Source organism: Euleptes europaea, chromosome 10 (genome assembly GCF_029931775.1).
Source record: "Euleptes europaea isolate rEulEur1 chromosome 10, rEulEur1.hap1, whole genome shotgun sequence".
NCBI lineage: Eukaryota > Metazoa > Chordata > Lepidosauria > Squamata > Sphaerodactylidae > Euleptes > Euleptes europaea.
In genome coordinates this window covers 16,094,904-16,223,136 of record NC_079321.1, presented here as the reverse complement: position 1 = coordinate 16,223,136, position 128,233 = coordinate 16,094,904, and the positions used below count along the sequence as shown (strand labels likewise).

Sequence of the window (128,233 nt, the reverse complement as noted above, 5' to 3'; positions counted from 1 at the left end):
AGTGGTCCATACTGTCTCACGTAATGGCCATCAGATTACTATCAGATTACACATAGGGCATAGAGGCCAAGGGCTTCCCCTGATATGGCCTCCTGGCACTGATATCCAAAGGTTTTACTGCCTCTGGATGTGAAGGCTTCCTTCAGCCACCAGGGCATGTAGTCACTGATAGACCTTACCTCCATGAATCTGTATAACATCCTTGTGCCATCACTGCATCGTCTGGCAGCGAATTCCACATTTTAATAACTGGCTGGGTAGGCAGGTGTTTTCTCTTGTTCATCCTGAATCTGCTGCCCATCAACTTCCTTGGATGCCCCAAAGTTCTAGTATTTTGGGAGAGGGTAGAAAAAGTTCCCTGTCCACTCTTTCTATCCCCTGCATAGTTTTATAAACCTCTGTCATAATCCTCCTTAGTCATCTGTTTTCTAAACTGAAAAGTATCAGACTCTTCAGCTGTTCCTCATAGGCAAGGTGATCCAGTGCCTTCATCATTTTGATTGCCCTCTTCTGTACTTTTTCCAGCTCTGTACTGCCCTTGTTGAGATGCGTGATCAGAACTGCACCCAGTTTTCCACACCATAGAGCTATGCAGGGGCTCTACCCTATTGATCATTTTATTTTCTGTTTCATAATAATCCCCAGTGTAGAATTTGCCTTTTTCATTGGTGTGGGATACCAGGTTGACACTTTCATTGAGCTGTACATTGTCTCCCCAAGGTCTCAGCAACTTCGATTCGCATTATCATATACTTGAAGTTGGGAATATAAGTGAAAGGAAAACCTGTCACGGCAGCAGGCCACAGCAGAGACCTAGTTTGGGAATATTTTAATGAAATGCAACCAAGAAATGCATGGCCTGGCTGCCCCAATGGAAACCTATTTTCAGCTGTTCTTATTCTTTTAAAACGCTGTATATATCTAGACATTCAGCTTGTCTCCCCAATGTAGACCCAAAGTTTATTGTAATGTCATTTTGGATTTTTTCAAGTCCCCCCCCCCCCAGTTGCAAAGGCACACTTTTTCTCCTCTGACTGGTTTGGAAGGTAGTTCATCTTGTCCCTTGCCTTTTATATTCACATTTCCAATTCATCTGGGCTTTGAGTTTTTCAGAAGCTATGACCAGATTAAGATAGGGCTGCATGAAGTCACTCTCCTGTGTAGGTGTTCTATGCCGCACCTGTTCATGCTACCTGAAGACTAAAACATACGGGAGCATGGATTTACAAAGACCAAAAATAATTTCAGAAGGGGAGTACTGGATTGTTGAATGCCTGCTAGAATTACAAGAGAACACAATTTATGGAACCTTTAAATCCCAGTCCTTCTGGTCTTCACTCACCAGGACTATGAGCATGGAACCAGTTGCCATCTTCATAGTGCCAGAGTGGCCACACAGACCATGGTTCCTTGCCCTGGTGAAAATGTCCACACAAGCCTCATGGCATCTTCCAACATGCCAGGATACTACAACAGGGCCCTGTATGGCACCTGGACCCAATTTGGTTGCATCTGACCACGTGGCAATTAAAAGGTGGAGGTTCCTACAACTAGGTATTCACCAGAAGTGACAGAGAAGATAATGGCATCCAGAAAGAGATCTATTAGGTGGATATACAATTCTTCCTGGAAAGCGTTCAAGAGATGGTGCCAAAGAAAACACATGGACCCACTAAATCTGGGACTGGGGCAACTTTTGTCTTTTCTACGAGGTGGGGTCGACCAAAAGCTGAAAGCAACTACCTTACATCGACAGGTAGCCGCCATAGCAACTGTAGTTCCTTGAGTGGCAGGAGTCCCTCTGACAAGGCATTCCCACATTATTCAGTTCCTAAAGGGAGTGACGCAGAACAATCCACCTGTAGTTCACCGCTTTCCCTCCTGGAGGTCTCATGTGGTTCTATCAGCTGTTATCAAGACACCTTTTGAGCCCTTAAGAGAAGTGCTATTGAAATGAGTGTGCATGAAAACCTTATTTTAACCGCAGTGACCTTGCCTAGACGGGTCTCCAAATTAGGAGCCTTATCATCAAGGAAAGGACTATGTCTTTCACAAGATCAAGGAGGTGCTCTGTCCAGACCCCACATTCATTCCTAAGGTCAACTTGTTATTTCACAGATGTCAAGAGATTAAATTACCATCCTTCTGTCCACAGCCATGATATAATAAAGAGAAGGCCTGGCACACGTTAGACCTGTGAGGGGCCCTTAGGATCTACATCAGGCACACAGAAAACATCAGGAAGATGGATTTTCTATTCGTTTTCCTAATGGCTCCAAATAAAGTACTAAGGATGTTCAGATCTACTATTGGTTGCAACACCAGACGGATCATTTGTGAGGCATACAAGGCCAGCAACATTCTGATTCCTCAAGGTATCACAGCACACTGTTAGAAGTGCAGCGACATATGTGGCCTTTGATCACCAAGCCTTGGTGGAAGGAATATGTAAGGCAGCCCCATGGATTTCCATATGAACATTTGTCAAGCAGGCTCAGGGTGCGCCAACATGTGGTGGATGAAGAATGATGCCCATCAAAAATAGGGACTCTGCTATTGGATGTTCCAAGCTTCAAGATGCCCCCCCTCCTCAGAGGGAGAACAGAACCTTGGTTACTCACCATGAGGGTACCTTCTGCTCTGAGATAAGGAGGGCACACAGCATGCTTCCAAAGTGCATCTGTCAGTCTCAGTTCTTACTTGAAAAAATATTGTATGCTGCAAGCCCTGTCAGTGGTGTCCGTTATGCTCACCCAAGGCTCTTTTACCTACTTTAGACCGCAGCTGGCTTAATGTGACACCTTTGGATATTGAGCTGCAGTGTCTGCTAGCTGAGGATTTCTTCAAGCAGGTCATGGCTATCATGCATACATCATGGTCTCCATTTTTTTAAAAGGTTAAACAATATAGTTATAACTTGGTGAACAACCAAAATAAATTCATTGCTCCAAGATCCTTCAGGAAAAAGCTTTGCCCAATTATACTAAATATGCTTGAGCAAGCTCAAAACATTGTTAGTCTATTGTAGAGAGCTATTGAGTTGCATGTGTTAGGTCTGTAGTCAAGTATTGGCTGTAGTTTTATGAGATCTACAGCACTTGAAACCACTCACAAAGGCTATACACTTAACAAAATGCAAGCTATATAAAATATGTTGAAAGTGGGGTTGTCATGGTATTTACTGGAGTTATTTTGAGAGTGTGAAAACGAAAAGTAACTAGAGTACAAAGATGAAAGCTCACTGTTTTCAGTGGGAGCGAGGTGAGCACATACAGCTCCTAGTGAAATCAGTGGTACTTGAACATTCCTAAATTTGGCTGGATTTTTCCATGGCTTTTTGACACTGGAAAAATGAAGTCCTAGTTTAAAGGAGTGGTCAGCTACTAGCTTGTTGGTTACTTTTGCTCCATTTTGGCTTTGTGTGGCTATAAGGCATTTACATCTGCAGGTAAAATAATTTATTGAATGAAAGGCTGCTTCATATTACATACTATTTTAAGTTTAGAGTTCAAATTGTGATTATCTATGGAAAATATTTCTAAGACGTTCTGCCTTGCTGAACTGATGTTGGGCAAAAATTAAAGTTCCACAATTGAAAGGCAGGAAATAAAAATTTAGAGCTTTCTCCTGATAATTCCGTCAATAGTTCCAAAATAGCCAACCTTTTCTACCTCAAGACAGAGGAGCTAGGGACTGAAGCTGTGTTTGAAGCTGTTTCTGCATCACTCTTTGAAATTATTCTTTTTCTTAAGGACATTATCAAAGTTATTGATGCATTAGAACAGCCAAAGGCAAATGTTTAGAATCAGATTTCTCTCAATAAATAACCAAGCACATTGACTTCTTGTCTTTAAATGTTTTGCATTGTGCTGGGCACATGCAAATTGTTTCAGTTTATATTTTACTGAAAAATTCTGATAGACTAAAAACACTGCCAAGTCTCGGCATTTACAATTTAAAATGCTCTTGATCACTTAATGTAAGATTAACAAGTATATTTTAAAATATATAAGGAAAGCATAGCACAAGAGGGAAGGGGAGCACTTTCCCATGGTTCTGTCTCTGCCACTGAAGAGAGCGCTGTCTCTTGGGGAGCTCTGTACTTAACTGAACCTCTGGGTTTTATTTCTTCCATTCTTCTCCTATTCTCCCTCTCTCTTTTTAAAAATATAATCCATGAGAACGGTATCTTACTGTGCTTCATGTATTCACAAAAGTTCTTCTGTAGAGTCTATATTTTCAAAGATACATACCTGAAAAATGAGCCAATGAAGGTTAACATGGCACAAAAGCATTAAGAAATGTGCTGGCTGCTGAGCCAATGTCCCTCAATTGAATGTACAGTCCCTATGCTTACTGTGTTGGAATGAAATGCCCTGCTTGCTGGCAGTTTACTCCTAAAGCATGCCATGATAGAGCGTCAAAGTTAAAGGCCACTCTCTTGGGGATGGGGGAATACATTCATATTCCTATTTCCTTTTTTAAGAAGTGTATTCAGGAAAGATGTAAGACTTGCTTATTGGTTACAGTGGCTCAAAGTAGGGGCTCAGAATACCGTGCCAGTCTGTTTCTCTCTGGATTGTTACTTATTGTGTTCACCTATGAGTTGTCCTAGGTTTCTCATCTGCTACAGGTCCATGCACATTTCACAAGGGCTCAGCTCAAGACTGTTCAGCAGTGTACCAAGCTGATAGATGTTGTCTGCAAAGTGGCCACTGTCTTCCTTGTCCACCTTTGCCTGTCATTAAGCCATGGATGTTGATGCAGCAAAAGATTCAGAAGTGGGAAATGCAGTGTTACAAACATTGTTTTGTTGAGATCATCACACCCACCACCCTGGGAGTTAGTTTGTTACTGACTGCACAGAGACCATAATATGCTTAGCAGATTCCCAGATTGTATTCCTGGACCAAATTCTTTAAAATGTTGTATATTTTGCAACAGTGGAGAGGATTTTTCCCACATCAGGTCTTAAGAATGTTGCTTGTTTGCTAACCCAGTCAAATGCAGCAGCATTGCTATCACCACTGACATAGATAGATTCTAGGACCTAGATCCTAACCATAGCTAAGACATTTTCAGCAGCATTAAGGGCTTTTTTGAAGCTTTTCATCCTCTTGATCTGTAACTTGAGATATGCTTGGATATCCTTAGATTGTCACACAGTTGATTTTATGTGGGCAATAAAATGAAGAATGTCTGACAACACTTCCCTGGCTGATCCAAGTATAGTGATTACTGAAGAAACTGACTGTGGGACCTTTAAAAAATAAACTTCTGGGTTCAGCTGCCCAACTGTCCTTTTTGAGAAAAATATTCTGTACATTTCTGACTGTTTTAAGGTACTCAATTATAACTGTTTCTTGAAGAGCTGCTTTGTTAGTAACTTTCAGATGAGATTGCCACACCATTTCCCATCTATGATGGAGTCCATATAGCTAGCCCTCTCCTACAGTGATATTGCCAGTGCCTAGGGCATAGGGTCGCCATGAGTCGGAAGCGACTTGACGGCACTTAACACACACACACACACACACACAGGGCATTCTGGGTTGTCAGGTTGTGTATCTTGTATAGCAGATACAAAGTGTCTGGCTAAACTTCCTGTGGTGTGTCCATACTGATTTGTTCTTGTATATATGTGGGTAACTATAATGTTTAGCTGTTTTCTGATATTCCTTTGGGGGGGGCGGTCTAAGGATATTAACGTAGTTTGTTTCACTGTTTATTGTATGTATCACCTCCTTTTTTTTTTTTACTGCAATGTCCTCTACCTTTCTGCTTTAGACTTGTTTCCAGTTCTGACATGCTAGTTCTACTGCATTGTATATTGGAGGTCTGAATAAAATAGATCATACTTCCATGTAGACATGCTTAGGACTACTCCCTGTCTTTTAAAAACAAATTAATAGCAATGGATGCTATTACCCTCAAGGTGTCTGGAAAAGAGGTGATGTAGAAGAAAAGGCAGTTCACTAAACTGAATAGAAACAGATGATAACAGGATTATTTTCAGAAATTGAAGCCCCTTGTATACACGATACCCAAGTTACTGACAATAAAAGTTCCATTATCTATTTACATCATTTATACCCCTTTCTGTACAATGGGGACCCAAAGCAGCTTACATAATTCTGTTCCATTTTATCTTCATAATACTGTGAGATAGGTTAGGATGAATGTGTATGTGACTAGCCGAATACCCAGCAGGCTCCCATGGCAAATCTATCCTAGTTCAGCACTCTAACCACCACACCACAGGAGAGGGGATCATTGACCTAAACATTTTAACAGTACAGGTATGTTTATAGCTTGATTCTGATGATGTCACTCAGAAGTACATTATACTGAGTTTGATAGTCATGCATAGGATCAAAGCCTTAAGGTATACCCTTCAAACTCCTGCAAAAAGTATGCAGCTCAGTCCCATTCACTATTTAGTTAGTTCATACTGCATTCAGTGAAACTTGCTTTCTAATAGAGATGAGAGGAAGGGGGATGTGATCCGGCCAACTGTTATGGGAATATGTACTTACCAGTCTTACCACGTCTGGCACAGTCAATGCTGATTGCAGTCATGCACTTTCCTAGGCAGAGGAAGATGCTGTGAGGTATTAAGCTTCAGAGATCAAAGAAAGTGGAGGTGCACAGCATGATGCCATCTGCTATATGGCTGCTTAGTGGCTCCTGCTGGAAAGCAAACCAGCCAACCCGCCCACACACCTTCCTGGGGAATTATGGTAGGAATAAATGCAAAGGGAATACCTTAGGGGTCAGAACAAGATATCTGACAGGCAGGCAGAGGACGCTGCAACGCTTCACTGATTTACCTACAGTGACTGCTGAAGAAACGGACTGCAAGATCTTCAAAGAATTTCTGGGTTCCGCTGCAGAATTATTTTTCTCAAGAACAGTGTTCTGTATGGTTCTGACTAACTTGAGACCTTCAATTATAATAGTTCCTTGAATAGCTGCTTTGTTTTTAGCGACCTTTCAAATGAGATAGCCACCCCACTCCATCTAAGATGGTATCCGAATGGCCAGACAGACACATACACATAAAGTGATACTACTGAGGCAGTGGGATGCCCTGGTTGCCAGGTTTGTGTATCTTGGAGTAACGCTAGGTGAAAGCATATTAAAATAGGGGTAGTAACCATTAAAAAGAGCATGACTTCTAGCGACACACATTGTAAATATTGGAAGTATATTTGATTTTTTGCATTGAACGGTCCAGATGGCTGCTGAAGATTAAAAAGGAATGAAACTAAGAGCATATAATTGCAAAGTACTTATTTATTTAGGATATTTCTATGCTGTCTCTTGAGTCCTGCTCAAGGCAGCTTACAAGTAAAAAAAAAAAAAAGACATTTCACACAAGCAGCATAAAAATAGTCCATAAAATGAACAGAGACCATTTACAAAAGTGGGAACATAAAAGCCTTAATTAAAAGCCTAAGGAAAAAGTTGTGTTCTGGCTTACCCCTAAAAGTAAAGTAGGAGGGGAGGGGCATTCCACAGATGCCATCACAAAACATGCTCTGAAGTGGGGTGGTGGTGGTTAGGGGGTGTCCGGGGGAAGTGCAGCCATGCTGCCTCCTGAGCAGCTTGCTGCCGAATGTAGCAAGTTGAAAAGGCTATTTTGTAGAAAACCCCATGAAACCGCTCCATGGAGTTTCATGAGGCTGCGCCAGCAATTTTGCAGGCGTTCCCAGGGCGAAAGGGCTTTATAGGTCAAAATCAACCCCTTGTATTGGGATCGGGAGCAGATCAGTAGCCAGTGTAATTGCTATAGTATCGAGGACTCATGTTCCCGATCACTGGCCCCAACCAGCAGTCTAGCTACAGGGTTCTGCACTAGCTGTAATCTCTGAACATTTTTCAGAGGAGCCCCCAAGTAAATAAATATCCAGTGTTTCAACCAGAGTTTTAAGTTAGATTTCTCATCCAGAACTGCCTCCACACCTGCTTATACTTGCACACCCAAGTCTGCTTTAACTTGCCACCTTGCTCCTCTCTTGCTTCCATGTCTCATCTCTTTCCTCCCAGCTGCTCGTCACAACCTTGGAATCTGTCAGTGGAATGCCCCTCCACTGCTCCTGTGCACCCTTCAACCTTATTGCTGCCCTGATCTCAGCCCACAACCCATGTCTCCAGTGTTCCCTGTTCTCTAGTTAGTGTGTGCCACTTTCTGTTATACCTTCTCAGGTCACAGCCTTGCAGCCTTTCACTTCCCCGCTCTGGCAAACTGTGTTGGCTAAGGACTCTTTCTCTCTTCTTCCTCCCCCAGCAATCCCACTTCCTGTCTCCTTTGGAGGCAGATGAATCTACCTCCCTTCCCTGGGTGGGTTCCCCTTGAATCAGCTGTGGGTGAGACACATCTGGATGCCATAGGAATTAAATGGTACCCAGATGGGTCTTGCCCACAGTTATTTAAATTTCCCACAATGTTTTTAGTGTTGCCAATGAAATTGTTTTCCTTCTTGCTTTTTCTCTATCCACTTGGTAGTCAGAGTCAACATCGTTGAGTATAAGTTACTCAGTTCTTTTCCAACTCATATCTTTGTATACATAGGCTTGAGTACCCCAAATCCTGGTTTGTCTCTTGCACACAGGACACTTGCATGTGTAACCATGGGTCTATAACAATCCTGAAACCACCTTATGAAATATCCATCTAACTTCATCCAGCTTTGATATAAACAAAGGAAATATGTTTTATATTATTTATATTGCTTAAGTACATTCCATCCTAAACAATTCCTGCTTAATGTTGTTTACAAATTATCCTCTCTCAGATGAATTAATGTGTCAATGATTTAGAATTTACCTCTGCTTTCTAGAGACATGGTCTGTTTGGTAACATTTTCATGCCATTATGGTGACCTCGAATCATGTAGGAAACAATGCATGTAGTTTGCCTTGACTGTCTGAAATAAGAACTAGAACCTTTATTAAGGTGTAGGCAGTGCATAAGGTCATTTGGTGAGTTTTTGTGTATATGACCCATAAAGTATAAAGAAAACCAGCCTTACCAAAGAATGCAGCCACGAGAGGTCCCCAGAATGAGCTTCCCATTCCCTCAGTGCCCTAAGCATAATCAGCTGGGTTCAGTATGCACCGAATCTGCCATATGCAGGGAGAGGAAGCCACCAGAAAGCAGGGCAAAATAAGGGAGGAATATGAGTAATTGGGAATTGCTGCTATGTCATATAATTCAAAATTGTAAACTAAAATATGTGTCAAAACTTCTGCTTTATGAACTCGGTTTCTTACGGTTTTCCCACCAATCCTTCTACAGATCTACACTTGGGAAACAACATGAAGATTGTCTACTATCCCACTGGATGACATTGTTTTACAGCAGAGGATGTCTTTCTGACTGGCAGGTTATGAATGTGTTCCCTGGATATGCTTCCTGTTATCAACCAGAGCACTGAATCTCTTCAGAAACCAGCCCCTCTTTAATACTTGCGTAAAGAGTTGAGGTTCTTCTAGCAATGAGTTCTCAAAGCCATTCAGGTAAGAACAAAATCATTTATTTTTAGAACTAGATGGGCTTGTGAATGAAACCGTGAACCTTGTCTGATGTGGTTAAAAGCAATGTGTGCAAATCAGGGAAGCTTAATTGACCTAACTTAAGCTTCCCCTACTGCCCACTAAGTTCATCAAATGCCCCCCCCAACCAAGTCACAGATGCTCTAGGCTGATCCTGCATTAAGCAGGGGGTTGGACTAGATGGCCTGTATGGCCCTTTCCAACTCTATGATTCTATGAAATAAAAAATCACGACTTCACTCCAGACAACTTTATTTATATAGCTGGGTTTATGATACATGCATGTGCTACACTGATCCTGGCATATAGTCAATGAAACCCTTGTGCCAGACATCCATCCATCAGTTCCTTAATTAAGTTTTATTACTATTTGCTGTGTGCCACTTTTTAAAAGATCAAAAATGGCTACAGCTTTGGGGATCCAGGAATCTCAGCAACTTCCCCAGCAATCCAACCCAGTATTTGGGTCCATTGAAACTGTGTCTCATGTTCCAGTTGCCTTTTGCAAGTCTTGCTTCAGCTCACTGAAGAATTCTTGGTTAAGCCTGTGTTCACTGCGCCAACCTTGAGACGCACTGAAACTTTGTACTGGATTCAACCAGAGGACTGTGGGTTCCCCCCCCCATATCCTCCCCCAAATTCTGCAGTAGTGGACACGCCCAAAGGCCAAGGAAAGGCAATGATTTATTCTGCTCCAGTGTGCAAGGTGGGTAGAAAATTAGATGTGCTTGGTTGAAAGGTCTGTACCACCGAGGCTACATCTTCTAAAATGTCCAATTTCTTGGTCTGCATGGGACATTGTCAGGTTTTCTTGTGGGAAAAGATCCCTCTTGCCCTAGATCCTTTAACAGATGATGGGTCTATGGCATCTACTTTTACAGACAACAGAATTTGATATCCAAGCATGTTCTGGGAGTGTGGCGTTAAATGTCAGCCTCAGTGGCTTTCCATAGACATGCTTGATTGTCTGTGTTATGTGCCAGTTAAGTTGTTTCTGACTTACGGCGACCGTATGAATTATTGACCTTCAATATGTCCTATAATTAAAAGTCTTTCAAACTGAAAGCTGTGGCTTCCTTTGTTGAGTCAGTCCATTTCATGTTGGATCTTCCTCTTTTCCTACTGCCTTCAACTTTTGCTAGCGTTATTGTTCTTTTGAGAAGGGTCTTGTCTTCTCATGATGTGACCAAAGGTCAATAGCCTTGGTTCAGCCATTTAACGTCTAGGGAGAATTCAGGCTTGATTTGATTTAGAACCCACTTATTTGTCTTTTTGGTGGTCCATGTATCTGTAAAACTCATCTCCAAACTGATTTGACACAAAAGTGCATATTGCTTTTTGAGGGCAAAGGTCTATTAAGCAACGTGACAGACCACAAGCTCAAGCATCAGCAAAAAATGTGTTATACACTGAAGTCAATGGACATTACTCCATCCTTCAAGCCTTACAAGCAGCATCAGTGACAGTCATTATGTAGATCATTAAAACAATATTGTTTTTGTCTGATTTCTCATACTTTGAGAGACGTTTCTCCTCCTCTTTATGCAAGTCCTCGTAACTCTGCTTCAAAATCTCAGCCTTTGTCTTGGTACAAGTTTTCATCTGGTGTTAAATGGCAGTTTTGAAGCTGTCTGCAGTTTCTGTTTTAGTTCCTGTATCTCATCTTTCCCAGTACCCCCCAGCCTGGGAATCAATAACAATTGACAGCTGCGTATTATCCATTGTCAGGTTGGTGTATTCAATTGAAATCATTTCTCTTCCACTATCCTTCCCCCATCCATCTCCAACAGATGGGCTCCCTCCTACAGAAAAAGGTCATAGAAACAGTGTGTTTCTCCCAGAAGGACCTAGGGTTTTACTCCAGGAATGTTACCATCCCTACAAAAACAAACAGGTCCTTTGCTCTGTCCACAATCTTAGGGGCATCAGTGAATTTATTAAGACCACAACATTGCTGGTTTCTAAGGTGTGCTGTTGGAGGCTTCCTGTCCAAGGTGTTGATCAACTCTTATTCACTAAGTACTTTGCAGTGTTTGCAGAATGTTGAGGTGTCATTGACTTTTCTGCATAAATTACTGGCTCCTCACCACTCATCCTTATTTTCCTTCATGGTCACTTAAGAATTGCATTATGTATCCCAGCCTCACTGGGACTTTGTCAGTGGAAAGTCACACCCCAAATCTTGGAAGATCCTTTAGTTAATTGTTGGGATTCTAGGCTCAGTTACTGGCCAGGGCTACCTACCTGTAGACCACATGATTACACTCATGGGCATGACACTTTTTTCTAAGCATCAACCACATCAATCAGATACATTAAATGTGTTTCTGGGCTTATGGCCTGATGCCATTCAGCAAACATGCAGATAATTTTGTATCCGTGTCTGTTTCATTGATAGATAGGGATCAGTTCCTTTCCTTGGTTGTTACTGAACTTCAGCAGCCCACTTGGATGTTTTGGTGAAAAATGGTAGTTATCATGAATGGCCAGTACCAAGTGAATGTGTTCAGTGGGACAAAATCTCAGCAGTGCCTGGCCACATCGGAGGCTTTGAACTAGGAACTTTGGGTATGCTGTGTTTTGCCTTCTGTGGTAAAACAGGCCTTATCCCAATGCTGTGGCAAAATGGATGAGCAGAACCTCGCTATGCAACTTTCTTTTCTTTTTGCTTAAGTAATGGATCCATGTGCCCTGACTTGGATTGGCCAGGCTAGTCAGATCTCATTAGATTTCAGAAACTAAGCAGGATTGGCCCTGGTTAGTATTTGGATGGTAGACCACCAAGGAAGTCCAGGATTGCTATGCAAATGCAGGCAGTGGCAAACTACCTTTGAATGTCTCTTGGCCTGAACACCCTACGGAGTCACCATAAGTTGGCTGCAACTTGATGGCAAAAAAAAAAAGATCCAAGTAGAGCGCTTCGCTAACTGCTTACCCTACTTTTGCTTCTTTACCACCACTCAGAGCTTTTCTTTAAACGGCAGCTCTGAATAAAGTGTGCTTTACTTAAGATTATTGTGACATCTCAGTTTCAGAAAAGTTGCTTCCCAACTTAGCCCTGGTATGTGGGAGGTTAACAAGATGGTTTTTGCCAGCTTTTAAAAAAAAGAAACAACTTATTATAAAGAAGTGCTTATAAAATATTGCAACCTATTGCAACAAACTATGCTCCGTGATTTGACTAAGGAAGAGGGGGGCTGCTTGGAGGATGGGATGCTAAGGTAAGAGGTAGGCGGAGTGACCATGTTTCTTTTTCTGTGTGAGTGCCTGGTAAAAGGAACATGGTTGCAGAAGGGGACTAGAATCTGCATCTCCAGAATTGTCTGGGGCGTGCTTGCTCCAGAGCTCCTCCCAGTCAAACCACAGTCATCCTCACAGTGATGGGTGCTGTATTCCCATTGTCCCCTTCCTTGTTGAATTTTTAATGTGGGTTATGGCCAGAGGCATTGTCAACACACTGCCCATGATTGGTGGTTTGTGGTGGGGTTGCTATGGACTCTAGTGTGGGTGCTATGCATCTTGGAGTGGAGCTTTTTCTGTATTTGTCCTTTTTGCTGAGCGAGTGAAGGATACTGACTAGTAGGTTGGACCAGCACTATTCTGGTGTTAGGATGGGGCTGTCCATTGTATAGGCCTTAGATTATTGTTGAGGAATTTCAGTCATGTCTAAGTGGAAAGAATTCGTTATAACCAAAACTAAAGCAGGAGTAAAAAGTTTGCAAAAACAGGAAAATACATTTAACTTGGAGGGAAGGTGGTATGGTATAGCCTGATCTCATCAGATCTTGGAAGCTAAGCAGAGGCAATGCTTGAATGGGAGCCTGCCAAGGAAGGCTATGCAGAGGAAGGCAATGGCAAACCTCCTCTGCTTCTCATTTGCTTTGAAAGCCCCTTGCTGGGGTCGCCATAAGTTGTTTGTGACTTGATGACACATAACACACATACTTTTAACATCCTAACTAGAGAAGCAGTGTCCAGCTTTAAATATTTTGGGACCCCATTTAATTAATATCTGTCTTGCTATTGATGTATATGTGCCCTATGCGTTTGTGGAATGTAATCATTTTAATGCCTTTTAGAATCATAGAATCATAGAGTTGGAAGGGACCACCAGGGTCATCTAGTCCAACCCCATGCACAATGCAGAAATTAACAACTACCTCCACCCCACTTCCCCAGTGACCCCAACCCTCCCCCTGCCACAATCCCACAATTAAAACACTCTTGATTATAAAAAAGCAGGGTGGCACTGGATGCCCACATTAAATCTGCAGCTAACATTGAAAGTAGAAGACAGATTATACCAGGATTTTACACAATGCCCTGAAGCATCTTCCTTTTCCTATCATTATTATATTTTTACGTCCTATTCCAGACAGTCTTCAAGGGCAGTCCCATGCAGAGCACATTACAGTACGTAATCTAATCTAGGTGTTACCAGGACATGCACCACAGTAGCAAGATCTTTTCTGTCCAGGAAGGGCTGCAGCTAGCTCACCAGCCAAAACTGCAGAAAGACACCCGGACCACCTCTGCCACCTGTTTATCCAACAGGAGGCCTGGGTCCAGGAGCACCCTAAAGCTGTGAACCTGCTCCTTTTTGGGGGGAATGCATCGCTATCCAGAAGGGGATAACAGTGGGTCATACCCTTCTCCCACCAGTAGCACCTCCATTTTGTCAGGATTAAGTTTCAGCTTGTTAGCCCTTATTCATGCCGAAACACCTGTTCACAGTTTCCACAGCCTCCCTGGGATCTGTTGGTAGCACAAGATATAGCTGAGTGTCATGTACGTATTGGTGGCAACTCAGCCCAAATCTCTGGGTGACCTCTCCCAGTGGCTTTACATAGATGTTGAAAAACATGGGGAACAAGATGGAACCTCGGGAGATGCCAGAGGCCAAGGAGCAGAGCAGCAGTCTCCCAGCATTACACTTTGAAACCTACCCTCTAGGTAGGACTGAAACCACCACATTCTTTTTAACCTTGTGAAACAGAAAAAATACTTTTTGACAGTATTTACATCTCAGTTTTATTGAAAGGCTGTGGAAGGCATTAGCTATTCCAGTTTTGTACGACATTCCATGTCAGGCCCCCAGGTTGGCACTGCCCATTTGCAGCTGTTTACACAGCAGCTGATAGTTGCAATGGAGTTCTTGCATGGAGGTAGTTGGGGGACAGCACACAGCAGCTGTTACCCCACTGAGTAGGGTTAGACTGACTTTGCTGAAATGAAAGAGGTATAAGCAGTTGTGCGAAGCAAGGATGCATTTGCTTTGTTGGATTTAGATTTACATTTTAGTTCTATATCCAAGGACGTCTTAAAGAATTACAGATGGGTGCCGAATAGTTACAGATGGGTGCCGAATAGTATGACTTTTGCCTTGGAAGCAATATCCACTACCTCCTGCCCAAGTATTCATTCAGTAATAATTTCATACCCAGATTACTGTGTTAGGGTCAATTCACCAACTGTTTGGAGGATTGGAAATGAGTCATGGGCTCTCATTCACATCCTCTTGGATGTGGCTTCCCTTTCAGTGTCTTTTTAGCACGAACCTCAGGTTGCTATAACTCCAAATGTGCAAACTATGGTTGGTGTTTTCTCTCCAAACTTGAATCAGAAACCCACATCAAACCACAGGTTCTGATTCTGGTTTGGAGGGAAAGAGCTAACCGTAGCTTGCTGATTTCATACTGAAAGGAAATTAAAAGGGAAGTGAATGTGCTAACCAAATTGAGTTGTAGTAATGAAGGTAACAAGCATGTCTGGTTCCCAGTTATGGAGTAGTTCTGTAATTATGGTGGATTCTACTTATATTAGTTAGTTAAACTGGAGTTTACTGTGCACTTCATTTGTTTTGTTTTCATGTACTTTGTTACTTAGAAAAAAATTCAACAGAAGTTATTTGACAACATGAATTCCTGTTTATACTATATAACTCAATAAATACCTGTGACTTCCTTGAAATCTCAGATGTATTAAGCCTTGATTTTTGCAGTTTTATTTTGGCTTATCCAACTTATTTTTCTGGAGTTGTATTTTCATCTCTGTGTGTAAAGTGCCGTCAAGTTGCAGCCGACTTAAGGCGACCCCTTTTGGGGTTTTCATGGCAAGACACTAACAGAGAGGTGGTTTGCCAGTGCCTTCCTCTGCACAGCAACCCTGATATTCCTTAGTGGTCTCCCATCCAAATACTAACCAGGGCTGACCCTGCTTAGCTTCTGAGATCTGACGAGATCAGGCTAGCCTGGGCCATCCAGGTCAGGGCGTATTTTCATCTACTCATTAACTATTTTGACAGTATATAGAAAGTGAAACGTAATTCTGATATTTCTATTAATTTGATAAAATTCACCTTTTGACAGTATAATTGATTGACAATGCCAAAAGCAAAACCCTGTTTTCTTGAGTGCTCTCTAAGAAATCTTTAACTCATGTTCTTGTATGTGTATTTTCTTACAGTGCTGACAGATGGAGATTTGTTACATATAAATGGAGAACTAAAATAGAATAGAAATACAACAAATTATACCTGAAAATTACGCATTTTGTTAAGCCTTTGGTCAGTCAGGTGTTCACACCTTCTAATCCCCCCCCCCAGTGAATTCTGCGTTAGAATCTAATGACACCAGGTGGGTTTTCTTTTTTCTTTTCAGATGGACTTTCTGGCAGGGACCAGCCAGTAGAGTTACTAAAGCCAACCAGAGTAAACCACATGCCAAGTTCTGGTAAGAGGCAAATGCTATGCCATGGGTGAGATATGCTGTTCTGTAGTGATAAATCTATAAAATATTAAAATTAATAAGACTCAAAAAATAAGAAGTTGCCCACAAATAGTGCAGTGTTTATGTGTGCTTGCATGTACACACCCATACACAAATGTGATAAAAGTGGTCAAAAAGAAAAGGTTGATACATTATCATAGAATCATAGAGTTGGAAGGGACCACCAGGGTCATCTAGTCCAACCCCCTGCACAATGCAGGAATTTAACAGCTACCTCCACCCCACTTCCCCAGTGACCCCCAACCCTTCCCCCGCCATGCAGGATTCCACAATCAAAGCACTCCTGACAGATGGCCATCTAGCTTCTGCTTAAAGACCTCCAAAGACAGGGACTCCACCACCCTCTGAGGCAGCACATTCCACCGTTGAACAGCCCTCACCGTTAGGAAGTTCTTCCTAATGTTTAGGTGGAATCGCTTTTCTATTAGTTTAAACCCATTACTCCATGTCCTAGTCTCTGGAGCAACAGCGAACAAGCTAGTTCATTTTCAGTCTTCGGTGCAGCCCCACGTTTGGGACTGCGCCTGCGTGCAGGCCTGCCACCAGAAACTTTTACTAGCCTCAGGCCTATGACAGGGATGTCCCTCCCACTGAGTCAGCGGGCCCGGCTTCCTGCCAAAACCACCGCGTACTCCTGGGCGGGGCATCCCCTCCCTCCTCAGTTCCTTCTTTGCTGCCGCCGAGAACGGAGCTTCTTTGCCTCAGTGCGACTTCTTCTACTTTCGCTTTCGTGAGTTTTCATTGTCCGGCTGCCGCTCGGCTTCCTGACCAGCCCCTTCCCCCCCTTCTATCCGTGCTGAGGGCCGTTATGGCCCTTAAATCGCCCTTCAAGCGCTGCCCCAAGTGTTCTATTAAGATCCCACACACAGACGAGCATGAGTTGTGCCTCATCTGCTTGAGCGAGGGACATAACGTATCGGCATGCAAAATCTGCCAAAAGTTTTCCACCCGAGTGCGAAATGCTTGCGCCAACCGTTTAAATGCAGAATTGTGGAAGAAGGCTTTACTGGCCCCATCTCCCTCTGCTGGTTCCGGGACGCCTCAACGTGCTCCATCGGTTCACTGGGTGCCGTCCACTCCGGCCCCTGTATCCGGCTCGGATCCGACGCAAAAGAAATCGAACCCGGAGCATTCTAAGAAACACAAGAGCAAGTCCAAACACAGAGACAAGTCGAGCTACTCGATCCGGTCCAGGTCCACCCCAACCACGCCAGTTCCATCTGCATCGGATCCAAAGCTTCCGGAGCAGGATCCAGTCGTGGTTCCACCGAGGACCCCATCTTTCCATTCAGGATCTCCCCTTCACTCGTTCTCTGATGTGGAGCTGGAACTACCGGTAGAGACCCAGCAACCTTCGGATCCGATCACTTTGGATCCAAGACCCTGTTTACAGCCGAGTTTGTCTTCAATGTCTCAACCCAGCTTTTCTCCTGCCCTCTTACAGGATTGGATTGAGTTCTGCCGGTTTAAGCAACTCAACCTGCAGGGGAGACCGATACCACAGGGCACTACGCAGCAAGGTCCTTTTCCATCTACTTCCTATACCCAACCAACCATTCACCGGACTCGGATCCAGGGGATTTCGAAGCCCTGGCATCTGTAGACAGCTCAGAGGGCGTGTCTGAACCCTCTCCTGAAGAGCAAGTGGGGGATACTGAAGCGGTCTCCCCTTCAGAGGATCTCCGCCTGAGAACCAAACAGATGATCCGGATGGCTGAGGCACTGGAAATTAATGTTGCCACCTCAGACAACAGACCTAAGGATAGGATCCTTAGCCGACTGTACCCGACTGTATTCTCCGGGTATCGCATCCCCCGGGAATACTAGAGGGTTTATCCGATATTACCAAGACAGTATGGAAGAAGCTGGCCTCCACTCCAGCTTCCACCAAGAAAATTGAAAACCTTTATAGGGTAAAACCAGACACTGCGGAGTTCTTGACCATCCACCCTCCCCCGTCCTCTATCGTTACAGGAGAAATGCAAACGAGACAGATGCAGGGCCAACATTCCACCCCTGCCGAGAAGGAGAGTAGTAGGATGGACTACTTGGGCAGGAAAGCGTATACTTCCTCAGCTCTTAGCTTCAGGATTGCTAACTACCAGACAATAATGGGGGGCTACCAGCTTTTTCTCTGGGAGAAGGCCACCCCCCATCTGGAACTGCTACCAGCGGAATCCAAGGCCGCACTTGGACTTATTCAAACTCAAGCAATTCGCCTCTCCAAGCAGGAGATGTGCAGGCAAGCATGCTGCGGAGATTGCAGCTCGGTCTATGGCTACTGCAGTCACCCTAAGACGTCACTCTTGGTTGCATAATACTGCATTACCGCTGGACACTAGATCTCAAATTGAGGACCTGTCATTTGAGGGAGACACGCTCTTCGCCTCAAATACTATAGAATTCCTGACCAACATCAAGAGGGATCACCAGACGGCTAGATCCCTTGGCATCACACCTGCCTCTAATCCTCAGAAGGAGAGACTCCAACCCTGCCAGCAGGGTTTTGCCACGCCTTTCTACAGAGGACAAAGGCACCAGAGATACCAACCGTATCCTCAGCAGAGGCATTTTCAACACCAACAACACCAACAAGGTCAATCAGGAAAGCGTAGACCATTCAACAGGCAGAGGCCTCCCAGTGGTCCGCAGTCCAAGGACCATCAACAACAACCTTCCTAAAGATTCTGGCTACTATTGCAAGCCGTCCCAGAGGAGTTTCTCTCCCTCAAAAGACTGGCTAAATATTCTACTACATGGCTCTCCATTTTCAATGATTCCTGGGTTTACAGAATCATTTCCGAGGGCTATCGCCTGGAGTTTAAAGTTATTCCCTCTTGTGTCCAATCCAAGGGACAACCCTTTCCCAGAGTTTGCCCCACAGTTGCAAGAATTATTGCAGAAGGGCGCAGTTCAACGTGTTCACCCTGAATGTTTTGGGTTCTTTTCTAGGATCTTTATGGTGGAGAAGAAAGACGGAGGTTCTAGACCTATTCTAGACCTCAGAGAACTTAATAAATGTTTGAGAGTATCAAAATTCCGTATGGTTTCATTACCATCTGTTATGGAACTGCTTACCCCCAATTTCTGGTTCACCGTCCTAGACTTAAAGGACGCGTACTTCCATGTGTCTATCCACCCCTCACATAGGAAGTATCTTATGTTCCGCTACGGTAGGGAGGTGTTCTGTTACACCGTGCTTCCCTTTGGTTTGGCTACTGCCCCACGGGTGCTTACGGGTCACTCACGGGTCACTCACAGTGGCACAGACTTTCCATCCCCAGTGCAGTCTTGAGATCTCTGGGCTGGTGGTTATCAGACACGAACTTACTCGCCGGTATGCCCTTTGGCCACTGGAACCCAGACTGTACGCTGACAACTGATGCATCCCTTGAGGGTTGGGGAGGCCACTGCCAATCCTCCATTCAGGGCAAGTGGGACAGAACTGAGTTACCACTCCAGATCAACATTTTGGAGCTATGGGCTGTCCGTTATTCCCTTACCTCTTTTGCAGATATCCTTTGTGGATCCAGGACACTGCTGCAGTCCGACAACACTTCAGCAGTGTACTATATCAACAAACGGGGGCACGGGCTCACTCCCGTTATGCAGGGAGGCTCAGAAGGTTTGGCAGGTAGCTCTAGAGAACAACATTGTCCTAAGGGCCATTCATATAGCCGGCATGTCCAACACATGGGCAAATACACTCAGCAGAAAATTCCACACGAACCACGAGTGGGAACTTCAAGATACCTTCCTGTACCCAATTTCCCAATTGTGGGGCTTTCTCCAGATCAACCTGTTCGCATCCAGAGAGAACAGGAAGGCACTAGCGTTCTACTCGATAGCAGGCCACGACCCGGAATCACTGGGGGATGCATTTCAGATAAGATGGTCGGGGCCCTCTTTTATGCTTTCCCCCCATTTCCCCTTCTAACCAGGGTTTTAGGGAAGATCAGAGCAGACTGTACCTCCTGTATCCTGGTTGCCCCACATTGGCCCCGCCAGATCTGGTATGCGGCGCTGTTACTACTGGCAGAGGGAAACTACAGGATGTTCCCCAACTCCCCAGAATTGCTAAAGTGGGGCACACTCCTACACCACGATGTAGACAGACTACACCTGGCAGCTTGGAGGATAGTGCCCAAAGAGTAGGGCTTTCCACCCTGGTCAAGGGCATTATTCTAGAAGCCAGAAAGCCTTCCACACACTATTCTTATGGGTTAAAGTAGGATAGGTTTCACCAATGGGTTGAGTCTAAGGGTCTGTCGTCCTACAACTGCCCCTGCCTCGTGTCTTAGACTACCTCCTGGAACTAGCTTGAGGGGTCTTTCAGTGGCTTCGGTCAAGGTACACCTAGCAGCCATCGCAACAGTCCATGACGAGGTGGAGGGCTACACTGTGTTCTCTCACCCTTTAGCTGAACGCTTTATGAAGGGACTTAACAACTTGTTTCCCCCGATGCCCAGGATCACACCTCAATGGTCCTTATCTTTAGTATTAGCAAAGCTTATGCAACCTCCCATCGAGCCTATGGGCTCCACCCAGCTAGCCCTTCTCACAGCCAAGGTAGCCTTCCTAGTAGCTGTCACCTCTACCAGGAGAGTAGGTGAGTTAGCAGCTCTTAGGCTAGACAACCCCTTTTTAAAGGTGTTCAACGAGAAGGTGGTCTTGCATCCTAGTTTGCAATTTAAACCCAATATCCGCTTTTCACATGGCCCAAGACCTGGTACTCCCAGTCTTCTACCCAAACCTGTCTTCGTCAGCCGAAAAGTCCCTCCACACTATGGATGTTAGGAGGGCTATCCTCTACTACAAAGATAGGACAAAGCCATTCAGGAGGTCTAAGAGTCTCTTTATTTGCTATCAGGGCCCCAACAAAGGGAAACCCGCCTCCGCATAGTCCATCGCTAGATGGGTGGTGTTGGCAGTCAGATCTGCATACAGAGAGGCAGGCAGGACATGCCCCCTAGAAGTCAGGGCTCATTCAACTAGGGCCCAAGGGTCTTCAGCCGCTCTTGACACGAAGGTACCACTCCTAGATATCGGTAAGGCAGCTGCGTGGTCAAGTGAGGACATGTTCATCAGACACTACGCTTTAGACCTGCAAACAAGAAAAGATGCAGAAGTGGGAAAGGCGGTCCTCCAGGCAACACCCACCTCCAAGATGTGAGTAGCTTGCTAAAATCCCAAATGTGGGGCTGCACCGAAGACTGAAAATGAAAACAGAGTTGCACTTACCTGTAACTGCTGTTCATTGAAGTCTTCTGTGCAGACACACATTCCCTCCCGCCAATCCTGCTGTCGACCAAAAAAAAAAAAGAGATTGATTGTCAGATTGATCAGGTGTATTAAGTAAAGGGGTTAAAAAACCCTCTGTTTGGATGCTAAATCGGTCAGGGGCGGGCAAGGAACTGAGGAGGTAGGGGATGCCCCGCCTAGGAGTACGCAGTGGTTTCGGCGGGAAGCCAGGCCTGCTGACTCAGTGGGAGGGGCATCCCCGTCATAGGCCTGAGGCTAGTAAAAGTTTCCGGTGGCAGGCCTGCGCTCAGGCGCAGTCCCAAATGTGTGTCTGCATAGATGACTTCAATGAACAGCTGTTACAGGTAAGTGAAACTCTGTTTCCCTCATCAACATGACATCCCTTCAAATATTTAAACATGGCTATCATGTCTCCCCTCAACCTTCTCTTCTCCAAACTAAACAAACCCAACTCCCTAAGTCTCTCATCATAGGGCATGGATTCCAGACCTTTGACCATTCTGGTCGCCCTCCTCTGGACACACTCCAGCTTGTCAACATCCTTCTTAAATTGTGGAGCCCAAAACTGGACACAGTATTCAAGTGAGGTCTGACCAATGCAGAATACAGTGGTAGTATTACTTCCCTTGATCTAGACACAATACTCCTATTGATGCAGCCCAGAATTGCATTGGCCTTCTTAGCCGCCATATCACACTGTTGACTCATGTTCAGTTTGTGGTCCACTAAGACTCCCAGATCTCTTTCACATGTCAAGCCAACTATCTTCCATCCTGTACCTTTTGTTGTTTCTGCCTAGGTGAAGTACTTTACACTTCTCCCTATTGAAATCCATTTTATTGCTTATGGCCCAGCTCTCCAGTCTATCGAGGTCATTCTGAACTCTGACCCTACCCTCTGGGATATTAACTACCCCTCCTAACTTGGTGTCATCTGCAAATTTGATTAGCATGCTCTCTATTCCATCATCCAAGTCATTTATAAAAATATTAAGTAGTACTGGTCTCAGGACAGACCCCTGTGGTACGCCACTGGTCACTCCTCTCCAGGATGAAGTTGTGCCATTAGTGAGCACCCTTTGGGTTCGGTTGGTCAACCAATTACCAATCCACCTAACAGTAGCAGTGTCCAGCCCACATTTTACTATTATCTATGCATTCCTAAGTAGAGTTGCATGCTTTTAGGTCTATTGAAGTCAGTGGGCTTAGAAAGGTATAACTATGCTTAGGATTGCAATCTAAACGCAATCCTAAATGTATGTTGACTATTCTCCATTTTGAAAGTTATTCCGAAACATTTCATGGTAGAACTTTATGATACTTTAATATTTCCTATAATAAAAATAAAATTAACAGTTGAATAGGAAAGGCACTGAAAGAAAGCAAGGTTAAAAAGCAATGCTGGACAATTAAAAATTCCAGTTTTAAAATGCAAAGTCTATTTTCATGACATAATGTAAGAATGGAAAATTCACAATATGCAAGAAATTCTAGCCTTTCAAGTCATCGTCAGGAGAAGAATTACCAGCATGTTGTGAAGTATGACAAAAGTTCTGTTTTATGTATTTTATTTACATTTTAGCCCACTTTTCTTCTGAAAAATAGGACCCAAAAGCAGGGTACAACAATAGCAAAGATCTAGTAAATTCTGAAGAATATAATTATAATATAAAAAGCATACGACCACACACAAGAGGTTCACTTCTAAACGTCATCTTACTATAATTATTTATTTATATTCTTCCTTTCTCGCTGAGACTCAAGGCAGATTACACAGTGTAAATCAGTGCACTCAAGAGGATGTTACATCTAATAAGCAGTGCAGTTTGAGTAGGATTACAGAAATTTGAAACAAAGCAAAAAATATAAGCCATGATATGTAGTGCCCTGTTCTGCAGTGTTTTCTGCATAATTAGAAGACAATCCAGGGGAGCAGGATAATACACACAGCAAGTAGATTATACATACTATAGGCAGGAGAATAGTCCACAGTCCTGTTCTCTTTATTAAAGCAGCCCCCTGAACCATTCCATTTATAAAAATGCCCTCCTGAACAGTTATATTTTACACAGTTTGTGGAATGACAGAAGTGTGGGAGCCTTCCTGGTGTCCTCAAGCAAGCTGTTCCACAAGGTAGGGGCTGCCATAGAGGATGCAAGGACAGTTGTTGAACTTGCCCCTTTGCAGAGTGGTGCTTGTAGAAAACCCTGCTCAGATAAGTGAAGCTATTGTGGCAAAGCATCGGCAGAGAGGTGGTCTTGCAGATAATGAGGATCCAAGGCCATGAAGGGCTTTGTATGTGATAGCCAGTGCCTTGGTGGCACCTGCTGCCAGCGTAGCTTGTTTAACAACTAGCACAGCCAGTCAGATTTCCAGTGGCCAACCAAATGCCTGGGTGAGCAAAAACCCCATCTGGCTGTGCTCACTTTCTAAAAACCATTGACGGGCACCAAGCAAGGTTTCAGTGAGTGGGGACCCTGCCCAAGTGCTATGATTTGGGAGTGAAAATCTTCACGCCTCACAGATGGAGCTTCAGACTACACATACTCAAAGGGGAAGGGCTTTATCTTCCCACTTTTTGTCCTCTGCAGCAGCATTTAGAGAACTTTACTTTTTTCTTCAAGGAACTATTTTTCTCCTCTAGCATATGTAAGTAATGTTCAGTGTACATAGTTAGTTGTTAGCAGATGTAAATTTATTTTAGTATCAACACTTTAAAACACAAAAATAAATCAGTTACAACTGTAGAAATTACAGAATATAAAAAAGTAAAAAAACAAATTCATACTGTCAAATAACAAATTAAGATGTTTCTATTTTAAGTATTCCAATTGACAGCCATTTCTTTAATATCCCAGGCTTTCTGCAAAGCTTCTAACTTATATAACACAAACTTCCTTAAATTTATTTATCCAATCCTCTTTTTTAGGAGACAGCTTAGATTTTCAACATTTAGCAAAAGTTAATCTTGCTGTGGTGATTAAGTACAGGGTAATTTGTCGAAACCTTTTTGGAATTATTACAGCATATCTCAATAGATACTGCTCCATGGAAGATTGCAAATTAATATCAAAAGGTAATGACAACGAACTTGTTACCATAACCCAAAAGTTATTAGCCCTCACATAATTCTACCACATGTGCAAGAAACCCACTTTATCTTCCCCATGGAACCACCAACAGGTAGTTATTTTTTCGCGCTAATCTCAAAGGATTTCAATGCCACGGGTACAACATTTTGCATATGTGTTCTCTAAATAGTAATGTAACTCAAAAGGTTGAACTGTGAGTTAATAGAACCTGGTCATTGACCCTTTTGGTACCAGAGGACATGTCCCATGCGGAGCCAGAATTTTTCCTTCTGAAACCTAACAAAGGAAGGCAAAATATCCAACCACCTGATAAACAAAGAAAGGCCAGCTGGAAAGCTCATACATTGTTTCAGAAGCATCTGTTCCACATCTTACTGTTGAATCGCCTTTTAGAACCAGAACCAATTCTACAAAATTTTGCCCTCGAGGTACTGAGGTCCCTTTCCCCTTCTTACCCCTCTGTCAGATGGTAAATTGAAAGTCTCACCTAAGTCCAGCCATCTTATCCCTCAGCTGCTATACTGCCATCTCCCACAGTAAACCATAGACAATGTTGACAGCAGATGGTGATTAGGTGAAAGCCATCCTTAAGGTAGAGAGAGGTGACCCAGGCTTCTGTTTCAGGAATAGATGGTGATTAGGTGAAAGCCATCCTTAAGGTAGAGAGAGGTGACCCAGGCTTCTGTTTCAGGAATAGCAGGTTGGATGTTATGGTCACCATCTGGAACTTCACTGTCTTAATTCATTGATGCCCCTGAGAACAAAGATTTTAACATCCGCTTCAGGTGACATTCAGCAATGGGTTTACATGTTTTAATTTGGTGTTTCATTACTGGAAGCAGTTTATCATGGAATGTTACAGCCATAGATGGGTTACATGGTAATTGACCGGTCAGTGTTTTAGTGCTGTGGGGATCTTTTCCCAGATGAAGAGCAGCAACTAGGGTACAGCTACTATTCAGTCATGACACACTTCACTCACCCATCCAGCTCCCCTTCTTCTTACTCTCCAGGCCAACATTGTAGATCACAGCAACATACATTTAAAACACATTAAAACATGTAAATACTGTGTGTGTTTTATTTCTATGGCAAAACACCACACAAGCTATTAAAACAAGTGTTGGGACTTAAAAACCGCATAACACTATCCATAAAGCAGACCTCAGAATAATTTAACAATGAGGGTGGTCTGTGTGAAGAAATATTTTATGCTTCTTTTCCAGGTTTCAATATTCATGTTATATATGCATCTGCTCATGTATCTGTTAATGCTTCTTTCTGGAAAATTTTTGCAAATAATTTTGTCAGGTATGGTGTTCTTCCACTGGTGGTGGTGGAAAATGCTGTCAAGGCGCAGCCGACTTATGGTGATCGCAAAGGTTTGCAAAGCAAGAGATGTTCAGAGGTGGTTTGCTGTTGCCTGCCTCTGCATAGCCACCCTGGACTTGCTTGGTGGTCTCCCATCCAAATACTAACCAGGACCAACCTTGCTTAGCTTCCGAGGTCTTATGAGATCAGGCTAGCTTGGGCCATCCATGAGAGCTACATAGAATTCATTCCCCAGCCTACCCAGCCCTGGCACTTTCCCTGTTCTTTAGTCTTTAATAGCTGTTTTTATCTCCTCACTAGTTATTAAATCGTTCAAAAGTAAATGATGAGGTATCTTCCACCTGATGCTTCTGTCTAGATATTCTCTATCATTTGATTGTGCTGTGTTTTTTTAAAAAAGGTCTTAAATTCTTCAGCAATTTTTCCTTCCAACTCTTTCTGATATACTTTCACCTTCAGTTTGTTCTCGTGGCACCTGTGCAGTCCCACATGCATTCTATGCTTGCGCAGGTGAACTACAGACAGGTTTCTAGAAGCTCCAAGAAGCTTCTTTCATTGAAGCTCCTTTTCTGAGGAAAAGTTCGGATTTGATTTTTCTCCTCTGTCTGGCTACACATTTTGCCTTCTTTGCTTTGGTGAGGATCATGGTGAACCCAGATGCTTCATCTGTAAACTGTTCATACTGAAGGCTAGAAATGACCAGGCCTTCTGGCTAAAGGCAGCACTGCGGACGAAAGCTCTCTCTGGCTCTGTTTCTGATAACTCTGAGTCCAGGACCTTTCCAGACTCCAGAAAGATGGGTGTGCTTCAGTTCTGATCATTCCGAGACCGGTTCTGATGTCTTCGGGCCCATCCTCAAATCCACTGAAGACCTCAGTTTAAGTTCATTCTGCTCCAAGTCATAGTGCTTGTGAGCTGTCTACAAAAAAACATGTCACAAACATAGGCACCATAAGACAGGACTTCTAGTTTAAGCAAACTGTCTTCAGTTCCAGAGGAACCTTGGCCCTGAGACATGGCTCTGGAATGTGTCCAGTTTGATACCGTAAAAGAAGAAGTGCTGATCCTGTGGACTCTTTCACCATTGGGACACTCCTCCGGGTCTGTGCATTCCATATTGGAGGGTGAACTTGTACCAACAATGTAAGTTCTGGCTTCATCTGCTATGTATCCCTTGCATCCATCAATTCCTCAGCATTCATATCTGTCAGAATAAGGGCACAAGTCTCCATATCAGGATCCGTACCAATATTATGATTGATGCTACCAAGTACTTACAAAGAGGACCATTATGGATGTTATCAAGCCAGAGACCCATATGTTGTTCATCATTCAGATCCATCTGATCCTGCACAATGTTCCTCTGCCAAGCACCCTCCATCTGCTTCCTTTGGTGAGACCCTGACCTGCTGCAGGATCCAGAACCAAACCCTCAGCTGTACCCTGATCCTTGAGAGGATTATGAACAGCCCTGGTATACTGAACCAGACTTCGACTGTTCCTCAGAACCAACTCTGGAGGACACTAGCAGAATCTACCACCTACTCTCCAAATGAGGACTTCTGCCTTTAAGGGGAACAGCTCATGTGCATGACTAGGTCCTCAGGGGTAAACATTTCTTGTCTCCCCCATGGACCACTGACGATCTCTTTAAAGAAATTCTCCCTGGCTGTGCTGGGCCTTTTGCTTTTTCTATAATGGATGACTTGTTAAAGGTGACAGCTGGGCCTTGGCTTAGATCTGCTTCTGTCCCACTTCAGGCTGGCTCTGCAATCCCCATGCAGCTACCCCATTGACCAACAGCACATCAGTCTTGTCTGGATTGAGCTTCAGTTTGTTGGCCTTCATCCATCCCTTTGCCTTCTTCTGGCACCTATTCAGGACTTTCAAAGACCCACCTGGCTTAGCCGTGAATGAGAAGTAAAGCTGAGTGCCATCCTCATATTGTGTGTGTATGTTAAGTGCCATCAAGTCACCTCTGACTCATGGCGACCCTATGTATCAATGTCCTGCAAAATGTCCTATCCTTAACAGCTTTGCTCAGATCTTGCAAATTGAGGACCGTGGCTTCCTTTATAGCAGGGGTGGGGAACCTCCGGCCCCCAGGGCCAGATCTGGCCCGCGAGATCATTTTATCCGGCCCCAGGGCTGATTCCAGGAGCTCCAGGGCCTAGGCTCTCTCCTCGGCAGTTCGGGCTTTGCCAATTGAGTGACTGTGGTGCCCTTTCTCCCATCTATCCTCTCTTCCTGGAGAGACTCACAACTTCTGCCCAAAAAGTGCGCTTGGCCGGAAGCCCCCCTCCCCTTTGTCTCACCGGCTGTTTCTAGGTGAGTGGGTGGCGTGCCCTGCTCCTCCAGCTCAGTGGGCCCCTACGCGGCCCTCCCTTCGCTCTCCGACTTAAAGCTGCTTGGGCTCCCGGAGCTTATGCCACCATCTCCCCCCTCGCCTGCCTGCACTGGCCGCTCCCTCTGCCGGCTCGGTGGGCCCCTACACGGCCCTCCCCTCACTCTCCCCCGGGCCGAGGACAAAAGGTAAAGCTGGCTTTCCAGCCATGCATGCCTCAAACTTTCCTCCCCACCCCCCTAGCTTGCCTCTGACCCGTGCAGCGGGGCGATCTGGTGAGTGCGTGTGTGCGTGCACAAGAGAGATCCCCGGGCTGTTGTGCAGCCAGGTGAGTGTGTGTGTGTGCAGGAGAGATCCCTGGGCCGCTGTGCAGCTGGGTGACTGCGTGTGTGTGTGTTTGCGCGAGACAGAGATCCCCGGGCCGTTGTGCAGCCCAGTGAGTGTGTGCTTGTGTGTGTGCGAGAGACAGAGATCCCGGGCCATTGTGCAGCCCAGCGAGTGCATGTGTGTTTGCGCGAGAGATCCCCGTGTGTGTGTGTGTGTGTGTGTGCGAGAGAGAGATCGAGATCCCCGGGCCGCTGTGCAGCCTGGTGAGTGTGTGCGTGTGTGTGCGAGAGAGAGAGAGAGAGATCCCCAGGCCATTGTGCAGCCCGGTGAGTGCGTGCGTGTGTGTGTGAGAGAGAGAGATCCCAGTGCGGGGGTGTGTGTGGGAAGCCTGCCTGCCTGCCTCCCTCCCTCTCTCTCTCTCTTTCCTTCCTTCCTTTCCTTCCTTCACTATCCTACTGAATTGCAAGTTATCTCGGGATAAGCAGGTTTTTTTCCCTGCCTGTGAAGCCACATAAGCAGTTTGGCTTGGTCCACGTACTGCCGGTCCAGCAGGCTTACTTCGCCCAAAACCGTCAGGTTTTCTAGGCTCCACTCGCCTGCAATTCTCCCTACTGCACTTCAGGCTCTGGAACCCTTTTTCCGGGTCTTTTGTATACCCGCTTCGTCAGTGTTGGGAGTGTGTGTTCTTCGACTGCTCACCGGGATGATTCTTTTCCCGGCTTGGATTTCACTCACTGAAGCAAGTTCACCCAGAGTTTATTTTGTTCAATTGAGACTTTTTATTTAGCTTAAGCATATTGTGTATATATTGTGTAACATTTGGCTTAGACCTATGGTGATTTGTTTCAATATGATCAGATTGTGTGTCACCAGTGCTTTGTTGCTTAATTCCAATTATTTAAGCACGAGGTTTTCTTTTGAATACTAAACCTCCCGGTGGTGGCTGGAGACCTGGCAACCCTAGCCTCCCCCCCCCACGCGCTCCACGAGATCTACACCTGATATGGCCCTTGAACGAAGTTATAAGTGTGCAAATGGCCCTTGGCAGGAAAAAGGTTCCCCACCCCTGCTTTATAGAGTCAATCCATCTCTTGTTGGGTCTTCCTCTTTTCCTGCTGCCTTCAACTTTTCCTAGCATGATTGTCTTTTCCAGTGACTCTTGTACTTTAGTCACATTGTGAGAAGACGACAGCCTCAGTTTAGTCATTTTAACCTCCAGGGTCGGTTCAGGGTTGATTTGATCTATAATCCTCTGATTTGTTTTTTTGGCAGTCCACAATATCCGTAACACTCTCCTCCAACATCACATTTCAAAGGAATTTACTTTCTTCCTATGATCACCTTCCTTCATTGTCCATCCCCATATTGATGGCTTCTTATTCTAAATCTCTGGATGACCTCTCCCAGTGGTTTCATGTAGATGTCAAATAACCTGGGGGATAAGATGGAAGCATGTGGGGCCTCAGAGTATAAATGCCACGAGCTGAGAAGCAGTTCTCCAACACCACTGTCTAGAATTAGATGACCAAGTAGGAGCGGAACCACCAAAGCACAGTGTCCCCTACTTCTAACCCAGCCAGCCACTCCAGAAGGATACAACAGTTGATGGTGTTGAAACCTGGTGAGAGGTCGAGGAGCATCAATGTGGATGCACTCCCCTGTCACTCTCCCAGTGAAGGTCATCAGGCAGGGTGACCAAGGCTGTTTCCATCCCAAAGCCTGGCCTGAATCCAGACTGAAATGGGTCTAGAGATAATCCACCTTCTCCAAGACTTGCTGAAGCTAAGTAGCCACAACCCACAACAGCAACCTGCCCACAAATGGAATATTAGCCACTGGGTGATAGTCATTAGGGATAAGGTTAAAAAAAATGGGAGTGGTGGGCTATATGCTTCAAAGCACCTTGTCTACTTCCATCAGGCCTAACTGACTGAAAGTCTTCCATAGAACTAAAACAAGATTATGCTCCAGTAACACCCTGAGCTTGAGCGAGTCCAACTGTAGTTTCTAAGTCATGGCGGGTATGAGCAGTTATATCTGCAAAGTGCATTGCAAAGGAATCACAATGGCCTTGTAAGTTTTCCAGGCTAACATCCTCTAGGGCTTGAAATAAAAAAGCCCCTTCACAACCCAGAAAAGCTCTGCTGGATGACACTGTGCGGAAGCAATGGTGGCGGAAAAGTGAGCCCGCGCTGCTGCCATCACTGTCACGTGCTCTCACCTGTGTTTGGTTGCATTCGCCAAATTTTTCTCTTTGTGCTGTTGTATTCTTTTATATTGACACTGCAGTCAGATACTGCAGAAGCTTGTTTCTATAAATAGCGATGATCTCACTGTCTTTTAGTGCTTCAGTGTGTTTTGACATTTACAGAGGTGTAGACAGTAGAAATAGTTCTTTGCATATTCAGTGCGTTCTTCTAAACAATATCATTATAAAAGTAAGTTTTTTTTAATGTTGGTGTGTATCAAGTGGTATAAAAGAAACATCTTATGGAGATGAAGTGAGATTTGATAACTCACATCTTCAGCAGCAGACAGGTTTGAGAGGGTTTGTACTAACTTAATGGGTTCTTTTATAAATTGATTCCTTTAAATATTATGTACTGGCTCTGCCTTATACAATATTTTCCTGACAGCCATCAGCCTTATCCACAGTTCCACAGGTCCCATCATAGTAGATGTGGAGTTTTGTGGGAGCAAGAGCTCCTCATTCATTGCAGTGTATGAAATAGCTCCATGGATACACAGAAATTCTCTTGCTCATACTCAAGCCTGTCCTGTGTTTTCATGTGCACAGGTTGCTGGATCAGGGATATCTTATTGCACTTCTTATACTGTGGATGATTTGAATCTGAAAAGGCAAGAACAACTTTTCATAAGAGAACACATCGTATGATTTGGGCACATGAGGGATGATGTGTAGTGTCCTTGCTTTGCTGTCACGCATATTGTTCTGTCAGGAGATGATTTCTATCTGATAGTAAGATTTTATTACACGGTTTTGGTTGCCAAGCAGCATTATGGGGCATAATTGCCGATTTCAGTGCTCTGCCAATGTGAATGGCTGCATGCATTTGCAGCTATCCATACCTACAGAACAGTTGTCTGAAATGTGAAAGAAATAGTAAGCAGCAACGTGGCCCCTGTCTTGTAGCTGCAACAGATGACCATGGCTACCCCTTTCGAATTATTACCATGGTAATAACAGCAACCTTTTATATTATAATTTCACTGCTAGTGTCGCAGAGGCAAGGAAATGGAAGTCTCCCCATATCTAAGGAACAACTGGTTTTAGGAAGCAGATGGCTTTGGCTGATTTTGACTTTGTTTTGCTCTTGCTTCATCCTGCATGGTAGAGGGCATCAGAGATGTTGGACCAGCAGCAACCCAGATAGGAGTGACATGGCTGCCAGCCACTCCAGTCAGTATTTGTGCTCCGTGTGACTCCACGTGTGGAACTGGGTGATGGTGGATTACACCAGCATGCTATCATTCTGACAGGTCGAGGCAGGGTGCCCTTGCATTTTGGGGGGCAGTAGAGTTTCCCTTTTGGTGTCCGTGACCTTTGATGGAGTACCTGTGAAGGTTCTGAGCAGAGCAGCGTCAGACAAATGCTATGACAATGATGGTTCTTTCTTGACTGTTTGTGCTCAGTGCTCCCTTATGCACAGTGCCCTTTCTGTGATGTTCCCACAACCAAATTGTCCATCTCTGTGTTCTAACTGTGTGATGTATGGGCAGAGAGGTTGCACGCACCCCATGGCGCACACACTATGGGTGTTGATGTTGGGATTTATATAGTTCTTGGGAAGGCAGTTATTTGCTCCTCTGAGGAACTGTAGGGGTTATTCAGTATCCTAAACTGCACCAAGGCTTAGGGTTGGATTGGGAGGCAAGAGGGAACTTTATTTCCCCCACTGAATTGTCCTCAATTAGATGTTTTTCAGCTATGTAGGATTTTCAGTGGCATAGCATTGCAGAAGTGTCAAGGATGTGCCTGGGCCTGGGGGAGCTTAGGAAAGCCACTGAAAGTCCTGGTCTGTCCACAAGATACCACGGATGTTGGCCAGTTCTTATGCTGTACAGTTCCATGCTGGAGTAGGGGATTGTGCTAGCACAGTGTGGATGGAGCTTGCTGCAGGTACAGTGGCTTATTTTTGCAATATTCTGGTATAAGGTTCAGTTGCTAATGTAAATCCTTATCAGCTGGGGATTACAATTATGTTAGTAGTTCCTAAAGATGATTAGGAACTGCTCTCAAGCTGAGTCTTAGCGAGAAAGTTCGGCTATAAATAAAATAAATATTAGAAACAAGAAACAAAACAGCCAGTAAATGGAAAAAATAATGGGGGGTTGGTTTGAGAGGATAAGGCATAGTCTTTGTATTGGGCTACAGTTGCTTCCAGTACCCAGTTAAGCCTCCCAACCATTGAGGGCAAGGGAAAGGGGGACCCGGCCATTCTCCACGGCGGGGGGGGGGGGAGAGACAGCGCGCCCGCTCGCCTGCTCTCTCGCGCTCGCTCTCTCTCTCTCAGGTGCGCCTGCTCCGCAGCCCGGCTGCCTGTGCGAGCGGGTGCGAGAGCAGGGGCTCCAAACCAAGTTCAGAGAGCCGCACTCAACGGGCCAAAGAGCCACATGCGGCTCGGGAGCCGCAGTTTGCAGACCCCTGCCGTAGGGTTTTCAAGGCAAGAGTCGTTCTGAGGTGGTTTGCCTGCCTCCGCATCACGGCTCTGGTGTTTCTTGGAGGTTGCTTATCCAAATACTAACCAGGGCTGACCCTGTGTAGCTTCTGGGGTATTTTTCAGAGTGGATTTTGCTTCGGTTTTGAATCGGAGCAAACAATAAACCGATTTAAATAGCTTTTTCATGGCAGCGCAGCTTCCCCCCCCCCCATCCCGAGGCATTTTCGATTTTTCACAGGAGAAACAGTGCACTGCTTACGTCTGCTCCCGCTCATGACTCACCGCTCCAAATCCGCCAAATCCCACCCACTCTTCCCATGATCCTGCCTCGCTCCATTTGCCCCCCCCCCCAGTTTTTCGCACACGCCTACAGCTTGGCCGGGCCGCCCGGCTCCAAGAAGCCGTTATGGCTCTCTTGGAGCTTTTCCATGCCGCCGGCTGGGAAGGAAGTAGGGAAGAGGGCAGGGAGGAAAGAGAATGGCAGCAGCGGCTCCTCTTCCCTCAAGCCAGAATAAGACCCGGGGAGGGAGCCGCGCGCCGAACGGGCCAGCCAAGTTGCCGGCTGTTTATGCCTGGGAGGTCTCGCCTTGGATTTGCCGCTCTCTAGATGCACATTTCCCCCATCCGAATTCTCAAAACCCTGCATGGGGCGCAACACCATGGACGCCAGTTGATTTTTGGCTTCCAGCCATCGGAAAAAAATGCAGTTTCTTCAGGTGAGTTAGGATGAGTGTGCTGCCCCAAGAGGGAATACAAGAAATGGGTCAGCCTCTACCAACACAAAGCACATTCACGGCGGCGAGCAAGGCGCAAACCCTGTTCGCCATTGGGCAAGGGGGGGCAAGTGACCTGGACGCGTGATGCGATTGGCTCGAGCACCACAGCAATACAGTGGGACTTTTGAAACAAAGGAAATAACTTGAAATAGGCACACAACGCTGACCACTCCCGTAGCAAGCAACACCTGCTGGCCGCCGCACAAACTGAAACAAAAGGGGCGGTGTCTTCAACCAAGCACGAAACTCCCCCAGCCAATCGCCGTTCTTGGGGGAGGGGTCATGGGCAGTGGCAAATGAACCGAAGCAAAACTTCTTCATGGAATTCTGAGCCAAAAAATGGGCTGTAACAAAAAAGTACGGCACAAAAGAGGTTTCAGTTGATGCAGGCATAATGCGGGTTTTGTTGCTCAATTCAGGAAAACTCGGAGCTGCAATGAATAATCAAAAATTTAAAGCTTCTCAAATCAGATTTTAAACCGCAGCAAAGCTCTGTGAAAAATTCCCCTCTGAGACCTGCCAAGATCAGGTTAGCCTGGGGTTATCCAGGTGAGGGCTCAGTGTGAATATCCCTGTGTGTGTGTGTACCCGTGCATGTGTATAAGTATAACCCTTGATAACTTTATCATTGTTGAAATGATTGGACTTCAGGAATAAAATCTTTTCATAATTTTCATCTAATTTGTATTACTCATTACAACTCTGAATATGGTCTTTGTCCTTTCTCTAGACGTCACGAATCTGATCATACGGATATGTTGTGAGACTTATCCGCTGAAAGCAGTTTTTGCGGCTCTCCGTTAAATATTCATGACAATGTATGCCTTTTCTGTTTCGCTGACATGTTCATTAAGTAAAGAAGATTTTATTGTTTCCCAGCGAATGGTGAGGGTCGGAAGCTCTCATCATTTCTGTTCAGCACTTGAGGCACGTCTGAGGTTTTTTGGTTACTGAAATAGTATGAGTCATGTTTGACACACCATGCTCTGAAAACAATGAATGGGAATGATGTTGATGATTTCTGCAGCTGGCATACTTTCCTACAACTGAAAGCGAATGAGGTAGACTTGTTTGTAACAAATAGTGAAAATATGAATGCTTTCATCAGAAAGTCTTTCATTTGTACTGTGTAACAAAAACTGGTTTGCAGGCAAAATCAGTCATGTGCTAGCAAAGAAAGTCTCTGCATTGGTTGGTGGCATTTTATGCTATAATATTTTAAACCTGTTAGCCAGTGGGGGCCTTTTTTGGGGGGGGGGTAACATACACAGAAATGTTCATGGCTCTTGTTGGCCCCAATCCAGAGAATACTCTTGCTTAATTTTCATTAAAATCAACCATTAAGTTCAATATGAAGTAGGCACGACTTAGAATTTTTGTATGAACTGCTGTCAGTAGTCATACTTTATGTGATAGAACAGTTTTTTACATGTGAGATAAGTTGTTGACTGGTTTCTTTTGATGATTTTGCTTGAAGCTGATCATCGTCATAGAGGGTAAGAGTCATATTATTGCCCAGGAAATGATAGGTCTCTCCCCCTGCAAATAATTACAACTCATATGAAACAGTGCAGGAATCCACATGCATGATTTATTTCTGTTTCAGGCTATTGACCTGCTTTTGCTATTAATAAACATAGGGTCATACAGGAATGAGGTATGCAAGAACACAGTGAAAAAATGAGCCACTCAGCCCCAAGACACCTCTCATGTGGCAAACAGCAGTGGCGGTCGTGCCTTCAAATAAAAATACTCCGGGTGTCATCCGAGATAGAGATTAAAGCTTCAAAACCATCAACAGTAGAATTGCTATTAATTTGCTGTTCCCCCCTTATGCAAGTTGCATAGCATATCAGACACCAAGAATGATTGGTGGGGGAGTGTGCAACCTTCTTTCCCCCTTGCAAGACCATAACTGTGCCCCTCTCAGTGTGCCTCCAAGCCCCCTCCTGGCATTAATAATAAATTCAGCGGCCATTTAAAAAAACTCTGTCCTTAGGATTCCACTTGTAACTTAAAACTTACTGTTAAGATAGCAACAAGAATTTCTTGTGACATTTAAGAAACCCATCAGTACTAAAAAGCAAAGCTGATAAGAAAAATAAAAGTCTCACATGCAAAAATTTACTTGTGGGAAGAGGGGAAGGGGCTGAAGCCTTCAGGAATGAATACTTTTAATAGACATCTGGAAGGCTGATTCTGATGGAGACAGGTGGATCTTGGGAAGGGGGAGTTCGATTAATGGGGGCCATGACAACGAAGACTCTCTTTTACATACCCACCAGCCTTACCTTGTGTGAGGTCAGCACATGGAGAAGGCCAAGCCTGGAAGATGCCAAGTTCATATTGGCTCAGTTGGGCTCTTCTGTATCCTGGTCCAAACCCATTTAGGGCTTTAAAGTTCAAGACCAGCAGTTTGAATTGGAATCAGCTGTAGTGGTATAGAGCAGAGGAGCTGGCACCTCCATTCATCTGTCTCAGTTCCAGTTTTATCCTGATGCTGTTCAGAAAATGTGTAGATTTCTCTACAGATGCATTTCTGTTTGATTGGGGTTTGACATATTAGGTTTCTGCCATTGCAAATTCCTAACCTCAGCTCCCTTCAGCACACAGCTCATGCCAGAAGGGGGTTTGGGGGGGCAGTCTGAGAAGGGCGCAGGTATGGTCTTACAAGAGGAAAAGAAGGTTGCACACTCACCCCACACCATTCCTGTTATTCCTGTTGTCTAATATGCTCTGCAGCTTACATAAGGGGGGAGGCAGCAATGGGAGTTGAGCACAAAGATCACTGGGGCAAATGGGGGTGCACAGTGGTAATGAATAAGAACATAAGCACATAAGAAAGACCATGCTGGATCAGACCAGCAGTCTGTTCACACAGGTGCCAACCAGGTGCTCCTAGGAAGCCCACAAACAAGACAACTGCAGCAGCATTATCCTGCCTGTGTTCCAAAGCTCCTAATATAATAGACATACTCCTCTGATCCTGGAGAGAATAGGTATTCATCATGACTAGTATCCATTTTTACTAATAGCCATGAATAGCCCTATCCTCCATGAACAATCCCAAAGAGGGGAGCCCCAAAATGAAATGGTTCAGGAGCCTTTTGGCCTGGGAACTCTTTAGCCAGAGTGAACTTGTGCTAGCAAAAAGGCAGGTGTAGTCCCGTGAAACTCTATGGAGGAGTTTCACAGGGTTTTTTAAAAATAATATTTTTAACTTGTATTTTCGAGCCAGCAAACTGCCCGACCCAATTACCACCTCCCCCCTCAGGATTACACTGAAATAGACCTTTAGATTGTGGTCTGGAAAGATATTTCACCTTCCACCTTGACGAAGAGTTCTGGAGGTCTAAAACCTTGCACGTTGTGTTGTGCTGTTTACTGATTACCGTATATACCCGTGTATAAGCCGACCTGCATATAAGCCGAGGTGCCTAATTTCTCCCCAAAAATGGGGAAAAATTAGGCACCCGCGTATAAGCCAAGGGTCGGCTTATAACGCCTCCCCCCCCCCCCCCCGCAGGCTTACCTGACTGGGCTCCTGGCGGCGGGAAGTGGTGTGGGCCCGGCGGGGGCGGCCTTCCTGCAGCCGCAGCAGGCCCCCCAGGCCACTCCTGGCAGCGGGAAGCGGCGCGGGGGCTGCGGTGCGGCCTCCCTGCGGCCGCAGGAGGCTTCTGGAGGTCGCTCCCGGCTGGGGAAAGGTGGCGGCGGTAAGTTCCCCCCTCCCTCCTCCCACCTCCCTCCTCCCTCTACCGCAGTGGTTCCCAACCTTTTTTTGACCACTAGGACTTTTTTGTTCGGTGCAGGGACCCCAAGGATCAAAATAAAAATTCAGAGAATTTGAAAATAAACTTTAATCATAACTGTTAGTTAAACATTAAATTTAGAATAATATTTGAATATATATTTTTATAATAGAGAACTTTTAATTGAAAATATTTATTATGGGTTTATAATTTTGTTTCGTGGACCTTAATTTAGTTCTCGCGGACCCCTGGGGGTCCACGGACCCCCGGTTGGGAACCAGTGCTCTACCGTATTGACCCGCGTATAAGCCGAGTTCAGCTTTTTCAGCCCTTTTTTTGGGCTGAAAAACTCAGCTTATACGCGAGTATATACGGTAATATTGCTTGACTAGAATTTTAGTTAGTTAACCTACCAATTGAAAGTAGCAACCTTAATTTTTATTCAAAGTATTAAAAAACCCCAATATGCCTAAGAAAGTACTGATATTTTCAGCATAATGTCTAATCCCTTTCTGTTCGTACAGAGATGATCTATCCTGACATGAGGAACAGGAAGATGTATCATGTTTAATCCTTGTTTATCTGTGAGCATGTATGCAGTATTATCAAAATAAACAGTGCTTCTTGCCTTGTGGTTTTTTTGAGGAAACATACTCGATTCTGGAGAGTTTCACGTGGCGTGCGGTGTCATCTGCATTCCAGAATACCTTTTAAAACAGAATTATGGTACGGTATTCTTGTTTCAACCAACTCACTAGTGGATTGGAGATGGATTGGCCTTTTTGTTTCCATTTAATAGTTGATGTGACCACAGCACTACCTTTGCAAGTTGCACCATCCGTTGTCCCCATGGATCTCCACTTGGACCATCAGTTTTCCATGCCCGTGACAGAGCCTACGTTACGAGAACAGCAGCTCCAACAGGAACTTCTGGCCCTCAAACAAAAGCAGCAGATCCAGAGACAGATCCTCATAGCAGAATTCCAGCGACAGCATGATCAGCTGTCTCGTCAGCATGAAGCTCAGCTGCATGAACATGTAAAGGTGAGCGATGTACCTTAAAACCTGAGTAGCAAAAGTAGGGCCTGTTAACTTAGGAACAGAATTTTTAAGCAGTGATTGACTCATGTTTGGCTTTTTTTGGTGTGTGTGTATTTATTTATGTAACCATTTATATACTGCTTTTCTCCAAAAATGTCCCAATTGCTTACAACAAGAAACAATTATAAATAAACCACTGCATAGCAAATAATTAAAAAAAAGCTAAACAAGTGCATCTTGGGCTCTGCTGGTTGGCTTGATTGACAACAGGCTGTGAACCACAGGCTAAAAGCCATAAGAGCAAGGGCCCTTTGGCTCATGCCCAAGAGCTTGCACCTCTGGCCTCACCCGAGTTTGATAAAATATGTGAGACAGGAAGGGGGAAAGCGATCCTCAGCATAGATGTTATACAGCTGGCAGAGTTCTTCCTTCTGTTGCTCCTTCCCTCTCTTCCTCTAATAGCCTTGTATCTGTAAAAAGTAAATTAAAAATTACTCATTTTCTTTACCTCGCTGGTTGAAATACCTGTCCGTGGTTCAGAAATTGTTTATGGCACTAATTGGTGGTTGGTTCTGATGTGCGCGCCAATGGTGGTATTTTTCAGAAATTGAGAATAGTGTTGTGTGTAGTGATTAAGAGTGCTTGGATCTGGGAGATCTGGTTTTTAATCTCATGGCACCATGAAACCTGCATGGAGACCTTGGGTCAGTCACTCTTTAGCCATCCTAACCTACTTCACAAGATTATTGTGCGGATATAAAGGAGAGAGGAGAGGTGTTCTCTAAATTATTTGGGCAGAATTATAATGTGACTGATACATACATACTTAGACATTGAAAGTCATGGCTGATTGAGTAAGCTTTCCCAAATTTTATAGCCCCACTGTTTTTATTCTCAGAGAGTGTGCTAGTTTCAATTTCTTTCTCCTTTGAGTGTATTTTTGTACCATTTCCTGTTCCTTTATGCCAGTTTTTTTCTTTTTATGCCTTAATGTTATTTTTGCATGTAAGTAGTATAAAATGTCATAGCAAATCATCTAAAAGAAACAAACCTACTAGGGAAGTGGGCCAAATGAAAAGGTTCACAACTGCATCATAAGAAACAAAAAGATAATTCTACCTTTCAGAAGCCCACTAAAGCAGTCGGGAAAACCTCTTATGCACACAATAGTCTTTCCCCAGGAAATATAACTCCTTCTTCTCTAGCAGATAATGAAAAGGAGGAAGGAGAATTTTTTTCCGAAGAAGAACCCGTAGCAGAAGAACAACCAACACGCCTGTTTAATAGGGAGGACTTTCAGTACTTGTTGGCAAAAGCAGTCATGGCTTTAGATCTCTGAGGGATCAAAAGGGGGGAAAGCAAGACCTAAGGGAATCAAAGAAATTCTTCCCAAGGTTACCATACTGAGATAGATCGGTCCCCCTCCCAGAGTACTTTGAAAAACAGGCAAGGGGAGAATGGGCTAAACCCTTGTCCAGCAGGCAGTTCCCTAACGCCACTAAGAGACTTTACTCATTAGCCTCTCACTCTATGGATATGCTGTAAGTCCCACTAGTGGATGCTCCCATTGCGCCACTGCAATCCACAGACTTATTATCGGAGGATGGGATGGAATCCATAAAGGACTCACTAGACAGGAAAGCTGACTGTGCCTCTCGCAAGTCCCACGAGGCCTCGGCGCTAGCAATAACAGCAGCGGCTTTGACAGCTCTCATCTCTAGAGCCTCAATAGTTTGGGTTAGGAACCGAAGCCAGTTAATCCCCAGTGACAACAGATGGGCAACTGAGGGTGTGAGCCGCTTACTCAAGGTGGTCGCTTTCTTAGCAGACGTCTCACTGGATACCATGACTTTTGCAGCCCATTCAATGATGGTGGCAGCCACCACAAGACATGCCTTATGGCTTGAGAGCATGGCAGGCAGACCTTCACTCCCAAGTCTGTAGTGATAGCTTATCCCTTCCAAGGTGGCATACTGTTTGGAGACAGATTGGATAAGATCCTGGTCGAGACAAGAAGGCCATACCTAGACATCTTTGGAAGGATAACAGGAGAACCTTCTCAATGCACTCCTTTTGTTGCCTCCCTGAGCAGCCGGTGGGAATCACCCATAATTCAAGATGCCCTCTGTACCTCAGAGCAGAAGGAATCCTCACGGTAAGTATCCAAGCAGCCATTCCACAGGCTGCTGTGACTGCATATTTGTCAGTCACAAAACTGCCCTGGGATGACTTTTAATGCACAAGAGAAAGAATAGACCAGTCACTTTAAGCACCTCCCTCAGGGAGGCATTGTTAAAATGGTATCTTCAAAGGCAGACAGTCTCTTGCCATTAGATTTGTGTTGTCTCATGTCAGTTATGAAAATGCTGTAATATAGTTCATTCTAAAACCATTTTATTTTCGTCCTTAAATGCATCTGCTGAAAGTTAAAAGTTAAAAGAGAAAGTGCCAAAGCAGGACTACAGCTGAACATCAAGAAAACAAAAGTAATGACTACAGGAGAATTACACAACTTTAAGGTTGACAATGAGGAAATTGAAATTGTTCAAGTCTTTCTATTCCTTGGCTCAACCATCAACCAAAAGGGAGAGTGCAGCCAAGAAATCAGAAGGAGATTGAGACTGGGAAGGGCAGCCATGAAGGAGCTAGAAAAGATTTTGAAGTGTAAGGATGTGTCACTGGCCACTAAGACTAGATTAATTCATGCCATCGTATTCCCTATTACTATGTATGGGTGTGAAAGCTGGACAGTGAAGAAAGCTGATAGGAAGAAAATAGATTCCTTTGAAATGTGGTGTTGTGTTACGGATTCCGTGGACTGCCAAAAAAACAAAACAGTGGGTTATAGATCAAATCAAGCCTGAACTGACCCTAGAAGCTAAAAGGAATAAACTGAGGCTATCGTATTTTGGTCACGTCATGAGACGACAAGAGTCACCGGAAAAGACAGTCATGCTAGGAAAAGTTGAAGGCAGCAGGAAAAGAGGAAGACCCAACAGGAGATGGATTGACTCTATAAAGGAAGCCACAGCCTTCAATTTGCAAGATCTGAGCAAGGCTGTCAAAGATAGGACATTTTGGAGGACTTTCATTCATAGGGTCGCCATGAGTCGGAGGCGACTTGACAGCACTTAACACACAAACAAATGCATCTAACTGAAGTGTGTCTATGAATACGTATCTTCTTGTTTAAGATAACAGAACTGGGTTGTGAAAATATTGTTTCATGTAATTTCAGAAGCATTTAGGTCACAGTGACGAGCCTTCAGTTCCCTGTCCTTTTCTACTAGTTTTGTTGTGACTTTTAAAAAGTTTCTACATCAGTTTATTCACTCCACCCACTATATCCATTTGCTTAGGAGATGGCTACTGGAGTACTGAAAAGATAAATAATTATCTTTATTTATAATTTATTCCCCGCCCCCTTAATCCTGGCCCAACAGCAGCAACAGGAGATTCTGGCAATGAAACATCAGCAGGAGCTCTTGGAACACCAGAGAAAGTTAGAACAGCATCGGCAGGAGCAAGAGTTGGAGAAGCAGCACAGAGAACAGAAACTACAGCAGCTTAAAAACAAAGAGAAAGGAAAAGAAAGTAAGTAGCACAGTAGGCCTGTGTAGTGGTGTGATTTGAATACATTATAATTGTATTGCAGTAGTTTATAATAACAGGCTTGAATTGTCCTGCAAAAGTAAGAAAAGGAAGTACCTTGAGAAGTTTTCTTTGGCTGTAGGATCCAGCCCCAAAATTAGGGAGCCAGGATCGTTTTTCATCACTCAGAGTTTTATATTTTAATGACCATATTTTCTAATTATTCCTACCACACCACCTAATTCTAACCTCTTTACAGGTTCTTCTGATGTTATTAAAGCTACGTAAAAGTATTGTAGTATTTCTCAACCACATACTTCAGCTTCCCTATCTTGACAGAAGCCTCCAAGCCAAGCACGTAAAAAAGTCTGTTCTTAAATGCCTTTGATTAAGAGAGGCTAGAATAGCTTACATAAGTGTTTTCGTCCAAACATAATTGTGCATAAAATCATGTTCATCCTCTCCACCCTTTATAGGAAAAAGATATCTCTGATTAAATTTCCATTTCTAAGCCTCCATGTAACTGTGTGTCTGTTCTCTTAAAAAAACAACCCAGTTTTTTTATTTATAGCCTTTATATTGAAAAGATTTAATTGAAAGCTTTAATTTTGAAGTAAATGTCAAATTAATGCATTGGGTGCTGGTTTATTTTTATTTGGTTTGGTATTTCAGGTGCGGTGGCAAGCACAGAGGTAAAAATGAAGTTACAAGAGTTTGTTTTGAATAAAAAAAAAGCTTTAGCCCAGCGGAATCTCAACCATTGCATTTCCAATGATCCTCGTTTCTGGTATGGGTAAGCAGTCCTTGTTCAGTCTTGGGTTTTGCACAATTCTTGCTAAGGTATTAGTATTAGGGGGTTATATTTAATGTTGTAATTTGCCTTGAGAATGGGATATAAATGTTTCAACCTGCCTTGTTAGGATAACAGGTAATGGATGACAAAATAGTTGCAAGAGAATTACTGGCTATGCATAAGTTCTAAGGGACATTTCATATGCTATACTTTTCCTACATCGCCACCTTAAAAAAGTATGAAATCTGTATGTAATTTATCCTGTGGGAAGATATATATTTTAATTCCACTGTGTATATGCCACAGAATAAACATGGGTGTAGTTATCACTGGGGACCATTTACACAAGTGCTTCCTGCTTTTCTTTAACTGGAATGGCTTTAGGTGCAAGGTTTTCTGTGCCTTATCAAAGTCAGCACCCTCAAAAGCTATAGGGGGAGACATATGAAAAACTGAAGCTCTGCTGTAACAGGGGCAGGACAATGGAAATAGCTGGCAAGTGTGTGTGTGTGTGTGTGTGTGTGTGTGTGTGTGTGTGTGTGTGTGTCTGATGGTAATAGTTGTTTGAGTTGCTGTTTCTTGTCAGGCCATTACAGAAGATTAGAGAGATCTTACCTGTTTTCTAAAGGCAACAGGATAAACTAGGATAGACTTAAGTGTACCCACGGCAGTATATTTAAGCATGATCTTGACCTCAGTAATATCCATTTTCCTTAGGAAAACACAGCACAGTTCTCTTGACCAGAGCTCACCCCCACAAAGTGGAGTATCGGGTACCTATAATCACCCTGTGCTAGGGATGTATGATTCCAAAGATGACTTTCCACTCAGAAAAACAGGTAAATCGTACTTTTTGGTGTTCATGTAAAATACCAAGTATTTTCTTTAAGTTGTATTAGATAAGGCATTGTCTCTGTTCTCTTTTCTGTGTAAGTCTGTTCAGTTATAATAATGGTGAGTTTTTATTAAACAATTAACTTCATTTATACCCTGCTTTTCTTTCCAGTGAGTACCTAAAGCTACTTGTATCATTCTCCTGTCCTCCATTCTATCCTCACAACAACCTGTGATGTAGGTTAGGTTGAGAATCAGTGACTGGCCCAAGACCACCCAACAAACTTCCATCGTAGGGATTCAGGCCTGAGTTTCCCAGATTCCAGTCCAAAACTCTAACCACTACAGAACACTGGCTCACATTCCACTTTTCCAGTGATTAGAGTGGAAGAAAAATATCTAATCCCTGAAAAAACAAACAATAAAGTACACACAAGTTCAGAAACACAAAAAATGTATATTAATGCAAACTTGCCTCTTTGAATACTTTTAATAATGTGATAACAGAATTAAGAAATGCTGCATACCATATAGCCTACATGAAAGGGCAGCAGATTGATATGACACATAAGGTTCTAACGTGGTTTGCTCTTTCCTTAGAAAGAGGAAGACTGATTAGTCAAAATGTTAGAGTAGTATTAGATCTTTTAGAACTTGCGGAATTTAGTACTACACCCTTTGCAATGATATTTTTGGATGCAGAAAAAGCGTTTGATAATGTGAATTGGAAATTTATGAGAAAAGTGTTGGAATATATGGATTTTGGGGGGAAATTTCAATTAGCTATTGGAAAAATTTACACTTATCAAACTGCTAGATTGTTGATTAACGGAAATTTAACATCACAATTTGAAATCCAAAAGGGTACTAGGCAAGGATGTCCTCTGTCACCTTTATTGTTTATTATAACGTTAGAAGTTTTATTGAGAAAGATAAGAAATAATGTAGATATTATAGGTTATAAAATTGGGAGAAATCATTTTAAGGTTAAAGCATATGCAGATGACTTATTTTTTTTTTATAACTAACCCTATTAGTCAGATTGCTGAATGGAATAAAACGGTTGAGGTTTATAGAAAACATGCGGATATTAAAATAAAAATAAAATGAAAATAATGGTTAAGAACATGACATTTTTGCAGCAGCAAGAATTATCAAAAAGTACTGGTTTTACTATTGAACACAAAAGTATTTGGGCATTTGGTTAACTTCAAATAATTTTAATTTATTTAAAAATAATTATGTAAAAATCTGGCAACAAATTAATATAGATTTGAAAAATTGGGAAAAACTACCTTTATCATTATGGGGTAGAATTTCAGTAATTAAAATGGTTGTTTTACCTAAGATGCTTTTTTTATTCCAAAATTTACCAACTATTAGGGGAACTAAAATATTTAAAATTTGGAAAAAAGATACTTTAAACTTCTTGTGGAATAGAGGAAAACATAGGATAGCATATAATAATTTGATTCAACTAAGAGAAACAGGAGGTTTAGGGTTACCAGATCTAAAAATGTATTATGAAGCATCATGTTTCACATGGCTGAAGTCTTGGATTATGTTAGAAAATATTAAAATATTAGAACTAGAAGGTTATAATTTACGTTTTGGATGGCATGCTTATGTATGGTATGAGAAAGAAAAGGTTAATAGAGAATTTAACATTCATATTATTAGAGCCGGACTGTTTCAAATTTGGAAAAAGTATAGAAGGATTTTAGAAAGTAAAACTCCGGGATGGATTAATCCCGTAGAAGCTTACATGAAAAGAGGAACTCATTTGAATTTAGAATTGGATATATATAGAAATATGATTGAATGGAAAGAAGGGAAATGGGTTTTAAAAAGCAGGGAAGAACTTGCTATAAAAGAATGGTTTTTATATTATAGGTTAAGTGATATATTTAATAAAGATAATCAGCTTGGATTTAATAAAAATAAATCTGATTTAGAGAAAATATTAGTAAAAGGAAATAAAGGACTGATTGGTAGAATGTATAAACTATTAATGGTAACTAATTTAGAACAAGAAAGAATTAAACCAGTTATGATTAAATGGATGAAGGAGTTAGGATTTAATATTGACTTGGAAATATGGGAAAATTTATGGAAAAGAGAATTTAAATTTACAATAACCAATGAGATTGTAGAAAATTTATATAAAATGTTTTATAGATGGCATATAACACCAGTGATGATATCTAAAATGAATAGTGGAGATACAGGATTATGTTGGAAATGTGGAAAGGAAAGAGGCACATATATGCATGTATGGTGGTTTTGTAAAAAGATTAAAAAATTTTGGATAAAAGTACTGAGGTAAACGAACAATTTGATCACGGGTAGAGTAAAAAGAAAACCAGTATTCTGTTTATTGGGAATACCACCAAAAAATTTGAGTGATAATGATAGGGTTATTTGCCAGTATAGTTTTGCTGCTGCAAGAATTGTGATAGCCAAAGTCTGGAAGCAAGTGAATAAACCTTCAATTAATATCTGGAGATAGAAATTATGGATGTATATGAGGATGGCCAAATTAACGGAATCCCTATGTGGAAAAGATATGGAAAAGTTCAAACAAACATGGTTTAAGGCCGCCACATATTGGGATAAAATGGCAAAAATGGATTTTATAGCTTTAATTAACGAGTTATAGAAATTATAGTAATTTTATATCTTTGTGTTATTAAAATAATAAAACTGTTAAGACACTTCGGAAGTCGGGTGAAAGGTCACTTTTCTGGTGGGTGGAGGGAGAAGGGGTATCTTTTTGAACTTTGGAATTTAGTAATCAAGATTGTATTAGCTAAGGTATATAGATACCCCTCTGTATTTTGTATTTTATTTTATTTTTTGTTTGTATTTTCTATTTTGTTATGCTTGTAATTTTTTTCTTTTTATGTTAATTTCATTGTATCTATTTTTGTTTATTTTCTGATTTAAAAAAAGCAATTTTTTTTTTTAAGAGCACATAAAGTGTTAGACTTCAGAGGTACGTTGGAAATCATGTAGTCCCAACCCCCTATTGGTTGCAGGAATATGTAAGGACACCATCCTTGGGAGGGAGGTACCTTGTAGCTGCCAGAGCACTTCAGCCAAAATCAGCTTTTTCCTTTGGGGAAACTATTTGGGTTCACTTTCTAAAGATCGGGGAGTGTTTGCTCCATGCATGGCCACAGGAGGTGGTGGTTTTTCTGCCCAAACATAGAAGAAAGTCCATGTCTGGTCCATCACGCCCGCTTGACATGAATCTTCCTGCTTTTTTTTTTTAGTTCCATTCATGACCATTTGGATCTTATCCTTAAGACCATAGGAAAAAGCAGGTGCTAAGAAAAACACTTGCGAACACCATGGAACCCATGAACACTATCTGAGGATCACTGCTTGAGATATTTAACATTGCAGAAGTGATACTGAACCAATATCTGACTGCCGTAGTTAAATGGCGAAGAGTAAACAAGCTGGAACTGAATCCAGTCCAGACATACATGACGTTAGTTGGGAAGGCCGAGGTCCTGAAGGACACGGTGCTCCCCACTTTTGATGGGATGCAGCTGATTCTTGCTGACTTGGTTAAGAGCCTAGGGGTGATACTTTATCCAGCTTTATAGCTGGAAAAGCAAGCCGATGCAACTGCAAAAAAAGGCCTTATATCAACTCCACTTAGCTCAGAAAATGGCCCCGATCTTGACTGCTGATCCAGCTATGTGGATCCATGCTATGGTTACCTTGAGACCAGGCTATTGTAATGCGCACTCCATGGGTCTGCCCTTAAAGACAGCTTAGAAGCTCCAGTTGGTACAGAATGCCACACCATGGCTATTATCAGGTGCTAATCAGAATCAGCGTATTATTCCCTTTGTGTAGACACTCCACTGGTTACTGGGTTCGGTCCAAGGTTGTAGTTATCACCTACAAAGCCCTTAAGAACATAAGAAAGGCCCTGCTGGATCAGACCAAGGCCCATCAAGTCCAGAAGTCTGTTCACACCAACCAGGTGCCTCTAGGAAGTCACAAACAAGACGAGTGCAGCAGCACCATCCTGCCTGTGTTCCACCACACCCAAAATAATAGGCATGCTCTTCAGATACTAGAGAGAATAGGTATGCAGCATGACTAGCATCCATTCTAACTAATAGCCATGAATACCCCTCTCCTCCATGAATATGTCCACTCCCCTCTTAAAGCCCTCCAAGCTGGCAGCCATCACCACATCCTGGGGCAAGGAGTTCCACAATTTAACTGCGCATTGTGTGAAAAAATACTTCCTTTTATCTGTTTTGAATCTCTCACCCTCCAGCTTTAGCAGATGACCCCGTGTTCTAGTATTATGGGAGAGGGAGAAAAACCTCTCCCTGTCCACTCTCTCCAAACCATGCATAATTTTATAGACCTCTATCATGTCTCCCCTCAGCCGCCTTCTTTCCAAGCTAAACAGCCCTAAGCGTCTTAACCGTTCCCCATAGGACAGTTGCTCTAGTCCCCTAATCATTTTGGTTGCTCTTTTCTGCACCTTCTCAAGCTCTGTAATATCCTTTTTTAGGTGTGGTGACCAGAACTGTACACAGTATTCCAAGTGTGGTCTCACCATAGATTTGTACAAGGGCAGTATGATATCAGCAGTTTTATTCCCTATTCCTCGTCTAATTATGGCCAGCATGGAATTTGCCTTTTTTACAGCAGCCGCACACTGGGTTGACATCTTCATTGAGCTGTCCACTACCACTCCAAGATCCCTTTCTTGGTCTGTCGCTGCCAGCACAGATCCCATCAGTGTATATGTGAAGTTGGGATTTTTTGCCCCAATATGCATCACTTTACACTTACTCACATTGAATCTCATTTGCCATTTTAATGCCCATTCTTCCAGTATGCAGAGATCCTTCTGGAGCTGTTCACAGTCCGATTTTGTTTTAACCACCCTAAATAATTTGGTGTCATCTGCAAACTTGGCTACTTCACTGTTTAACCCCAACTCCAGGTCATTGATGAACAGGTTGAAAAGCACCGGTCCCAACACAGATCCCTGAGGCACCCCACTGCTCACATCCCGCCATTGTGAGAACTGACCATTGATTCCTACTCTCCGCTTCCTATTTTTCAGCCAGCTCTCAATCCATAAGAGGATTTGTCCTCTTATCCCATGACTATGAAGTTTGCTTAGCAGTCTTTGGTGGGGGACTTTGTCAAAAGCTTTTTGGAAATCCAAATACACAATATCCACAGGCTCATTCCTGTCCACATGCTTATTGATGCTTTCAAAAAACTCTAGTAGGTTAGTGAGACAGGACCTACCCTTACAGAAGCCATGTTGGGTTTTACCCAGCAGACCTTGCCCTTCGATATGCTTGACAATTCTATCTTTAATAATGCTTTCCACTAATTTACCCAGAACAGACGTTAAGCCAACTGGCCTGTAATTTCCTGGGTCCCCCCTGGAACCTTTTTTATAAATGGGTGTTACATTGGCCATTCTCCAGTCCTCTGGTACAGAGGCTGATCGAAGGGACATAATACATATCTTTGTTAGAAGTTCAGCAATTTCCCATTTGAGTTCTTGAAGAACTCCAGGATGAATACTGTCTGGTCCCTGTGACTTGTTATTTTTTCAGTTTGTCTAGACGTTCTAGGACTTCCTGCCTTGTTACCACTATTTGCCTCTGTTTCTCATTTTCCCCTCTCCAAAATCTCTGTTCAGGAGAAAGAATCTGCCCTGTATCTTCAACAGTGAAGACAGATGAGAAGAATTCATTTTTCAGCAATCGCTTTATCCTCCCTTAGAGTTCCTTTACTCCCATTGTCATCCAATGGCCCAACTGCTTTCCTAGCTGGTTTCCTACTCCTGATATACTTAAAGAATTTCTTATTGTTTATTTTGATGTGTTTAGCAATATGCCCCTCAAAATCTTTTTTTGCATCTCTAATTATCTGCTTGCATTTCCTTTGTGCAAGTTTGTGTTTGCTTCTGTTCGCCTCATTTGGGCAAACCTTCCAGTCTCTGAAGGAAGACTTTTTTTCTCTAATCGCTTCCTTTACCTTACCCGTTAGCCATGGTGGTGACCTCTTGGACTTATTACTACCTTTCCTGACCTGCAGTATACAAGCTAGCTGAGCCTCTAGTAATGTGGACTTGAGTAACCCCCAAGCCTTTTCAAAAGATTTAATCCTCCTAACTGTTCCTTTCAACTTCCTCTTTACCAGTTTTCTCATTTTAGATAAGTTCCCTTAAAGGCATTCGATCCACTTACCTGCAGGAAAGCCTCTCCTGATATGTTCCGCTGCCACAGCCCTGCTCATCTGAGCAAAGCCTTTTGAAGGTACCACCCTGCAAACGGGGGAAATTGGCAACAGCCTGTGCACGCACATTCTCTGTGGTGGCTCCTGCGTTGTGGAACGGTCTTAAGTGAGGCAGTTAGGAAGGCACCCGCACTTCGATCATTTCACAAAACGTACAAAACAGAATTATTCAGGAGGGCATTCTTGTAGAGGGAGCAAAGCTGCAGTGTAATGGATCTGCTCAGAAGGTGATTTTTTACTAGGGATAAAGTCTCTTCTGCTCTGATGGTCTTGTTGCCTTAACAGATATGTTCTCCTGCATAGTTCTCCCCCACCCCCACCCCCGTTCTACAATCCCAACCCAACTGCATTATTTTATTTTACTTGGAATCTTTGCTGTTAGATTCAAATGTATCCTGTAATCTGTTTACTGATTTATTAAAATGTCTCAGTGAGAAAGGTAGAGTTTAAATGGGGAAAAAATAATAGAAGATCAGGACAATGTCACTGCTGTGTTTGTATGAGACAATCACCTTTCTTTTCTCCCACACACCTTTGTTTTCCTTACAGCATCAGAACCCAATCTCAAATTGCGATCCAGATTAAAGCAGAAGGTGGCTGAAAGACGCAGTAGCCCCTTGTTACGAAGAAAAGATGGTCCTGTAGTTACAGCTCATAAGAAGCGGCCCTTAGACGTTACAGGTAGGTTGTAGAGGCAACATTCAATTTAATATTTAAAAATTACAAAGCGAGTGTGTATAGCGTGTAACCTTAACATCAAAATGACTGTTGCCTAATTCTGAGGTGCCAATCATGTTTAGCAGCTTCCAATAAGCTACATTGCTTTTTGGAAGCAGTTAATAATCACAAGATTGTTTCTAAACAGCCCAACAGAACCACCATTGGATAATATTGTATAAAATACTAAATTCTTTCTTTACTTTTGTTAAGCTCCCTCCTATTTTAGACAAAATAGGGCATTTCCAGCAGATGGCATAAAACCTAATAGCACTTTTGCTTGCATTTCTGGTACTTATAATACAAGCCATATTATTTTCTTGTTTTATAATGGGTTAAGTTCGCTTGGTACTAAATTTTAGAGACACTTCCCTTCAAATTTGTACCAATAGGAGCTGTGTTCCAGAATTGTGACTATATCAGTAGAAAATCTCCCTATGTAGATCTCTGTACCAGTTATCCTGTCTGTAGAAGGAAATTTTGCCCCTTTCTATATGTGTGAGCAGGTTTTCATTCATTTTCTTAGTTACATGTTGACATGGAATCATTGATTCTGTTCCGCTTGATGGGCAAAGGTAGCAGTATTATATAATAAAAAATATATTATTTAGTGATATTTATTATCACTAAATATATTTTTCTTCAGTTATCTCTGAAATGCTGCATCTCACAAGATAAACTGTTTAGGAGTATTTGGGTATATATGGATTCATTCTCAATATAAGAGCCGTCAGTGACTGTTAATGACTATCTTGCCACACTTAATTTGCTTTTGGAATACTAACAGAAAATTAAAGGATGGGTTGTTGTTTTTAGCCATAGGAGAATAGTCTTAACGTTGTTGCAAGACAGTTTCTTTAATAAATGCTTCTGAATTTGTTTCAGACTCTGTGTGCAACAGTGCTCCTGGGTCTGGCCCCAGTTCTCCAAACAATAGCTCCAGTAATATAAGTGCTGAGAATGGAATTGCTGGATCAATGGCAAATATTCAAGCAGAGGTATAATCGGTTTCTTTGCTTAATAGTAATATATATGTTTCCACAGTATCACAGCCTTTAATATATGTGCTTCCACAGTATGCCTACCTTACATTATGGAAAGGGAAGTAATTGACTTCAAGATATAAGTTATTTTAAAAAATAGGAATGAAAAAGTGGCATGAAACCTGGTGTTATGTGGAGTTCTAAATAGGAGTGAAATTGAGATTTGCCAACTTCTCGGTTCAGTTTGAGTGTTCATGTTTTGGTTTTACAACCCAGTGAATCTTTGTTTTGACCATTTTCTGCTTTCTTATGTTTAATCCTTTCTGTTAAAATATATGCTTAATCAGGGTTCTGTGCACAAACTGCAGGCAAGGGTGAAATCTTAGCCATAAAAATAGGGCAGAATGATCTTATTTATGAAATTCAGTTTCAAGACAGCACCACAAAACTGATGCTCAACCTGGCAACCCTTCATCACATACTAGAACAAAATTCAACCAGTGAAGGATGTCAAATAGGAAATGTTGCAGTTATATATGAAGAGCTTGATGGGGCTTGGAATGTATTGGAATGTATTGTGTAAATATGTAACATATTTTGTTACCACAATATTATATTGTCGGTTGCTCTTGGGTATGTCGTAATAATGAAATAAAAAGATTAGTAAGTATAAATGGTATAAAAAGAATCAACAACTATGAAAAAGGCTGAGACCACGGCAGTAACTTATCCCTTAATTCTGCTCAGCCAGGTCTGAAGCCTTCTTCCATCCCAAGGGACTTTCTGCCAATGAAAGAGACTCTTCCTTAGGCAGAAGAGTTTTTCCCATCAGAGCAAGGCTGTATGGGCTGTAGGAAGATTTCAAACCTGGCTAAACAAAGTGGTAGGATGCAGGACAGGTACAATATATGGGATACAAAATAAAAGAATGGCAGTATCTTCTCATCCCTAATTTTAAGCAGTGACAGGGTCAATATGATGATATGTTTTTAAAATTTTGTACATAAAGCTTCTATTTTATGGTGGTTCAGTGTGCGGTTTTCTTGTTTTTGTTCAATCTCACATGGGAACTGCATGTGCAGGATTACTGTGGAAAACGCCAGAGCTGATCAGAGCACAAGGCATTCCCACACCATGGTTTGTCCCACCCTTCTGGTCATGTGAGAAGAGGGGGCATCCCTCATTCCTAAGTTCACTACTGCAGAAAGAAGATGCCGTGTAGAACTCTCATCACACAAACTGTGTGTGAGTTCTGAAGAGATTTTTGAAAATACTTCTCCAAGAAAGGATGTGAAGTGTCATGCCTTTCTTTTTGACTCATAGTTGAAAAAGACCTATCCAAAAAAGTTCCCATTGTAAATTTAAAATGGCACAATCTGACAACCTCACTGTGCCCCTATTTTGTCTGCGTGAAGAATATGATGTGACATAACTGTAAACACTTCACACTGAAAGTGAGGAATGAAAGGTCACCCCTGCTTAAGTCAATCCTTTGTCAAAAAGATTTGGTGGGTACAGGTACTACCAATTCCCACACTGGCAATCCTGGTCAACTTTGTTTCCATCAACTTTGAGATCAGAAACAGTACATGTTGCTTTGGATCCAACAGAGGTGAACCAGTCCATTATTTCTACCTCAGGAGGTACTCCCCCAAGTAAAGAAAGGAAATGTTAAGTGCAGACATAGAGACCTATGCAGAACTGATTCAAGACAAAGGAAGACTCCAATACTTCATACTTCCTTAGAAAGTGTGAGTCCCCTAATCAACCCATTTTGGAAAAGGTTTGGGACTTTTTACCAGTTCCAGGGATCTATCACCTCATATCCACAGAAATGAGGATAAAGCAACCATCTTTTTGGTTTCAGAAGAAGAGATTCATGATGATGATATCTTTGCTTGCAAGTCTGAAAATTTCATTCCCCCTTGAATGGAAGAGGACTGCAGCAGACCAACACAGTCATGAGAAGTATGCAACGGAGAAGGGAGCTTTGACTGTCAAAAGCTCATACCCCCAAAATCTCATTGGCCTCTAAAGTGCCACTAGACTCAAATTTAGCTGTTTTACTGCAGATTCTACCTTCCAATTCTCTCTCTTCAGATGTGACAGAATCCCCCATCAGTGGAGCCAGTTCTGTTGGCTGGTAGGATACATAAGGTGTTGTGTCATCTTCAGAATCAGTTTCTTTTGCAAGGCCTGCTCTTGGATTTTAGTATGTAGGAACTGAACTGCTCCATTCTGGAGCTTGTAAAAAAACTTTGAGGGAGTGGGGGCAAACTGATCTATCTAATTATAGACCAAGCTTATAAGTATACATCCGGCTTGCTTAATGTTATGGGAAAGCTTTATGCCAGACATTTCCTTATGAAGCTAGAGGCTTGGGTGGATGGAAATTATTTCTTAGCTTCAGAACAGACTGGTTGAATTTCTGTCAGGGTCTCAGTTTTTTTCCAATAAAAGAGGGGAAAGCTCATTACAATGTTAATATCCTATACGCAATTTCACCTTAGAAGACTACTGAAATTGTTTTTGTTTTTACTGTGAAAATAACCTACTTATGATAAAACTAAGATTGTGATGTTTAGTAGAAGGGCCCGCTTTCATAAATGGACAATGGATGGGAAGCCTTTAGAGCTTTTGGGGATTGTTTTCCATCAGTCAGGCTCCAGGGCAGCCCACATAGATTATGCCAAACAGAATGTGGAAATTCTTAGGTTGTATACCAAAAAAACCACATTCTGGCCCATACTTTGTTTCTGTCTCATAGTGTTTTCTGTGGCTATTTGGTTATCTGCTGTTCAGTTGAATCTGGGCCCAGGTATGGTTTGAGCTCATTGTAATGCAAGACAAATGTGTTCCCACCTAGGAGAGATGAAAGTTTGTATAGTGCCTCTGATAACTTTGCTAATTACAGACCTTTGAGCTTATGCTGCAATTTAGTATTCAAGCCTTTCCTTTTCAGACCAACTCTCTCTCTCTTGATATGTCTGAGCGGTCACACACACGGCATACTGCTCTTTTTGCCTCTGAGTAGCTTTGCTCTGGGGGAGGTTCAATGTTTGCCCTACAGTGCTAAGAATATCAGCCACGGCTGTTAGATATGCTGTAGGGTTGGTATACTTTTTCTGATACCTCTGTTCTGTTGAGCAGTCTGATAGAGAGAGTGATCTCATGCCTAAACATTACCATGACTGCTTCCACACTAGGGAGGTTAACCATGGTGATCAAGTTGCTGGTGCAGTAGTTCTTCAATTCACACTTGAACTAGAGATTCCGCACTGCACAGGGTCAATCCAGTTTTCACTATTATAAGCTGTGTTTTCCCTCTCACAGAAATGTTCAGGGCGCTGCTAGCATATGCAACCACTGTCTCCTTAATACCGCTATCAATGCCATTAGTATCTTGGATGTCAGTTTAGAGTCTGGGCAGGCCAGTATAGGTGAAGTTATTAGTCTTCTCTTTAGCTCCAGGAATGCTTCTTGGCAGGTTGTGGTCCACTGAAGCTGTTATCCATTTTCAGTTAATTTGTGAAATGGTTGGGCAATTACAGCAAAATTATTAGTAAATTTCCTATAATATGAAGCTAGACCCTCAAAGCTTTTCAACAAGCCTCAAGTGATATGCATGATTGATCTGATTTCCATACTGATTGCATCCATGTACCCTTATAGCATTAACATTGTGAAAGAATCAGCCAGGAAAACCATTAGTTGTATTTCCTGGAGACTTCCAAAGATTTCCTAATAACAAAGGAAAACATCGAGTTCACTGTTCCTGTAGTCCAGTGATGGTGAACCTTTTAGAGACTGAGTGTCCAAACTGCAACCCAAAACCCACTTATTTATCGCCAAGTGCCAATACGGCAATTTAACCTGAATACTGAGGTTGTAGTTTAGAAAAAACAACTCATACATTCACATATTTTGCGTTAAAAGAAAAACACAATAACAGAGCTTTCAATGATACAAACAACTTTTTATTGAAAGGTAAAAGTTTGCATTTGGCATGCATCTCTCCAGGACTCGTCCTCTGCTCAGCCACCGGACATTATTGTACATAAGTAAACAATTATACTGTGTCTGAACCTCCTCAAGAAGTGCTTGAAACTGTCGACAATTCAGAGCACGAGCCATGATATAATTCACCATTTTTGTGACATCTTTGAGGACATCGTCAATTTTTTTGAACAATTAATGTGATTTTTGCTGTTGTGTGCATGCTGATAATTTGTCTACCCGTGGCTCATACTTTGTAAGTTTGAGAGCAACACATGCAGCACTCAGGTCATCTGTTAGCCTGTTTCTGGTGTCAGATTTGATATAATTCAAAGCTGAAAACAGCTGCTCACAAGCATAAGATGATCCAAACAAAGTAAGGAAAGCAATCCCAAGTGCTTTCATTGACTTAAAATTATTTGGCAGAGAATTCCACACTTTAAGGATTTCATTTTCAGAACTAACAGTGCTGTCCTTTGGCATCCCTTCTACCTTCTCAAGTCATAGAATTTATTTTTCCAGATAGAGCTTTCTTGAAATTCTATTAGCTCCATTTCCAGATTTTCTAAATCTAACCAGTGTAGGCAGGAAATATCAAGTTCTTCAAATTTGGCTTTATCTAGAGAAGTAAGAAAACACAGGATTTTCTCCATCTTATGGATCTGTAAAAATCTGTTACTAAAATTCACCTTTGCAGCTGCTACAATGCTAGAAAATTCCTTGTAGATTTCCTGATGGCTTGTAGGATTGTCTGCAAATGTTGTAGAATTTTCTAAATGCTTTTTTAGATGGGCGGGGCCCCAAATTGAAGACGGGTGGGGCCCCCGACAAACAGCTGAGCTGCGGCTGAGAGAGAGGGAGGGGCTTGCCCCGGGTGCAAGGAGAAGGAGGGTGCCAGCGCAGGCTTGGGGAGCATGGGCTTGGGGAGAAGGAGCACCGCCCTCAGCGCCCTCACCACGGCAACACAGCACAGCCCTAGGCAGACGCGAAGGGTCCGCACGTGCCCACAGAAAGGGCTCGGCGTGCCGGCTGTGGCACACGTGCCATAGGTTCGCCAACACAGCTGTAGTCCCTTATCCCTGGAAAGCTCATTCCTAGGGCAACAGGGCTTACATGGAGGGGGCTGGAGTGAAATTGCTCCCTCTGATTTATGTGATGTGTTATATTTCACAAAGATATACAGAGTGAAAGAGTAGATACTGTTTTTGTCATTCAACTGGAAATTTCAGTCAAATATGCTGAAAGAGCGGCGCAAATATTAGCCTGCTGGACAAAACAGCTCACAAAATCCACCAGTACACATGCAGCTCGTTGAACAATGCTCAGCTCTTCAGTGTAACAATGGAGGATGTGCAAGCATTTGAAGAGATTGCATAAAGTGCTTAACCTTGCTACAGGTGAGGATGTCTGTTTCAGAATTAAGGGAAGCATATGCAAGATGATGTCTACACAAGAAGCTGACACACTCCGTGCATCCATTGGGGCCCATCTTGTCCTCATCCTGTTGAATATTTATAAGAAACCAGTGGGCAAGATTATCCAGGGGTAAGATGCCACCCATAGGTTAGATGACACCCAGCTCCATTTCTCTCGTAACAGCTGAATTGTGAATGTCCTGATCAGATACCTGGAGAAGGTAATGGAATATTCAAAGATGTTCAGTCCAGACATAATGTTCAGTCCATACATCACTTTGATGCAGACGGTTGCTTGAGGGTTGAGTTGCTCAAAGATTGAGAAGTCAGCCTGTCCAGGAGGAGGTTGCACTTCCTTGAAGAAGTAAGTTATTTGCTTGGTGAAGCTGCTGGATCCTGGTCAAACACATTGTAGCATATTAATTGTTGCTAAAATTATTATGCTCTGGGGTATTTTGAGAATTTGGGTGATGACTCGGTTGAGAACCTTGCAGGAGCCTAGAATGACAGGCCCGCAGGGGCAAATGAAAGGATTACTCCTTGGTTTTGTCTTCCCCTTCCATCAGGATTCTGAGCTGGGTAATTTGAAAAGGATGGGGAGATTACTTGGGTGATGTTGGCAGGAAACTTGTGCTGAATCTGACATAGTATGCTATAAAGCCCTTTGGAAGGCTGGGAGAAAAAAAGGTACCCTTTGGTGATTATTATTGATCATTATTAGTCTTCTTTTGAGAAAAACTTGTACTGGACAAGGGGCTAGTGAGCAGTTAAAGATCAGTGTCCAGTTTGCTGTTTCCATGAAAAGTGGTTGAGCAATTGGTGGCAGAGCAGCTTCGGTGGTCCTGGATGGCACCTCAGCCCTTGATACTTTTCCATCTGTCTTTAGGCCTGATTATGGCACGCAGATACTTTAGCAGTTATGGTGGATGCTCTCTGTCTAGAAGTTGATAAAGGGAATATCTCCCTTCTTGTTCTTTTGGATCTGTCAGCAGCGCTTTACACAATTAACCATACAATTTTATTGAGATCCCTGGAGTGTGTTGTGGGAGTCGGGAGGTCAGCATTCACATGGTATAAGTCCTTCTCTCATGCTGGCAGAGGAAGGTTGCTGTGGAACAGGCTGAACTTGCTTGGTGGAAGGTCTCTTGTGGAGTTCCACAGGGCTCGGTAATATCATTCATGCTGCTCAGCATTCATGTGTGATCATTAATCGAGATCATCTGTAGCTTTGAAGATGGATGTCATTAGTACAAAGATGATGTCCAGCTCTGTATTTCATTCAGTAAGTCTCCCAGAGCTGCCATCTCTTTGCTGGGCCAGTGTTTGGATGCCATGGTCAAGTGGGTGAGAGAGAGCATGCTGAAGCTTAATCCAGACAAGAAGGTTTTAGCAAGGCTGAAGTCTTTGAAGGAATTGTCTTGCCTGTTTTCTATGAGGTTAGTCTTTCCTTGACTGATTCAGTGAGTTGCTTGGTGGTCTTTTGGACAGGTTATCGCAACAGCAAAAACACTTTTTCCAGCTGCATGTTGTGAGGAAGCTGTCTTCATTCTTAGACTTGGCCAGCCATGCCGTGCCGATCCATGCTATGGTATCCTCATGACTGTTAATGCGCTCTATGCCTTTGAATACCACTTGGAAAGCTGCAAACGGTAAAAATGCAGCTTCCCATCTTCTGACTGGGGTAAATCGCTGTGCGCGTATAACACATGTGCTTCATGTCTGTGCATTGATGAATTGTTTGCTTCCAGGTTCAGTTTAAGGTGCTGGTTTTTAATCTTTAAAGCCTTTCCTATCCAGTACCCACATACGTGAAGGGCAGGCTCTCAAAATATGAACGAGTGTGCCCCCTAAGTTCCTCTCAGCAGGGTGTTCAGGTCATTCTTGCCTGTGGGATGGTACAGAATGCCACTGCCTGGTGTTGAGTGTTTTCCATGGCAACTCCAGTACTGAAGTCTGCTCAAAACTATTATCTTTTTCCCAACCCCTTGGCACTCTGAAGGAATTGAAGATGTATTTATTTATTTAGAATATTTATGTGCCACTTTCTCCTGGAACACAGGACTCAAGGTGGCTTACAAGCTTTAAGGTAATAGACAATCTAAGATAAGAGTTTTGGAATACAAGAGATGTCTTCCACCAAGCCTTTCAAAATGAAATCTGAGTTGTTTGCTGGCCTGATGGGATACAAATGTCTTTTCACTAGTTATTGATGTATTTCTCTTTTGTGATACTTTAATTTGTCTTGCTCGATGGATTCTTTCTTGTTGGGTTCAGAAGTCTTAGGTCCTTCTCGGGGGGGAAGAGAGGATACAGACTTTCCCCCCTAATAAATAAAATAAGCACTTCTCTTCTTTAATGCGTAGTTTGAAAGAAACTGAACCAGAGAAGACAGTATCACTGTCAGCATGACAAACAATCAAGCATCCATCTTGTACATGCTGAGAATAATATACATAGATAAAACAGATATGTATGAAGGTATCCTGTCCTCTGAGGCAACACTTCTGATTTTTTCCCCCAGACCAACCTGGCCCACAGACTAGTGAACCGTGAAAGCTCCATATCACAGCTTCCTCTGTACACCTCTCCCTCCTTGCCCAATATAACATTAGGACTACCGGCAACCGCCCCTTCCAGTGTAAGTGATGTTTCGTGTAACATTTGGCTTTCGTTGTGGTTACACTAACCCCATTCATAAGCTCAATGTATTACCAGTTATATGTTTGCAGGGGGGATCAGGACAGCAGGATGCTGAAAGACTTGTTATTCCATCCTTGCAACAACGAATCTCCTTGTTTCCTGGAACCCATCTAACCCCTTATTTGAGTGGTTCGGCTGTGGAAAGAGATGGGGGAACTACACATAACCCTCTTCTTCAACACATGGTCTTACTGGAACAGCCAACGGCACAAAATCCCTTAGTCCAAGGTGAGCAAAACCAAAGTTGTATTTAAAAAAGCACACGTGTGTTCCTTGGTTTTTCTTAAAAGCCATTGTGATATATTAACAGAATGCAGATGATAGAATACCTGAAAGGAGGTTATTTGTGACCATAGTGGAATAGTGGAGGAGAGAATAATATTGATGCTTTGATCTGGTTGGAACATGAGGCTCCATCAAACTTGGCAGATAGATAGCAATCAGCCCAAATTGGTAGTGCGCAGTCTAGCTGTGGGACAAGAAAATGGTGTGAGGCAAAGACCAATGCAAGTGTTTGCCTGCTACCATTAACCAAATCTGATATGTATGCTTTTAACACTTACCATCCACCTAGTTCTAGGCACTAATGTTTACATCAGTGTTTTTGGGTTCTCATCTTAATTACCCCAAATAAGTCCTTTGCCGATTGTAAAAGCATAAATTATGAAAGTAAGGAAGATAAGGTGAATCGTATGAATTAAGCCAGATTGCTCTGAGGAATATAAATCAAATATCCCTAAAGGCAGTAACTTCTGGGGGGAGCATCTTTTTTCTCCCCATGAACCTACTCCTAGTCAGATCCACCAGGCCAGAATCCTGACCATCTGTGAGAATGATACAGTAGCACAAACACTCACATATGGGAATGGCTGAGAACATGCTGTTTGCAAACCTATGTGGCAACAGTGATAGTGTTGAAAGAGGCATCTTCTGTGTCACCATCGCATTGATAGAATCATATCCAGTGTAGTTCTTTGAGATTGTCTGAAGCCTATTAACACCTACGTGATGATTCAGTTTAGCCATGTGATTTTTTTTTAAGATTCTTTGATAAAGTATCTCAGATCTGGGCCAATTTGGAGTCTAGTTTTGATGCAGACCAGATGTCAGAGACATTGGAAGCATTTACTTGTAATAACCATATGGATAGTTTTTGATTGCTCTCCTTGAATGATGTTTACAGAATTCTGGAACTATAAAAAGTGACATACACACCCCTTCCAGAAGTTATGTGATACAGAGGTAGGAACAGAATAAATTTGAATTTCCTGTCACATGGTGATTCTAACACATATGAAATCCTCTAATACGGAATAAGATGTAACTGATACATTTCTCAACCCAAAGAAGCAGCAAATCCATGTACCTTTCCTTGAGTGAATCCTGAAACGTTAGTAAGACCAAGCTGTTAGAAGCACTTAGAAACTGAGCTTTGGGGTCCTGAGTATGTCATATTTAGTCATATTACAAGCTCCTGGGGATGACAATTTGGACATCCCACTCCACGCCACAAAATCTCCTTCAGGGTTCAGTAAGCAGTGAGGGGCTTGAGCTGGTTGGTTTCTCCTCACCCTTTTCCTTTACTGACACTTAGTTGCTTCCTTCTGTTTACTACTAGTCAAGCCATTTTAGGGTTCCCCCCCCTTTGGTTAATTTATAAAGTCATGTTTTTTGTGTACCTAGTATGTAGCTATCAGTGATGGCGAACCTTTTAGAGACCGAGTGCCCAAACGGCAACCCAAAACCCACTTATTTATCGCAAAGTGCCAACACGGCAATTTAACCTGAATACTGAGGTTTCCTCCCAGCTCAGCAAGGGGGGGGCACCAGCTGGGCGGCGGGGAGTCCAGGGAAGGGGGGGGCCGCCAGCTGGGCGGCGGGGAGTCCAGGGAAGGGGGGGCTGCCAGCTGGGCGGTGGGGAGTCTAGGGAAGGGGGGGGCTTTGAAGGCAGCGCGGAGCCCTTCAAAGCCCCCGCGCGTGCCCACAGAGAGGGCTCGGCGTGCCGGACTTGGCACGCGTGCCATAGGTTTCCCAACATGGAGCTAGGTATTCCACGATCAATACCTTTTCACTCTTGAGCTGCAGTCCTGTTTCACTCACCATTCGTTGCCTCCAGTTCTCTTTTGCGTTAAGACTGAAGTGAAGTAGGAGTTGAACAGTTCTCCCTTGCCTTTGTCACCTATTCACTTTTCAGCATCTTCATTGAGCTGCAAGCCTGTTCTTCCCTTCAAACATACTTGGAAAAGCCCTTTTTGTTGTTCTTAGCCTTCTTTTCTGGCTTTGGCTTGTTTTATTTATCTATGTATTTGGACAATGTTTATGCTACCTCCCAGGAGGCCTGTCTGAGATGGATTTTGACCTCTAGCTTTCCTGACACTGTTAGTCTGAACTACTTGTCTGGAGATGTCCCTAGTGACCTGTCCAGCCTTCCATTTCCTACACATGCTCTTGATTTTCAGCTCATTTACATAGGTCTTTATGCAGCCATCTTTACTTCTTTTTAGATGGCTTTCATTTTTCTTTGTCCATGTTATTGCTTGCCAATTTGCCGTTAACAACTTCTTTCTTATCTAAGCTCCTTTCTCTGACATCATCTAGCCATGGAATCCTACCACGGATTCCTAGCATATCACTGAATTTATTAAAATCTGCTTTCCTGGAGCTCAAGGAACTCATTTGAGTTCTGTCACCTTTATCTCTTTGTAAGATTGGTTGGGGAGATGGCTAGAGCACAGTGGGCAGAAAAGTTATGCCAAATCAGGTAGAGCACACTGCAGGGCCCTTTTAAAAGCCTGTTAGTGATAGTGGCACAGATGGCTTTGCATTGGCAGAATCACATCCAGCAAAATTGTGTAGGGTGGTTTGGGGCCTAATGTCATTGGCCCGCTATTGTGGATTCCAATTTGGATATTAGCTGTTACAGTTTAGCTCAATTCTTTGCTGATAACATCTTATCTGGTCCAACTTAAATGCCAGTTTGAGGGTAGATCCTGGGGTGAGCGTATCAGTTTTGTCCTCTTGTTTGTGTTCCTTGGATAGTTTCAGACTAGTGTCCCTGATCGATGGTGGGGTTTTAAAGGCCACTTCCTTCAAATTTGATCCTTTCCTGTCCTGGGTATTAAAAGTATGCTGGGAGAAAGTAATACCTTTGTTGGGGAAAATTATTAATATGTCAGTCTTATGAGGGGTATTTCCATCACAGCTGAAAGAAGCTGTGAGTAGGCCTTTTTTTAAGAAGCCATCTTTCAATTATTTGTATATTTACTTATTGTATTTATAGTCTGCCTTTCTCACTGGAAGTTAAGGTGGATTACACAGTATAAGTCAATGTGATCAATAGGATGAGAGTTCTGAAATCAGTGTAATAGGACTAGGTTTACAGAAATCTGAAACAAAGCATACAGTATTAGAAAGGAGATTATGTATGAATTAATGAATGATATTTCTATGCTGTCTCTTCAGAGTCCTGCTCAGGGCAGCTTACTGTTGAAAACAATGATATGTTAAGCAGTGTAGAAAACGGTATTACATAAATAGAAAACAGTCCAGTGAGAGCAAGATAATACATATAGCAAACTGTATTATTAAAGCACCTCAGTAGAAGGGTTCCAGTTTCCTCACACGTGATAACATCAACATCATAAAACAATTACAAATAATATATCAGTATCTCATTTTCTAATACCTTCACTTTAAATTTAAACTCCTCCCAAAGTCTGCTGAAACAAAATTACTTTTGCCCTTTTTCTAAAAAAAAACCCAAACAAACCCTACCAACAACAACGAGATCTAGCAGGCTTTGCTGAGACTGGTGAGGCATTTTTCCAGGTCTGGGCCACAGCAGCAAAAGGACCTGCATCTAGAATTGTGGGAGAGTTGTTTCCTTATTGAAATTTTTATTTTTGCACATGGTGCATATACTAACTTGAAAAGTTCCTTCACTAGGCTTTTAATCATGGATATCACATTGTATCTTCAGTTGAACAGCATGTTCTTTTGAATCCACTATGCACTTTTTTTTCCGGTTTGTAGAATGCTACTTCTGATTGCTATGAGGATTGTTCTGCCATAATGACCATGTAACCGACATGTCTCCTGCCATTTTAGAGGATGGGAACGATATCACATAATTATTACACCCATCCTTCATAGTTTTCTATCTACTTTAGAATCTGCATCTGTTATTTATCTGAAGAAGCTAGGGACCGTAATTGAACAAGCTGTTTCTTAGCAATCTTAAGTGTGTTTTCCCCCCGACATAGAATAATTTTTTGGAGTATCCTCCCTCTTTAATTCAGATTCTGAACACAGCTTTTTTCTGTATTTGTAATGAAGGCCATGATGCCTGTTGTGTCAGACTAACAGTGAAATAAAATATGTTTGTGCTACCAAGATAATATGAGCATATGAAGAACCCTTTTGGATCAGACCTGTGGTTAGAAGTATCTCCTTTTGTCCATCCTGAATCTACTGCCCATTGATTTCATTGGAAGCTCCAAAGTTCTAGTATTATGGGAGAGGGAGAAAAAGTTATCTCTGTCCACTCTTTCTACTCTGTGCATAATTTTATAAACCTCTATCATGTCCTTCCTTCGTCAGTGGAACAGGCTTCCTCGGGAGGTGGTAAGCTCTCCTTCCGTGGAAGTTTTTAAGAAGAGGCTAGATGGCCATCTGTCAGCAGTGCTGATTCTTTGACTGCAGGCAGATCATGAGAGGGAGGGCATCTTGGCCATCTTCTGGGCATGGAGTAGGGGGTCACTGGGGGTGTGGGGGGTAGTTTGGAATTTCCTGCATTGTGCAGGGGGTTGGATTGGATGACCCTGGTGGTCCTTTCCAACTCTGATTCTATCTCTTTTTTTAAACTGAAAAGTCCCAGATTCTTCAGCCTTTCCTCATAGGAAAGGTGCTCTAATCCTTAATCATCTTGGTTGCCCTCATCTGTACTTTTTTTGAGATATGGTGACCAAATTCCAAACGAGGCTGCATCATAGATCTATACAGAAGCATTGTGGTATTGTGTGTTTTATTTCCAATCCTTTCCTAATTATCCCCAGCATAGAGTTTGCCTTTTTTTACCACTGCAAAACACTGACATTTTCATTGAGCTATCTGTCATGACCCCAAAGTGTCTTTCCTTCTCAGTCTCAGGAACTTCAGTCCATTTTTGTTCCAGTGTGCTTCGCCTTACACTTAACCGACATTGAACTTCATTTGCCACATTGTCACCCACTCTCCCAGTTTGGGGAGATCCTCCTGGAACTCTTCACAGTTAGCTTTGGTTTTCACCATCCTGAATATTTTTGTGTCATCTGCAAACTTGATACCTGCAAACTGCTCAATCCCAGTCCCAGATCATTTATGAACAAATTAAGTAGCATCCGCCCCAGTACCAACCCTTGTAGGACCTCTCTGCTTACTTCCCTTCATTGAGCAAACTGTACATTTATTTGTAATCTTTGCTTTCTTTTGTTTAGCCAATTTTTAATCCATAAAAGAACCTATCCCCATATTCCATGACTGCTAAAGTTACTCGAGTATTTAGTGATGTACCTCATCAGAAGCCTTTTGAAAGTCCAAATACATAGTATCTGCTGGGTCACTGTTATCTACATGCTTGTTCACTTTCTCCGAGAATCTCAAAAGGCTGATTAGGCAGGACTTCCCTTTGTAGAAACCATGCTGATTTTCCCTCAGCAGAGTTTGTTCTTCTATGTGCAAAATTCTGTCTTTGATTACAGTTTCTACTAATTTTACAGGGACAGACAGGTTAACTGACCTGTAATCAGGACCTGGTTTTTAATTTCCCCAATAGGTCTAGAACTTTATCTCTTGTCGCCTCAGTTTGGCTTCGTTCTTCAGAATCTCTTCCTGAAAAAGGGCTGTGGCATGGGTACATGCCCCACACTTTCCACAGTGAATACAAATGCAAACAATTCATTGAACTTCCCTGCCATCTCCCCATCTTCCTTTAGCAATCCTTGTATTCCTTGGTCATCCAAAGGTCCAACTGCCTTTCTAGCTGATTTCCTGCTCAGAATATATTTAAAGAAATGCTTGTTTTTCTTAATTCTCTTAGTAATCGGCTTCTTGAGTTCTCTTTTTGCTTACCTAATTGTTAACTTACATTTCTTTGGCCAGATGCTGTACTCCCTTCAATTCACTATGTTGGGGTGGACCTTCCACCTTTTTTGCCTTTTATGGCTTGCTTGACTTGTCTAATTAAAAATGCAGGTATTCTTTTAAACTTGGCAGTACCTTTCCTTGGGGGTATGCATTCTATCTGGGTTCCAAATAGTGTGGTTTTAAATAGCTTCCAAGCATCTTGTTTGGATTTTACTCTCTTGTATCTCCTTTCAGCTTCCGTCTAACTGGTACCCTCATTTTTATAAAGTGCTCTCTTTTGAAATCAAATGTTACTGTTTTGGATTTTAGAGGTAACTTTCCATGTTCATGAATGCTGAACTTAATAGCTTTGTGGTCACTGTTCCCAATTGGTTCAACTGTACCTGCATCTTGCACCAGGTCTCAAGCTCCACTCAGAAACAAGTCCAAGATCACCACTTGTCTTTTTGCCTCCATGACCAACTGTTCCCGTGCACAGTCATTTATGATGACTAGAAACCTCATTTCTACATCTTGATTTGAGTTTCCAATCAATGTGAGGGTAGTTGAAGTCACCCAGTATCACATTATCTGCTTTAGTCACCTCCCTTATTTATTTCCCTTTCAAGATCAGCCTGAAGGGTTTGATCAGGCGGGTGATAGTATACCCCACATTTAAGTAACTTATGGCCTAGTATCTCCACCCATGACGACTCTGTTGGGGGATTCAATTCCCTAAAGTTTCTAGCGCTATGTCTTCTTTGATATACAAAGCAACACCTCCTCCAACATGTTCTTCCCTGTCCTGTCTTTAGAGCTTATACCCAGGGATGACCATATCCCATTGATTTCCCCCCATTTTACCATGTTTCTAAAATACCTGCATAGTCATTTAGCAGCAAGCCTTTCAGCTCCCCCATCTTGGCATAGAGGATTCTAGCATTGGCGTATAGGATAACATGTTTAAGCAGAGGCTAAACAATCACTTGACAGGGATGCTCCAGGCTGATCCTCCATTGAGTGGGGGGTTGGACTAGATGGCCTGTATGGTCCCTTCTAATTCTATTATTCAAGCCCCCAGGAAACCTGTGTACCTTCTTGCAGAGTCTGACCAGAGGGTGACGGACATCATAGTATGAAATTAAGGAGGCTCTTGCTGTACCATCCCAAAGGCCATTCTAGTCTGTTACCCTAAATAGGCAGTCTCCACTTTAGTTGGGTGAATTAGCTGGGAGACAGAATGAGAAGGGGTAACTGGAATCAATAACCTACATATACTAGAATGATCCTGGGTGAAAGCTCTCAAATGAGCAGGCAGTTGTACAATTAAATGTGTGTTATTAAAGAATAAAAATAGTAAAACAGGAAATAAGTTTTCAAGCACACACAAGAGCTAAGAGAAAAAGAGAGGAAGTTGGATAAAGCTTCAGGGATGGGTGATAGTTACCATTCTTGAAGGGATGTCCAGGGAAAGCAGCTCTAAAGAGGAAAATGACCAGTATTTCCAGAAGCAAAGGAAAGAGCCCATACGCAAATGGAGGTGCATGCACGGATCCAGAACACACACACTATGAATGGCCAAAGGCCCACTATTTATGCCGCAAAATGGGTCCTGAGGCGGTATGAGGTAAGCTGGCAGGAAAGCCAGAGACAAAGAGTTGATTGCTTTACAAGGTCCAAACAAAAAGATAGAAGAGGCTTGCTGAGTCATCAGGACCCAAGAGAATGCCCAGACTATTCTCCAGAATACTGATTGATTGCTGGGATGGATGCAGATATGGTAAATAATGGTCTGCTCGGAGTGCTGATTAAATCACCTTAGGGTGACACAATGGAGATCAGGTAGCCCATTGTCCAGCTAGGCACACCTTAGGGCCCGGAGAAAAGTTCAGCAGTCATCTGCATTCCTGCCCAGGCATTTGATGGACCCAAAAACTCTGAGAGGCATCCATTTCGTGAGGAGCAGTGTCTTGTTCTGATGTCAGTCTTTGGCCCCCGTGCCTTCATGGAACCCTGTATTGGGAGGAGAGGTCTGGCTGCTTACAAGTCCACCATTTTGTTTGCAAGAACGGCCACTCAAAGGCCTAGTCAAAAAGCAGGGCATTATTGCAGTTTACCCTTCAGGGCTTTCCTGCAGTTTACCCTTAGCAACTGGCAGTCAGAGGCATGCTGCATCCAAATTTGGAAGCTTTGATTGGCTGTAATAGCTAATAACCCTTTGTAGACATATTTCATGAATGTCCAATAACCAACAGCTCTCCCCACCACTTATTTATTTAAAAATGTATATGCACCTGTCCAGAGACCTGCTTGAGTTGGCTCTCTAGGTAAAAACAGTACAATAAAATCATAAAAGTACTGACCATAAATTTATCAGTATTAAAACAAGACATAAAAACAACAGTTAGCAGCTTAAGGCTAGAAGCAGATCATAAAAACGGCTTAACTCAAAAGCCTGAGTAAAGGTTTGGCCTGGCATCTAAAGCACAGTTTCCCACTCTAGAATGGAAGCCACTTGTTTCTCCGTGCAGGAGATGAGGAATTTCAAATCAATTGCATTCATTTCTCTATGCTAAGTCAAAACTATGCTGAATGGTGATATTTGGGATTGAGTGTAACGCTGTTACTAAGAAACAAAATTGCCCTAATTTCATTCAGCCCAGCTCCCGCTTGACATTTAAATGAATACCTAGGTATTGTTGAATCCCAACCAGGGGCTGGGTTTTATCATTCAGCTTTACATCTAAATTTCATGGGAGCTTTGAACGTGGAAGCATCCTCTTTCTCACTCATATTCATCTATATATATGTGTGTGGCTGGGGTATGTGTAGAAATAAAACGTTCTTTATCTGAAGGCACTTTTATTTTTAAAGGTTTTGGCTGGAACAGAATGACAACATGGCTAACTTCATGGCACGTTACTGTCAGCATGGGATTTACTCAAAAGCTGTTTTCTCCCTCTCCTCTTCCTCTTTTTTTTTCTCCGCTGTTTTTCTCCATATTATCTTCAGACTGGTATCTTTCAGGACTGGGGGCTCTCCCCCTCCATGCGCAATCCCTGGTTGGCGCGGACCGGCTCTCTCCCTCCATACACAAACTGCGGCAGCATCGCCCTCTGGGCCGTACCCAGTCTGCTCCTCTTCCCCAGAATGCCCAGGCCCTACAGCAATTAGTGATTCAACAACAGCATCAGCAGTTCTTAGAAAAACACAAACAGCAATTCCAGCAGCAGCAGCTGCACATTAACAAGGTAGGTATACTGATTGCCTGTTCTTGCTCATGCAATTTTAATGCACTTCTATAGCCTTCTGCTATTATGCACGTGGCTTGTAGTAATGTCAGTTGTGTTCATCTTTGGATTGCTTATTGTTAGATCTTGTTTAGAGAACACGGGGGAAAGACATATTGCACATGTGGACAAAATGTGGTCCTCTCAACCTGAGTAGCAGGAAATAAAATGGATTCCTTTAAAAATCATCTGAGTAAGAGTTGTATGTTTATGAAATTTGTTCCCTAAAATAACATTCTGCATTAAAATAATAGCCCCTAAATAGTGAGTGGATTTGCACTTGGTTATGTTCGCAGGTGTAGCCCTGACAGGCTTATTCTAAGGCCTTTTGCTGCACAATTTCTCTCATTCTCCTTCTGAAACATATGTTACTTTAATAAGTATGTGAAGGCTGGAAGAATTATGTAAGTGTAATGTCTTAAGTTCTAAGGATCATTTGAAGGCAAGATGACAGCTTTCTAAATCCCTCTGTTGATATGCTACATTTCTTAAACACACAGAAGTGATAATTGTATCATACCATACAAAGGTTTCTTGATGGAGGCACACACGTTTTTCATTTATTTTTAGTAGTGTATATACAAATACAAAATCACTGTTCTTTTAATTGGTTAAAATTGGCATGATTTTGATTGAATACAAATCTTAGAAATATAAACAGAAATTTTCTTAACAGCAATTATTTCTTCTGTTATGTCTAAGAGTTCCCTTGAATTAAGTCATGCCATTCATCCTCCCTGTCATCTTCCTTCCCAAACCTTAATGCAAGCTTCTCTCTCAAAGAGCAAAATTCAGAAACTGTGCTTTGGCTTTTCATGTGCTGTGGGTGTATTTCTGGTGCATATATTTCCAGATACTCTAAGTGCTACAATTACAGGTTAAAAAGAAGAAAAGAGGAACAAAACCACTATCACTGTGGTGGTGGAGAGTGCCATCAATTTGCAGCCAACCTTTGACGACCTCGTAGGGTTTTCTAAGCAAGAGATGTTCAGGGATGGTTTGCTATTGCCTACCTGTGCATAGCAACCCTGGACTTCCTTGTTGGTCTCTCATCTGAATACTTATCAGGGCTGACCCTGTTAACTTCCAAAAACAGATGATATTGGACTAGTCTGGGCCATCCAGGTCAGGGCACTATCACTAGACACTATATTATTTTTATTTATTTTTTATTTTACATTATTTCTTGTCCGACTTTTTCGTTGAGATTCAAGGCGAATTACACTGTGTAAATCAGTGCAAGCAATGCAGTTATCTAATAAGTAATGTGATAGGACTAGGATTGCAGAAATTTGGAACAAAGCTGTTGTCTGAACAAAACATAAATACGAAACATGGCATATTAAACAACGCTAAGCATGGTATCACATAAATAGAAACAATGCATTTTCATGGATGGAGCAATCTGTTACGATGTAGCTTATTTTTTGTTTTTATTAAAAATGCCCCCCCCCCAACATTTTTTTTACATAGTTTGGGAATTGCTAGGAGAGTAGGAGGCTTCCTGGCCTTCTCAGGCAGGCCATTTCACAGGGTGGGGGCTGCTACAGATAAGGCACATTTTGTTGATCTTGGCCCCTTGCAGGATGGCAGTGAGCAAAGTTGTCGTGGTGGGATGTAAATTGATCAGCTGACCCTTGTGAATTTAAGTTAAAAGCCTAGGGATTATACTGGAACCAGCATTACTGCTGGAGAAGTGAGTTAATGCAGCCACAAAAACTGCTTTTAACCAACTTAGCCCAGAATATAGCCCCCAACCTGTGCTCATCTGATCTGGCCACCTAGATCCCTGCCATGATTGAGCCTAAAGCTTTGCTGCTTGCGTACATTGTTTTCCAGTGAAATAAGGAGAGACCACTTTTAAAAGAACTTTCATAGCAGAGTAAAGATAAAAATGACATCATGTTTGTACTTCTGCAAATATGCTATACAATTGCCAGATCCATACTTAATTCGAGTTAGTGAACTGAAATGGTTTGGAGCTTGCAGGTTTCCAAACATTTTATGAAGAAAAACATAAAATTGGAATTATTAGAAACAGTAAGTGAAACCATCTCTTTGAAAGCAAATAGTTCGTTTGGGTAAATTTTAACTGTCTCGTATTACAATGAAATACTTATAAAATTCTTTCTTGCCTGTTGAGTTTTCCCAGTCAGATTTGCATATATGTGTTCAGTGATTCTGAGTGGGGCAATCTTGACTCTTGAGAAGTGCTTCCTTTTGGTATTGCACAGACCTTCTGCTAAGACACCACAGGGCTGGGCTTCCTAAGAACTATGCTGAGTGATGTCCCCTGGTTGGATGGCAACAGAGTTCCCACATCACTCTTGAACTGTAGGATTTGTGACACTAGTCTCTTTTCTCAAATTCAGTTCCATTTTTTCTCCCGGCCTGAGGAACGTAGGTGGTCAACCTGGCGGGGGGTGGGGGGAGCCAGATCAGAGGACACACTCTCCAAATGCATCTTTTTCCATCATAGTTTTTTCTCACAGTCTGCTTGCCTGCCCCGATCGACAGCGTAGCTCAAGAGGATCAAAAGGCATGCAAAGCTGGGGGTGGGGGGAGCAGAGCAAACTGAATGCCAGAAGCAGAGCTTGTTAGCAGCAGAGCCACGGCAGCCCAGTCAGTCTCTGCACTGCTCACATGAACACATGAAGTTACCTTATATTGAATCAGACCCTTGGTCCATCAAAGTCAATATTGTCTACTCAAACCGGCAGCGGCTCTCCAAGGTCTCAGGTAGAGGTCTTTCACATCACCTACTCACCTCGTCCCTTTAACTGGAGATGCCGGGGATTGAACCTGGGACCTTCTGCATGCCAAGCTCTACTACTGAGTCACAGCACCTCAGCTGCTGGCATTGCAGTTCCTGGTGGTAATTGCCATCTTGGAAGAGGGAGCCAGTGAGAGTGGTTGCTCTATATCCAGACAATATTTGATTCTAGAAGCACACAGTAAAGAATGTAAGAGTCCAGGGTTCCGTCTCCTTGGGCACACAGATTAGCCTTCAGTTTTGTACTTTACTCTCAGAAATTATGCCTAGGATTAAGATGCCCCTGGCAGATGTAATTGGGCAGCCCTGAGGGGCTTCCCATAGGCTTGTGCAACACACATACACAGGTGGTCCTAAGGAACGTATCAAAGGAAATCCCCATCTGAGTGGTCTGATCTCAACCTCCTTTCTTCCACTTCCTTTAGAGGCTTCACTTGGACACTTCCACGCTCTCCTTTGCCTTGGCAATCCCAGGGACTCCTAACCTACTAGAGGGTTGAGGAGTTTAATGGCTGCCTTGGTCTCTCTCTGGGTAAACATGATCAGTGCAAATTTGGGGTTATAGTTCAAACTATAGCATTCAAAATAAATTTTATTAATGAAACAAAACCACAAATACCTTATAATATCTTAGCAAGCTGAGCAAAGATCCAAAGAAAAGCAATAAAACCGCATATCCTTTCCCCCTAAACTATACATACCCTGAAGCAGTAATATTTGCTTACAATACCATGAACCAAATGAGCCACGTGGCTATTGTATGTATGTCCTGTGACCTGCCCCACCAAACACGTGTCACATTTGTTTCTATTTTATAAAAGGTTTTATTTGTATTCTTTCTTACTTCATGATTTCATTTATCTGTGGTTTTTAATTGTTTGTCTGAAATGTGTTAGAGGTTCATTTTTCTACCGCCCAAAAGCACTTTACCTATCATGTACTATTTTTACTTTGAATGAAGGGTTTATTGCTTTTGTATTGTTTGACTTGTTGGTTTGTGCATTGTGCTTAATAAACTATTTTCATCTATCCTAATGCATGCTCCTTACTGATCATTGGTCACTCATTGGGGCACAGATCAGGACCACGATATTCCCAGAGCATTCAAAGATAGATGGGATGTCACTGCTGGCAAAACTCCATCTTTGGTTGCCAGTAGTTTCACATCCGTAGGTGGGAGCACAGAGAGCAAGGCTTGAAATGAAGACCTTACTAGTAAACAGGAATTGCAAAGATTGAGCCCAGATATGGTGGGATGCACACTCGCAATAAGCTTTTCCGCTGTGTGGACACAGTTGTAGTTGAGAAGTGAGCACACATTTGATGTCACCGCCACCATTACAGTATACCTTCATCTAATCGTATTCATTTTGAATTTTATTTCTGTTGTCCTTTAACCATGTGTCCAACCATTCCTTCATAAATCAAGGAGCACTCAGGGGTCCACAAGAGGGATGAGGATGATGCCACAGGTCAATTAGGGCTCCTGTAGGAGACCAACCTTGCTAACCGGAAAATCCCCAGGAGACACCTTGATTCATCAGCTGCCTAATGAAGACCAGTGAAACTGATCACCAATCATTGCAGAGGTTCCAGATGTCCATTAGTCTAAAATTCACCAAGTAATGGTTGAGGCATGACAAACAGAGAGTAGGAATTTCCCCCTTACAGGTTGTGACAGAAGGGCCAAGGTCCTGCCCCTTTCTGAAAAACACCAATCCCCTTTAGTCCTTTTGATGCATAAGCAGAGCAGCTGGCAGCCAATCAGGATCCCTGTGAGGGCTAGAAAAGCCAGATGGGAGGGGGGAACGAGAGAGAAAAAGCTGTTACACTGTCAGGTATAAATCTTCAGGGAGAGAAACTAGAGGTATCTTGCCTCAGAGTTTGTGTTGTGTGTAAGTAGGCTCAACCAGTGAATGTGTGGAAACGGGATGTGTCTCCAGAGTGTTAGTTGGGAGAGAACCTGTCTCAGGAGACTGGAAGTCTTGGAACCTGTCCTTGTGGTAAAGCAGGCTAGCTTGAGGAGTAGATGGTAGCTGTCTCGAAGTCCCAATTTCTGAGGGAAACTAGGGAAAGATTTTGACTTCTGAGAGGGGCACACATTTACACTGGGAGAATCCTGAGGCTGAAGGAAGGCCAGTATTCACCTCAAGTATACAAACTTGGCTGCTCACTGCTCTCTAATCTCCTAAAATATCACCTGTAATCTTATAAATAAAAGGGCCCAGCAAGACTGTTATACCTGTAAATAGTTTCAATCCTCTTTTCTGAACCACCTTATTCCCTATCCCTGGGAAATAAAAGTTACTGTTCTTTTTCTGTTTCCCTCATGGGTGTTGAACTTATTCAGAAGCCACCGGGTTAAGTCTGTTGGGTGGAGGGTTGGGTTAGATACCATGCTGGTCGAGATTTACATCACGCTGCCTCTGTCTAAACATCAAAGGCGCCAACCAGAAAAAGCAAAACAGAATGTATGTCCTGTTACATATGTAGGGAATATCATATTACGGGAAAACCCTGAAGTTGTCAGAGTGACTGTGACTACTGGGTCATAACTATGCCACTTCTTGGATTTGCCATCAATTCTGACATACTGCCTCCTTCAGGAATTCTTTGCATAACCTCACCAAATTCAAGTTTTTGAAAAAGAATCTGACTTGTATTTTACCATGCCCTTCCTCCATGGAGCACAGGATGGCATATGTAGATTTCCTGTACTCCATTTCTTCTTCACATCCCCTCTGTGAGGGTGAGAGAGACTGTTGAGTCGAGGATCACCCAGGGAGCTTCCTGAGCAAGTGGGATCTGTGGTCTCAGCCCCATGGTTGAGCTGGCACACCACACTGGCTCTCAAGAAATGGTGAAACTCTTCCGAAGTGAACAGTGAAGCCAGTTCCAGAGTTGCAGAATCAAGGATTCTCTGTTCCTCCTTCTTTGCTGTACTAAAGAAGGACAGAGGTCTTTACCCCTTCCTTGATCTCCGGAGTGCCACTTTCTTCACAGCGCTCGTTGTCTCATTGGCAGATATTCATCCCCATCACTGAGTTGGGTCCATATCTATAGAACTTAGAAACACCTATTTTAATATGTTTTCTTGCACCACAGGTAGTTCATCCAGTGTGCAAGGGGAGCCAGTTGCTTTCAGTATTCTGTCTTACATTTCAGCATTTCTACACGGCCAATGGCTTTTATCAAATGTACACTAGTAGTTGCAGCTTGCCTTCAGCGTCTGTGTGTCACACTGTTTTCTTACGTAGACTATATTGGCAAGGGACATTTGTCTCCCTGCATTTCCTCAGACAGTCCATTGGGTTTGCTGCGTCCATGGATTTCTTTGGCCAGCGCAGTCTGTTAGTTATGTTATAAGTAATTTCATTAAACACATTTGTCAGATGGTCACCACTAACCAACTTCCTTTATATTTGATGTACTTATCCAATCAGTGATATAATTTCAGATAAAAACAATGGAAAAGCATGTATATATTCTCTGAAAGATATCACCAACTGGTCTCTGGCACTTTTAAAAGCATTAATATTCAGGCTCTGCTAAAGTTAAGTGATATCTAATACCAATAATATTATTTTAAAATTTAAAAGATTGAAGCAATGATTCCTGAAAATAAGGCAAAACATTAATTAACTTTGCCAATCTTTATATTTGATGAAGTGCAGTAACTCCCAACATCCACTGTTTCAAGTGTCACTTAGCACCAATTTCTTCTTCAGTATCTTTTTCCTAAGTGTGCTGAAGAAGAAATTGATGCTAGGTGTGCTGTATTATGGCTTTGTATAGATGCTTCTAAAGATAGAAACATGCATAAAAAGCTATGAAGTAATGCTCACGTTGTATTACTGTCCTGAATATTAATCCACTCAGAATGAAAACGGGACACTGAATAAAACAAACTATTGATTATAGATCATGCTGTGGAATTAAATGTACATGTTATCTGCCTAATTGCTCAGCAGAAATTTTAAGTTTTGTTGGATGCAGCCAGAAAATTTGAATGTCTTTGTTATATAGTAGCAAAAATATATAATTTGACATTGAATGCTTAATATGCATTAGTTAAGTGGCAGTGTTCAAGGAATCTTTGGAACATTTAGTGAATATCAGTCTGAACATTTTGCCTTCCAAAAGTTCTTGAACACCATTGAGAGCAGCTTTAGAGCATAGTTCCCAGTTTACAAAACAACCAATACATGGATTTTAATGAATGCGAAAACAGGTGAAATGTGCTTAAAAACCTAACCTATTCATATACAGGCATACCTCGGAGATATTGTGGATTCAGTTCCAGACCACCGCAATAAAGCAAATATCTCAATAAAGCAAGTCACATTAGTTTTTTGGTTTCCCAGTGCATATAAAAGTTATGTATACACTGTACTATAGCCTATTAAGTGTGCAATAGAATATCTTTTAAAACATGTACATAACCTTAATTAAAAATACTTTATTGCTAAAGATGTGATACAGACACAAAGTGAGCACATGCTGTTGGGAAAATGGTGCCGATAGACTTGCTCCACGCAGGGTTGCCACAAACCTTCAATTTGTTTAAAACGTAGTTATCTGCGAAGTGCAATAAAGCGAAACGCAATAAGACGAGATATGCCTGTACATTCTAAGATTATTTTTTTCTTCTTCAACATTTCAAACGGTTGATTTGGTAAGACTGTGTGCTTTGACTCCTGGATCATGCTTTAGAAATAAATTTTGGGGCCATGTTTTCAGAAAATACCAAAAACAAATGAATCTTCTCGCCAGCATGAAAGCCATCCTGAAGAGACGGAAGAGGAATTACGAGAACACCAGGCGTTTTTGGAAGATGCATATATTGATAGAATATCAAACCAGAAGGATGCCCAGGGGCTGGCCAGTATGGTCCAGGTAAAGCAAGAACCCCTTGAGAATGACGAAGATGGAGAGATGCCACAAGAACTAGACCCAGGGCAGAAGCAGGCTGAGCAGGAATTGCTATTCAGACAGGTAAAGTTGAACACATTAAAACTGAAGCATATCTTTATTACTTATTGACTGTTGTCTGCAGACTTTATATTCAGGAGTCCCCAACCTTTTTGAACCTGCAGGCATCCTTGGAATTTTGAAGCAGTGTGGTGGGCGTAGGCACAAAATGGCTGCTGTGCAGTGGCTGCCACATAAGAAAGGCCCTGCTGGATCAGCCCGAGGTCCATCAAGTCTGGCAGTCTGTTCACACAGTGGCCAGCCAGGTGCCTCTAGGAAGCACAAGAGGCAGAGCCAGCATACAGTAGTTGCTGCAGGAGGCAGAGCCCACCACAAACTGTCTGTTGCAGCTTACCTTCAGTCCCACGGTGAAAATCCTTGTACTGTCATGGCGGCGGCTGCTGAAGCAACATTTGAAAAAATCTGCACAGCCAATTTAATATCCACTGGACCAATTAGAAACTTTGCTAGACAAAATACCCAGCTGGCCCACTTTCTAAAAACACTTGGCAGGTGCTAGAAAAGGTGTTGGTGGGTACCATGTTGGGGCTCCCCGTTTTAAACAGACAAAATACATAAAAGTGACACATCACTGGATTAATGCTTGATACCAAACACTGACTCCATAGCCATATATATGACAGAGGTTCTGGGAACTAACTTGTGCTATGCTATCTCCATAGAAGGATGGATAGTTTCCTATCACAAGAACAGTATGTAATTAGAGCCGTCCTGGATCAGACCAGTGGTCAATAAAGTCCAACATCCAGTTATCCATAGTGGTAGACCAAATGCCCCAGAATGGATAGAAAGCCTCACACTGCCGTAAAGCATTCAGCAGCTGGCACTCCAGAGGTATGCCACCTCCAGACATGGTGGTCCCATTCAACCGCCATGTTTAACAGCAGTTGATGGACCTTTTTTCACAATTTAAAGCCACATAAACCAGTGGCTGTAAATTCCTGTAGCAGTAAATTCCACCAGGAAATTATATGTTGTGTGAAGAAGTGTTTTATCTTGAATCTACTGTCAGTTTCACCGGATGCCCCCACAAACCTTAATATAGACAAGAAGCTTCTAGTTTAGCGTATATTTAAAGAAGAAGAAATTATGGGAAGAGCCAAATCATCAGGACCTCTAACCCATGTCCCGATTTAATAGGCATGCGATGGAGAAGCCGTGTTTTTCCTTTTGTGCTTCTGAGCATCTCCATCTTATCTGAAACAGAGGAAGGAGTATTTGTTTTTATTTATTTGTTCCTGCATGGAGAGATGTGTTTTGTTTTAGATAAAAATTCAGGAAGAAGGCAAACGCTGCCTTCCCCTTCGCATGTGAAAACCGCTCATAGCTAGCATTAATTTAGAGGGTATTATCTCTGAAACTGTGAGCCCCTACTAAACACGGCACTCAGGATTTATTCCTTTCTCTGGATAATGCATGGGAGAAACATTTTTTAACAAAAGTTGCATGATTTGTATGAGTTATCAACCTGGACAATTTGTGCACCCATTGAGGCAAGCCAGCCTGTGAATCATGCGGTGAATATGAATCATGCCATGCAATGGGTCAGAGCCAGCGATGCGTGAGTGGAAAGGAAAATGTACTGAGTGCAGTTCCACTCGCTGAAGTGACAGCACAGAAGAGCAGCAGCAAACACTTCAGTATAATTTTTAATGAAATAATGTGCCGATGGAATAACGGATTGTTGAAATCATTTTGCATGATTTTATTTAAATTGCTTTTGAAATTTTGTCAGAATATCTTTTGCCATGTCTCGCACACACAGAAAAGATAGAAACCCCCTTTCATTTAGATCAAGGAGATAGTGAAGAGTAAGTTTAGTGCTGCCACTGGCACTCGTGGTTTTCTTCCACGGGAATCCAATCCTATGACTAATTCCGGCAGATACTGTATATATTAATTTAAATTCTCCCTCGTGGCTACGAGGCTTCCTGCGGTTGTGTGCAAAGGTAATAATCAGCACACATGTAGACGGCCAATAAATTCAGTTTATAGTGATACCTGCTTTGAATGTCCTCGTTTTCACAACTGGTATCAAGGGATAAAACTTTACATTCAAATTACTAGAAGAACCTTTCAGATCCAGGGCCGTCTTTAGCCACAGCTTGCAACGTGGGATCCATATTTAATTTTTTAAGATATATTTTTTTCTGGATCTGCCTATCCATATCATCTCTCTCACTCTTTCGTCCATATTTCTCCTTCCCTGCTCTCTATCCCTCTCTAAAAATGCTTGTCGCTTGTGATCCACCAAATTAAGACCAGTTTTATGTTTAGATAACCTTGACCTAGAAACTGCCATTTAAAATTAAAATGGCCCTTTATCTTAAACATGCCAAAACCACATAGTTTGTGAGCCAGAGTGGAAATCAGTATCAGGTAAGGTAGCAAATGCCAATTCTGTATCCATAAATGGTACATATATGGATTATGTTTGCACATTATAAGCATTCTGAGTCGTAAAAGTTTTACATCATCAAGATGGCTGAAGAACATTTTTTAAAAATATATGCTATAGTATCTGTGTGGCTGATTTTAATTTTTAAAATTGGTTTGAGAAAATACAAACAAATCTGCCAATACGTTTTACGTGTTATTGTGTTTGCCATTACTGTTTTCACAGTATTAACTGTAGAACAAGGGAAAGTCCATTATTTTCCCATCTTTACCCATTTACTGTATGAGTTCTGCAGACCTCAGTATTCTCATCATTATTTAACCATCTGTGTAAGAGACACAGTTTTGGAATGGGTTGTCATCAATATGCTGACGACACTCAGGAATACATTGCGTTAATTAAGCCTCGGGATGCAGCCTCCTCTGTGTTAGAATGACATCTGGAGATCGTGGATGAGGAAAAAAATGCTGAAGCCTGATCCTGATAAGACAGAGATAGTGCTGTTAGGATGTGGCTTGGATTATGAGAGCTTGGTTGTTCTGTTGGATCTTCTGCTGGAAAAATATGTAAACCAGGTCGCAAAAGGTGCCCTTTCTCCAGCTTCACGTGGCATGGAAATTGTCCCTCTTTTTAGACACCTCCAGCTTAGCCACGGTTATCAATACTACAGTATCCTCACAATTCGACTACTGTGATGTGGTTCTGCCCTTGAAGACAATGCTGAAACTACATAATGTGGCAGCCAGACAAGTTGACAGGGATAAGAATTTTGAAGATATTAGCTAGAGATTAAAATTGTCACATTGGCTACCATTTTGCTTCTGTGCTTAATTTGAGAGGCTGGTGTTGACCATTAAAGACCCTCATGCTCTGGCTCTCTCATATCTGTGGGACCACCTCCGTCCATATGTGCCCATAAGGCGGCTGTGATCACCAGGCCAGGGATTATTAGTAGTTCCTTCACTCAGGTCACTGAGAACTCTTGTTGCTTGTGCTTTCTCGGTGGCTGCTTTTGTGCTATAAAGTAGGCTTCCCAAGAATATGAGAGAGGCTGTGTAAAGTGGAATTTTCCCAGTATTCTTTTGATTACTCTTGAATGGTTAGAGGTGTTTATAGACTGCTTCATTTTTACTTGTATTTCAGTGAAATAAGATTTTGGTTGGTTTTTAACTGATGTAAATAATTTAAAATAAAGAGGACTTGATCTGAGGCTTGTTAGATGAGGTTCACAGATGAGGTGGTACATGGTTTTCAGCTTCAGGCTAATATTTATCCCTTATGTGCATCTTTTGGTATCTTTAATCGTAGTTTTCAGGTACATTTGGAAGACAACATGTATCTTTTCAAGTTGCATACACTTTCAAAGTACAGTATTGGATACAGATTCTTCTGGCAGTTCAAATGTCTTCTAATTGCCTTTTATCTTCTGCGGCAAACTTATTCCATTGGTGCTGCAGAGAGATGGGCCTTTTAACTTTTCCGCGAAAGATATAGTTCTAGCGGTTTCAGCCTGTATTCGTATTATGGAGTGATCCATCACTGTTTTCAGGTGCCAAGGCAAGATTCCAGAGGGTGAGCTAAGACATCTCTCACATACAGCTGTCTAATTTTGGCAAAAAGGACCATATCCCCCAAAAGGTGTATCAGTTTTCAATACAACTTGCTTAGCTTTGCTGTAACTGAAAGTCATCTTCTTCTTGAAATCGGAAAATGCTTTGAAATTATATTTTGTTCTGAACATTGGCAGGTAGAGAACTTAGTTCCAAACGCACATTCTTGAAATTCTGGTGTGCCTCATTATGATGATGGAGAAGCATTTTGGCCATATCTGGGGTCGGGAGGGCTGGATTCACTGGAAGAATTGTTGCAGCAGATCTTTCCCCATCATCTTCTTTCTCTAGTAGCCTGCTTGTATGCCCTAAAACTTCTCTCTGAGGATAAGGAGACCCTCGTAAGGCAAATGAGCCGCAGTGGGAGGAGGAGGTGCAGCAATAATGAGAAATCAAGTAAAAGCACGTGTTCCTTCCTCTTCCGCTTGCGGAATGCTTCAGTGGAAAAGACAAAAAAAGAAGAGGCAATGGTGCATTTGCTTTCAGAGCTCTCCTGATCCTCAGAGATGACTTTCTTTCAAATGTACAGTAGCTTCTTTGTGATGGTCTTTCACCTTAATAGGAAATCCTGCCAAGCTAGCTATGTTAGTGCTGGTGAAGTCTGGTTGCAGAGTTGTGACCTTCTACTACCCTAGCTGCTGAACTGTGTTTAGTTGTACCTCACTCAGTGCTCAACTCCTGCATCCTGCAAGCGCATACAAATGATAGCCAAGCAAATACCCAGTATTGCCTTGCACATCTGGCCAGATATTCATTGCTTGGCCTTTGTGGTATGACGTGTGCCAAAAGCCAGATGACTTTCTGGTATCAAGTGAAGCAGAACAATGTCGCCATGCCTGCCTTTACACTGTCAGTTATTGGTGGCCCCTTCCATCATTTTACATCAACAGCCTGAATTCCAGGCTGGCAGTGCTTCTCTTCACTTAGACCCCCTGGGGCATTGATTTAGGGGAATGACTTTTGGTTGGGTGATATCCCTTCACCACTGAGTCGTGTCTCTAACTGGTCTTTTTTGCCACAAGCCAGGATTTCAGGGTCGATATTAACTTGTACAGTAGTGTTGCCTTCAGACATTAAAAAAAAATGCATGCAGGGAAGGTCGGTCTTTTGAAGTTCTCTTGGGAGTATGACTTGCTAAGACAAGTCAAGTTGAGAATCTTGATCACTTTATATTTCCTGTTAGTGACTTCACTTAAAAATGGAAGGAGTATGTGCTTAGGGGATTTGTTTTGCTCACAGCTAATGGTATACATTGGGTCCTGATTGAAGGAGATAGATCAGTTGATCTAGCGATACAATTCTGCCTCTAAGAATTTCTGGGTAGCATAGTTCTTCCCTCCTCCTGTTTTTGGACATCGCTAGGGAATGGATTTTAGGATGTTGCAACTGCCGTGCTTGCCTTTACAATGTTTCCTGAGTCCAGGCTTGGGTGAAATGCTTGATTCTGGATGTCATTTCATATCTGCAGTGCAGCTCTGAGAATATCATCCATAAGTATAGACTTCAAATAAAGTAACTGGCTTTTCAGGGCCTGATTTTCTTTCACAAGATCAGGAAATGAGTGATGATCAGGATACAGAAGCAGTTTTCTTTAGTCCTTAAGTAATACACGTAGCACTCTGGGAAACTAATTTTGTGATGTAAGAATAATATTCTTGTGGCATCTTTTGCTGTTCAACATCATAAGAGTTCCTGAACTCAGTGTCTGGAGTCAGATCAGTCATACATATCACTTGAAGTCATTTGAAGAAGAACAAGAAGAGTTGGTTTTTATATGCTGACTTTCTCTACCACTTAAGGGAGATTCAAACCGGCTTACAATTACCTTCCCTTCTCTTCCCCACAACAGACACCCTGTGAGGTAGGTGGGGCTGAGAGAGCTCTAACAGAGCTGTAACTTGCCCAAGGTGACCCAGCTGGCTTCGTGTGGAGGAGTGGGGAAACAAATCCAGTTCACCAGATTAGCCTCCACCACTCTTGTGGAGGAGTGGGGAATCAAACCTGGTTCTCCACCGCTCCAAACCACCACTCTTAACCTCTGCACTACACTGGCTCCCTTATAAGTCCTTATAAATTGAAGTCCTTATAAATGGAAAGATACAGTAATAGTACTGAAATTGCGAAGTTCTGTAATGTATAAGGCTTCTGCTAAACTTTTTGCCATGTTAAAGATTACTTGAAAACAGCAGAAATCAGAAACAACAGTATCTTCCACAGCTTGAGGATTTGAGGGGACACATATCTTGGATTTGTTGTTTCAGTACAATAGTAGATAATACATACAGAGTCAATGATTCTTTTATGTGGTGGGGCCCTTGTCACCACAGATGTTCGTTATTTCACGTGTGGAAATATTTTTAATTTGCTGTTATTAATATTCTGTTATTTAATATTCTGTTATTACTAGTAGTTTATTATAGTTTGTCACTTAATGTCATAGCAAAATCAGAAAAGGTTATTTCAGCCATTTTGACAAAACTTTGAAGCAACAACCAGTTATCATGTGAAAACATAATCTTGTATGCCAACATGTTTCAGAAAAACAAAACCAGAATTTGCTACCTTACATGATAATCTGAATCTTCAGCTCTTGGCCTACAGACTAACATGTACAATTTTCCTTCTGACTTTCAGGCATAAGAAATCCAATGGTAATTACAGCTTGGGTGCTTTAAAGCAGAGACTCTCAAAGTTTTTTGCCAACCTCCTCTTTAACACAGGTTGGTGTATGAGGTAATCAATTTAACTATCATTTGAAAAGCAAGATTCCCCCTTCTCAGGCAAAATATTAAGTGGCTGTTATGAATTGTATTTTAAAGGTTTTAATGTTTTTGTCCTTGGGAACGCCACTAAAAGGCTTAAATTTTAGCTTTAACAGTGATAAATTTTAATTTGTGCTTGAAGATATATTGGCTAATGTTGCTGAGATTCAGTGAAGTCATTGTGAATGCATTCGTTATCACAAAGTCACTGCAAACCCAAATGTATCAAATGCGTTGAAACCTTCTTGCAGTGATAACACAGTCCATCCTCCTTAACAGCAAGCGCTTTTACTGGAGCAGCAACGCATTCACCAGCTGAGAAATTACCAGGCATCCATGGAAGCTGCTGGTATCCCTGTGTCCTTTGGAGGGCATCGGCCGCTTTCTCGTGCCCAATCCTCACCTGCTTCTGCAAACTTTCCCATGTCAGTACAGGAGCCACCCTGCAAACCACAGTTCACAACAGGTACTGCTGAAAACTATTTTCACAGTATTTAAATGTCTCCGTAAGTTCAATTGGTTACATTTTTTTACAGCACAATCCTGCGATCTCACTATGCTACTGTCAGTGATCCCAGTATGATGACAGTTTAGCCTTAGATGATACCTTATGCTGTCCCTGCAGAGAAACAACAGAAAAAAAACCCTTTTACTTTAGGGGACTGAGAACATAGCAACAGGAATAGTGTCTGTGGTAATACAGCTGACACCTACTTGTTTCAAAAAGACAAGCCAGCGATGGCCCATGTTAGCCATACAGGGAAAGAGCCAGTCCTCCCACAGTTGCCCATCTCTGTGATGTCGTCATGTCACTCACAGAGAAGCACACATGCAATGCCACACCCTCAGCTGTATGAAGGACTGTCCACTAACTGCCATATTCCAGGGATACCTGCACATGCATGTTTAAACCTCCTTATGTCACAGATTGCTAAGGGCAATCCTGGTAGGTGAGCACAGCAGGGGGGCAGTGCACGCCCATCACCTAGCCACCTCTCCATCTCGGGGAATACAGATGGTCTCTCTCAGACAAGTGTTCAGGTCCCACTGTAGGAACAAGAATTTGGAAGGAAAAGAAGGTTTTTGCAAAATAAGGGGATCAGGGACACTAGAATAAGTAAGAAAGAAGACACAACTGCGCATTCTCACAAAGCATCTCTTCTGTAGCTCACTGAAGGCTTTGCATAGTAATCAGATAGTTGGCAACTGTAAAACAAGTAGTAGGAATGTACCCATAATACAGAGGAGAACACTCCCTACACAAATCAGTGAGCAGCCCAGACCACTCTTGTAATAAAATAGCTTCACTTATTGTGTTCAGTAAGAGATCAGAGTAATGATTAAAGAAATTATCATCTGTCGAAAATCCCAGCTCACACAATTTACCAAGAAAAGCATTCAGGCTTGATGATAAGAATGAGTCTTGCCACACAAGACATACTAATCGTCTAGGAGATTCTAGCAATAATATTTTTAACCACATCTTGATAGCATATTTCCATGTAATTGATTGTAGGGAACACAACCCAATTTCTAACCTAATTACCAAATTGGAGACATAACTGGGAATTCCTAATATGATTTGTGGGGGGGGGGGACTTGTTTGCAATCTCTCAAGATCTTTAAAAACCACGTGCTTCCATCACAGAGTCCTATACAAAGTTGCAGGTAATAACAGAGTAATATAATTTGGACAGTGCTGAAAAAGACTCTCCACCTTTCATAAAATAAAATTTCCTCAAGAATTTATACAGTAGCTGAAAGCTGCTTATTATATATTTTAAATGGATTTCCCATATGATAAGTGCATCAAAATGGACACCCAGATATTTCTAAGAATTGACTTGCTCAAACTCCATTCCCTGTACCCTCCAAGGATCCCCCATCTTCCTATTATTTTCGAATACCAATATTTAAGATTTTTTTACTTATGCTAAGAAAATCAATTTCACAGTAATTAATAAATTACTTAATTTGATTTCTTAAACCTTGCCTAGTCAATGATAACAACAAGGCATCATCAGCATACAGCATTAGATTAACTGGAGGACCTCCTAATGATGGAGCCATTACATTAACTTTTGGCAAAAAAGGCCTCCATTCATTTATATAGACTTCAAAAAGTGTTGGAGCCAAAATGCATCCTTGCTGCGCTCCTTTTACTGCAGGAATTCTTTCTGTTAAAAGATCCTGCTTTGACCTTCAAAACCTGTAGAGTTGTATTTGTGTACAAAGATTGAATGCAGTAATTGCCTAGAAGTTGCTTATGTTTGTAACTTGGCCCATAGCTTTTCTCTACTTATTGTGTTGAATGCCGACTTCAGATCATAAAAGGCAGCATATAGACTATTCAGCTTTGAGTATTTTTCAGCCAAATGTGACATAACTATTCCATTATACATTATGGAAAAGCCCTTCCTAAAACCAAACTGTTCTGCTCCCAAAATATTGCAACTCTCAATCCAAGACTTCAGTTTAAACTCCATGTGCATGGCAAATAGCTTACCCAAAACAGAAAGCAGGCTATTGGTTCTTACAAGTGTTCTGTAACAAGGCACTGGGGACATTATTTTCCTGGTAAATCTTTTGAGCTTAAGGTGGGAAATATGTTCAATCCAGCCTCTTATCTGCTGGTGTTCCGTATTTGTCCTGGAGATGGCCTCAAATTCCTTTTCAGAGCTTCATGTAGAAGGCACAGAAAAAAATGGTCTTAGTACCATAATGGGTGGTCCTGGCTGAGATACTTCTGTAGGTGAGCTGTGATTCCTGTGGAGTTTAGGATCCTAGCTACAGCCAGTACTTCCATCACATGTCCTCCACGCAACTGAATTCTAGCCCCACACCAGCATCATTAGGCTGGTATCAGTGTAATGTGACACCAAAATCAGCTGCCATGTCTTCAAGATACACTGGTGTGGATGAGTTAGTTGTCATCTTTAGCCTCTTCAGCTAGCACTTTAGGATTGCTGTCTTAGTTGTTTTGTAAGACACTACATTTGTCCACTTACTGTTCCTGCTTCTTTAAAAAAAAAAAACGCACTAGGGTAGATTTACCCGCTGCTGTAATTGTATGTAGGTTAAACATACTTTCTTGAAATTAGATTCTTTTGAAGTATTTGGATTTTTTTCTATAATTGTGTGACACAGGATTCTCTGATGCCTATTGTTTTTCAGATACTTCTGTGAATCTTATTTTTTCCTCCTTTCACTTATTTTTACTTTATTTTGGCACATGATTTTTTTAAAAAATTAAATATCTGAGACCTGGGGTAAACCAACTTCTAAAAAGCTGTCCATCCATCTGGTTGATTTTTCATTTGATGTTGCAGTTAGGCGATACATGCAATTGAATTAAAAAGTCTCTACTTTGAACGGCATTTGTCCATGCATATAATAATGGTATAATTTGAAGTGATCTTTTATTTTCCTAACGCAGGCCTTGTATATGATACGTTGATGCTGAAACACCAGTGTACCTGTGGAAACACAAACAGTCACCCAGAGCACGCAGGGAGAATCCAGAGCATTTGGTCGCGACTCCAGGAGACAGGTCTTCGTAGCAAGTGTGAGGTAATGGGTGGCCTGATAGAGAGGGGAGGAGGTTAAAAGAACTACACCTTCCCGCAGAGAGGCATTTATTACCTCCGAAACCCATTTGACCAACCCAGTCCAGCTCAATAACCAACAGCTATCATGTCTAGATGAGGTGGACCACACACTTCTGAGCAGCTTGTCCACATCATCAGGCCCCACCAATGCGGCAAGCACTATCCCATCCATATATTCACAGATAATCCCAAAATTGTGTAGTTAGTTTGATGAAGACACATTCCATCTTTTAGCCTGAAGAAATATAACACAAGTTTTGACACCAGTTCTCTGAAAGTTAGACTTCTGACCAAACTTTGAATTTCCTCCTATCTTTGTGGCTCATTTAATTAAAGCAAATGGAATTTCGTTCCTTTAATTTCTCCTGCAGTGTATCCGTGGAAGAAAAGCAACTCTAGAAGAGCTACAGACTGTTCATTCAGAAGCCCATGCATTGCTTTATGGTACCAATCCTCTGAACAGACAGAAATTGGATAGTAAGAAACTATTAGGTACAGATGGGGATTCAGTGTTCTTTAACAGTTCGTGTACAGATGGGGATTCAGTGTTCTTTAACAGTTCGTGTACATGTGTAGTTTGATATGTAGATATATAGGATTCAGTGATGGTGTACTCTTTTCTGTCTAGGTTGCAATCCAAAATTCTCCGTATTCCATGTGCACATACCAATGGGAACAGACTCTTTGATGCCCATGTGTTCAGGGGAGCTGTACTTACATAACAGGGTGCTTCTTTACAGCTTCTGCATCCTGCAAGGAGCCCCTTGACATGACTCTTTATCTGTACTTAAACTGAATGTGAAAAAATCCCAACAAAGTGCTGGCGTTATTTTAATATAACATACAACAGCAGTTGAAAAACAAAATGAGCAAGGCAGGTCAGGTCATGTCATGCAGAAGATTACTATTCTGAAAATCAGGAAGAATAACATTTTTAAAAAATAAAAAGAAATATATAGTATGTTTATAGGTCTGTAAACTAAAATATATTTTCCTTAACAATCATTAATCGATCTCGTATCACCTAGAACTGCTTACGTTAAAAGAAGAAGAGTTGGTTTTTATACCCCGCATTTCTCTAACATAAGGAGTCTCAAAGCGGCTCACAATCACCTTCCCTTCCACTCCCCACAACAGGCACCTTGTGAAGTGGGTGGGGCTGAGGTGAGGGAACTGTGACTGGCCCAAGGTCACCCAGCAGGCTTCATGTGGAGGAGTGGGGCATCAAACCCGGTTCTCCAGATTAGAGTCCGCCGCTCTTAACCACTACACCTTGCTGGCTCTTCTATGAGACTCGTATAATTTTGCTAGAATAACAGCAAAATTGTTAAAGAATTATGGCACTATTTATAAATGTAGTTACATAGTTGTAGAAACTGAAAGGCTTACAGCTGATGGGGGTCTGGGGTACAAAATTAGAATGCTGTTTATAGCCCACTGCTATTCATCCACTGGGGCTTATTTCCAAGTGCAGTCTTCTTCAAGTTTACTTGGAAATAAGTCGAACCAGGTTAGAATATTAGTCAATTAAATTTTTGAAAGAACGAAATATAATTTGTGCTTAACATAGTTTTAGAGACAATTGATTCATAGTGACCTTGCTGCTTTTTAAAATGTGGATGATACATTTGATTAGAAACTCTTGCCATTTATATTTCAACTTGAGAGACATTTGAATTCCGCACTTAAGAAAGTGATCAGACTGTGATTTTAATGACACACATAATGCATTTGTTCACAAAAGGCTGACATTTTAACAGCTGTAAAAGGAAATGAGGATATTTCTCGAACGGTCATTCTTGGATCAGATTTGGGCAAAAACTCTCCGTATCCTTCTCAAATACAATAGAAATTGCTGCTATTAAAGTACTATTGGAGAAGCTTGAAAAACTAGTAAAATGGTTAAAAATTATAGTAACAATTGACTGTTCAGTTACAGGAGCTGTGCTTTAAATGCTGTCATTTTCATATATTGCCAAATATTTAAGGATGAAGCCATATCCTATGAGGATTACCGTATATACTCGGGTATAAGCCGACCCCCCAAATTTGAGGCCAGAAAAGGGAATTTCTTATTGACCCGCGTATAAGCCGAGGGTCAATAAGAAATTCCCTTTACCGGCAATGCTGCGCTCTAAAATGGCGGCCGCCATTTTAGAGCGCAGAGCCCCTGCCCCAGGTCGCCCTCCCGCCGGACTCCCAGGCCCCCCCACCCCACCCCCAGTGCCATCCAAGGGGGGGAGGGGGAAGAGCCCCTGAACCCCCTACTTACCGGGAGACGCGGCGAATCGGTGGCGTGGCCTTCCTGGGCCGGCAGGAGGCCTTTCCAGGCCCCTGCTGGCCGGAGGAAGGCGCCTGGGTGCCTGGGCGGTGGCAGAGCAGCCGGCAGGGACCTCCTGCCGGCCCCTCCAGGACCCTGCCGGCAGGAGAAAGGCTCCCGGGCGCCTGGGCGGCGGCAGAGCAGCCAGCAGGGACCTCCTGCCGGCCCCTCCAGGCCCCTGCCGGCAGGAGAAAGGCTCCCGGGCGAGGCGGCGATGGCAGCGGTAAGTTCCTCCCTCCTCCCCCCTCCTACCGTATTGACCCGTGTATAAGCCGAGTTCGGCTTTTTCAGCCCTTTTTTTGGGCTGAAAAACTCGGCTTATACACGAGTATATACGGTATTATCTGGGAAGTACATCAACAGTAGGAGCTCCTACATCAGAGTATGTTTTGTTCTGGTAGTTGAGAAAATAAATTTTTGCTACCAATCTAGCAAGAAGATCCTAAGTGTTTCTTAATACAGGTGTTTCTTAATATGAATGTTACCGCAGTTACGTGATTGGGGACTGAAGGCGTTGGTGGTTAAAATGGGAGAATGTATGAAATTGATAAATCAAAGGGTGGTGGTATAAGCAAGAGGTTAGCAAGAGCAGAGATGTTTATCATACATTCAGTATTTCCAGAGCCAACCAAAATAGTTACACCCTTCTGAACTACACACTTCAGTGGACTTAGAAAGGTGTAACTCTGCACTTAGTAACATTTAATGAGTGGATCAGTTCCTTCAGTAGCAAACTTTAAGATGCAGCATACTGTATGCTAATAAATATTTTCAGTTACAAATTTTTAAATAGTGTGTAACTTAGCTCTAAAGCCTTAGAATGAGGTAATTTTGATAACAGCTGCTCTATTTTACCTCCTGTAGGTTCTCTAACATCAATGTTTGTCAGGCTCCCTTGTGGCGGCATTGGCGTAAGTATTTGTGACATGCACAAATAACATTCTGTTTATCTTAAAGATTGTAACAGACTTCCACATGTTGATTAGATAACTACTCATTTCTACCACACAGCAGCTAGAGGTACTAAAGATACTTAAATATTTGCAGAATTCTTTGTTATATATATAGTCTGTTTTAGGGTGGATGCAAGGATCGTGTATCTGTCCTGGCATTTTGTCTGTTTTAGGGTGGATGCAAGGATCGTGTATCTGTCCTGCATTCCAGTCCCTCCACCTCCAGCAGTCCTTTTCAGCTATGAGAAAGTTTATTCCCTGGGTTGCAGGATCCATATCTACCAATAGCCATGCAGGTCAAGAGACTCCAGTGGGGCAGGGAATGGGGGTGAAGGTGAGTCTCTTAATCAGAGCTGCACTTTTCCGGGGTCTGAAAGGACTGCTGGTGGGAGAAGAATGCAGGAAAGCTCAGCATCTTTCAGTGTCTTCCACTGATGGATCACTGGACCATTCCTAGTACTGTAAAATGCTTTGTATACTAGAAAATACTATATAAGATATACTCGTAATTGCAGCAGTTTCCTCAGTGATGGGATCATTTTGTTTTGGGGTCTTTTTTGTCTCTATCCCATTGCTTGCTTTGCACAAGGAAGGCCTTCCGCATGCCACATTAAATTATACCTTGAAGGTGCCTCAGAAACATTACCTGCAGCAAGGGAGTTGATGGGCACACAGTATGGTGATCATTTCACCCCTGTTTTAAAAGAACCCAATTGGCTACCAGTTTGTTTCTCAGTACAACTGGAAGTGCTGGCTTTGACATTTAAAGCCCTATATTGTTGGGGCCCAAGGCATGTGAAAGGTAATCTTTATGCCACAAAGCAATGCCTTTTGAAGTCATAAAAACATAAGAAAAGCCATGCTGGATCAGACCAAGGCCCATCAAGTCCTACAGTCTGTTCACACAGTGGCCAACCAGGGGCTTCTAGGAAGCCCACAAACAAGACGACTGTAGCAGCACTGTCCTGCCTGTGTTCCACAGTACTTAATATATCAGGCATGCTCCTCTGATCCTGGAGATAATAGGCATGCATCATGACTAGTATCCATTTTTACTAGTAGCCATGAATAGCCTTCTCCTCCATGAACATGTCCACTCCCCCTCTTAATGCCTTCCAAGTTGGCAGCCATCACCACATCCTGGGCCACAGAGTTCCACAATTTAACTATGCATTGTGTGAACAAATACTTCCTTTTATCTGTTTTGAATCTCTCACCCTCCAGCTTCAGCAGATGACCCCGTGTTCTAGTATTATGAGAGAGGGAGAAAGTCTATTAAAAGGCATCATTACATTTCTGGCTCAGATGATAAAGCTGAGTGGTTGTTGCAATACTGTAGCTCAGATTCAAAAATCCCTTCAGAACCATGAACAGATAACACCACAAGAGTCCTCAGTCTAGTATCTCCCGGCCTTAAACTGTAAGCAATTGCACAAAATGGCAAAATTTTTATGTACAAAATTTTTATCACGCCTTTCTGCCCTTACAAGGGCTGGCAAGGCAGCTAATAATTTAAAATATACATGATAAAATTACATTATAAAACCATTAAAATCAACCCCTGTAAACATGGATGGAACATGTTATTAAATAAACATTATTTTAAAAAATCAACCACCACCCCCAAACACACATCATTAAAACATTTTTTAAGGAAAAGAAGAAGAGTTGGTTTTTATATGCCGACTTTCTCTACCACTTAAGGGAGAATCAAACCGGCTTACGATCACCTTCCCTTCCCTTCCCCACAACAGACACCCTGTGAGGTAGGTAGAGCTGAGAGAGCTCTAAGAGAGCTGTGACTAGCCCAAGGTCACCCAGCTGGATTCATGGGTAGGAGTGGGGAAACCAACGCAGCTCACCAGATTAGCGTCTCCAGATCAGAGTCCATGCTCCAAACCACTGCTCTTAACCACTACACCACAGTAAAAAGACAGAGTCAAAAATACATACATAACAGTTAAAATACATACTAAACATAAAAATAATTGCTAAGAGGAGGGATCAATGGAATGCCCAATGGTTTTTTTTTTAAGTCTTCACCCACTGGGGGAAGATGTCAACGGAAGAGGACAGAAGAATCCCCCCCGGGGGAGAAAGTTCTAGAGCTTTGGTGCAATGACTGAAGGCCCTTTCCTGGGTTGCCACCCGCCTTATCTCAGAAGGCAGGGGCACCTGAAGCAAGGCCTCTGAAGGTGTCTGTAATGGTTGGGCAGGTTCATAAGAGATTAGGTGGTCCATCAGATATGTTGGTCCCATAGAGGGGACCAACCATAGAGGGCTTTGAAGCAATTGGCTTAGTTCGCCAGGATTTGGATTGAGGGTTTAGAGCCCTATGTGCAAATTATGCTGGACGTGTAGCTTTCTTAATTATGCATGAATTTTTGGATGTGGCAACTGTTCCATTGCTTAAAACTTCACTGTGCAAAAGTGTATAAACTATGTATAAACTTAATAGGAAGGAGTTTCCTTTTTTTGTTTTTCACCCTGCTGTAAACACAAGCGTAGTGAAAGCTGAGCAAGGAAAAAGAAACACCCCTCTGCCTCAGTAGACAGAAAATTAGATTAATTTTTTAAAAGCAAGTTTATTCCTTCTCCACACTTGCTTTCAGTTATAAGTAAATATTTTTTTTCTTATGGGAGCACATCTCATTTTCTTAAGCTTATAGCTAATGAACAGAAGGCTGTAGCTGAAGTTTTGCAAGCTAAAGCAGTTAAACTATTGAAGCAACAGATTAATACAGCCAGGCATCTTTTATATAAGTTCATAATGATTTTCCTGAAACAAAAATCTTCCATTATTTTCTCGGAATGTATATTTCAGGGATCCCCCAGCATGGTGCCCATGGGTGCCATGGCTCCCTCCAACACCTTTCCTGGCGCCTGCCTTCATAGTGCAAGGGTTGTGCTATCAGAACCTGATAATTATATCAAATGATGATTTTGCAATTTACACAAGTAACATAGTTGCTCGGCATTGACTAAACACATGGTTTTATTGTATCGGTAAATTCATTTTGTTTAGGTTGACAGTGATACAATTTGGAATGAAGTACATTCGTCTAGTGCTGCTCGGCTTGCTGTTGGCTGTGTAATAGAGCTTGTTTTTAAAGTGGCTACAGGAGAACTGAAGGTTAGTGCAATACCAGTTCTGGTTTGGTTCTCATGGTCTTGATGTAAGATTGACTAACAGCCCATTCCTTGGGGAAGGGGGGGTAGATCTGCGGTGGCCGGGAGAGGCACAGTCATGCCACCTCCTTAGAGGCTTTCCAGCCGCTGAATAGAAAATAAAAGCAGTCAAAAAAGTTTTTAAAAAGGGAAAATGCCCCCACCGCAAACAGCAAAGCTATGCCACCCAAAAAGGTGGCATAGCAACGCTGCTGCTTGAGGGGGTGTTCCCAGGATGAAAGGGGTTAACAAGCTGACTTAGTCAGCTCCGTCCCTTGGAACAGCCCGGGAACACCCCCCCACACACCATTGTGGGCTCCCACTTCTGGGATTTCGCTGCCAGCATAGCAGTGCTGGTGGTGGAGTCCCACGTGGTAGTGTGGTTTACCAGCATGTATGCCCCCTGTGCCAGCATAAGTGCCCCTTATCCTAGGATAAATGGCACTTGCGTCTGCGCGGGGTCACACCCGATCCTAAGCCAATTCGGGGGGGGCCCTCCAAGATTGCAGCCTTAAAGAATGTTATTTTCATAGTCCTTTCCAATCTTAAAATACATAAAGCTGTAGCTCAGATTCTGCTAGGAGTTCCTTCTTTATGTTGTTTTGTAGTATTATTTTTGTGACTAATGCTAGAAATTTTGTGATTCAGGTTACTACCCACTCAGCTCACCCATATTGCAAGATATTAAACTAGTACGTGGCAACATTTAGTTATGTTTCTCTTACCCACAAGCTTTAATTTCTTTAATTCACTCTACTTGGGCCTATCATTGAAGAGCATTTGGAAAATGCCACTAGTGATTCTAGGCGGGGCAGGAGACTAGAACCGTATAACATGGCCTTGCATTGGCTGTATTTATAATAAAATAAATCACATTAATAGGGACTCGTAGCAAAGTATCTTGTTCTTGAGAATTTTGAAGGTAGCAGTGTGATCAAAAATCCCACTCTTTACACATCCCAATTAAGTTCATTATACTTACCCCAGGGTTTTCGCTGACATAGCTGCTTCAATGCTGAGGAAAGGCATGGACTGGAGAGGCTTAGGATACTAAGCCCGGCTCCTCCTCTGGCATATACCCCAATTTTATGCTTCTGCTAGGGTTGTGCCAGTGTATTTACTTGTTCAGGGCTTGAACATGGGAGTGCACCATGAAGGCTTGTGAGTTTTTGTCATTTTCCCTGTTTGTTGTGATTTTTGGGGAGTTAACTGAGTTACGGGTAGATTTTAATACAACAATCAGGAGAGAGACTGGGTGCACAGACAATTAAACCCATATTTTAATCTATGTCTTGGGACAGAAGTATGGAAATTACACATTGCCGCTGCATGTAGACACTGCGTTTTATATAAAAAGTCTGTAAATGTGACCAGAGCTCCCACACCATTTCTTTATTTTGTTTTGGTAGAACGGATTTGCTGTAGTTCGACCTCCTGGTCACCATGCAGAAGAAAGTACACCTATGTAAGTATATGTTTGGTGCACTGATTGTCTACTTAAATTGCTAGTCCCTTTTATGAACAAAAGCAACATATGGAGTGAGAAACATGGTCTGGCACTGAATTGGTTTAAAGAAACTGGATTCTGAGGTTTTTTTCATGGTGGTGGGGTCATCTCTAAATTCTTTGCTTATCCTGAACAGTGTCTCATTAGGATAGGCTGACAAATCTTGATGTTGTAGCAGTTTAAAAGTCCCATCTTTATCTGAGTTCTCAGAGTTGGGAATTTTCCCTCATTGTCCCTAGCAATGTGGACAAGATGGAGTTCCCAGGTAGTCTTAGTTCCTTCATGGCTTGTGACCTCCTGGTCAAAAGCCATAAGATAAGAAAAGGTTCTCCCTTATCCCCTACCCTGGTTATTCTGATCTTCCTGCTTCAAGAGAAAGAAGATGGAATTTGTTTGTTTGTTTATGAGATATATATTTTAATGCCACCTCTCCAGAATTCTGCTCAAGGCACTTTACCATTAAAATAATAGAGCATCGATACTAAAAGAAGCAAGCATATTTAAACATTTTGTTCTCTCTTCATCCAACAGAAAAAGGGCTGCTGCACCAATGCACAATCAAGGAAGGGGGGTGGGAAATGATTCTGCAGTGGAAAAAGAAATTGTATTTCACTTGAAGATCCTTACACATTTCGCACACAGCTTCATCAGGGGATCAACAGTATAGACAAAAAAAGATGCAAAAATCAATACTAAGCATCAGTATTACAGAAGATTAAAAACCAAACATAATTTATGTAAAAATACAAGCTAAGCATGATAAAACTATTTTACAGGAGCCATACAAATATTTTGTTTTATCCAGAGATGAAGTGGTTGAGGTTCTTACATATACAAGACCTACATATATTCAGACAGAGCTATTTGTGCAGGATTTTATCTGAGCATAAGATGAAGTTTCTCAAAGGGGTTTATCGTTTCTTCTGACTCCACGGTATGATCCAGTAGTCACACAGTTGGATATCTTTACATTTATTAGAACTTTAAGGCTTAAAGCATTTTTAAAGACAATATGTTTAGAGCATTCCACTTCTCCTCCTTTCCATCCTTGCAGATAGTTTCAGAGGGTAGCCATGTTGGTCTGCAATGTTGGTCTGCAGTAGAACAACTAGGCTTGAATTGAACTGTCCAGCTGCTGGACTAGAATCCAGCTGTCCTTTCTACCCTGTAGCTCACTTTATGCTCCCAGGTCGAATTCCACCTGCAATATAGGTCTTTGAGAGTAAGATTCTCCAAGCCTTGAAAAATTAGAAAAGAATACTAAACCCAGATGGAACAGTTTAAATAACAATGAGAGGAGAGCACTAAACAATTTATTCATGATGCAAGTATTATCATTAAAGAAGCAGATAATGGAGGAATCTCTTGTTATACAGAGTAAGCAGGACTATGAACTTGAAGTTATGAGACAGCTTAACAACCAGACAAACTGTACTTCATGCAGTTATGAGCCAGTTAAATGCATACAAGAAGATGTCACTATGGGCTATATCTCTTTATGGGAGACACAATTTCTCAGTAACCATAATCCTAGAACTCTGGTATTTTGCTGCTTAAGATCCATAAAAACGTTTTCCTCCTCCTGAGAGACCAATGATTTTTGGCTGTGATTCAGTTTAAGAAACAATTTGTAAATACCTAGATTTCTTTCTTTGACGCTTTCAGCCCATTCCTGAAAGCCATTGCGGTTGGAGACTGCATGGTTGCGGCGCTGCTGCAGCACCTCCAATGAGGTTTCGTGGCTGCTGCGGGGGAAAATGAGGGGGTTTTATTTTTACAAAACCCAAAAAGGGGGGAAGCCCCATAGCAAACAGTGATGCTGCACCACCAAAAAGGTGGCAGGGCAACGCAAATGTGTTAGGGGGCGTTGCCAGGCCAAAAAGGTTTAGGAAGCTGCCTAATGGCAGCTGTGCCCCCAAGAACCTCCCAGGACGTAGGTGCGGGGACTTGTGCCAGGAGAATGCTGGCACATATTAAGAGAAATTTACCATAGTTTCTTAAAGAGGCATTGCACTAAGGATGCAAGAATTCCAAAAAAAGGCCCTAGTTTTGGGACATAATTTGACCACTAGAGGGTACCCTAAGAATACATTACAGTTAGCATATTCCAAGTTCTTAGAGCAGAGATAGTTTGCTTCAAAGTTAGAAAAAGGTTGGCCTTGAGAGAATGAAGTGCAGCTTCTTTTTTAACCCTATAATGGATGGACTCAGTAAGAGCATATCCAAACACTACAATATATTGGATGGAATCCTCAGAAGGGGAAAAAAGCCCTATTGTTCGCCCTAAAAGAATATCTAATTTGAGATCTCAATTAGTACATTGCAGTACACCTTTACCCACTTGCACTCAGCCATTTTTGCCAGGAGCCAGCCTACCAAAGGAACTGCATGTAAGTTTATATGTAGCATTAAGAAACGAAGAGCAAACAAAAACAGTAGATAAAAAACAATGTTCTCAAACATTTCCCCACATGTTTCCATACAGGTTATTTACATCATTGAGTGCCCTTGCAATTAGATATGCGTGAGGAAAACATCCAGATTTTTTTTTTTTGACAGCAAAGCATCTTTTAATATAATGTTCACTTGGTGCAACAGTAGATTAAAAAGGAATATCATAGAGCAGGGGTGTATAAAATCCTCTCTCCAGCTCTTTTGCTTTTCTTTTTGGTTATTCTGTTGTTGATCATTGCTGGACCTGTGGTGGCAATTTGAGGGAGTAGATGCTTCCTGGAAGGTTGTTGTCAAGCATCAGGCCCAGATACTACATGACATAAGAAGTATCCAAAGAGTATCTTTGCTTCTCAGTTGCTGAAGCTCTTGGAAGTACTGTACATGCATGTATTTATATTCTTTTTAAAAATATATATTTTATTTTATTATTATAAAATATAGGGGTACAGAAAAGAAAAAAAGGAAAGGGAAAAAAAAGTTGGCTAAAGTTTTTCCTATCTTGTTTCTACCCCCCTTTCGGTTACATTGCGTTGTCTTCTAATCTTAGTTGAGTTTGTATCAATATCTTGGCAGGACATATAATTGTTTGTAAAAAACTTAGTTGTTATTTGATTTTATGAAATTATAGAAGAGTTTCTATTTCTCTTGATGACGTTCCAATGAGTCTTGATGACGTTCCAATTTCAAAATACATATTGCTGAACACAAAAGCAATATTTCCCCCCAAAAAAGAAAATGTTCCTTTAGTCCAATATTTCCTTTAACAACCATGGTCTCACTGACATCTTCTGAGCGACTGAAAAATTGTAGGCCTGTTATATTAAAGAACATCAACCACTTCATGGGGGAGACTCTTCTTACTACCCTTCCAGTTATTATTGCGCAAGAGCAACCAGTAAATACAGTCAGGCTGGAGGAACCACAGAATAATTTCATGGATATTACTTACCAGCAACAGGCACCCTTGCAATCCTTGGATTCCTGCCAAACGTCTACATCTACTCCCAGCATAAAGGGAACTACAATCACTAAAAGTTTTCTTGCCGAGGTCCACACCAATCATGAAAGCACATCCGCTCCCCAGCTCATAGAGTGTGTATGGGATGCGCCAAGCCTTGAGCATGGAACACTGCCCGTCAAGGACAATCTGACTATGGTCACTAATGGTTGTATTCAACGGGATACCCAGGGACTCCTGGAAAAGATAACCCCAGATTGACTATCAAAGTTATCCTTACATCGCTGTGACCCTAAAAGACAGGCGTATTCTCTGATATCGTGGAATGTTATGGGCTGGCGTAGTAAGTTAAGGGATGGTACTACTTTGAATTATATATCTAATTTCGATATAATTCTCATACAGGAAACATGGTGCCTGGAGGCTCCCAACCTGAATGGGTATAGAGTCTTTGCCCTGGCAGCTGAGGCCGCCACCCACGGTAGAGCTATGGGTGGTCTTGGTATTATGATTGCCACAACATTAAAGGTTAAAGTTACAGAGCTTCCCCCCTTTGATCATTTGGCTATGGCAGTGTTAATGGAATACGGGCGAACTATGTGTCTGATTATAAATGTGTATTTGCCTCCATCAAAGACCAAAATCCAAAGGGAAAAGAATTTGCTAGGGCTTGAATGCCAATTAATGTTAACCCATCCCTGGGCTTATGTTATTGTAGGTGGAGATTTTAACGCCAGGCTGGGCCCAGATGACACTAGTTTGTTTGCTAAATATAAATCCTGCCCCGCAGACGATGACAATGTAGTTCTCCCATATCCTAGACAATCTAAAGACCGCAAAGCCAATCATGCTGGGTTTCTTCTGGCCCAGATAGCCCGTTGTACTAATCTAGCTATATTAAATGGGTCTTATCCAAATGATCATCCGGCTGAATTCACCTACTGGTCAGCCCAGAGAATGAGTGTTATTGACTATATTATAGTTTCTGAAAATTTTGCCCAATTTGTGGAATCATTCGAGGTTTCCTCTTATAATGACAGTGATCATTTGCCTCTTAATGTGTTCTTTAATATTCCAACTTTTAATCCACGCATTGAAACGCGCCATGGAGTGGTATTGGAAACAGAGGCAAATGCAACGCGGGTTAGGTGTAGCCCTCGACTAGATAAGATCATGTCTGATTTCCTTGCCTCTGGTGCCTTGGATGAAATTTTACAGGGTTTTCTAACAGCAGAAGGAATAGATAGTTGTTTAGGGCAATACGAACAAATGATTAGGGCCATACAGTCAGTTATGAGTACCATTAACACTAATCCTAAGAGAGCCTTAACTCATCATTCCAAACACTGGTTTGACAAGGAGTGCCGGAGTCTTAAAAGAGCCCTTAGAGAGACATATGCTAGATATAGATGTAATTCTGAGGCAGTTTTGCTGACAGACTTGAAAAACTTAAAATCACAATACAAGCTGCTCATTAAACACAAAAAGAGGGCAGCCACCGTCTTAGCCTGGGAACAGATTAGACAGGCGGCTAAACTTAAAAATTCCACCCTATTCTGGCGCCTGATCTCAGCAGGTACAAAGCCCACCTCACCACCTGATTGCACTATTTTACCAGTTACGTGGGAAAATTATTTTAAGGCTCTATATAAGAATAATGACCACAATGACAATCATGCTGAGAGCATTAGAAATCTTCCAGAATGGCCAGCGGTGGAGACCTCAGAGATAAGGAAGCTCATTGAATCCCTGAAACTAGGGAAAGCCCCAGGTATTGATCAGATCCCCGCAGATTTACTGAAAAGGAATCTGGAATGGGTGGGCCCTGGTGTTGGCATCCCTCTTCACTGCAATTGACAAAACTGGCAGAATTCCAAATGATTGGGGGGTGGCAATTATCGTCCCTATTTATAAAAAGGGTAACAGGGAAGACCCTTCCAACTACAGACCAATCAGCTTACTTAGTACCATAAGCAAGCTCTATGCCAAGCATCTTCAGTGGAAACTTAGAGATTGGCTGGAACAAGGGAATTACCTAGCACAAGAGCAGGCGGGTTTCAGAGAAGGCCGCTCTACGATAGATCATTGTGTGTTGCTAGACCATCTTATTGCAAAGTATGCGGCCAAATCTGCTGTCTCACTGTATGCAGCTTTTATTGATTTGAAATCGGCGTTTGACTCAATCCCAAGATCCATTCTCTGGGAAAAGCTAAGCGCCTCCACGATAGACAAACGGCTTCTGTTTCTGATTCGAGCCCTATATGAAAGAACCACAATACGGGTAAGATGTAACCATCAAGGGCAGCTAACTGATCCCATTGTAACAAGGAAGGGGGTCAAACAAAGCTGCATACTAGCGCCATTATTGTTCAATTTTTACATCAACGATATGGCAGCATATTTAAACAAGCAAGAGCTGCACCCCCAAAACTGGTGGATAGGCACATTCCCCTGTTACTATATGCAGACGATGCCGTTCTTCTTTCTAGAACGTCTATTGGCATCAGGAGGGCATTACGCCTGCTTGCGATCTATTGCACTGACAATCAACTAGAGGTCAATTACTCAAAAACTAAAGTAATGGTCTTTGCCAATAAACCAAAACTGCACTCCTGGAGTCTGAATGGGATTAAGATAGAGCAGGTACACTGCTATAAATACCTGGGTGTGGTATTTCAGGATTAAGGAATTCTCATATAGCCCATGTCTCCGCCAATGCCCAAAAAAGTGCCGCAGCTATATTAAAATTTTTCTGGACAAAGGGAGGACGCTTGGTAACAGCTGCTGTTAAGTTATATAAAGCCAAAACCCTTTCCCAAATGTTATATGGGGGGGGGCGCTTATTAACACAGCAAATTACTCCAGGTTGGAGAAAATCCAATCCAAATTCCTGAGGGCTGTACTACAAGTCCCTCCCAGTGTATCTAATGCTGCAATTCGAATGGAGACAGGGGAAGTAACGATTGAAGCAAGGATGTGGATTGTCTCGATCTCCTATTGGCTCAAAATAGCTTCACGTCCCAAAGGACTTGGTAACTTAATTTTATATGACACTTTTGTTTCCCCCTGGTTGAAAAATCTGATGGAAAAACTAGGCTACTATGGTCTCTCACAATATCTGCTCCTATCAATGGACTATCCACAGGCCAGAGCCCTGATCAGGCAAAGAGTTCTGGACGTGGAAAGGCAGCATGACCTAAGTAGAATCAAAAACATGTGTTACAATTGCAGCACTCTTACCAACGTGGTCCTGATGTCTTACCTTTCCCACTTAGATAGTCCAGAATACAGGAGGGCTTTCACCCTGATGCGTTGTAACGCACTCCCTTCAGCCGTCTTGGAAGGGAGATACAAAAAGATACCATATGCAGGACGATTATGCCCCTGTGCTGATGGGAGTACTGAGACCCTCGAGCACGTTGTGTTTGAATGCAAAATCTACAACAAGATACGAGAAGCCATTCTTTCTGTATTATCGGACCTCCCAGGGCGATCCAGAGCCTTTAGTCTTTCTAACATGCTCTCAGACAAAGATATGGAGATAACTTTTAAAGTGGCCAAATTTGGGTGGCAAGCAATGAGGACCAGGCGTGCATGGGTCGAACTTAATGGTTGAGCGATTTTATATTTATATTTATACTAATTCCAAACACGTAATATTTTTAATTAAGCGCTTAACGGCTTTTATGAGTGAGAGATTGTAAGAGGTTATAGGGGCTCACACTTGATGCACTTTTATATGTGTTATGTTATGTATGTATATCTGGTATGTTTTTATGCTGGTCTTGGACCGTATTAAACTCTCTTTGTACTTTCATCTCTGGATAAGACAAAAGTATGGCTCCTGTAAAATAGTTTGATCATGCTTAGTTTGTATTTTATAGGAATCATTTGTCTTTGGCTTTTAATCTTCTGTAATATTTATGTTTCATATGTTTTGGCTGGTGCAACAGATCCTCAAGAAGTGGGATCTGGTGGTGACAGTCTATTCTGTGATCGCATCCACGTCTCACCAAAGACAAATTTTAAAATGTTGTTTTCCTCTGGAAAGCTTTTGGTGTGTATTTCCTTTTTTAAAAAAAAAATTCCATTGTTTTTCAGGGGTTTCTGCTATTTCAATTCTGTGGCAATTTCCGCTAAACTTCTCCAGCAAAGACTGAATGTGAGCAAAATCCTCATAGTGGACTGGGTGAGTGAAACAGCTTTCCAATCTAATCACAACGTACCCTGTAGGAGTGAGGGGAAAGGCTCAGGCAGGAAAAATACTTGGCAATCTTAACATCACTATGCTATTTTATTTACTTTATTTATAGCCTGCTTGATATGTTTGAAACACCATCCTCAAGACAGCCAGTAATGGTGTAGTGGTTAAGAGTGTTGGACTAGTATCTAAGGAGACCCAGGTTCGAATCCGCACTCGTGCCGTGGAAGCTCACTGGGTGAATTTGGGCCGTTCTCTCAGCCTAATCTACCTCACAGGGTTATTGGGGGGATAAAATGGAGGTGAGGAGAATGATGTAAACTGCTTTGGGATCCCCATTGGGGAGAATGGTAGGGTATAAATGAATGAATGAATTAAATAAATAAATTATAGCCTGCTTTTATTGCTGAGACTCAAGGTGGATTACATATTTGTTTGTTTTTTAATGCTACCATACAGCATAAGACTAGGACTAGGATTGGAAAATTAGAATACAAACAACGCAGATTACAGTGGTACCTAGCCATTCAATTCCCACTCTCAGATTGGGAGCAGCTGTAGTACTACATAACTTTCTTGGCTGCTATCCTGTGACTAAACAAGAAAGTTGGTTGGTAGGATAACAGGCCGACCCAGGCAAAACACTGTGCATTTATTTAGAACTTTTCTATGCCACCTCTCCAAAGAATCTGCTGGAGGCAGATTGTGTTTCATCCCCCCCATCGTGTTAAACCAAGGCTTCTGAGATTTTCTTTCTGTTCTTCAAACTGGGTCTATCTATTGTGAAGCTTTCCCCCGCCCCCTTACTGTTTAGTTTATGCCACAGTTCTCCCTGCCATTTGATTTCGAGAAAACACTTACCCTTTCCTGCTGCTGCCCTTTATCTCAGCTGAGGGCACTTTGCATTAAGAACAACTTCCCTCTCAGAGATTCAGTTCTAACTGGAAGAGTCAGATTGTTCTTCGGGTAAGCTCTCCTGATGATTGTAGTCAATCTGTAGATAATATTGTACCAGGACAGCTGTATACATCCAGATCCCTTTTTGACATCTTCTGTTTAGAAGGCTGAAAAGGAGTCGGTCTCTACCGAGCGTGCGTCTCCTTCCACGAACAAGCGGAACAAGATGCAAAATGTTATAGCCTGTTTTGATTCATTCATTCATTTATTTATTTATTTTTGTATTTCTAGCCCGCCCTCCCCCGGCAAAGCCGGGCTCAGGGTGGGTTACAACATCAAAATTTCCAATATACTAATAACAATAATATATATATTATTTTAAAATATATATTATTTAATGAAAAATGTCTTATTTTGAGTTTTCAGTCAATGCTGTTAGCCATTCATTGGTGTTACTGAAATCAGGGCTTGTGTGAATGCAGTTAGGCAACTCATATTTCCCTACATCCAGCCTTTCTGTAAACAGGATTTTTTGAGGATGAGCGTGAAACAAGTTAGAGTATTAAAATTAATGTTAACGACAATGTAATAATTCTTCTCCAATAATACAATTTCTGCCCTTGAAGGATGTGCATCATGGCAATGGTACTCAGCAGGCTTTCTACAATGATCCAAGTGTACTTTATATTTCACTACATCGGTATGATGATGGAAACTTCTTCCCAGGCAGTGGAGCTCCTGATGAGGTAATATTGAATTGTGATGATGATAAATGTAATACTTTGCAACGATAGGGTCTCCCACAGTTTTAAAAAGCCATTCAGTCAACAAAACACTTAAGGCTTGGATCCTTTGCCTTTGGTCTGCACACCCTTCTCTCTGAGCACTGCAGAGGTGGTCCTCCACTGTGGTGCTGGCTTCTTCTGGCACTAGGCAGTTCTCCCTGTAGTAGACCAGTGTTTTTTTCAAGGAGCCCCAAAGTGCCTAGCATGAAAGGAACACACTCGGTAGCAGAGGACCCCCCACACACACACTGCCCAGAGGGAAATTGGTATGAAGCAAAGGTATAGGATCCAAGCCACAGTCTTTCTATGCCGTGCAACTGGGGGAGAAAAATCTGATCTCTTCTATCATTTTGAAATGCATGTTTTCTGCATTTCAGTGTTTTCCCTCTACATCCACATTGGCTAATGGTAGGGAGCCAGGAACTTAATGGTAGTCTTAGTGGTAGGGAGCCAGGAACACAATTGCTTTATTTTTAACTCTGGTATGTTTATGAACAGAAGCTGACATTTAATGTCAAAGGTTTAGATAATTTGCCCTTGATTTGTCATAATGTCCTGTTTTTTCACACCAACAGAGGACTCCCCTCCTTATGTGTGCGTGAATGCGCATGTGCACACGCACACAACCCTAAATAGCCTAGAAAAAGAAAAGTCTCATAGTGACAAAAGCCAATGATGAACTATCCAGTCTTTGCAAGGCTGCCTCTATCACTTGTGTGTCTGCTAGCATTCTTTACCTGTTAACACGGTCTCTGCCCACGCACTGATATAAAGTGTGGATAGAGCTAGTGGTACTATATCTCTCTTACAACACAGCAGTAAAATGTTGGACTTGGTCCTTGCAACTGAGAAAATATTGGTTCATAGAGAGAACGAGGCCTAATTACAGCTGCATGTTCAAAAAATGAAATATGCTATTAGCAGAAAGGTAATAGTATACTTTGATACTGTAGTTCTCTAGCAAAGGGGATTTAAAAAAATAATTTTAAATTACAAAATTACAAAAATAAAGTTCATAATTCAGATAGTCTATTTATTTAAAACTGAAAGCAAAATCCAAACTAGAAATCCATCATCCTTTCCTAGTTAATGGTTAAAAACTGTAAATTATATATTGTGATAACTCAGTCTCAGCAAGGCCTCATCTGTGGACACTTAAATCCATGGATTGGGGTCATGTAGAGAGAAACGAGATATTTCAGTAAACTTGGGGGACCTTCCAGGGTTTGCAGAAAAATATGAAAGAAATTTAAAGATTTTTTGGGGGGGGGTGTTAAATCCCCTGAAAGGGTGAAGAATTTACTTTGCTTGCTCAGATAATGTGCTTCGGTTACTTCAGCAGCATTCACGCTCTTTGCATTGTGTGGGAGTTAGGGAAGGAGGGGGAGCTCCCACTGAGTGAGGGGGGAGGGCAGGAGAGCCACTGCCATCCCTCCCTCACCACTTCCAGCAGAGTGGCAGGAAGGAGAACAAATGGGTGGTGGTGGCAGTGCCAGGTGGGGGAGCAAGAGAAGCTTCTCCAAAATGGAAAACCTCTTGAAAAGTACAAGCGAGGGAAATCATCTCGAATACACTAAAGGGTAAAACCTGTCTCTCTCTCTTCCATCCCATTCACATTGCCCCAGGTGGGACAGGGAGTGCGGATAAGGCAGCCATCGTGTTATTGCACATTGATTTGTAGGAGAGCTATGAAGGTCATGGATATGTGACTTAAAAAATGTGAGTGACCAGGTGTTTTACAAAAATTTCCAGAGGCTTACCTGTCATTTTCTTTTTCCTTCTCCCTTCTCCCCCCTTAGGTTGGCATAGGACCAGGTGTCGGTTTCAACGTTAATATGGCATTTACTGGCGGTCTTGATCCGCTAATGGGAGACACGGAATACTTGACTGCTTTCAGGTAATCCCCAAATCTCATTGCTTTTTCTGGAGACCTCTCTCTTAATCAAAAGTTCCATCTTTGAAATTATTATGTATATTCTGTCTTTGAGTTTCTAAATTAAAGCAAATAAATAAAATCTTCCCAGCTGATGCAGATGGTGCTATGCTAGCACCGTGGTGCAGAGTGTTAAGCTGCAGTACTGCAGTCAAAAGCTCTGCTCACGACCTGAGTTCAATCCCGACCGAAGTCGGTTTCAGGTAGCCGGCTCAAGGTTGACTCAGCCTTCCATCCTTCCGAGGTCGGTCAAATGAGTACCCAGCTTTCTGGGGGTAAAGGGAAGATGGCTGGGGAAGGCACTGGCAAACCACCCCTCAAACAAAGTTTGCCTAGAAAACGTCGGGATGTGACGTCTCCCCATGGGTCAGGAATGACCTGGTGCTTGCACAGGGGACCTTTACCTTTAGCAACTGTTGAAAGGCATACATTTAAGCAGTGCTAACGTGCTCAGATGCATACATTATGTTATATTAATTAACATACTATTTTCTGAAAAAAACAGATATACTGTTAAGCAAAACAGAATTGTCATTGTGAATAATTCTGTATCACTGTGCAAATTGCTGTGTTTCTGATTCACGGGGTGCATCTTCTGGTAGACCTTCACCTTTTCAAATTATACCATGTCTTACGTGGTTGAATTTGGTTGAATTTTATTCCTTATAATTCCAACGTATATTAATGCATGATAATGGATGGTGCTAAACTCAACTAGAAGTTCCTCAAGTGCACAAACTTTGATTTAGCAGTTATGTGGACTGCCCCATCTGTTGTTAATAGCTAGAGAATTCCAGACATAGTTCTAAGTCACACAATCTCTTAAAGCCATGGTATTCCCTTTCCATTCATCAGATGGACACTAAGTTGAATCCCCCTGCTTGCTGCAAATCTTTGCTAAGTGCCCCCCGCCTAGCAATCCCTTTCAGTTCTAGGCAAGTTGATTCCCAAGGTCATGAGACCTCCATTGGTTGGAAGGTCCATGCTCCTTGCACAAAAGGATCCCTGGATCCAGCTCATTTAATTTCTTCCTACACTCTTGCTTTCTTTTGGTTGCCGCTGTCATTGTCAAAAAGGCCTCGCTTTTTCTTTTTCATGGCAATATGATATACTGACTGAGTTTCAAAAGAACATCTCTCCAGAATGTTTCCCAGCATTTCATTACCCTCTTCATGCACTGAGGGGCTTCCTTACCTTATCTCTTGCTGTCCCTTCATTCCCAAAGAGAATGAAAAGATGGATGATCCAGGTACATAGAGCTGCATCCCATTCTTTCCTAGCGGTCTGCGCTGAACCTTGCAGTTCATCTCTATTCTTGACAGACTCGGATTCAAGGGTTCCCGGAGTTTTAGTCGCTCTTTCAGCTGCAGAATAACTGGTCTGCTGAGTATGCTGACTTCAGTGCTGGAGTATTGATACCATATTTACCTGAAAGGCGGACAATGCTGAATTTGAGATGACCTCCCTCCAAGGAAGAGGCCAGCCAACCAGCCTGAGTGGTCTTGCTTCCTCTAGCCTCTGTCTTTTCATATCCCCACACACACACCATTTACATGCTCTTGAGGGCTCCATTTTCACCACAGTCTGGTATTGCCTCCACACTTCTATCCTGGTCTAGACAGTCCAGGCCATTGGTCATCATGACCCAGCTGATGAAGGAACTGCCAGCAGGTGGCAGCCTGAAGACTGTAGTTGGCACACAGGATCATATGGGAGTCACTCCTTCAGATATGCGGGTCCCAGATTTAAAGGTCATAACCATCACCCCGAATTGAACTTGGAAACAAACCCACAGCCAATGTAGCTGTTAGGAAGTGGGCAGCATATGTTCCCATCAGCTAGCCCCTGAGAATAGTCTGGCTGCCTCATCCTGAGTTAGCTATAGTTCCTGAGTTGTATTCAAGTACAGCCCAACATAGAGTGTTTTACAGTAATCCATTCACAAGGTTACAAAAACATGGATCAGCATCTAAGAAAGGAAAGAGTTGGTGAACCAGATACATCTTAACCAGTTGCTCTGGGGAAAAAAACTTTAACTGATTAACATTTAAAGTAAAACTGAGATTTTGACATTAATAATTTATAGTCCCTGGAGATGGAGAAAAATGAAAGGGGTTGGCTGCATCCTTTTTTGTTGGTCTTTGTGTGCCTTAGAAGCAGCACCTTCTCATCACAGCTCATCAAATGCCACGTTGTATTTCCAGGGGATCAAAGATGAAAAGCTAAGCAAACTGCCCTTAATGAAATCCAGAAGCAAGAAGCTGTTTCATTGTGAATTTGGAAACTAAGACTAAAAGGACTGGTTTCTAATTCAAACCAGTTCAAATACCACATTGGAATACTTTGTCATTTTCAGGGGACCAAATGGAAATCCATTTGAACTGGGCAGCAGTACAAAGGCTTTCCCCCCCTTTACTTCTAGCATACCTCATTCCACTATACTTGAATACCTCCTATAAAAAATAGATGAGTATTTACTCTCTTTTGGCAGAATATCAATTAAATTAGTCATTCTTATGAAACCACAAGTCCACAAGTCCACAATTAAAGAATTGGCTGGCAGTTAAAGTCAAGAGTACCCAGTTTGCTGGGGGTAAAGGGAAGATGACTGGGGAAGGCACTGGCAAACCACCCCGTAAACAAAGTCTGCCTAGAAAACGTGTAGGGTGACGTCACAAATTCACATGACCGGGTGCTTGCACAGGGGACCTTTACCTTTACCTAAAGTCAAGATGTGAAACTCATCCCCCACCATTCCAGTTGCTGCCCATGGGCTTCATGGTTGGAGCCTGATGTAGCTGATGCCTTTTGAGGCATGGAGATAAATGATAGAAATGTTATACCTGCTTAATTGCTTCCTGCAACTAGTCTTCCTATGCCATCAAGTGACAGTTTTTCAGCCTTTCTTCAGCCACCCGGCCTTTAGACTTTCAGACCTTCTGTCAGGGAGGGAACATTCACTTTTGTGTTACAATATATAAAATCTTCGGTGAATTCTAAGAACTGTTGCTGTAGTAATCCACAGTAGTCATGTATTCAAGATAGTGCTGTAGCATCTTATCAGACCATTTTGCTTCTCTTGAAAGTGTACAGATAATTCTGAGTTTTATATCAGGTTGTGCTTTGGATACAGCCTGAATCCAGTCTAAACTGAGCCACTAGGTTTAGTGGTATACCTAAATCACATGAGGCCACCCAGCTGCCCTGTGGGGCCCAGACAGCGTCAGGCGCTCCTGACGGCCTGGGCAGAGGAAAACCCAGCCAGGCCAAAAGGAACAGTGAGACTCTGGTGGGTCAGCAGGAACCGCTCCAGCCAGCTGCCCTATAAAAAATGGCCCGAGGGCAAAGGACGAAGGCGGAGAGACTGAGGAAGCGGCTTGGGGGCCATGAATAGGAGCTGGAGGCAGTGTTGAGCTTGAGGAGGAGGCCAGGCCTAGTGGGTGGATGAACTCATTTCTTACCCAGTGCTTTGTATGCCAGTTCCAATATTCAGTTAAATGTGGCTTTTTAAAGCAATAATGAAATTATAAGTAATAGAAGATGACGTTGTGATGACATCCAGGGTTATTTATTTATTTTTATGCTGCAACACTTGTTATAGCAGTCATAAAATCACAAGAAATAGTGAAGAGTTTAAGATTAGGTTTTGCAGTACCAATAGTTAGAAAATGTGGTGTGGAAATACAAAATCCTGAAGGCTGCTAAAAGAGTCTGTCTCCTTGATTTTCGAGTGGGCTCCTAGAGCCAAAGAAAATCTGTCAGTTTCAAGCAGTTCCTCTGCACCACATGCCTATGAATTGTAGTTATTGTGCCATGCCTTGTCTCCTCTCTCTCTCTCTCTCTCTCCACCCCCCAATATGTTCTAGGTATTAATATTAATTAATCTGATACATCTTTGAAGATACTCAGATATTTCAGTATTCGTAGAATGGCAAAGTATAAAGTGCTTTCTGTTGTTCATTTTTGTTGCAGAACAGTAGTAATGCCAATTGCGAATGAGTTTGCTCCAGATGTTGTTCTGGTATCGTCTGGTTTTGATGCAGTGGAAGGTCATCCCGCACCTCTTGGAGGATATAATCTGTCAGCAAAATGTGAGTGTTCTCAGGCATTTCAATGATTTTGCAGTTTTGTGCACATATTTATTTGATTATAGGATATCATTGTCTATCTTTAGTAATCAATGTGCAACTTTGCCTCTCGCTTTGGTTCTTGGGGCATTTTCACTGAAAGACAGCATAAAATAATTGCAGTACAATAGAATCAACATCCAGTTTGTATTCTGAATTCAGGTTTCTGTCTGGATTTACTTGTTTAAATGTTAGTACGTTCCCTCACTTAGAATTTGCAGCAGTTTACAAAAACAATATAAAATGAAGATTAAGTAGTCAAAATATAAAAACAACAACAGAGCCAGCTGGAATCTGGGAGATCCGAGTTCAAATCCCCACTCTGCCATGGAAGCTTTCTGGGTGACCTTGGAGCAGTCATACACTGTCAGACTAATCTACTCACAGGATTGTTGTGACGGTAGAATGGAGTGGGGGGAAATGTTGTAAGCCACTTTGGGTCCTCTTTGGGGAGAAAAGTGGAGTATAAATTAAGTAAATAAATAAATAAAGATGGCTCATAGTGAAACAGCAGTAATGCACAAAATGCAATTAAAACAGAATTAATCCTCGGAGACCAATCCAATCTGGTGGTCTTTGTACATTGTACTCAAAACTTAAAAGGGAGAGGATGGCCATGCCCCCCAGGAGGGACTCCCTGCACACCCTGGGAGGCAACAGGCAAGGCCTGTTCTGGGTAATCAGAAGTCTTTTTCATAGGTGATTTGGAGCAGATCAAAGGAAAACTTCCTTTGATGCAGGACATCTTTCACTATTGGAGTACAACTTAGTGGAAGGAAAACTTTGGATCCAACCCATTAACATGGAATATCTTCAGCATTTTGTTTTCCCAAATATCCTACAGCTACAAATTTACTACTTCTTATGTTTTCAACTTTTGAGAAGCGTTTGATTCTGCTACCATTTGTCCTTTTCCTGAGTTCTTGCATCTGTGTCTTACAGGCTTTGGGTACCTTACGAAACAGCTGATGGGGCTTGCTGGAGGACGAATTGTTCTGGCCCTCGAAGGAGGCCATGACCTGACAGCCATTTGTGATGCATCTGAAGCATGTGTTTCTGCTCTTTTAGGAAATGAGGTATAAAGAAGAGGAAGGGAAGTCTGGATTATTTGTTTTTACACATTCACAGTGGCACACAGCCCCCAGTGGTCACTTAACCTTGTTCCAGGCCCCACCCACTTCAGAACATTCCAGTTGCTGCTCCTTTTAAAGAGAATATTGCTATAGCCCGCAGTGGAGACTATTTATTTATTTGATTTCTATTCCTACCTTTCCCTACTAGTCCTCACAGACCCAAAGAAACTCGCCCCAGAATTGTCTGTCTTATATTAGATGAACTTATTATGTGCAAAATGTTAAGACCAAGGAGCATGATTTATATAGTGTACATTTGTGATTCAGTGGGCACCCACTGTGATTCACCGCACATACGCATAAAAGGTGCACTGAACGACCGCTGCAATTTTGGGCATGGTTGCGGATGATCACTGGTTGTGGGAGGGGGGCGGGCGGGCGGTTGATAGGCATTAGGGCTGTTGGGGGGGGAAATTAGGTAGAATTCGGGTTCGGGTTTATTGGCCTTTTTTTTCCCTGGGAAAACTCAAATGCCGAATATCCTATACTGGTAAAGGTAGGAATTCAGCTTTAAATTCGGGTTTCCTGAAAAATTTGGCCATTTAAACCCTGTGGGGGCTTTTCATGTCTTTCCGCAGCTCCTGGTGGGGCAATTTTGCAGGAAGAGGTTCCACATTTTCAGGGTAGCTAGAAGGGATTCTCCTTGCAAGAACCCCCAAGTTTGGTAAAGATTGGGTCAGGGGGTCCGGAGTTATGGCGTCTGGAAGGGGTCGCCCCCATCCTCCTCCATTGAAATGCATTGGCAAACTGGCTGTGTTCAGATGCTTTAGTGTGATCTTTGCAATGTATCTCAACGGAGAAGCCAGGCTTTAAACAGTGGGAAAGTTTGCCCAGTGCCTTCATAGGGATATAATGTATCCGGATAATACTTTTAGTCCACAAAATGTTGTAAAACTAAAGGTTATTTTGTAACGGCCTATGGCTATACAAATAAATTTACTTTTACTATTTCTATTACTGAGACTTACATTGGGTTTTACTTTTTCAGCTTGATCCTCTCCCTGAAAAAGTATTACAACAAAGAGCAAATGACAATGCATTGCATTCTATTGAAAAAGTCATTGAAATACACAGTGAGTGTTTTTTGCCATTTTACATTTAATTTCTGGGTTAAATTATTTTTAAAAGTGAAATTTTATAACAGTTTTCTTCAATTGACATGTTAAATGATGAATCATTTGAAAATTGCGTACAGGCTGTATTCGTAAGGGCACTTCAGAAAAAAGAAATTATTTTAATTGTTTTGTCAAAAAAAATGTAGGGGGGGAAATGGACCCTAGGAGAATACAAAATCCCGCAAGAACCCAAAGTAAAAAAAATGAACCAAGAGAGATTATGAGCGCAATCCTAATGGGGGGTACTTACTCCGGGCCCAGAGACAGTGCAACCATGCTGCCTCCTCCTCAGCAGCTTGCTTCCTCGGCACAGCGAATCGAAAATGAATTCTTCTCAAAACCCCATGAAACCTCTCCATTGGGTTTCACAGGGCTACGCCTGCCTTTTTGCTGGTGCAAGTTCACGCCAGCTGAAGGGGCGTTCCCAGGGTTAAAGTGCTTTGGGAACTGACTAAAGTCAGCTCCTCCCCTGGGAATGCCTGATTTGATGCTGGCGCAAGCCCTGGCACTGAGGAAACGCTGCTGCAGAGGTCCCTCACTGAGGTCTCTACCCCCAGATCTCCAGGAATTTCCCAACCTGGAGTTGGCAACCCTAGTTGTGAACGGTGTTTAGTTGATTGATTTCAAAGCATGACTAACAGTGTACTCCAAAGGACTCTTCCCTGGGAGTTAGCTTTATTGAGTTTGATTCTGATCAGGCCCACCTAGGATGGCACTGTTGGCTTGTAACTTACCTTCTTAGCTATGCCAGAATGGCAGTGAATGCAGTGATGGTGCATCCATTTGTATTTTTCTTTTAGGTAAGTACTGGCATTCACTCCAGCGTTATTCCTCGACAGTTGGCTACTCTTTGATAGAGGCGCAAAAGTGTGAGAATGAAGAAGCAGAAACTGTAACAGCCATGGCGTCGTTGTCGGTGGGAGTCAAGCCAGCTCCTGACAAAAAGTGAGCTTTTCTTTCCTTCTCTCCAAGTCAGACAGTGATATTTTAGACAGGAAGTGGGGAATAATTCTGCCTTAGATGGATTAGTGGCCTAGTTTAAAGGAAAATGGAAGTAATTCACAGATGCTCCAAAAGAGAAAAGCAAAGATTGTAAAGGCCTTAAATGCAAAATTTAGGGAGAAGCATAAGAGAACAGCTGATTGTGGTCTACCTAGAGAAAGTGAAATTAGAATACACTTGCAATTTTAAATACTGAAAAGGCCTGCATTGTAGTACTTCCGTTCATGAGAGGCAGGAAGCTTACTTAGACTGTAGCCGCATTAACTTTGAATTAAAAATAAATAGCCGGGCAATGAAAGTTATGAAATCTTTGCCTAAAGACTTCTTAAAGAGTGTAAAGTATGGATAATTAGGCTATTCTCAGGACAAAGCAAATCCTTACGTTGCCAAGGTAAGCTTCGACACCCTGGAAATCCCTTCTGACATCTCGATACTTTCTTTCTGTGGCCCACATAATTCAAAGCACAGAAGAACCATATTTGTTTTTTCAAGGCTGAGTATTCTTTTGGGAAGGAGGAGGTGAAACCCAGAAATTAGACTGATCCAGGTGACATTTTAATTTGGTTCTGAGGACCAAACGTTGTTCCAGATGGTCTTAAGTGATTATAAGGAGTGTAAATTGCATTTAGCGGGTATTGACAGTCAGGTAGTAGAATTTTTGCATCCTGTCAATCATGAATGGAGCAAGTTCACAGAAGGGAGTTCACCTCTCCATTTTCACCACAACCCATTATGCCCCTGAAAAGTCATGCCTAACTGATGGTCAGAGGGATGTGGGATACGGGGGGAGGGGCTGTAGCAATAAGGGAATTGGCAGAAATCATCACTTCTCACTCCTGCCCCAGCTCTTCCGCAAACAGAAGAAGAACCTGTGCAAAGAGTGGGGTTTGACTTCTGCCAAACCCTCCTTGCTGCAGCCCCTGGGGTGCATCCTACACTAATCTGAGAGTTCCTCCAAGAGTGGCTTTTTGGGGAGTGCAGGGGACTGCAGCAAGAAAGGGTGTAGGGACCCAAAATTCACTCTGCTTGCAGTCAATTGGATCTGGTCCAAATCAGTTCATTGCCCATGTTTAACGATGGGTAAGCTCCCCTACACCAAGCTACATACAAGAAAAATTTATTGCAAGGTTGATTTGGAGAATTTGGGTGCACCTGCCGAGAATTGCCCCTCTCCTGTGGACGAACAGAGGCAGCACAGATTTCTTCTCCTCTCAGCCACCTGCTGGCATCACCATGCTACTCCCCGGCTGTCAGGCAGACAAGTTTGAGAGGAGTGAAGGAGGGCTTCCAGGGGGAGTGGGAATTCTTCTCTGGCTTAGATTTACCAGAGTTAGAGAAGAATTGAGCGGGTGGAGAGCGACGAGGATGATCAGGAGCCTGGAGACCAAGCCCTATAAGGAGAGGCTGAGGGAGTTGGGAAAGTTTCGTCTGGAGAAGAGGAGGTTGAGGGGGGACATGATCGCTCTCTTTAAGTATTTGAAGGGCTGTCACTTAGAGGAAGGCAAGGAGCTGTTCCTTTTGGCAGCAGAGGATAGGACTCCCAATAATGGGTCTAAATTGTGGGAGGAAAGGTACCAGCTAGATATTACATTAAGAGTTGTTCGACATTGGAATCAGCTACGTAGGGAGGTGGTGAGCTCCCCCTCACTGGCATTCTTTAATCAGAGGCTAGACAAGCACTTGTTAGGGATGCTCTAGGCTGATCCTGCATTAAACAGGGTGTTGGACTAGACGGCCTGAATGGCCCCTTCCAACTCTACGATTCTATGATTTTATGAATACAGCAACTGTGAGGCTCGCTTCACTTCGAAGCCAGGCTCTTTCTGAACTGCTGAAGCTCGTACTTCAAGCCAAAGAAGTAAAACTCCAGAAGCATCTCTGGCTCTGACATTCTTGCTCTTTGCTTCTACTCTGCCCAATTGCCTCCTTTTTGTTGTTGTTGTTGTTCACAGGCCAGATGAGGAACCCATGGAGCAGGATCCTCCCCTGTAGCACTCATCTTCGGGGCTGGAGTTCTCCTGTTTGTTCGTCTTGTCTTGGGGCTCTGCGAGGAAGCTGTCCCTTGTTACTCCTGCATCTGGTCATGGTTTACTTCCAGACTACGGAAAGGCAGCCATGCGTGAAAGAAAGGCAAAAGTTCTCCACATCTGTACAGAATATGCTTATAGAAGAGGGGAAATGCAGGTGAAGAGCAGATATATTAAAGACACGCGCACTGAACATTCCTCCTCTCTCCTAAAGGGGAGCCAAAAGAGGCAAGAAATCAGTGAAGTATTTGGCAGAACTGCCAACTTTTTTAAAGGAAACAAAAAATTTTCACACAGACATGACAACTTTCTTTTGAAACTGGTGCTTAAAATTTGATTACCCTCTGTTTCAGACCACTCAACCCATATCGGAAGTTTTTAATTTTTGTTTTAATTTTCTGGCTTTTGCCTATCTGTGATTCAGACATTCTCTTCGAAACCCAAACAATATGAGGAGGGTTTTTTTCCATATGAAGGGTGAAAAGAGAACTTAAGATTTTTATACTTATATAGATATGTACAAGCAGACTAAACATGTGGTGAGGAAGAACGTTAACCTAGGGGAACAGCCCAGAAAGGAGATCAGCTTTAATATCTCCAAAGCCACCTGAAGAGTTTGTTGTGCCTTTAAATAAAGATTGGATTGATTTGGGGGCAACGGTTGTTTTTTTTTTTTTTTCTGATGTTTTGAGGAACAATGCCTTAAAAAAAAAATAAAGAACTCCACAGCAGTTCCTCTGGCAGGGTAGGCGAAGAACTGCAATCAGCAAGCCAGGCTCTGGGATTTGTGCTAGCATCATTACTTAAGCGAGCAGAGGCCGGAGCGTCTCCAAAACAAGTTTGGATTTTGTTTCGTTTTGGTTTATTGCTGTTTAAAATGATATTAAGGTAGTTGCCAGTAAAGTGGCAAATACTGTTGGGGTTCTAAAATTCAACCCTTTTTTTTAATGAAAAAAAGGAAAAACCTCCAGTGTTTTCTCCTACCCATTATGTATAACCATTTTAACTATCAATTTGGTTGTAAAAGCATGCGACAGACTCAACTGCGATTTAAAAAAACAACGATGGGAATGCTTTTCATTAAAAGCAAGTAGCATGAGAATATTGCTTAATATTTTAGCTATATAGATGTATAAATGTATATCTATAATGTATATTCCAAATGTATTCCAAGCTTAGAAAATATGACTCTTACAAATTTTGATTAAGTATTTATAATGCATTTATAAGAAAGTATATAAATAAATGCAGATTACAATGGTAGCCATTGGAAGGTCCCTTGCAGAAGACTTATTTGTGGACTGGAATGTAAGGGTTTTTTTCGAAAAGGAAGCTAGTTTGGAAACGTGACCATTTTCAGACTATAGTTTGGAATGTTTTCAGAATGCCAACATTTTAGCCACTGGGCAACTACCCTGATCATCCATGTTTTAATTTAAGGCTCTTAACTTTGATCCTGTTCTGACAAAACAAGTTTTCTAAGAATGTGTTATCGGCTTCATTTTACATTAGCTTTCTCGTGACATTTTTTTTTTTTGCTTTCTATTTGACAGCCGTTTCCAAGCATTGTCTCAACCTGTGCCATCTTTCGTTGCACACTGGTGGTGGTGGGGGGGAGCGTTTGTGTTTGGACTTTTGTACCGTTGACAGCTTTCACGGTCATGTGGAGTGGTAGAGGATTGTGGGGTTTCACTTTTAGAAAGCCCTTTTTTTCATGGAAGGAAGGATTCTAAGCTCTTTGTTATATCTGGAAACACTGTATATTCCCCCACTTTCCCAGCCATTCTTGCTATGCTATATAAAGAAAATACAGAGCTTTCTTACCTTAAGACATGTTAGTATTACGAAGAGTGATGTATCATATATCCTCATTATAGGGTGTGGCAAGATTTATTAAAGGCATTAATAACTTAAGGGACCGCGTGGAAGGTCTGCTGGACTCTGTCAGTGCAGTTAACACTAATGCAAATGCTCAGAACATTTCCTGAACTAAAGTTCTCTGGAAGGACTGTTCCACAGTGATTCGTAATAATAACGATACGTTGCCGGCCACGGGAGTGCCGATCCTAGCCACCGCCCCTTCCTCCTTTTTGCCTTGTGAGGAAGGTTTTGTCCCTCAGAATAAGTAACTTATCTTTTTTGTGGTGAAACTAGGTAGCTAGAGGAGGCTGAAGTCGTGCATTCTCTTTCAAGCCGCGTCACGTCCTCTTCAGAATATCTGGTGTTATTTTTGGTAACCCTTCTTCCCTTTTAATTTGTGTTATGATAACTGACAGGGTCACTTTGTGGTAATTTATTTTGTTGTTGTTCTGGAAAAGACATTCATTCCATGAAAAGCAGAGCTGTGAGAAGGGAAACACAAAACAAATCCGAGTGCACGCAGGATAGAGTTTTAAGACTGAGATATAATTTTTAAAGCATACACTACAATATTTGAGTTCTTAACTAATCCAAGTACATTCAAATTGATGACTATTTTTTTGGCATTAAGACTGCCAGGAGCATACTCTGAGAGTATAGTTTGACAGTAAAGATAAAAATCGTATATATTTTGTAAAATGACTGCCTTGCTGCTGTGATCTGAAAAGACTTTTTGTTGTGGAATCCACCTGATTTCATGTTTTGTTGATCTACCCCTTTAATGCCGTTGGTAACTGTAATGCATCCATAATCATTTCAGCATAAAATGTGTTTTAATTTCAACAGCATGTATGTCAAAATATGTACGTTTTGCATTGCAAGAAATGATTGATAAACCACTCAGTGGTGTTGAGGCAACGGCCTGGACTTGTCAGTTGTAGCTGCCAAGGTTTTCCAATAGCCGCTTTTAAGATTTTTCATCTGCTTCTTTCAAGCATTTTGCTACATCACTGTCCGTCCCACAGTCCAAAATTCTTGCATGTGTTTAAAATGATAGTTGCATAATCCCCCACAAAGATGGGGGTCTGGGTTTCCCTCTGCAGTTTATGCGCAACGGAAAGGGAACATTTGGCCTCATGGGATTTGGGGAGGTACCACTGTAGCCTTGATTTCCCCCCCCCCCACAAGTTTACTTAATATGGACCTGATGGGAACGCTTGTGAGCTCTGTGTCCAAGCTGATTTAGGTACTGTACCTTTCATTCCCACATTTTTATATACCAATATGAGGTAACTCAGTTCCACCAGCAAGATACTAGTGGATGTTTTTCACTAATCCAGCTTCCAAAATACTTGGGTGGCATATTATAAATTTTCTTTTGTAGCAACTAAGAAAAAGAAGGAATATCTTAAAGCTGTATTACCCAGAAGTGACTCCTAGGTTGTAGTACACCCAGTACTAATAATCAAGTATTTGGTTTTGTTTTACTTTCTATACACAGACATTCCTTTTTATTAGTCACGTACTCATTCCATTCTTCCTTTTGTAAACCTTTTGGGCCCACGTTTTATGGGCGTTGATATATATAAATATATATAAAATATATATGAATATATTTTTTTAAGTTTCCTACACCTTGAAGTTGCATGGTCTGTTAGGTTGGCATGTCTTTATATTGTATACAGATTTTGCATGCCACACTTGGCAGCTCTGGAGGGGAAAAGAAGAGAATCCCCCCTCTGATGGCATTAGCGGGCGTGAAGAAGGTTGAAGCGTTTTGTGTCATATAGATTGATTAACAGTGAAGAGCATGGAGGGGAAGGCAGTTTGTCTTACTGAACTTATTAAGGACCTGTGCTTTTTATTGTAAAATTAAGAAGGACTACTTAAACATTTGTCATTTTAAGAAGAAAAAAATATCTAGCACTTGTGACAAACCAATAATAGAGTTTATTGTATTTATGTAGAAATAATGTTCCAGGAGAAACTACGCTGAACACCCGAGTAAACAGCCTGTGTCATTTTTTTAAGGGTAAGAGGGGCAGGAGTTTGTATTTTTGTTTTTGTTTTTTCCTTTAGGCATGAAAGGGATAAGGCAGGCACAACCCTATGCCAAGCTTTTTTGTATTCTCAGATGAACATGACAAGGACTTGAAGAGCAAAACTCTTCAGCACAGCTGTGTTAACGTGTGTTTTTTTAATTTCTTGGAATGATGTATGAGTAGATTTCAGTTTCAAGCAGTGACGTACTGTACAAACACTGTGGTTTCAAACACAACTTTCTATCATCAGGAAATGAAGTTTCTTCATAGTGATAGTTGAGCGTGGGGTCCTCCCAACTTCACCTTGTCTTTGATATTGATTAAAAAGGATCTGAGAGAGAAAGAGAGTGAATGAATGTATGTATGAATGAATTTAACACTTCTGGTGCTCTACATTGGAGGCGCTATATATATATGGGTTGAAAACTATTCACCCAAGAGCTTATTACAGATATGTAGTACCAAAAGTTGTAACTCTATTATAGTCTGCTTTATACCTATACATGCTCAGTATGTTGTCACCATTGGTAGCAGCTACCAGTTTATTCTGTAATTTTGACAGTTTCATTCTTAACTGTATGAACCCTTTAAGTGATGCTAGCATATTCTTTGTACTTAAATTTACTGATGACCTTTTTTCCTTTACTTGGTGGACTTGAAAGTTTTGTTTCTTAGCTTTCTCACTTTCCTGTTTTTGTTGTTTTGTTTTCATTTGTTTTTTACTGGCCAATGGTGTCTTTCTCTGATAATACCAACTTCAATTTCAACTTTAATAGAAGTCCAGTATTTTGTACCACATTATGACAACTTGTTATTCTTGTGGTGTAAATAAAAAGAAAAAGTGAAAAGAAAAAGTATCATCTCTATTGCTGGTTTTCATATTTGTTGTGTTCTTTTTCATTGTTTGGCTCACTCTTGTATTCCTATATCAGAAAAATTACTTAACACTTTCTATGCTTCCTGTAGGAGCCCCGTGGCGCAGAGTGTTAAGCTGCAGTACTGCAGTCAAAAGCTCTGCTCACAACCTGAGTTCGATCCCAACGGAAGTTGGTTTCAGGTAGCCGGCTCAAGGTTGACTCAGCCTTCCATCCTTCCGAGGTCGGTGAAATGAGTACCCAGCTTGCTGGGGGTAAAGGGAAGATGACTGGGGAAGGCCCTGGCAAACCACCCCGCAAACAAAGTCTGCCTTGGAAACGTCGGGATGTGACGTCACCCCATGGGTCAGGAATGACCCGGTGCTTGCACAGGGGACCTTTACCTTTACCTTTATGCTTCCTGCACGGTTCTGAAGTAGGAATTTTTTTTGCAGGAACGTCTGTTTAAAGAAGAAAGCTTTGATCTATTGCTTTGATCCAGCAATAGATTTCCTCTAAGAGAAGCAAGTCCAACCCTCTCCGTGATCTTAATCTGGCCCCTGGCTGTGATGTTTCTGTGAGGTTCATTACTGACGAAATCTCGGCCATCCGTTATATGTCACTGCCATTCTCTTTATGTATGGCTGGATTTGCGCCTGACCTTTCCACTTCACCTCCTCCCTTTTCCCCTTACATTGAGAATGTATACTTGAAAGATTCATAGTGGAATTCACACCAAAACTCTCTGCCTCACCCTCCTCCTATTCCCTGTCCGTTTCATATTTCCCATAAGAAGAATTCCCAGTATGATTTTCCCTTTGCACATCTGAACAAGTGAGCTGTGACTCACAAAAGCTCCTGTTGAAATAAATGTTAGTCTCTAAGGTGCTGCTGGACTTTTGTTTTATTTTGCTACAACAGACTACTGTATTCTTTATCAGGCTGCTGCCTTCTGCACCAGCTGCAGTTTCCAAGTTGTCTTCAAGGGCATAACAAGTTACGAATAATTCTAAAAGACATAAAAACAAGACGGCATAAAAGCAGACAACTGCCTAAATCGACAATTCAATAAAATTAAAGTTTTAAAAGGTTAAAGAGAGAACTCTTCCGTTTTGTTTCGTTTTGAATTATTTAATATCTTCAAACAGAAAAGAAATAAAAATATAACAGTGGTGACTAGTCTATTCATCAACCTCTATAAAAGGTTTCCAAGTATCTAAAAATATGTCCATATGAAATTGTTGTTTAAATGCCATAGATTCAAGTGTTAATAAGGTTGTAAGATCCTCAATTCATTGGGTTATGGGAGGTGGACATTTATCTCTCCAGTGTTGTAATATGTCTTTTAGCAACGTGAAGGACATGGAGGGTCCACTTTCGTTGACCATCAGTTACCCTCCAGGAGACAAGAAAATAGTGTAAAAGCACATAAACTTCTTCAAAAATCAATGACAATTCTAATACAACATTAATATGATTAATTACTTCCTCTTCAAAAGACTAAATGACTGGACACACCCTTATGCCATTCATTCCTGAGACTTTGCATATCATATTTATTAATCAGCATCAAATATTTTAGAGCAAATATTGTAGGTTTTGTTTTCTACATTGATTCAATGAGAGTTTCCAGGAGTAAGGGCCACTCTGAAACACCCAGTGCTTCCGGGCCATATTTAGATACCAATAGATTATGTAGTTGTATTTATTGCCATTCAACAGAGGCTGACAAGTCATATCTATACCTCAGCTGAGCAAATGACGTAAACTCATTGTCAAAATCTATTAATTGGTCCAAAGTAAAACTCATCCTATCTGTTCAAGCCTTCTATAAAAAAATTCTTCCCAATTTTTAATTCTGAATAATGTTAACTTAGTATCTGAAAATGGATCAAATTGATATTTTTGTGACATCATGCACCATAATTGTTTAATTGCAAAAAATGCAGGAGTAGCAGGATGTATTTTAGCATGAATAAACCCTAATGCATTCCATTTAAAGAGGATCACCAGACAAGAAGCCTCCAAAATAGCCCAACATGGATAGTCCAACTGATAGGCACAATCCCAATAATTAGTACAAGTTAACAAATATGCCAGATGATATAAACTAAGATCAGGAAAATCAATTCCCCCTTCATTGAATTGGAGTTGCATCCTCTATAAGGAAATCCGAGCCAGTAAGAAGAAGAGTTGGTTTTTATATGCTGACTTTCTCTACTACTTAAGAATCAAATCGGCTTACAATCATTTCCCTTCCCCTCCCCCTCCCCACAACAGACACCCTGTGAGGTAGGTGGGGTTGAGAGAGAGTGACCAGCCCAAGGTCACCCAGCTGGCTTTATGGGGAGGAGTGAAGAAACCAATCCAGTTCATCAGATTAGTGTCTGCCGCTCATGTGGAGGAGTGGGAAATCAAACCCGGTTCTCCAGATCAGAGTCCATCGCTCCAAACCACCGCTCTTAATCACTATACCCACATAAAGTTCTGAAATAAAGCATTACTTACATTAATATTTCTACAAGGTTTAAGAAAGGTAATTGCACATAGACCATATCTGTTCCAAAGTATAATATTCATTTTGAGTGTATTTGGTGGTGGAAAGTGCCATCAAGTCACAGCCGTATGGTTTTCAAGGCAAGAGACATTCTGAGGCAGTTTGCCATTGCCTGCCTCCATGTCACAACCCTGGTCTTCCTTGGAGGTCTCCCATCCAAATACCAGGGCCGAGCCTGCTTAGCTTCTGAGATCTGACAAGATCGGGCTAGCCTTGGCTATCCAGATCAGGGCTTGCGTGTGTTTACCCCATAAAGACAGGTTTACGATTGTCCATCTGTCCAAATCCAGATATACCCTTCAGTTAAAACCTGGATAAAACGAAATGTTTTGGCTTGGTGCCTAAAGGCAGTACGGTAAGTATCAGACGTGCCTAAAGGGGACAGGCATTTCAAATTAAGGTGCCACCATTGAAGGTCTCTGGACATCACCACTCCGGTCTTTGGTCATCTGCAGATGGGAGCATAGAGATGATCCTCGTGCACTGGATGGTATGGGAACAGGTGGTCCTGCAAAAATCCCAGCACCAAGCCATTTAGGGCATTAAAGATACTTTGAATTCTGCCCAGAGATACATGAGCAGCCACTGCCGATCTTTCAGCACAAGGGTGATCCAATCTAGTGTAGCCCCTAAAAATAGCCTGGCCACCATGTATTGGATCAACTGAAGTTTTTGGATGGTTTTCAAAGGCAGGCCTATTACAGTAATCGAACGTGGATGTGATGAGAGCATGGATAACTGTGACCAGATCACATTTTTTTTAGGAATGGCCATAGCTGGTCCATCAACTGAAGTTGAGAAAAGGTGCTACATGCCATGGGGGAGACCTGAGCCTCCAACCATAAGCCAGGATCTAGCAGCATTCCCATGGTATGAACCTGCTCCTTCAGGGGGAGTGCAATCCCTCCAGGACAGGCTTGCTCCACAGTCCCCCAGCAGCTTCTCCATTGACCAACAACACTTCAGTCTTGTCTGGTTTGAACTTCAGTTTGTTGGCCCTCAGCCATCCCAATACCTTCTCCAGGCATCTTCATTTTCCTCCATATCTCACCAGTTCACACTGGATGCTGCTTAACTTGCTCTTGCATTGAGTTCAGCTGCACACCCGGCTTCTCCATCAGCAGGTATATATCGAAGTTGAGGGGAAAGTCCTAAAAGGCAGGGAGCCTTTGCGGCCCAGCTCGTATCAATATTTCCTAAAATGCAGCTGAAGCCTTGGCATCCACCTTCAGAACAGGAAGCTGGAATTAAGTTAAGTAAGTGTAAAGTGATGCACACTGGAACAAAAAATCCCAAGTACATGCTGATCGGTGTCTGAACTTGCTGTGACTCAGGTGCTGTGGCTCAGTGGCAGAGCATCTGCTTGGCATGCAGAAGGTCCCAGGTTCAATCCCCAGCATCTCCAGTTAAAGGGACTAGGCAAGCAGGTGATGGGAAAGACCTCTGCCTGAGACCCTGGAGATCCGCTGCCGGTCTGAGTAGACAATACTGACTTTGATGGACCAAGGGGTCTGATTCAGTATAAGGCAGCTTCGTGTGTTCATGTGATCTTGGGGTCGCAGAAGGTAACATGATGAAAATGTTGACCCAGCGGTAAAAAGGGCAAACTTCATGCTGGGGATCACTAGAAGAAGAAGAAGAGTTGGTTTTTATATGCCTACTTTTCTCTACCACTTAAGGAAGAATCAAACTGGCTTACAATCACCTTCCCTTCCCCTCCCCACAACAGACACCCTATGAGGCAGGTGGTGCTGAGAGAGCTCTAACAGAGCTGTGACTAGCCTAAGGTCACCCAGCTGGCTTCGTGTGGGGAAACAAATCCAGATCACCATATTAGCCTCCTCCGCTCATGTGGAGGAGTGGGGAATCAAACCCGATTCTCCAGATCAGACTCCACCACTCCAAACCACCGCTCTTAACCACTACACCACACTGGCTCTCCACTAGGAAAGGGTCTGAATATAAAGCAGCCAAAATTATAATACCCCTGTATGAATCTATAATAACTAAATTGACAACACACTGGCCAAAATATTTTTTCCAAAATGACATGAATTTGTATTATATATTAGTATATATTCAAAAGTTTACATATCAATTTTCACAATATTACAAAATTTTCATAGTGAATAATTTTTATAATGGATTTTCCACAAATAAGAATGCAGGTAAGTATGTTTCCAGGTATTATTCTGTAACTGAAGATACAGGCAAGTTTGAATGTCCATGCAATAGTCTAAATATAATTAATGCAAGTTCCTCTTCCTCCGTATATAATGAAATTAATATTAATTTCATTGATATTTTTCAAGAATTTCCAGACTTGGCAACCCTAAAATGAGCCTCTGGTGCAGCAGGGCGATAGTGCCAGGAATACTGGTGGGTGTATGGGGCAAACAACCAGCATTTGGGATGCTCAAACACCTACCGGTTTGGCTTGCATCCTGTCTGCTAGCCAGTTTGGGTCAACTATTCCTTCCTGGCACTATAGTACAAAGCAACTGGCTTTCTGCATGTGCACATTCTCTCACAGCCCAATGGATATCTACTTTACCCCCCACCCCACCCCTCTGTGGCTCTGCTCCATTTGGCAGGCAATGGCTTCAATAATTAAATCAGTCACCACAATTCATATACATCAGTCATAAATAAAGGTTTTCTTTTTTTAAACAAATCCTACCATTTGGTGTTAATCTAAGTAGTCCTTAGCATAGATCAGTGGTTCCCAAACCTTTCACGCCACCACCCCCTTGGTTCCACAAATTCAACCCCAGCACCCCCTATCCTATCCAACAACACAGTTGAAGGGGCCCACCTCTAGCGCCCTCTGCCGCCCCCTTGCCTCTTAGTGCCCCCCTAGGTAATCCCACCGCCCCCCAGGAGGTGGTACTGCCCATTTTGGGAACCAGTGGCATAGATGCTTAGATCAGCAGCAATTTGGCCCATGCTCAGTTTTGCAAGCTTGTTGGGCGGGCATTCAAGTCGTTTGGAGATGAACCAACCAGACCCACCGATCCTCTCACATCTGATCAATGCAGTCAAATGCGGTTACATTGCACCATTGAGCACATCTCCCATGAAATTCGTGGCATCTCTAATCAGCCTGAGCTGCCTGTCCCGCATGATACTGTTTGATCAGGCAAAATCTCAGCTGTGCTTTGGAATCCGTCCAGCCTGCCTCAGGACTCTCCCCATCTGGGATACAAACCAGGGGCCTTGAGTATGCCTTTGATCATCTAGGCTTGAAGCAAACAATATACTAATTAAAAAGTTGAAACTAGTAAACCAAATTAATTGCTGATGCATCTAAAAAATCAGGGGATTGGACTATTGTAACTGCACCCCTTTCTTCCCTAATTATGAAAATTAACAGTTGTTTTGTAGCACCTTAAAGACAAATCTAACTTTATTCTGAAATGCACTGTGTTAGACTTTAAAGTTCCACGGCTCATTTTTATTTTTGCTGCCACAGATTAACACAGCCACCACTCTGGAATTCTTTATTGTGATTCCAGATTCTTGTCCAATGGAAAACTCTCACATTGCTTCTGAACTATACCAAAACTTGTAGAGAAAGCAGTTCCCTAAGAATGCTTCTCAAATATCCGTTTAGATAAGAATAATCTTCAGCTGCATATTTAAGCATATGCATTGAGGCCCCATATGATTCTTTCACTGTCTTTTATTCTGGAACTATTTTATAATGCTCAGTTAAGCTTGGGTTTGGCAAACTAAAAACAGTGGGAAGATGAAATACAAATCCCGGTTTTTAAATACTCCTAAACTACTCTCAAATGTAGAGATTTAAGAAAAGCTACAGTGGAGATAATAAAGAAAGGCTGCAATCCACAGAATAGTTGCTCTGGACCTTTACAGCTAAATTCAGTGGGACTTCTTTGGAGGAAAAAGGTGTGGCTTGTAGCCAAATGGGTGTTAAATAACAGCTGGCATTTATCGTTCCTCTGACTGAATTATGAGCACAATTTAACTCTTAGTGAAGCCTGGAACATTTCACATCTCCTTGTGGGTTATCCGGGCTGTGTAACCGTGGTCTTGGTATTTTCTTTCCTGGCGTTTCGCCAGCAGCTGTGGCAGGCATCTTCAGAGGAGTAACACTGAAGGACAGTCCTTCAGTGTTACTCCTCTGAAGATGCCTGCCACAGCTGCTGGCGAAACGTCAGGAAAGAAAATACCAAGACCACGGTTACACAGCCCGGATAACCCACAAGAACCAATGAACTCTGACCGTGAAAGCCTTCAACAATATTTCACATCTCCTTTGGGCAAAGGCAGAAGATTCCCACTAAGGCGATCTTTCCCCCTTCCCATCCAATGCTTATTTTTACAAGTCATATTTATATATGAGAAACCAATGACATTTTAAAAAATACAAATGTACACCTTCTCATGATTCTCTGCAACAAATATGAAAGCAAAGCCACATGAAATATAACCCTCATCCACAGATCGAGATTATTTTCATTAAGTAAAAGAGGAAACTGGAAAGATACATTGTTCTGTATTTT

At 42.2% G+C, this 128,233-nt stretch overlaps 1 protein-coding gene across 3 annotated transcripts; it reads left to right on the top strand.

The window, feature by feature from the left end:
- Positions 1–9,303: 9,303 nt before the first annotated feature.
- HDAC4 (histone deacetylase 4) lies at positions 9,304–117,042 on the top strand. Of its 3 annotated transcripts, none has more exons than XM_056856246.1 (26): positions 9,304–9,522; positions 16,218–16,289; positions 38,709–38,953; positions 42,394–42,544; positions 43,214–43,334; positions 44,052–44,173; positions 51,018–51,149; positions 52,071–52,183; positions 60,101–60,217; positions 60,309–60,507; positions 69,409–69,632; positions 77,185–77,439; positions 84,486–84,672; positions 87,643–87,776; positions 88,186–88,306; positions 90,999–91,045; positions 94,113–94,220; positions 95,665–95,720; positions 103,276–103,363; positions 104,899–105,018; positions 106,857–106,954; positions 110,963–111,081; positions 112,060–112,193; positions 113,239–113,323; positions 114,166–114,310; positions 116,320–117,042. In XM_056856246.1, the coding sequence occupies exons 1-26, from the start codon at positions 9,501–9,503 to the stop codon at positions 116,357–116,359; spliced, it is 3,255 nt and encodes a 1,084-aa protein (XP_056712224.1). In that variant the 5' UTR covers positions 9,304–9,500; the 3' UTR covers positions 116,360–117,042. The 3 variants fall into 3 exon arrangements, with proteins under 3 accessions (XP_056712224.1, XP_056712225.1, XP_056712223.1); XM_056856247.1 differs by having other exon boundaries at positions 69,394–69,632; positions 77,218–77,439; XM_056856245.1 differs by having other exon boundaries at positions 69,394–69,632.
- The last annotated feature ends 11,191 nt before the right edge of the window (positions 117,043–128,233 follow it).

Coding starts and splice junctions, on each gene's coding strand:
- HDAC4 (XM_056856245.1), top strand. CDS start 9,501: ATGAGTTCTCAAAGCCATTCAG. Junction 60,508..69,393: donor ACAAAATCCCTTAGTCCAAG/GTGAGCAAAACC, acceptor TATTATCTTCAG/ACTGGTATCTTTCAGGACTG. Junction 88,307..90,998: donor GGATAGTAAGAAACTATTAG/GTACAGATGGGG, acceptor TACCTCCTGTAG/GTTCTCTAACATCAATGTTT.